A 116,115-nucleotide genomic window follows, 5' to 3' on the forward strand; every position below is an offset into this window, starting at 1 on the left:
AAGGCAAACAGAGCAAACTGAGTGAATCACGAGAGGATTATCCATATCTATCTTTGCAGTGTTAGTATTTCTGGGATCTTATATTTAGCATGGTCCAGTATTCATCCTTTTACAACTCTGGAGTCCCCAGCCCCTTCCTCTGATGGCTCAGAGTACTTCAGTGTTTGAATGAGCCCTCCAGCAGGCACAGCCTTAGTTTAATATTTAATGACCAAGACAACCACATTTGGAAATTCCAGTCCCTAAGCTCTTAAGATGCAGAGCTCGCTCTTAGCTGAAAATCTGGATTTCAAAATTAGAAGTACCCCTCCTGGGCTTTGAATATTTACCCCAAATTCAGAACACCCAAAAAACATCCAGAGGGGTGTCCAGCCTGCCCAGTGTGGTGTGCCCACAGCTTGTGCTCCAAACCCAGCAAGAGAGTAAAAACAAAGACCACAGAAACACTCAAGGGAAAAGCAAGAGCAGAATCACAAAGTCAGGTTACAGAATGCGAATAAAAACCAGCTGCCAGCACTGTATGAACCAGCAAACAATGTGATCCTTTTCCTACTGCCACCCAGCACATGCTGAAGCTCACCACGCACTGCCTTCAGAAAGCCCTGACTCCACCCGCCCTCCCTGCACGAAGAGGCAGAACAACAAATCCACCTATGAAGACTTGAGCAAGGACAAGTGAGCAAGAGAAAAAAAAATGACAACAGTGAGCAGCAGTTGTACCAAGGCCATATGCCCATTGGCTTGTTTCTGCCCCGGCAGTTGCTTACTTGCTAGTACTGCTGCGTTGTGCTGCTGACAGTCTCTTTGCGTGCTCATTAGCATTTGGCAATTTGAGCATTGCTTTACCTTCGATTGAGCAAAGGGATGAGCTGCTTTTCAAAATGGCTTAAGTTCTCTGCTGCACTATGGGTGTTCCTCGCAACGCACAACCACACCTCACGTGTTGGAGAATCCTTCCAGCCTGGTGGCATTCCCAACCTTCCAGAAAGTACAAAAGCATGAGAAGGACCTCGCCATGCAAATCTCAGCAGCCCTTTACACTCTTAGCAGCCTTGGAGGATACTGTCAGTCAGGGAGATTAGCGCAGGGAGCACAAAGGTAATGCGAGAGTATCCCTTGTGTGATTTCCTCAACCGCAGATGAGGCTTCAGGCAGGTGACTGTTTGCATCCTCCCACTGCACTCCTCACCACATAATGCTTAAAAATGAGTATGTGACAGTGTCTGAATTTCCTACATCATCTCTCTGTTATGGATCTACCCAATTCCCTTAAGAAATCTACCCATTGGTCTCACCCTAAAAGAAATCTTATTTCTCTGTATGGATCCCTCACATTTTAGCTGGCAAGCTATCACAAAACCCTCCATGCCAGGAGCTGCACAGAGCAGCTGCTCCGTGCACTTTTGCCCTCATTAAGTATCACCCTTCTGATGCTTCAGGGCAGCAGTAAACACTATTACCGAGCAGCATTGTGTAGGACTGGCTTCATCGCTGAAGGTTGGGTTACTTTTATACTTTTGTCACCGAACTACTGGAGTGAAGATTAATCAATGGAGTAATTGCAGAACTCTGAAATCTGTCTGGCTAACCTCTCTTGTGGGCTTCACAGTCACGCAGCAAATCCAGCAGACTCCCACAGCCAGACGCTACCAACACAATGTCACAAAGGAAAAGCCATTAGTGAGCAATTACATTTCAGCAGGATTTCCCCTCTCCCCACGGCCTAATGAGGATAACCAATTCAAGAGGAACTGCTGCAAGGATGAATGAATAACGAGAGAGAAAGAGGATGGGAGTTCCTGTAATCCAGACAGAATAAGAAACAACTCTGTGAAGGAAAAAAACCCCACATATGTTGGAGCTCTGCTCCAAGCAACAGACAGATGTGGACGTTTGCTCACAGTTACAGGAGGCACCAACTGGTCTCAAAAGCATCACAGAGGCCCAGGGCCAAGACAACAGTCGCTACAGACAGTGTACATGCACACAATCCCTTCACTCCAGAAGTTAATTCAATTTTTGGGAAAGAATTCTGACTATTGACAACAGGTCACTGCAACAAAACACCTTACTTACAAAAGGGTTAGTACCTCTGTATCACCCACTACTTCCTGGTATACTGTGTGCCATTAAAAAAAAAAGTTCCTTATAATAAGAACTTCCTAGAAATCAACTTTACCTGAGCAGCTTATTTTTTGTTTAACCTTGGAGCTCAACTAAAATTAGATACATTTTCTTTACAGTAATAAAAATGCAAGTGGAAAAAATCTATGTAAATGCTACCTTCTATTTAATGGGAGAGTGCAACTCTACAGATTCTGCCATTTGAAGAAATACTTGCCACTATGGCCCTCCTCTGACCGCGGTGCTGGCAACAGAGAGCTCCGGTACAGGAGTTAGTTGTTACAGCACAACCTGTTCCCCCTCCTATAGGGCACCATGGCAAGATAACGCAACTCAGTGCAAGGCATTTCTTCCCTAAATGGTGAAATGCCCAATTACACTTACCTGCAATGGACAGACTTGTCTGAAACTGTTAGTATTGCAGTAAAAACCAGACAAAGGAAAGATCAGCAGGCAGCGCACAGGTATTCAAGGGCCCAGCGCTTTTTCTGTTTCAGCTGCTTGGTGCCTTGCTGCTGCTGTGATGGCACAGACCTCGCAGTGAGATTCACTCACAGTGAGATTTGCTCTTCCCAGCAGAGCTGGGGGAGCCCTGAGCTTGCCCAGCCCTCACCAACTGCAAGGGAATCGCCTCTGCAAGGGGCAGCAACCTCTTCCCATGACATCCACCTTCCTCCTTTAACTGGGACTTAGCGTGTCTCAGTTGCAGCCGTGGAACAGAGCCACCACGGCTTCTTTGTATCTGTCTCTACAATGTACACAGAATCTTTTCTTGCTAATTATACAAGGAAAAGTTTTTTTCCTATTGCTTGTGGGAAGCATCCGGTTGGTTGAGCATGACTTGGTACCTTTTAGCCACTGTGGTGAAAGGTAAGGTTGGATAGAGACTTGCCCAGGTGATAGACTTCCAGCAGTGGACCAGTAACCTCAATTTAATCATTTGTTTAATTCAGAAAAAAAAAGTTAACATAAATCAAAGGCTTTTGGGTCAAGGACTGATAAAACAAGGAAGTTATGACATCAAAATATTATTCAACATTATTTCCCTTTAAAAGAGCACTGAAAAAAATCAAGGCTTTATTTGAATAAATGTTACACAACATTCTTTATCATTTACTTCTCAGCAAACCTTAAAGGGTGAATCATATTTTCCTCATTCAAGTCTACAAAATGAAAGAGGCATAGTGACCATTCAATATACAGACAAGAAGGTAGCACGGAGCAAAGCTTAAATATTAAGCAACTAAAGCAAAAAAGTGAAAAGCAATACATTACTGTAATTCTCTATCATTAGAATATCCCTGACAATTTCATTTCAAAATGAAAATCTGGTTTCAAACAAAATGGCTGCAATACTGTCTGTGAAAACAAACGCAAATACAGTTAGCTACCTTGTCTATTTTTATGCTATTTGCTTATATACCCATATTCTCCAATGCAGAGACCTGCATCTCTCTTAATTGTATTTTTTATATTTCAGCTGCTGTGCACAAGTGCTCACAAAGGTGAGGAAATAAGAGCACTGGTTAAGAGTCAGATGTCACACAGGCAGGCACTACTGGCTTCTACTTACAACATCAATCAGTTTTCAATCCAATGTGCAATAACCCTGCTATTACAGTCCTGGGCCTTTTTCCTGAGCAGAAACTGTTTTGTGCCATGTTGTTTGGTGGCTTCTTTTTTGTGTGTGTGGATAAAAATGTAATTTATTAGGCCAAGACCCTCATTCGTTGTCAATACAATCGGGGTTTGGTCTGCGGAGGTGAAAGGCTAGCACATACACGACATCAAATCGCTTCCCCTTTCCTCAAATCAGATGTCTTAATTTTTCTAATTTGTAGTCAAATCTCAGGCCATGAACAGGATCAGACTGCTGATCCTCTTCAACTGGTGAAAAGGAAAAGCACTGTAGAAGAAACATTAATCTCAAAGTAAAAAAAATATTTGTAGTTTATTATGCAAAATGGTACAATTTGAACCTACTGTACAGCATTATACAGCTATTTTTTTAAGAAGTAGGCAGTAAGTATTCAATTTCTGGCTTTATACTCAGAATTTACCTCTGAAAAATAGAAACTGAACCAACACGAAGCATGAACTGCCTCAGCATGTGTGTATCGCTGATACACCTATCCTGGATTTGGATGCCTGTCTCAGCCTCTCACTTCCCCCCTTCTCCGCTTGTTTAACAAGTATAAACCTGGTGCCAATATCAAAGCCAAACAATAGAGTTGTCCTAACTTCAAATTCTATGTGATTAATTCAGGCTCCATACACGAAGGCTGTGAAGCTGCCTTTGTGCTGATACAGATGCCTCTCAAAGGTATCTCTTTATTTAAATGATCTAGACAAAGACACTCTATTTTCTCCAATCGAATCAGGATATTAGTAAGGAGGAAAAGAGTTTACTATAAGTCTTTTCACTTCTATAGAAACAAAAATTTGTCTTTTAGTAGATTATGTGCACATTTTCATTTCTTCAAAACAAATAATTATTTTCCCAGGTTATATAATAAATCCCCTGCTAAGAACTTTGTCAGAAATTATATTGCTGAGAAAGTGTGCACACAATGTCAAATAATTAGTGACAAATAAATTAATATTTAATAACTCAATATTTCAGCAGCGTGTCCAGCATTCACAAGCTCCACTGAAATAAGTCTTACCAAACACCTTTGGGGGAGGGGAATAAAATGGATAAAACCCACTGGGTTTCTTTTTTTGATTTACAACTATTCAAAGTCGGCAATGCAACTCAGATCAACAACCATCAGAAACACTAATAAAACCTTTGCTCTACTAGTTACCTATCTGAAAGATATTTATGTCAAAAGGAAAAATTAACCCATGATTTGAAATAGAAATGCCATTCCATTTAATCACTCTCCATTCATGATTCCCATCTCATTATAGTATTATAAGCAAAACACTGTTCTCTGCGTTGTAGCCCTTCTTAATGTCATTCCACAATCCTCAATTCCCTAAGTGTTACAATAGCATAAATAAAATGCAACCATATTCACACAGAAGGAGCTTTCCCATAATACAGAGATACATGGAGTTTGTGGTCACTGTCCTTTTCCATCACCTCTATGGGAAATATTGGTCTCATATAGCAGGACTGTTCATATTTTACAATACAATTGGTTTTGGACATGCTTTTGATCACAGATCACAGCTCTGCTAACACCTGCACTAAATACTAACTAAGCCTCATAGAATGGAAAATTGCAATGCTAAAGTTAAGAATTAAAATAAAAGTTCAAAAGTTACAGTCAACTTCCCAGGCAATTGGCTCCATCACTGGCACCTATCAAAACATACAAACGTGACTGTCACATTACAAAAAAACCCAGTTATTTGCAGTGATTCTTCATACTAATAATTCAAGTGGTTCATTGCATGTAAGTGTCATATAGTCTTTAATAATTTCATGCGTCATTTATTGCAAAAAAGTTTTATAAAATATTTCCTAACATCTTTTTAAATTTTAAAGAAAATGTACATTAGGTACAGATGCCCTAACAGGGTGCAAGGGGGAGCTTTAACATATTTACCCCCTTTCCCCTTCAAAAAATGTTTACTACTTGGTGAAGATATCAGAGGAAAAATAGGACAATTCAGTCTCAGATTTCTTTCAGTCCTGATGAGCTGGTGCTCTTCGTGGCAGTGTAGTGAGGTTCCATAAAAACAGCAGTTGACTAGTGTCTCTGAGCTGAAAAGGGGAGAGAAAGGGAAAATGGTTAAAAGTCTTCCAGTATACATTGCAAAAGTAGGTAAGCAAAATCTCAGGTGGCCAGAAAAGTTACCAGTTCACCTGCTTTGTGCATCGTGTGCAGAAGGCAAAAAAAATATATATTTACATTATCACAAGACATACACAAGTGAACAAAGTCCTCAGTTGACTGGAGTTTTAAGAGAAGCTACCGTACCAATCTGTGTTATATCTCACCCCGTTTCAGCATCCAGAGAGAATTTCAATTTTTAAAGATGTTTAAAGATAGACAACAAAGGAGGGAGATTAATCTACAAAGTCTATACGATGATTTGTAGTTCACAATACAAAGCTAAATCTGACACTATAATGCCATTCCAAATGCAAGACCTAAGTGTGCACGGGAGCACTGAAGTATAAAGCTGCTAATCATGTTTCTTTTCCGTTACTGCTTATGTTTTCCCATTTGCTCCATAGAACTAGAAAAAAATGATGATAAAGCAGATAGAAGCAGTCCAAGTAATATCTACTGCATAAGACCACTACCAGTCAGTAACCATTTAAGGTAGTGCAGAACCTGTGCAGTCTGCACTGACCTGCCTCTTGCATAGTGTGGAGAAAACATTGCTCTAGAATAAGCCCAGTTGGAGGAGACCTCTGGAGATCATCTGCTCCAACCCCTTTGCTCAAAAAACACACAGGAGAACAAAAAAAGTTTCCAGCAGGACCAGGACAGTCTTGTTGATTCCTTTTACCATTCTGTTGAGCTTTTGACTGCTAGGATTATTTGAGAGGTACATACACATTTTACAGTACTGACAACAGCATTGTGAATAACACAACTGAATTTTAAAAAAGAGACTCATAGCATGGGCAGGAAAATCCTAAAGTTCTTTCTAAACAGACAACTCTTCTGAATAGTATCCAGAAGAAATATTAAAAAAAAGAGAAGTAGGAGAGAGGAATTTGTGAAAACAGTCCTACCACAAGAGGAGGCATGGAAGACAAAGGGAATAACTATGGAGTTTCTCAATTGCTCAGTTGCTCACTGTGCCACAAAAGGACAACATAAACCACAAAAAAATAATTCATTTTATATCCTATACAATGCAGTAGAATTAAAATAGGAATGAAATTTTGGGAAAGTTTAAATGGAAGCAGTGAGGACTAATTATGAAATTTAACAGATCCAGGCAAAGATGCACTGAACTGCTATATGCTGACAGTAGACTAGCAGGCATTCATTCCAATACCCAATAGGTCCTCATTTGGGTATGATACTCAGAATTGATACATAATGAAACCTATTTTTGCTATGGTCCACTCCAAGATGCATGAGATAAACCTGCAGAGCCTCTGCAAAGAGAAGGTGCGAGACAAAGTTCCACTGTATTCAATAGTACTTACTGTTGGTGCAGGTAACTAAACACCACAGTATTCCAGGCTGCAAAACAACCAATACTGGGTATTAAAGCATACAACCAATCAGAAATTATCCAAAATAAGATTAATATTAAATTAGCATTATGTATCCATGAAGTCTTGCAAAGAGAAGCTTTTATAGTATGTCAGAGAACCAGACTCTACTCAGAAATATCAAAAAGCCCATAAAAAGTTGGATGACAGTTCAGCCAGTATGTCCCAACACCCGCACTTCCATATTCAAGCCTCAGTGACACTGTTACTAGCCAGCAAACTTCTGTGATCTACAAAGGAATAAACAAGACAAGAATTTGGTTCAGTTATATGAGCATGTATACAACTACTACTAGGTCTAAGGAAACAACCAGTTCACTTTAACACGGGTGTTCCCTCATTCTGATGGCAGGCAGTTTTACTTTTCACATCCCATCTACCAACTTAGCAATCCATGCAGTTGCAGTGATTTTCAGAATCAATACTTGGCAAAGTCCGTTCGTTACAAACCTGGCACTCGTGCTCCTGTGCAAGTCAGTTCCTACAGCTCTCTTTTACTCTTCGATTCTTACCGTTGAGAGATTCCAGAATGCCCTTAGCGAGCACCAGGAGCTTTGCTTCTCCCACTGATGTTTACACACCATCCCTAGTGACTCCAGAAACATTACTAGTCTTATCCTCTATTATAGTCCAGTCTTCTGTTTTGCCAGCAGCAAATCTCAGTTTATAAAAACTGAAACCAATGCATATTGAATATCTAATCCCAGACCTAATGCAACAATATAGTACTGGATCAAACTTTTTAATGTTAATAAAGTAAGAATCATGACTTCTTCATGTAAATCAAGCTCCCTTTACAGCAACTGTATGTTCTCCTCACTGCTCTATTTCTTTTCCATGTCAAAAAAAGATACAAGAGACATGCATACATCCATGACAGATCTAAGCAGTAAATACATATTCAGGCTAGAATTCCCAATAATGTTCAGTATCTGCTTGGCTTTAAACATGTGCTTTAAATTTCCTTACGGACTTAGGCACACACTGGAAGTTAAGGAAGCTTGTTAAGTGTTACTCCCTCAGATCAGGGCTTTGGGGGAAAACAAACAAACAAACAAACAAAAAAACAAACAACAAAAAAAACCCCAAAGAAAACAAACTTAATTTCCTAGAAGAGTGGCTCCCTAACTCTGGTCCATATGTCATCTGTGAGTTTCTCACAGATTTTCCTGCTCATGTTTTCCATTCTTTTCCTTGTTTTAGGTGCTGAACTTCTTTAAAAAGACTAAAATGTTACAAAATTCTTTCCTGATTTTACTTTTACACATCAGCAAAGGCAGGAAGCCATGTCTACAATCACAAGAAACAGATGAACTGCCCACAAGGTAGATCCTACTAAGATGTGATCCACATAGTAAAAGTATTTGAGGATTGCTGGTTTAGGAGACAAACACTTTTATTTTTTTTTATTACCTGTAGATTATACCTGTCAAGTTATTTAATCTGATCATGTAACAGAAACTTCAAGAAGCAAGCCTAAAGAGAAACTTAGCATAGATCTTTCCAATAAAATATGTATCAATCCTGACATCAGGTTAGCTCAGGGCGAACAGCTGTATCTGAAGTGTTCAAATAGAAGAGGGAAATAAAATAATAGGTAGCTCATTACCTCTGTCCTAACCTGCTTTGCATATGATTAGTTGATAACATAGTACACCCTTCACTTAAGGCAGGGCTTAAACCAGACAGACCTGCCAATTTCACTGATAACTTCAGTGTCCCCAGTCTGAATCCACAGTGGTCTGTCAGACACTGTAAGGGAGCAGCAGGACTTGTCAGTCTGATGTAAAATGCTGACATTTGTTGAGACCTATGGTAGAAAAAATCCAGTTAACAGGAATAAAGAACTGACTATGGTTTAGAAAACAATTAACCTCCTTGCCTGCCTGAATTCTTACTGGGTGTACTACTTCTGCTTTCCAGACAACAGCATACCATGAAAAGATGTTAAAAACTCACGGAAAACTCAGATACCAACTTTTTTTGAGCTTAAACTGGACTTTACCAGGAGAGTTAAAGGGAAATTACACATCATTTAGCAAAAAAACTAGCAGACAGCAAAGGCAGGAGTATATGAGATTAGGCTCTTCAGATACAGTGACTGAAAAATAAAGCCACACACGTGCAGTCACATATCTTATTCTCCTTGTACTGTGGAGGACCATTTCTTACCCTGCGGATTTCCCTGGTGTGAACCACGCGGAGCAGGGACTGGCGACCCAGAGAACAAAAGGTACAAAGAGCGGGGCTGCCGCAAAGGATGAAGTGTCCCTGGGTCCTCACAGACAGTGACACTTGCAAGCCACCTGCATCGGCTCAATATCCGTGTCATTAAATTCTCCAACCCTCATTAATGGAGCAAGTTGTCTGTTTTATCAGTCATTCAGTGAGTTCATTCACTTCATCGTGTAATCCACAATTTGTAGGTCAGTGATAGCAAAGCCTAATCCTGAGGGTACGGCTCTCCAGTGATGTACAGGATGCTCACAGCAGTCTGGACTCTGTTTTGAAGCAGTTTCATTCAACTGCTGGAGACTATGGAGTCGTAAAAATTACCACCAGTAATAAATATAAGCATATGTGTTAGGACAAGCACTGATGGGGCTTATGGCCTTCCACCACTGATGTCGTGAACGTCTGCCCCACTCAACTGCATTTTACACAGCCGCTCTCCCGGGAGTCATCACTATACTGTGGATTCTGATTTTTTTTTTGCTGTGAAAATTTTCACAATCCTGTGTATTCACTAACGTCCAAAGAGAAGCAGTGCCTTTGAAAGTATTTGCTTTTCTCTACAAAGGAAAAGCAGAAAGACAACAGGCAGCCATCAAGAGGAAGAAAAGGCAGCCTAGAAGGATAAGGAAAGTAAAAATAGCAGTATCTCCCATCACACACTGTGAAGGAGAAGATACATAGCTCTTAAAGTAGAGAGCCCAAATTTAAAATTACAGTAACATATATGCCACTTCTTTAGGGGACTAATACTTTGTTTATATGCAAAACTATGTAACAGAAGAGAGTACATGTTATTTTACTGCTACAGATTCAAATTGTAACTAGTTAGGAAGAGTTAAAATAGGGTTCTCTTCCAGATAATGAATTACTAAAAAGCAAGCAGAACTGTTGCATTCCTCTACAGCTCAAGACAATCTTCAAAAACAGGGCCTCAACTACAAGGAAAACCAAGAGCAGTAACACATTTTTCAGTTTACATGCCTAATTCCCTGAAATATATAACACAGTATCAAGAATTTCTAAAACCCAGCCAAAACCAGCTTTTTCATATAAATGTATCAGAAAATATTAGGTCTCTAAATTCCTCAACACTTGAAAAATCTCAAGGAAAGATTTCCACCACCCCACCCCCCCAAAAATAATAAAATATTGCTAATGTGATATTCCAACCAAAAAATATTCAATGCTCAAAACCCTCAGCTATGATTTTTAACAGCAACTTGTGGAGAGAAAAAAATCTGGGTTTGTTTTTTTTGTTGTTGTTTGGTAGGTTTGGTTTGTTATCTTCCCTTGCAAAAATACAGGAAAACAGGTTTGCTTTTTTCCTTTTTTTTGGGAGCAAAGGTAGAGGGGGACCTATTTTTAGTACTAAGCCTTCTCTCTCATTTTTCTTGAAGGACTCAGGAATCAGGAGTGATTTGGGAACTTTCACAAACACACTCCCAATGTCTTTCATGACATCCAAGTTAAATGAGCATCACGAAACCAGTAAAAGTAACCTGATGTTAGTTTCCTTCTCCTATTGCTCAGACTTCAGCCACTTGTTATTATAACACCTAGCAAACACATTTCTTGGTATCTTTACCAAAACAAAAGAAGTTTGTGTCAGACTCAAAATCTCTGCCTACTAAATAAAGACTACAGATGGCCAAAAGAACACAACTTTGTCGTCAGTCACCTTCCAATTGAGGTTCCACACACGTCACCAACAGGAGAGTAAAAATAACTTGACCATTCCTAGTACTAGCAAACGTAAGGACATGTTCCTTACCACATTCATCTGCATTCCTGTACGAAGTACTAACTGATTTTAGGGCTGATTTTAGTGGTGACATCTTAGAAAAGCTGACACAATATGCCCCTTACTAAAATCAGTATCAAGATGACTTAAGATCCAAACCACATGAAACAGTCCACAATTATTTATGAAATGCCATTCATACAGATACCTATGTGTCAACTGAAACATTTAATAGAGTCATACAGAGCAGCTTGAGGTTCTAACCCTAACTAAACTTCTCTGAAAAATCCAGTTTTTATGGATTTAGTTCCTTTTCACCAGAGCTACTAATTACCAAAACTAGCACCACATGCTTTAAAATTCTGAACCACTGCAGAAGTACAATTGAACATGAGCATTTCCTAAAGCCAAACAAAAATCCTAAATGTTGCTAAATAAAAAATGATGCAAAATTACCATTTAAGTAAATATTTGCTTGGAATTGTATCTGCTTACTTTACTGACAAAGCAAGTACCCTCTTCCCCTTTATGCACCTGTTAAAAACAGGCAAGGACAATTCTGTCACCAGAATTATGCTGAGTTTCTGTTACAGCATCTTTTAGTGATGGTAACAAGCTAGTGAGAACACAGCTTGCCTTCCAAATTACAGATTCATAGCACATGGCTGGCACGTATAAGAATATTTCTTATTCATATTGCATATTTTACATCAAAACCATTAGTAAGCAAGCATGAAAACTGACCTAGATCTATTAAAAAAAACAAAACAAAACCAAAACCAAACACCCTAATTTAGAGTTGACAAATGATGTCATCCAAACATGATTTTGCATAGAAGAGGCTCCTGGCAGGAGATGCAGTGCAGTTTTACTACACGTGGAAGCTAAGACTCTGTTGTTAGAAGGGCATACTTCCGTTATACCAAGCGTGATTCCTGCATGACTGTGAACAGGACACATGAGGCAGAATCCTTCATTATATGCATATTTCTACAAAGATTCTGTTTTTCCAAAATCAGAATTGTTAATAACAAAATTACAGAAAACAGAGCCATGACAGGGTCAGGATAGATCATCTATTCTATCCCATACCCAAATGCAGGATGAATTTAACACACTCCTGACAGAGGTTAGCCTAATCTATTGTTTTTACAAACCTGTAATTATGAAAAATATGCAACTCTCCAAACACCACCCAGGGTTTCACTATAACAACTGGAGTAGGTATTGTAGTGCCTAATCTTAACTCCCTGTCTTATTATTTTAAATATTATTTCTTGTCCTAGTTGCAGCTAAACAGAAGCGTGTTTCCACTTTGCCTCTGCACCTATCCTGCAGGTATTTGCAGACCTCGAATATCCTCAGTTCCAACAGTCCTTTCTTTCTTCTCTGGACTGAGGAATAAAATCATTGGCATAGAAACTGCATTACAGTTGCTCAAAATATGCATGGTCCTGATTTTGAAAATAACTGCTCAAACACGTAGCTCAAATAAATCCCACAGATCCATTTGTCTTCACATACTGAATGAGCAAATCCCGAATTTAAACTCACAACAGGGGATCCTGATTTGTTCCCTGTGCCAACTTATACCTGCAGCATGTGTTGTTAACATTATCCCCTCGGACCATGGGTAGGTAGGTAGAGAAGATCAAAGACTATACATCTCCATCGGCACAAGCACAGGAAATCACAGGTTTCAGCCCTGCGTGTACAGAAACTATCTAGGAAGGTTATGCAGGCACGCAAAACCATCCCTTATTCCCATTTGTGTCCCTATTGGATGTGCAAGGTGGCTCAGGTTTTCCAAGGTATAAAAGCCCTGGTCTTATCAATGACATTCATTTTCCATGCTGCTGCTTATCCTACTTCACGTCAAGAACATTGATTGCTTTTTCTTAGGGGAAAAAAAAAATGGAGCCATGGATCTGAGTTCCCTCCAACAATCGGTACCTGGCACTAAGCTTGCCAGTGCTGCCCCAGGGAGAGTTATCCCCAACTGCCGAATCTGGTAGCAACAACAAAACGGTGCAGGGAAAAAGCATGATGGCAAGCCAGTCACCAAATCACTGTCTCCACAGCCATGCCTGGGGAACACTATTTTGCCTTGTGTTCACAGAAGGGCAGTTGTGTCACAGTTTAATTTAAGAAAAAATTCCATAAATTAATCTAAATCACAGTCTGGATTGGTATATACATCCCAGGGATTACAGAAGAAAGACTGAAATGTATGAGTGAATCATAGGAAACTATAAGCTGCAATTAGGGTCTAACAATTAAAAAACCAATAATCAGAGATATTTCTGACTTAGGGAAGAATCACTGCCGTTCGAGATGAGTTTTGTAAAACCCCATCTAAATTACCATGAACAGTTCTTACCACCGATGTCAGAGAAAGGTGAGTTCAAACTAGAACAGGTGCATAGAAATGCCAGTAAGATGAGGAGGGAATAGAAAAGCCATCTTACAAGGGGATCTTATTCTATCTAGTTAAACGGCCACACTCTATAAATACACTAACAGGATGACACCATAGGAGGGAACTATTTAAACTAAAATATGAAGTTGTCACAAAGAACAGTAGTTGAGGTATTTTAAATGTTGAATAGGAACTTGCCATCATAATTGTTAAGGACATGTATGAAAACAGAGGTTCTTCCCATTACAGATTAAGAATAATTTGAAGCTGAATACTTACCTCCAAATCTCACAAACTTGGGTCTAATGGATCTTTAGATAGCTTGACAGCTACTACAAAAGTTTTCAATGCTACAGGCCCCTACCTGTCCTGGTGTTAAACGTGGATGATCTCTGATCACTGCAGTCATGTCAGAAGATGCTTTAAGGAAGTTAGTTATGCAAAACCTCTGTTGTTATTGATACTTTATTTTATTTATAGGGATAACTTTACTATATTATTGCAAGTATAGCATGTCTATATCCCCAAAAGGTATGCTACTATATCTTATCCTAAAAAAAGACACACACAACTTAATGTAAGCACAGCTTAAACCAACAAAATCCTGTAGCAAGTCATTCCATTTCCACAAGTGTGAAGTAGATCCTAGATGAAGTTCAAACAGTTGACTGTGGGACAATGCCATATGTTTCACCAAAATTCTCCTACAAGCTCTCTAAAATAGGAGCGCACTACTCCCTTCTGCTGAACTTGCAGAGCAACATATTATTCTCCAACAGCCAACTCATAGTTCTCCTTCCAGTATCACATCTAGCTCAACACACCAAGTTCCTCTCTTTTCCTTCAGGTTGGTTCCCTATGCCCTTTCTATTTATACCCTTAAAAAGTAAACTGAAAATAAGAATGGAAAGCACCTCAGCCTTTAACCACTATAAACTCTGTACTGTAAGATCACTTTCAAGTTTGTTTTTAAACAGTATACCTATACTTTCACCAAATGACTTATGACACAAAATACTGCCATCTTACTGCCCTTTTAATCATAAGATCACTCTACTTAACTTCCAGTTCACAGTCTTTACCTACAAGTTAGTGTAGTGATCCCACTGCATTGACTGAATTTGCTTATTCCTGTAGGCATTTACTAGAAAACAATTACAAAGAAAGAGGAGATGAACTGAAATAGCCTTTCACTGATTGTCAGCCTCCTCCTTTCCAGAATTCTTCAGCCAAAAAGGCAGCTCTATTTTTTCACTGTACTTCACAGAACTTGCATAAGGACAGATGATAATGCTATGGAGGGCTAGCTCCTAAGATTTACTTTCCAAAATTCATGTTCCTATTCTACTCTGACAACTTTAGCAAGAGCTTATAGAAGACATGAATGGAAACCAGTTTCAGGACTTAAGGGAGTTAACTAGAAGCAAACTTAAGGCTAGCAATGCAAAAAGCAACTCTTACCCCTTCCTCACTTCCACTGATGTGCTATTTCTTAAACCTAATCACATTTAGAAACTACTTTAAAAAAAAAGTATTTTACAACATGCTGAAAAAAATAACTCTTCTCAGCCTTGCACAGTTGACCTAAATTACCCCCACTAAACACACCCGTCCTGGTGAGGTAGCTGTTAGTTATGTAGGTACCAAACTAAAGATAGCACTGTCTAAAAGAAAATACCATATAATCAGAGATGATTATCTCATTTAAGTGTTGACATCAAATTACAACTCTGATTAGAAAAATAACAAATATTTGTTCAATTTCCTGTAGAACGCTTCAGAGACATACAAGCATTTCACATTTGCTTCTAGCTTCACTCACAAACACAAACTGTGTTTGATCACACCTTCAAACACTCTTGTTAAAGGAAATCTTTAAAAGTTTTGGAATAACTACTCTCTCCCAAAACATTTTAACTGAAGCTGAAGATCTTCAAGGGAAAAGTAGGCTTGTACTAGAAACTCATCACCACCTGTCACATTTTTGCCCCTAAATTGAAAGACCATGCATACTCAAACAACTACACTGAGGAATTTTATTAATTAAAAAAGACATAATTTGCAATTTATTATACTAAGCTGATAGAAAACTAACAGTCACTCTTTCTACTGATGTTTGTCTTCTCAAAACACAGGCTGCTTGCAACAGTTGCACAGCTTAATTACACTGATGCACTATCCTGGCACTCTACAGGCATGCTCCTGTCATGAGTTATTTGGTAAGTCATTTAAACTGTCAAGCTAACTCAGAGATGGTACATGTGTACCCATGTGCAAGAACAGTAGTCCACACTCAAAGCGTAGGCATTGCTGGGAGCAGACAGGCACATAGAAGTGTGGGGTTTTTTGCAGTTTGTAGCTAAAACTGCACTAAACTTTGCCTAAATCTTCAAAGCTAATCTACATGCAGCATCCATACTGCCATAGCCAAGGTTACTTACTGTAACCAGACTTTACATTAAGCCCAACATTTTCTCCACTGTAGACTCTGTTATATCTAGAGTGTTAGCTACTTCAGAGTGAAAGGAAAATCATGGACAGGTATGAACACGATATTTTCAACCTAATGTAACATGATGTTGTAAAAAAAAAAGTCTATTTGTTTTGAGACCTGTTAAGTCTGAAGTGATAAAGCAGATTCACTATAAAGCTTAAGAAAGACTTCTTAAAAGACTGATCAACTACAAATCAAAACTAAGACTCTTTAAATGCCTTTCATAAACAGTTCTTTTGAACATAAAACAATCTAAAGAAACCCCTCTCATACCTGTTGCTCTCCCATCTTACCAGTGAACACCTGCGCAAACTTTGACTATGTATGCTTTAGTGCTATTCTAACTTTATATAAATTAAGAGATAAGAGTACAAAGCTTCCAGGTCTTTCAAAGAAAAATTAACAATGTAAATATTGATTTCACCACTACTTGGCTCAGAACAACTAACTTACAACCAGTTCACTCGAGCTTCTAAACCTCAAGGAACTAGCGTAGACATCTAAACCACGTTGTATGGGTTCTTGACTTCAAAAAGCAGTCTGCTTTAATAACAAAGTATGGCTTATTTACCTAAATAGAGTAACTGTTTCTGTTTGCAGGAAAGAATACATAGACATGAAACAGGATTTTTTTTCCCCCAATTTTTTTCCACATTATGAAATTTATTGTGTGTTTATCACATTCAAAAAGCATTGACCAGTGGGGTTTTTTGGTAACTGTTGGAATGCCAAGGTAAAGCTGGTATATTTGGAAGCTTAATTAGAGATGACCATAAACTTGAGGAAAATTTGAACGGCCATGTATTTGACACTTTAGACTTCCAATAGTTCTGTGGGCACAAAAGAATTAATTTTAAAAGGTAAAAAGAAAATGAATGCTTTGAAATGACCAGACAGTATCATGAACATATACAATGTAATCTTAAGTTAAAAGATTTTAAGGGTTTGATGATTAAGTCCTTACCCCCATTTTCATGTCTGTTTAAAAATCTAATTTCAGTCTAAGCTTAATTTTTTACATGCCCATGGAGGCAATCATGACAGTTACGGAAAAAACAGGATGAAAACTGCTTTGGATTGAACACTGAGAGATTCTTCACAAGGCATTGCAAGGCTGAAACAGGAGTTGGTTGGAGAAGAGACAGTAATTCACATGGTCAGGTAAGGACCAAAACTAGAAGAAAAAAAAAAATGTAAAGTCAGTTGCATGAAAATGCCCCAACATTGAGCAAAAGACATGCAAGAAAAGCTGAAGTAGCAGTGGAGAGTGGATCTGATTAGGTTTTGATAGATGGAGAAAACTGAAAACATTTCCCCACTGTATAAGTGACATTATCCACAGTCTTTATTCAAACATATGGAACAAAATCTATTTAAGGGAGAAATTTGATCACCTTTACAGGAAGCCCTCTACAGAGCTAGTTTCGAAACAAAAGGGACAGATAATTGCTTAATCTCAAAATTAAGACTGAAGTATACCATTAGTAGTTTACATCAAGCAGTTATCTTTAAGAATGCGTGAAAAAGGACAATTTACTTTTTAAAAGGGTGTCCTCTAAATACGGCATACATATAAAGTACTCTAACATCCTGGATTTTTTTTTCAAAGCTTTTTGAGAAACACACACAAATAATTCAGATTTAGTCAATTTTATTTACAGTTTGTTTTTTTACATTTCAGAGCATTACACAGTTACATATTCTCATTTTCTGACCTGCAAACAGATACCTTAAACGGAAATATTAAAAAAATGAAGTTAGATACATCCAAAATGCAACAATTACACATCTGACAATTCACAAAGTGTAATTTACTAGGACGTATCCTAAGAATTTAGGAACAACCAGTCAGGAGAAAATCTGACCAATTTCAGCAATCAATTATTTACACATTCAAAAACAAAGCCTCTCTTAATCTAAACCTCCAGGCAAATGGCCTGAAAGATTTCTTCAGGAAGAAAGACCAGAAGTTATGATTCACACCTATGCAGCATTAACAGCCCTTGATCCCAAATACTGAGCGACTTCTCAGCTTTGTCTTAGAGCTACAGGCATCCCTCTCGGCTTCTCAGACCCTGAAGTGTTTTATTTGTACCCCATGTGCATAGAAAGGCTGAGTGTTTAAGTGGTCACTACGATAAAACCCCATTTAATCTGGTCTTTAAGTTACATGAATTCTTCTTCCTCAAAAATTTCAGCAAGTCTTCTAATGCCATTTAAACTGGCCTATGTGGATTGGGGCATGCCTCCTGAAGATGTTCAAGCATGCTTTGAACCAATTTGCACTGGCCAGACTAAATACATTAGAGACTATTTAAAATAATCTTTAAAGACCATTTAGACAAGGCTTAAATTTCTACACTTCCCTGATGGGCCACCTAATAAAAAAAAAAGTCACAGCTACTACTTTCATCCCTTGTGTTAACCCTTTGCCACACAGCAACTAGTTATATACTGGGTAGAAACTACTAAAAAATTCCCTGCAAATAAGCTGCCTTTCAGCTGAGGCTATGGCTCCTATGCATTGGGTGTTTGAGGAGTTTTTTTTCTTTAAAAAAAATTCTTACTTGAAAAATACTGAAGTTCTCACTTTAGGCTAATTTTGATTGCATGTTCAATTTCTTTAACTGTCAAGAAACTGCTACAAATGAACAACTTTAGTATAAAAAGAGCAGTCAACCGAGTGCAACTTCTGACTTGGCAAGTCCTTCATGGTAGTTCTCTAACTAGGCTATGAATTTTGTGGAGCCTCCAGATTTCTTGCCTACCTTACTTTCCATGTTCACGTTTCAAACTGTGTCAGCAGGGCCCGAACTTCGGGAGTCAGCTGCTTAGCAGCCTTAGCTGCCTCTGTGACGGCCTTGCGGTAAAGACCCTTTCTCTTCTTATTAAAGCGCAACTGGAAGCTTTCTAAAAAGGGGGATAGTTGTGCAAGAGCAAGAAAAGATGTTGTTGTTGAGCCAAACCACGAGATACGAGCCTCCTGTCGAACTAAAAGGCCATTATCTTTCCGGCTCACAGTTATGGTAAGAATACGGGCTGGCCACCAAGGGAAGCCATAAATCTTGGCCCAAACAATGTCCCCTACACATACGGTCCTGCCATCTGGTGTGACACATTTAGAGACGTTTTTGGAAAAGACTTCCGTTTTCAAGGAATTACTGAGCTTTTTCTCTTCCTTTGAAGAGGAGGAGGAGGAGGAGGAAGGTGCATGCATGCTGCCTGGAGGAAAATCAAAGCTTTCAGTAGAGCTACACTCAGAGTTGGTAGATTTCAAATCATCTGTGCTATCACTACTACAAACTGATGCACTGGAAGAGTCAGATTTCTTTTGATTAAGGGTCATGTAAACCGTTATATTGCTTTTGCTGCCTCTCTTGCCCAATGTCTGGTGTTCATCCTGATCAACAGTTACATGCACTTCACTTGTGTCCTGAACCTCACTGCTGGCCTCTTCAGGGCCTTCTGAGGGGCTCTGATTTTCTGAAGGGGCCTCACCTGCTGAGCGGGTGGAGGAGCAGCGAGACTGGGGCTTAGTTGCCATCTTGCCACTCCGTATTTTCTCAAGTCCTGTCTTGAGAGAAGAGTCATTTTCTTCATTCCGATACCTTTGTGGCTTTAAACGCAATCGGGGTGGGAGGGAACCTGAGCTGGTGTTCTGAAGACGCCGTGTGAAGTGGACCTTTGAATGTGCATTTTTGGAAGAGGAGGTTGCACTCTGCTTCTTTTGTGCCTTTTCTTTGGCCATTTTCAAGACTTCCCGAGCTTTTGCATGATCCATGTTTTTGCTCTGGAGAACTTTTTTTGTATTTAACTGCGCTTTTGAAGTATTTGCTTGTGCGGAAACTTTAACTACTCTGCTTCTGCTATGGGCAATATTTGAAACCTTGACCACAGCATTCCTTTTCTGGCTTTCATTTTGGCTTTTTCCATCCACTTTATGGTCAGTCTTAAGTTTTTTATTCACAGTAGTCACACTCTCATTTCTTCGTTTTTTATTATCCTCATATTTTGAAGAGTCACTTGCATTGCCACCTTTTTTTATTTCTTTTTTTTCTGCAACAACACTGTTTTTGCACTTGTCACATAAGACCTGCCGGGGTCGTAGTTTGATAGCATTCATGATAGAAGTGGGTTCCTCCCTGTACATTTTACGCTTGGGCCGCTTAATTTTCCGGGGTGGAGGCTGAGGTATTGACTGGTTATACGTGTCCCTGATAAACAAAGGAGGAGGATATGGCGCTCCCTCATGAAAGAGAGGAGGTGGTTTAGAAGTCCATAGGCTTTTAGCTATGCTAGGTTCTGATGGCTGCGTGAGAGAAGAGTCATCAGGGACTGCAGCATTAGATTCACACTTCACCTGTGCCTCATCTTGGAATGGTTTACTTTGGAGCTGCATGGCTTCAGGTTTATCCTTGTATTCCCTTTTAGGAAATATGGTCACAGGGATTCCATGGGGTCCAAACCTTAAAGAGAAAAAAAAAATTAAAGGTTTTGAGGGATCTTTTGCTGCATTTATTAAAAAGCATTTGAAAACCTGTCCACATTATGTAGCCGTCATTTGAAAGACACGAATCCCAGGAAAATTAAAGCTTCATATCTAGCCTTATGGTAAGCTTTGAAAAAGCAGGACACCAAAACCAAGTCAGTAGAGAACACAAAATACAGTTTCACTTATTATCAGTTTCTCTTGCATCAACAAGATGACCCAAAAATGTAACAAAAAATATAACCTAGAGACAGCAGTAAAAGAATTAACTTTGTACTTTTAGAAAATGCTTATAAACATGCAAGCTACACACTCATCCCATGAACTCCAAATCTACCCAGGATTTCCATACTAAGTCAACTTATGTGAAGAAGGCATCTTCAGTAACTTTTACAAAATTCTTCCATTTTTAGCATAGCACAAAAGGCCGAGTATGTTTCAGATTTAATCGAGGCAAATATGGACTACATAAATACTTGCATTGAACTTGCAAGTGCCATCATTCTTCACCCACAAAAAGATTAGCACTTGATCATCTGATGCATTACAGCCCAAAACTTGCTAGCCTATTAGTTTGAGTTTCTTCCAGCAAAACTACCTTTATTTCAACACAGTACAAACCATTCCTGCCTGTTTTGCAAGCAAACAATATTTCAAACCTTTGCCTACTTCTCTCCAGACAGCTCTAGATCTCTGCTGCCCCATTTGACATACACAGGGCTTCTCACCACCCTGATCAGCTCTGAGAAGAGAATGGAAAAATCCCAGTATGACTGGGGCATTAGCTCAACTTTCCTATAGTAACAGAAGTAGCATGTTGCCTAACAGGTACGCAATACTTTCTTGCAAAGGGTTGTGCTAAGGGAAACATTTTATCAGTTTGCAATGCCTTACGCTTGCCTTCTCCTGAGAGGAAATCAAATGATAAAAAAATTCATTTTACAACAATGTATCTTTCAATCCCCAGAACAGGGAAGGATTATAAAAGCTTGTTTAACCTTCCTTCTGTTCCACTCCACAATCTACCAGCTGAGGTACCAGCCTTACACAGAGCTGTCACTAGGTTGTTCACTGCTCTTGACCTCTGCCTGATTCCAGCTCCCATACACACACTAGCGTTTGGCTTACATTAGTTGGTATTTTAACAGTTTGACCTTAATGCAGTAACAACATGATAGACAAGGTTGCAATTCAAATGCCAAATCATTCATTTTGAATCACTAAAACACCATTATGTTTATCATACCCCACCTGACAGGAGAATGAAGTAATTACCCAAGATTTGTCCTCAGGTTAACACTAGTTCATGTTGCACTACAGCTGCTCAACTGCAACATCCTCTTAACTGATTGAACTGAAGTTTATTTACAATTTATGGGTGCCTCTCAACTGAAGATAAATACTGAATACCGGTCTATTTTCCATTCACACTCCTGCAAGAAACATGCAGTTCATTCAAGTGCCTACATGCTGGCTCTACTTCTTTGAAACTGGTTTTGAAAAAAAAAAAAGGTCATCATATGCATTAGAAGATTCTTTACACTGTCACCAACAAAAGCCATCACTTGTTTGTCCTTTTGCTTATCTGTTAAGCCTCTTTTCACACTTAAAAAGGTGCAATTGAAGCAAACAACCCATCCAAGATTAAATTATCCATCCAGTTTGCACTTCATTACAAAAGGAGAACAGAAACAGCAGACAACCTAAGCAAGGGGCAACCAAACAATTTTGTCATCATAGAAAAGAAGGGAAGTTGAACACATGACAATTTACAGTTTAGTATCAACATGGGAACTGTTGTTACCCTACACCTAGGTACTGTTACATTCATACCTTTGAACTCTGGGGACATAGGCAGGAGCCCAGGTGAGCAGCTAGAGCAGTTCTGTCCTTATCCACAGGCTGATGAGTGCTCTTTACCACAAAACATCCCACCACCCCACAAAAGTTCATTTCTGAGGTTTGGAGCCACTCCAGTTGAATTCCACATGTCCCTCCAGAAATGAGCAGCATAACTAGATGCAGTCTACTGCACTAGTGAAGGCTACAGTGAATTATAAACATTTGGCAGCTGATACAGGCATTTCTCCAGCCTACAGTCTGGCATTAAACCACAAGGGACTCACTCATAACCAAGTTTTAAGTTCCCTGAAGTCCCAGAAGTCCACCAAGTGTAAAGAAGTTATTTTTCCACAAACACTTTTCCTTCCACTAAGGATTATGAGCAAGTTACTCAATTCCAAGTAGGGCTTTAAAAGAAACTATCAGCTGACAGTAATTAAATTAGCAATATTTTCAGTGTTATTTGCATCAAGAACTTCAGCTTCTTTAAAAGCAGTAAGATCCAGATCCCATCTTTCACCACCTGATAGAGATTACAGGATTTGGGGAAAAGTTAAATTTACTATAAGAGTTAAGAACAAGACAGGGTAAGATCTCTGCTGTGCAAATTTCAGTCCCAGACAAACACCACAAAAGTAGAACTAGACAGGAGTGTGATATCAAATGGGCAAAACCCATGCAGAAGAACATCACTTACAACTCTTTTCACTGTCTCAGGAACTGCATTTCCTAGCCTCTCACAAGACATTTCCATAGTCCAATGCAAAAGGACTATGCATTGAACACAAAAGGACTTTCTTCTAGAAGACATTTATGCTGACTCTGTGTTAGGAAATTAAGCATTATTAGCAGTGACTAGGCAAGAAGTGGATGAAGAGGACTGCAAGGAGGTTCTCCAGAAGGATCCCATTTAATTAATTAATCTCTTTTTTCCTAGATTTTCATTCTACTGCCTCACAAGCAAAGTCAGCACAATTAGCACTCCAAATGCATAAAAAAGCCTAATGGAAAGCTCAGCATATGACTAATACCATGAAGGCATCAAAGATTAAAACTCCACCTTAGACTATACTTTCCTTCAAGCATCTGCATAATACACAGGCCAAACAGCTGGAGAACAGGACAGCCAAAGTGGAATTTTTATTTAAGATGCAAACCTGCTTTAGTAAGACACAAAACCAATCCAGACTGAATCTCTGACGCTGGAGTCTGTCTCACAAAAGGTACTGTTTTAAAAAATGAACTAGAATCTCCAGCCCCGTCTACATAAAAATTACTGAATTGTAGAATTAGAGAACATTCACGGATATTGTCTAGTGACAGTTATGTAAGAGCAAATGAAGACACTATTCCTGCAAATGATGTGTCAATACACAAAGACATGACTAGTCAAGACATAGTCCACCTGAAGTACAAGATAAATTTGGTAAGCCCAGAGACTGAATATTACTTCCAACAGCTGAGTGTATGGTGCCTTCTCTTTGGGCTCATCCAATAGCAGGTTGCATCCACATACTTTCAGTTTTCAGATGATCTTTGTTTCCTCCGTGGTGAATGAAGTTCTCCAGCTGTGCAACTTGGAAGAACGACAGGAAAATCAAGAAGAGAGAACAATGGCAGAAAAACTTAGGAATGAAACAGTAAATGATACAGGACAGAATGAAGACAAAGAACAAGGTAAGAAGAAAGTGAAAGCAAAACAAAGAATGGCCTATTTTTCTTAAGAGAAGCAGCGGAATGAAGATGTGATCTTAATAAACCTATTCAAGACAAGGCATGACACAGCATCTAATTAGTTCAACAGCAAACACAAGTATTTATTGCATATACTAGAATTTCTAGCCCTATTTTCATACATCTAGTTGGTGGACCTTGAAGACAAGTGCTTCTCATACAATCACAATAATTTTTGTTACAACAACTACATGTTTGAAATAGCTAGGAGTGCCACATGTACGTAGGTTAGACATAAAAGTTGCACAAGCTCACATTTGGTTCATCTACTACAGAGATGAAGATGGACTAAAAGGCTACCATATTAAAAAAAGGTTAAAAAATCCAAGCAGCATAACTCAGTTGTATCATGACATTTACTGATCCACACGTCAGTCAATGACTCAGCAGTAGATCACCTCTTAAAAGAAACCATTTCGGTTATGCTACATCAGTGAGACTACCTACATATTTCGTTTGTCACTTGTTGCATGTTTAAGTACTATAAAGAACTGCCTTGTCTTTATTCTAACAAACTACATTTTTTTTAATATATTGATCCCGAGTATCACCTGTCCCTACTACAATACTACTTTCCTCTAGAAAAGGCTATTCTTGGAAAGACATACTCCAATTACTGTTTGCTTAAAAAAAAATCCATTTGTGCATAAGTTCCAGCTGTTCATTGTACAGCTCACTCATGTATAACATAATATAGTTCTACCTCAGACTATGACTTGAAGGAATAGAAGGATTCATTGATGTGGGATCTAAAATTGAAGTGTTACGAAAACCAAAGTAAGAAATAGGTATTTTCTGCTTTCCAGAAAAAGGCAGTTCTGGAAAGCAGTGCACTGCTGTTTCATACCTATTCAAAGTTAGAACCATTTTTCCATGTTGCCAGCTTCCTCTCGTGTAGAGGTGTCCTGGCTCTTTTTTGCTTTGAAAAGGCACCTCTAAAAGAGAAGACGGTTGAGACCCATCATAAGAAACTTATCTCCAGGAAGTTTTACAAGCAACCAGAGCAATCAGTAGATCTAATCATATTTCTGCTATATACATCACTTCAATATACATATGCATTAAAGACATGAATAGCAACAGGAATATTGGGAACTATATTTAAATAAGAGACTAATGGGGTAGATGAGATCAATTCCGGCAGTCCAGTGATCTTTACACTGAGAAGAGCTTTCAATTGACTAGGGTATACAGAAGCAGAAATATGATAAAAACACTGAGGTTTTATTTCCACAGTTTGTCAACTGCAAGTTAATGAACAGGTAGCCATGGCATCTTTTGTAATTATGTAAAAGCTAGTTTGGGTATCAAACATAGAAGCCTGTTACTTAAAGCCATATAGATCTGTATTACAAATATGTAAACTTAAGTACTTCAAGCAAAGTAAAAACACTTGCTCTCATCTTTAGCCTCCAATGTCTAACTTTTACTTCTCTATTTACTTCTCTATTCTCTAAAATGAAAAAGCACGTTGTTCTGCCAAGAAGAGCCAAAGGAGAGAACCCACTGAACCGCTTCAGAAGTATTTCACATTTGTCTGCGAACACACTGAATTAACATCAACAAAGCACAGTAACTTCCAGTGTTGTGATAAGCATTAAAACAAGTCTGTTGTAAATGACTATGATCAAAACTCATCTTCACCACTAAGTCAGACTACAGTAATCTCTGATTACCTTTTTATGCATTGCTCTTGTACTCAATATCATCCTTAGTGTTCTGCAAAAACCAAGACAAGCAACAACTGAAGCAATTTTTATTGCATGGATAAAAGTTCAAAGACTCTGAATGCTGGGAGTATAATAATATGCTGAAATAATGTAGAGCTAAGTATATACATTTCATGCATGTATCTAAACTGAGGGTTTAAATTATAATACTCAATGTACAATACAATTAGATCATAGCTATTTGAACACAAAGTATTTCAGAACTCCTGAAATAACTTGTATTCAAAACACAGATTATGCAATAACCTATTTTTAATATACAATTTACTTTGTGTGGTAAAGCACGATATGGAACACACTGCTTTAAGCAGCAGGCATGTTACTGAAAAAAGCATACACAGAAGCCAAACTATCAACTCAATGGTTTACTCACCTCCTGAGCAATGTAACACTAGGCTAAATAGACTAGAAAATGCATATCTCGCTTAGAGCTCTAAAAACATGACAAGGGACTGGGAATAACACAACATCAAGAATAGATGTTGCCTCACCATCACAAACTCTCAGCACCAAGAAAAATTTGGTTAAAGATATGATAGTTCAAATTAAGTAACATGTGACAATCCACATCTAAGCAAACTAGTAGGAAGCCTACATACTCAAAAACTTTTACTAATCAATGTTAAGCTTAGTGTTTTTCAAGCAGGTACACTTGCCTGAAATCCACGCTCTTGTTTCTGGCACACTTTGAAGGCAGAAGACAAACAAGAGCAGGGTATGTGTAGAATTGAGTTTGAAAGTATCTCTCAAGAAAGCTGGTTAGAAGTATCCAAGGCAGCAGCTGATTTCAATCATTCCTAACCACTGTCACCTGGATCTCCTGCTGCAATCACTACCCAGGTGGAAACCAACTAATGGATACCAAACAATATGCAAATACACCAAAGGTTGTATTAGCTTACAGTACATCTCTCCATTAAGTTAGAAGCCCTTTCAAAGACTTCAACTTCCAGGAAACTGAATCACAGAAGTCCATGTAGTTAGGATGCTGATGCAGACTTTGAAGAATTATCCACTGTAGAGACAGAAGAATCTCAACATTGATAAGCCTGAAGAGTATGCAGGTGGGACCCTATCACACTGCTTTCCCCCCACAGAAGTGGGAAGGTACCCCTCACCTTTTCATTGGAAAGGACTTACAAATAAATTCACAGAATTTCCTTCAGTTTTCTGTAACTTGGAGTTCTATCAAGGATATAAGAGTAAACTTTAAAAGATAGTATGCTTTAAGTTTAGGCTTCCCACTAACTACAATTGGCATGCTTATAAAGCTGAAGGTCTGTTTAAACTGAAATTATGTTTTAATTTTTTACATCTGTTGGCATTATTAGTTTCAAGCATCAGTTGCATTTTAAAGTAGATGCTTTCCTGATATATTTGGAAGTCTTACACGATTGCAAAACTTTATGATTAAGATAAACCTTTAATATACACTTCAAGATCATCCACATACCAGTCAGACCCAAGACACATGGAAGAGAATGATACCATTAATGGATGAACTTTAAGCCAATTCAGTGTCAAGATGGACAAGATTCATCAGTCCCATAACAGTGTAGAGAAAAAAAATATTTAAAGCATACTGAAAATTTCACCTCTACCCAGTCTCTCAACACTTCAAGCCAAGTCAAGTCAAGCTACTCTTGGAAAGCAATGGCAACCCATGCTGTTGGAATACAGAAAAGCATATCATAAGAAGAAAGGACAATTTAACCATCATCTGTTGCATCACAGTCCAACAAAGAAGAGTAGTAGACTACAGCTACTTTAGGAAAGGAAAGTTTGAGGCACAATCCACAGATGCCCCATCTACCAGTAAGATTAGAACTTACTAGTTTGCGAAAGGGAACAGTCATACTCCTTGTACTGGCTCAAAATCAGAAGCAGATTGGCAAGTGTTTTCAGTATAAGCAGCAGCTTTAACATGCTTTATACCTATACTAGCAAAATCCTAAAAGCTAGTCCAGTTTTGTTAGTGATTTTCACTTTCCAAGTGGAAACTTGGAAATGAGTAAGCCTTTCAAAAAGCATTTGATAAGTGACCACAAATAACACTCAATAAAGTTTTGGATGTAGTTAGAGACACAAGAGAAACTATTTTCTCATAGAAGCTGAAACATTATAAAATCATAGAAAAATTTAGGTTGAAAACAGTATCACAAAGTCTTCTGACCCAACCCTGTCCTCTAAGTGAGGCTAAATTTGACACTATACCTTTCAATATAACTTCTGTCAGTCACAAGCAAAGTATATGTAATTTACTCTCTTAACCACACACACACACTCACATCACACCTATGCTTCCAGTGTTCTGGGGATAAAAGCAAATATCAAAGAAGTGTTATGGCTGTTCCTTAAATGCTAGAATTTCACCAAGCTCCTTTACACATCTGAGAAACAACAAAAAATAGGTGATGAATTGTAGGAACACCTTGCAAACTGAGTGTAGTTTAAAAAAACCCAAACAAACAAGAAACCAAAACACAACCCACACACAACCCTGAGTAACAGACATTTTACTGTTGAGAATGTATATCATAGAACATCAGTACTTCTATAGAACTTAAACCTTCCCCAGACAAGGATGACCAAATGTTGTCCCTATTTATTAAATGAACTTATTAGTAAAAGAGAACTTAAGAGAAGGGAGAAACATGCCACATTTTTTCAAGTAAGACTTCTGCTGTTTCCTTCTCACATCAGATCTTGAATTTCTCAACTTGGGAGTACCTTCTATTCCTCTCCCACCTTTCTTGGTATATATGGTTGCAACACACTAGATTCATCCTGCAGAGTTTATACCAACAAAATGTGAGTATACATAGACCACAAGTTTCAAAAAGTGCTAAATGTAAATGATTTAAAAATCTAACAGATGTTCTGCAGATTAAGACAACATGAACTAGGGAATGAATGCAACAGTTCCATTATTTATTTTTATTCTTTTGCAGTAGAAAGGTCAATGAATAAATTGGGAAAAGCATAGGATTCAAGAGTTGCCAAGAAAGAATGATGTGACTGAAAACTGCTACTAGGATTATAAGAATTTGAAGCTGTCTATAAAAGTTTATTTTCATCATATAGTTCATGGATACTGTGCTGCAGGAAGTCTTTCCTTATCTTCCACAACCAAACCCCCATTAAGATATAATTTCAAACACCCGTCTACTAGCAATACACTGGGCATCTTTTGGATATCTAAGGCTTTTAGGTCACAAAACAACTTTTTGCTCTCCCTTTCCCCCTCAAGAACTATTATGATCACACACAAGTCAGAAGGGAAATAGCTTAGAGAAAAAGACAATAGGAAGACACATGTCTATCACATCTGTAGGATTAGAAGGAAAATTTTAGTCAAATGATAAAGCAATAGAAAGCCCAAGTCCTGACTCTCGGCAAACGGAACATAAATTTAATCCCCCTCCTCCCCTTAATCTTTGGGAAGGGAAAAAAAATTGCAGAAATAATTATCCTCTCTCCAGAAGGGCAAACTAAACCCAGGACTTCTTAATCCTACATTTTAAGATTTACAAATGCTACGCTCATCAGGTATTTCCTTACTGTCTACTTCCTCCAGGTGCAGAGCAAGATTTTCACTAATTCTGAGCCAGCAGGTGGCATTAACATCTCATACACCCTAAGCAAACACAGTGTTAGTCAAATGCTGGATACAGGCAAGCTTACAAGCCTTATTTAAGCCCCATACCTAACGAGTAGTTTTCAATGACAATTTGTACAATGGCATGGAAAATTAACTACAGTCGTGCATGAAACATTCCACTATCCACTCTGACAAAATAAGACAGGATTGCCTTCTCCTGCCTGCCTGATGGTTGGCTGCATTTCCTGTCTCTCCCATCAGCACGACTGATGGGAGGTATACACTGAGGAACTTGCATCAGAACCTTATCCTAGCATGCAATAAGGCACTTAAATGGTAATGGCAACAGCAGTAATAAAGTATAACAGTAGGATCACATTTTTAATTTGTGCAATAAGCCTTTAGAGTAACAGAAGTGGGGATATGTCCCTCTTTAAATGATTATTTACTGCCTAAGAAATTGATTTGGGACTCAGTAGATGTAGGTTCCTATTTTCTGCTGATTTTCAAAACTTCCTGTGCAGCTGCTGACAGGTACACGGGACTGCCATTAGTACAGGCAGAGAAAATACTTCCTTACCTCCAATAAATGTAGGAATAAAGTTCAATGAACACTGAGGTGCTTGTGTTCTTGTGTTATAAACTCCTAAAAGGACATCCTATTTACAGGAGGTAGGAGAGGAAGAGGAAATCAGACCTTTAATATAAACACCACTGACTTCATATCAAAGTCCACAAGAATAAAATGCAAAGTGAGTGCATCATTTCAACAATGGAAACAGAATTAAGAAAAAATAAGAAAACCAACCAAAAAAAACTTTAAAACCAGAAACATATGGGGACATTTTTACTTTTCTTTCACCTTGAATTTGAAGTAATTCAGAACATGACTTGAGAAGACTAAGAGTCCAGTGGACAGGTTTTTAACATAGTCATTAAAACTTACTCTTCTTAGTACTGTACGGAAGTAGCACCTTCATTGCCCTGGAGGGGAAAGCAGAAATTAAGATCCAAAAAGGACTAGGAATTATTTTCTTCCAAGTATACTATACAAACAGCATGAGAATGTGCAGCGAACACATCAGCCACTTGTTGAAGCTATTGAATGAGTAAATTCTAATACAAAGTTTCACTTTTATTTAATAAGAACTGGCAGTCCTAACATATTGATCCTCTTTGCATTAGGAAAGTTTGTAAGACTATTCCCATGCACTTGAATGAGCTAGTGGAGACAGCTTTCAGTAACCACCCATCTTCCATACTAGAAATCCCAGCATTTTCATGTAAATGCATGCTGGAATTTAGGTGGTTTTGATTTAACCCTACCCTTCCTTTTTCTTTTTTATTCCTTTTTTTTTTTTGGTCCAGTGGAAAAGCTTATTATAAGAATTCCAGGGCCTGCCACAGATACAGAAGGAAGTTCATGAAAAATGTTAGTGGTGTTCTACAAGTCCACCTGCTGCTACACAAAACAAAAATAAACAGATATAAAGAAAAGCTGATACCTAAACAGTACTATCATTCAGCCACTTATCACCAAAGTCATAAAGTCTAGAATAAAATGTAAACCTTGGGCATTCATGTAACACCTGTTTTCTGATAATGCTTCAGTTTCTTACAGATAGCAAGTTCTTGGACTATTTCTAGAGTTCACTTACCACTGCATTTCCTGCTCTGAGACATTTGAACAGAGACTCCTATTAATCTATAAATATTTACTTGTCACCAGCCAAATATTATAGACCTTATGTCTAGAAACTCAATTCTTTTTGTCCAAGCACTCCGAAGAGCTTGGCTTTTAGAATTTAAATTTCACCTTCTGGATTCCCATATAACAAGTACCTCTGAAAGAAGTCCAAGATCATATGAATGGAGAGAAAGGAATAAGCGGTTCCACTGCATAAGAGAATCTGGGAGTATTGGCACAAGCCTTCATGTATCACTTTTCCACAGTTCTTACTGTGAAGACTTGCCCCAGGGCCTGTGCTTAAAAACAGGGGAAATTGAGATGCATGCTTCCACTGAAGCCACAATGCCAAAGCAGCAGACAGTTTGCCTGCTACAGATGACCTTTACTGCAAAGGGCTGCAGTAGATGTGCTGCATGACAGAAGGATCTTCAGCACACAAGAAAACCTCAGGCAAATGAGGGGATATTTGTGGTCAATGTGTGTTTAGTAAGATATGATCTCTTTCAGGAGTAAGGGAGAAGCTGGTATTTTCCTTCTTCACACACATAGACCCCTAGAAGTACAGAAGCACATGCTTTGTCACCCTGCTAACCAGGGCAACAATATAATTTTGCTGGTATAACTTCAGACCTACAAAAGAATAAATGTTAACTAGCATTACAACTTAAGTTGTAACGCCTTCTGGCCTGTTTTGAGATATCACATATTTCACACTAGAAGTTAGTACAGTTTGCAGATCACATTTTAGTACTTGGCTTCAAAAGGCAAATTGATAACTCAGCATTTCAAACCACAACAACTGACTGTGCTCATTTCAGCTGGGATAGAGTTAATTTTCTTCACAGTAACTAGTATGGGGCTATATTTTGGATTTCTGCTGGAAACAGTGTTGATGATACAGGGATGTTTTTGTTACTGCTGAGCAGTGCTTACATGGAGTCAAGGCCTCTTCTGCTTCAATAGGCTGGGGTGCACAAGAAACTGGGAGAGGACACAGCTGGGACAGCTGACCCCAACTGACCAAAGGGATATCCCATACCGTATGACTTCATGCTCAGTATATAAAGCTGAGGGAAGAAGACGGAAGGGGGGGGACACCTTTGGAATGATGGCGTTTGTCTTCCCAAATAACTGTTACGTGTGATGGAGCCCTGCTTTCCTGGAGATGGCTGAACACCTGCCTGTCCATGGGAAGTAGTGAATTAATTCCTTGTTTTGCTTTACCTATTAAACTGTCTTTATCTCAGCCCACGAGTTTTCTTACTTTTACTCTTCTGATTCTCCCCCGGGCTGGGGTTAAACTACGACACTGACAAATTTAAAACTTACTTCCATGACATTACCCAGAACTTGGGTTTCAGAAAAGGCCTTCTGTTTCAGAAATCAACCAAGAAGCTAGGCCCAGGACAAAAGTGCTGGTCCCTAATACCTTTCCTTTTAGAAGGCATTGACAATATTGATATTACAGGAAGTTATTAAACAGCTACTAGTAATGTAAAAGGGAGTGATAAAAGACATATGACCACACATGCAGCTGAAATTTGGGGGAAAAAAACGCTGCATTTTTTGTATACCAATTATTTTAAATAACCCTGGTCAAATTTCACTTTTCTTTCATGTACTTGCACAGTCTTTGTATGTCTAGAAGACAAACACTAAGACAAAGAGGTATTTTCACCTGTAAATAGCAGTTAAGATTGTTTATAAGCTATACAGTATCACTGATGAATTCTGGCCTCCCAAGAACCCCTTGCTATAGGAAGGCAATGAAAAAAGCAAACCCCAAACCTCACAGTCTGATAAGGCTTTAAGTTATTTTGTGATACATAACAGTTCCCCCCCTCCAAAAAAAGGATATTTAAGAACCATTAAACTTCACCCCATTCATTGTATACAAGGAGCAATCAGTACTAATAACTGTACTTCAGGACTGTAATAGCCTGGCTTGAAAACCACTAGTCTGAAAAACAGTACGTACTGAAAAATAAGGTTACCTAGGCAATGTAAGACACAAGCCAACAGGAAAAACAGACGTCTGGGTCTGTACATTTGCACAAAGACTGGAATAAATGCTAACATCTGTAGCTCAGGTCCTTTTTCCCCGGCAGACAAGGATGCTGGAGGCCCAACGTGAATCCCAACCGAGTCAAAAGGATGTGCCCATGTGCTCGCCCCTCTCCCGGCTCCCCCATTTTCTCATTCCCACTCGGGACTGCTTTTGTTAAGGACAGCACTATAAAACGGGCGGCCGGACAGCCGCCGGCCACCGCTCACACCCCGTGCCCTGGGAAGGGCCCGCTCCCCCGTCCACGCGTTGAGGCCGGGGGCGGGCGAGGAGCGCGGGGCTGGGCCCCGGGCGGGAGGGAGGCCCTGCCTGCCCCGCCGCGCTCCCTCTACCCCCTGCTAGAAGGGTCGAGGAGAAGGATGCCCGTGAGCTGCTGCCTCCGTTCCCCCGGGAGGACGCGGGGGCAGGAGCCCCTTGCCCCCGGGCGGACCCACGGCTCCGGCCTCTCAGCGCGAAGGAGGGGAGGGGAGGCTGCTGCCGTCGCACCCCTCGGCCCCTGCCCAGGCCGCTCCCCGCCGCGGGACGAGCCCACGAGGGCCTCGGCGGGGGGCGGCCCCCCCCCGAGGGCAGCAGAGGCGCAGGGCGGCGCGGGCAGGCAGCTGGGGGCGAGCTCGCTGTCCCCATCGCTGCGTGGGGGCTCTGGACGGCTGCCCCATAAGATCTCACCTTTTAGAGAGGTCCATGAGGACCCCAGAAAAAAGCTTCTCTCCCAGCCGGAACGAGACCACCAGGGCGTCCTCGATGATGTGATCCAGGGTGACCCGCACCTCGGAGCCAGGCAGCAGCGGAGCCTCCGCCTCCCCTCCGGCCGGAGCCACGGGCACCGGGGACTTGGGCTCGACAGCGGCGGCATCAGCAGCATCCGGCTCCTCCTCCTCCGGCCGGGACGGCTCCTCCCCGGGCTCCGGCTCCGCGGAGCCCCCAGTAGCCGGCGGGCAGGGCTGCGGCTCCTCCTCGGGAAGTTCAGGGTGCCCAGCAGGCGGCGGGCAGGGCTGCGGCTCCTCCTCGGACTCCGGGCTAGGCGCTCCTCGGTGCTCGGCCGGGGGCGAGCCCACGTCAGGGGTGGAGGGCGGCAGCTTCTCCGTCCTCTCAGCTTCCGGCTCCCGAGTCCCAGCCGGGCTCCGAGTGAGCTGCACAGGCGGCGGTTCCTCGGCCTCGCCGGGAGCAACCTTCCCCCCGTCGGCCTCCTCCCCATCAGGCACCACCGACTCCACGGCCTCAGTGACGGCAGGGAGAGGGTCCGCGCCGGCCTCGCTGCCCGGGATAGGCTCCATCTCGGGCTCAGCTTCACCAGCCCCCCCATCGCCCGGCACCGCTGCAGTCGCTGCCGCCTCCGCAGCCATGGCCGCCATTTTCTCTGCTGCTTCACCGCCGCCTCCCTCCAGCAGCGGGATCGATAACCACGGCCTTCCCCGCCCGCCTGGGAGGGAGAGCCCGCCCCCTAGGCTCGCATCCGGCAGCCTATTGGTGGGCGCGGTGCAATTTTCTACTTCTACTGGAGGACGGAGGAGTCCGTCAAGCCCAGCGGGAACTTCTCGTTGGTCAGCGGGGACTTCATTCAATGAAGAGTCGGGAAGAGGAAGAAGGGGTGTGGCTTACTGCTTTACAGGCCGTTACAGATTAGAGGGGTTGGCTTTCTAGGGCTGTTCCGCCACCTCATTGGTGAAAGGAGGAGCCGCTCCCGTGGGAGGCTGGTAATTGGTGGCGCCAAGCGTCCGTCAGGGGGGCGCGAGGCAGGAGGCGCGTGGTGGCAGGCATGCGCGCTGCGGGCGGCCAGGAGAGGGTGCGAGGGAAGATGGCGAGGGCAGGAGGGCGGCCCTCGGGGGGGTTAGTTCGCCCTGGAGCGGCACACCCGGGGAGAGAGGCTGTCTCTGCCTCCCAGCTTGTACAGCTCCATACCCGCCGCCGCGCGGGTGCAGGTGGGGGGTGCTACTGGTCTGTGGCGCTTCCTGCCTCCGTTCTGTGGGGGCGAGCGGGGCCCTTACTGGGGAGAGGGGGGGTGAGTGAAAAACAGTGTGGTGAGCGGGCGGGTCGCTGGGGAGAGGGAAATGTGAGGAAGGCAGTGGGCCTGGTGTCTTTTCTGAAGTAAATCAACACTTTAAAATATTAAGTAGCGTGAATTAGGTACATCGGATAAAGATGAAAAGTGCAGCGTTGAAAAGGGGAGAAAAAGAGTTAACGTTTTCCCTTAAGATGTTCTGAATCAGTGGTTTTTCTTCCTGTGGGATCAATAGCTGCTACAGTGTGGGCATTTTTTCCCCCCAGGTAGGAAATCTTGTATTTCCTAAACAAAAATTAATGAAAAAGGAAAGGTTTTAGTCTCTGACATGCATGATTTTACATTTTGGGAAGCCGAGTCCTTTGTAGAAAGGAGGGATTTGTTAGAAGGGAAGGATGGATGAGAAAGAAAAGTAGGAGCAACTGGAGGCAGAAAGACAAAAGTGATCTTAAAGCATGAATGGTTTTATTCTTCTTAGTGCTATTATGAGAGATACATTGTTCAGCAACAAATTTTCTGAAAAGTAACAAGTCAAATCTATAAAATTTTCTTTAAAAATAAAGTATTCCTTTCCTTTCATGTTAGTGACTTTTACTGGCAGACTTCAAAGTTGCTACCAACCATATGCTTACAATAGAAACAGAGCTACACCCTGGGCTGTCAGGTAAAAAACTTATTTATAAGGGGCATGAAGAACTAAAAATTTTTGCAAGAGGTATGAAGAAAAAAATCCTTGATCTCATTTAGGGCCTGGTACTACACTCACCTTTTTTCTGTTCATTGTAGGAAAAGTGAGTTATATGTAGTTAAAGGACTACAGTAACGCAAATAATTTTTTTTAGTAATAATAAATGAGGACATGGAATAAATAGTCTTCTGTAACAGCAAAATAGCTATGTATAACTGTATGCAAGTAAAACATGATCTTGCAAGCTGCTAGCTATAGGATTTTAGTAAGTAACGAAGGCATGATTAACCCACTCTGTTGTCCTGATCATAGTGGTTTGACTTACGTAACAGATATACTCTTCCTTTTATATCTGATTGTGGTTTACTTTGCACGGTGAACATAATGGTTGCATTATTGGTGGTGTAAAGTGTGTAAGGAACATATGGGAACATCAGGAAGAACAGCTAGACACATTTCTGGAGACAAATACATTGGAAATATAGTTAAAAGAATTTGCTAAAGATAAAACTGCTTGCTAAACGTAAAACTGCTTAATAAATTTTTGTATATTTTACCACCATATCTGTTAAATTAGTGGTTTGGTAGTGTGGGTGGGTAGAATTGAATGTGTTTATTGGGGGAAGGAGTAGTAGATACTGAATTACAAATTTATTTTTTTCCAGCCATGCTCCCAGCTTTGTCAGTCTGTATCACAGAGAAACAGCAGATGGATTCAGCGTATGATCTGTGGCTTAAAAGAAATCAGATTTGGTAAGCTTTTCCAAAACTACCTACCATTAATATTACTTCCTAAATCATTTTGAAACAATTTTGTTAGACCATATTTGTAAAAGATCTGTATTCTGTATTCTGTATCCTGAGGCCATAATGCTTTGAAAGATGGCAGCTGTCTAGGTGTCCCTAAGGCTGAATATGTTCTTTGCCAGAATTCTGGAGAATAACGAGATTTGTGTTGCTACTGAGTTACCTTCATTTCAAAGCTATCCCTGTGCAAGGATTTCAGTTTTAATTCAGATCTGAGATTTCAGGTTTTTCTGTATGTTTTGCCAAGGAGAATGCCATAGTGGCTCTGGAAGGTTCTCAGAAGTTGCAAATGATTCGTAAAGAGTTCTCATTTTGAGGAAGCCTGATACAAAAGAAGTGGTTGTAGGAGTGGAAGGAGGACTCTGCTGTTCTTTCCTTTCGTTATTTTTGTTATGTGTAATTATGACAACATATGACATGTAGAAAATGAAGATTTGTTTCCCAGAAACTTTTTACCTTATTCAGATGAGTCCTAGGACAGATTAAAGAAACATATTAGTGAAGATAGCTCACACATAACACCAGAACTGTTTTTACATTGCTCTCCTACGCAAGGAATTTCACTGTGCTTGGAGGTACTCCAGCTGTATTTCAACAGTAGACCAAACCATACTCTGCATGCACAGGACTGTTCTGCACATTAGAGGTATGATCATCTGTTCGAATGCTGTTTTCCTTATTACTGTCTTACACTAGTAGTAATCTATTTGTTCATTCCAAGACTAATATTGTGAGGAAAAGGCATCACATTAGCTAGAAGGGCTGGCAGGGTACAGGGATATATATCGTCATATATTCATATTCCATTTTTTAATTATTATTTTTTATTTTTTACTTGGTAGACATAGTACTGCATTTCAAAAGCTTACAACACTTGCACTCAGATAGAAGTTCGCAAAAGCAAAGTTGCCAGACAGCTTTCACACAGGGGAGGCCAGAACTGTCATGGTCCTTACTATAAAACAGCATGGCTTGTGTAGATACTTTGTACGGTTGGTGATTTTAATTGTGCTAGCCGGTCAGTTCAGTTAGCCACAGTTCATTTCTCTGGTGCTGCTGTGCCATGGCATAGAAGGATGGCAGTAAATTCTGAGCCTACAAGAAATTACCAACTAATACAAAGAGACTACTCAGCCCTGGAGCTGATGGGACATTAAGATCCAATAGCTCAGCCCAGCAGGCTTTTTGTTATGTTAAGTTCAGACTTATGTAGAGGATGGGCGTAAAATGGAAGATTTCCTCTTGTAAAACTTCAGGGAGGTTAATGCTTACTAAATCCACCTTGCTTTTCAGCAGGTGTTGCTTATGGCAGACAGTTACCATTAAAATGCTAACTGTCATCTTTTACATCTACTGGAGTCCCCAGCAATCCTTATGCTAAGCATAGGAAACAAATCTGGGTGTATGGCTTGTTAACACTCTGACTTGTTTCATTGCAATAACAGAGGAGATTATGTGCTTGACCCAAGCAGTTTAAACTACTAGAGGTTCTCAAAATAGATTATAAACAGCTCTTTTGCAGTATCATTTGCATGTTGAAAGATGCCATATGTGCTTTTAGAAAGAGGTAAATAAGGACATTTATGTACCACTCTAATGGCCAACAGAAATAGGATACCATAGGTAACCCTTAAATGAAAGTGTACTAACGGTAGGCATGTGGATGCAGGATGAAACTTGTAAGTTTAACAAAAAAGCACTCACTGTGTAATTTTTTTTCCATCCCAAATTCCTTTGATTACCATTTAATTTCTGTTTATTTTAGATCTAGCCTGTAATCCCTTTAGGATAGGGTTTGTCTTTCTGTGGCTGGTTTGCATGGTGATTGGCATAGTTGGGGCCTTGTTTCTATCCTGGAACCTTTAGAAACTGCCAAAATAAAATGTATGAAGTTAATGAAACAAATTGCACTAACACACTTTCTGTAGATTAAAATGCGTCCCCGTGGGTTCAGCAAGTGGCAGAAAGGACAGAAGTAGGAAGAAGAAACTATGAATTCGAGAGAGGAACTGATACAATTGGAGGGAATAAAATGATGAATTTGAAGGCAGGAAAAATGCAAAGTTCTATGAAGATGTAACAGCATATTGGCAGGCTGGGTAGCTGATGAAGTTGTAGTAAGTTTGGGTTGAGTGAGTGAACGGATGTGATGTGGTTGCATGATGCCTGTAAGAAGTAGATACGATTGTATCTGTATGCATGGGTATACGCGGGTGAAAGAATTGTTTCTGTGTGTGTAAGCTGGGACACGATAAAGATTGCGTCTGGCAGGCTTAACTGTTTAAAGGCCTGTGCTTCTCAGTATTAGTGATGCTGATTTGCTCTGTCATGACCAAAATGTACTATTGCGCTGACCTAACTATGAACAGAAAATCTTGAAGTCTGTGAGTAGTCACAGCATGTATGTGTGTTTCAATTAAGTGCAGTGGGTTAGGGTGTGTATAGTTTAAGATGATGTATAGTGGTAACAACATTCTCTGGGCATCGAGTTCCATAAAAGTGCGCTACCGTGAAAGAGCCAACACACAATGCAAGGTTGTAATGGAACGGTATACATAAATGGAGTATAATCAGGGTTGCAGTGAAGCCAAAGTGTATGATTGCAGCATATCTACAAATACTCAGCTTCCTTGAAGCTAATTTAGCTACCAATAACAGTGAAACTGTGATAGCAGTCTCCAGAATGGGCTGCACCCTGGTAATTGCCTAGTAGCTGCAATTTGTGGTGTTACTGGTATCCAAGCTAGCTGGATATGCGTAAGTTCAGTACGCCTGTTCATGCAGCAACTGATCTGTCTTAGTGTAGGCATATGAAAGCTCTAAACAAGTGTGTGGATTTATAGGGAGTGGTTATAGTGTCTTGGTAGGGTAGTAGACATTTTTGCTAATATCTAGACTGGGCATAAGAATTTTAGATTAGAGGTTTACAATTTGAAGTTCTAACAACCTTGCTGAGACTTTGTGACTCCATACATTAAAGGGATTGTGATTTCTATACAATAGCTCCAGTCTTTGCTGGCTTTTCAGCAACACCGCCAAGAAATAGTGTACTACAGGGAACATCATACTTTTCTCCCTGCGTCAATCTGAATCATAGTGGCAATAGCTTCCTGTGACTGCTGTAGTGACAACAATTTCCTGTGACTCTGAGGGAAGGTCTGAGGATCTCACAAAAACCTCTACAAGTCAGGGTTTAGGGACCACAGTTTTATGCTGTGTTGATAAATCCATTTTAACATTATTCAGTGTTTGCAAGGCATGATCTGCTATTGTCATGAAATTTTCAAGGCTTTCCTGTTTAAAAAGAAAAAGTGTAACCAATGAAAGCCAATGTATGTAAGCAATGCAGAGGAATATAAGCAAACAAACAGAAAGTAAGGATTGGGTCTTGATTGTATGCTGCAGACTTACTGCTTCTGTAACAAGTTAGGAAAGTAATGCTCTTAAAACAATTGTTAGTTACATTTAAGCTGTTTTGAAACTTCATTATTGATTTATTACAGAAAATTGGTATGGGAGGAGAAAATAATCAGTCATTCCTGTAATATTTGGTAACTGATTTTTGTAGCCATATGAATGTAGAGCTCATTTTGTTAGGTTTATGTATGATCATTAAAGGATTTGTAAAATCTCACTGCATGCACGCATGCCCCAGAAGTCTACCCTGCAATTTGAAAAGTTAACTATATGCCACATTTCTTGTGAACAAGAGATGAAGCCAACGACTGGGGCTTTACCTAATGTCCATATGGATAACTGATTTAAATCAATTACCATAGTTGGGGTTGCTTAAAAAAATTGCAACTGTGAGCCTGTGGGGCGAAGCACTGACATTAGCTCACTGCTGACATCTCACGCTTATTTTATAATTTTAAAGAAATGTGAGTCTGAAACTACTTCCTGTCTTTTTATATAATGACTGATTTCTGCTATCTTCTGAAATTTGTGCATCTGTAGGTACTGATGGTATCCACATTGTATCTCCGCGTATTTTTCCATTCAGATAAAATAAAACAACTTTGAAGATGCAAAATTGCTAATACTATTATTGGTTCATATTTTGTCATCTAAAACCTTATCTCTAGTTTTGCATGCATACATTATAACTGTCTTTTAATAAAAGATCTTTCATTATTTTAGTATAAATAAAAAAATAGATTAATCATGTACTAAAAACTAAGTCTATAGTGTCTCTCAAACCGTGATCATTGTTATTAAATGATTAGCTTACTGATTATAACTAATTCTTAGTAGATCAAGTGCCAGTCCTTTTCCCACACATATATGCTAGTCCTCTTCTGCAGTTACTTATTATCAGTATTAAAAGTTGTGAGCGTGGAATGGATTCATTAATTTCTATGGTACAATTTTGTAGTGCTCGGCTAGATCAATGAATTTTATTGAGTCTTGGAGACTCAGTAAATCAAAATTAGTCTAAAATGTCACCAAGACATCAAAGAGCAGAGTTTGCAGGACATCCTTTTAAAAAGTATTGTCAGGACAGTTCAGCCTTCATAGTGCTGTGGGCCAGAGATGTATCAGTGTACCTAGAAGCGGCTGTTGGGCTAGGAAACCCAACTCTGTCAGCACATGAGCTGCCTTGTGTCTGAGTCAGGTATGAAATACTCCAATTCCTTCTTGCTGGAGCTACAAACCTCATGATGGGCTGGCAGCCCATCTGACCACCTCTTCATCAAGCGTGGCAGGGAGGGAAGTACTTCTTCCATTCCCCTGCTCTGATAGACCAGGTAGATTCAGTCTGGGAGATGCTAATTGGTTAACGTGGGCCTAAATGACTAAGAAAGTTCATTTTCAGTAGTGGTTTAGGTATAGTGGAAGGTATTTACATGACCTAAAGTGCCTAGATTAAATGGCCAGTTTAGGAGCTCTGTTAGTAAAGAAAGGAATCACTCTCAGAACAGTGGTTCAGAAAGGGATGCTAAGCTAGCTCTGAAGTGATCTCAGAAAACCATCTGTCCTTTTGGCTATATGGGTACTCTAGTTTCACAGTTTAAACATTGAAATTGTGATGATCACCTGTACTGACACATTCTCAAGAGGTGAGGAAGGTTCTACAAATGTTAACAAGTGTCTGTTTGGGTAGTAAGTGACCAATCTGTTGAGGCATATAGCTTCATTTTGTCTTCATTTTGAGTGCTAAGGCTAAGTATTCTTACAAGCATAAAGGCCTTAGGCTGTCTGAATAATTTTGTAGCTAAAATTTATGTATATTTATGTTTTCAGGGCTTACATGAAACATAATGCCATTTCTGACTATTCAGGAATCAAATTACTTATATACATTCTTTAAACAGAGTTGAGTATTACTTACAGAAGTGTTCTTCCTCAACAATTTTTGATTAATTTTCCTTGATGGTTTTAGGAAAGTTTAATTTTCCTGTTCTAAAATAATGTGTTTTGCAAAGAGTAGAACTGTAGCTAGTGTATTCTCTTTGGATGACTCTGTTAGTGCCAAGAGCAGCACACGTAGGGACTGAGTTACTGAATTTAAGATCTAGGGAAACTAAAAACTAGTTTCATTCAGATATTCATTTTTTTTCTTTCTTTCTGCCTGTTTAAAGATCTCCCTGTCTGATTTGTAGTGATTGTAGTGAACAGAATAGTATATATTATTAGTCAAGTTTTATATTATCTTTTAGCCAGACTCTCACAGTGTTTTAGCATAAATATAAGGTTGTATTAAAAATCTACTGTAAAGGAAACCATTTGCTTCAAGTAGTCTATACAGCATTGTTCTTTCCTGTGGGAATGCAAGTCTTTGTATATTTGGATATGGTCAGTTGTTTCTAATTTTGTGACTTAACTGTAATGTACACATTTTAATTTTTCTGACTTGTCATGAATATTCGTATATGCTCCTTTCTGACATATCTAGGTGCTGCTTTTGCACCTTGATCACAGGTCCATTCACAATTGTGGACTTTTGCAAGTAAAAACTTATATTTCAGTTTCAAGATGATGAATTTATAGGAAAGTCATGTGTGTTCTCAAAGTGTCTAAATATTTCTAATCAAGCTTCCTAGATTTGATAGGGAACGAAAAAGCAACTGAGTCTTGCCAGACATTTAGTTGTGTCTTATGTAGACATTTAGTTGTGAAATTCTGCTGTAGTTCTTCAGATTCCTTTATCTTTAGGTATAACTTAGTGCTCTAAAACACAGTCATGGCTTTCAGAATCCATAGGGTTGCTGAAAGCTTAATTTAGCAGAGAGGTTGTTTAGTTTCATCTCCCATGTTAATTGAAGAATTTACACTGTCAGTCTTTTAAAGATCTCCCCTGTGGTTGTTAGATTCCAGCTCCTTTCCTCCTTAATGATCTGTGATGATACCACCTCCTTTGACATTCTACCAGTAATTAGTTAATAGATACCTGTTCTGTATTCTCTAAATCTTTACCCCTTCAACTGTAGATTGAGAAGAAAACTTTCTGAGTATAAGTTTTTTCATTCCTTATTTATAGGTTTTGCAGTGAGGTTTTACGGCACAGTATGTGTCAGTTACTCATTGAAATATGGTCCTGACATGGCAAAGCAGGACTGGGCTTTACCTGAATTTGAGTAGGAGATCCCTACAGAATACTCAAGTGATTTACTAATTGAATCAGTAACAGTCTTTCCCTGAATCAGTGCTAAATCAGCATCCTACACTGAGTAATGGCTCATGTAGTAGAAGAGTTTGCTCACAGAAACTATTATAGAACAATTCCCTTTATGGATACTCTGTTCTGATTGAATAAGACTTTCCAAAGTGAGGCCTTGCCATGCAACTTGTAATTTTCATAGTGCAGTTTTTACTGTGACTATCCTTCGCAGATACCCTTGCTGCTGTGGCATGATCTCTTCAAGCTGTCCTAGCACCAGTAGAAATGCCCTTGATCCTTATTGGTGCCACAGCCGTCAGTGTGGAGAGCCCTGCAGTTGTGCCTGTTCTAATTGCTAACTGAGTTATTTCTTTTATTTTGCATAGCAGAAGAAACAATTCCAGGATTTGTTGTAATGACCAGTCATTGCTAATACTGGTGTGTTATGTAGCCTTAGCTTGAGGTTTCATTCTTTCAGTGGCTCTCTTTGAACCTGAAGATCTGCTCTAAGACTAAACTCACTTTTGGCTCTCTATATTTTTAAAGTAATTGTCCAAGAAAGAAGAAAATCATTCCTTCAAGGAAGCTGTTCCAGAATAGAGATTGGAGAGTAGCCCTTGGAGTGTTCCTGGAGGTACTGTCTTTGACTTGAAATGTAAAACAAGCCACTGAAGTTCTCCAGGTACTTTTCCGAAGAGTTAGGTTATTAGTCTTGATGACTTGGATATTTTCTTCTCTGTGGTGGTGTGGTGTGGTTTGTGTGTTGGGTCTGGTGTTTTGTGTCGTCCGTCCGTTCTGTCCCCGTCCTGTCTGCCCCCCCCGTTTAAACTGAATGCAGCAGTCTTAGGTATTAAGTTGCGGTTGAAATGTGTTAAGTTCTGCACTGGAACAGGGTTGGGTTTTAGCAACTTTCCCATCTGAGGCAAAGGTTTGGAAGCTTCTTTTTGCCTTTAATTCTCTGCCATCATGTTCTCTTTTATCTTGTGACAGGTACTGCATCAAGCCACGATAATGATGTTTTTTAGAATCACTAGGATACTTCTGAATCACCCAGAGATTCAGTTGTGAAAATGGCAGGTTCTGCAAGATTTGATGTTGTTTTATACCTCAAGCAATATAAACCAGCTTCTTAAGATCTATGTTCTCTTTCCCTAGCCCCTGAGTTCCAGTCAAGAATGTCTAATTTAATGAATTCTGTGTGTTATACGTGGACATTTAGGTATTCTTCAGGATGAAAGGGGCTATTTGCAACTAAGATTGTGTAAGAATTTACATTCTAAGCTCTAGTTCTCTCTCATTGCTTTGAGACACCTATAGGAGAGATTTCTAGATTTCTGTCTGAAAAGTATTAAGGGAATAAGTTGAAATGAAAGAATGGTTAATTTATCAAAAGCCAAACACTCTGTAGCTCTAAGTCTCAATCATTCCACTTGGCAAAATAAAATTGCAGCACAATTAAATGATCACAAATTATACTTCCAGTAATGCAATATATCTTATGAATATTTTGTATGTAAGTGAGTTTCAGAATATCTCCTTGGAAATGGAGAAATTTGTATAGCTAACTGTATGAAACGTGAGTGATATGGTACTGAAAAATACAACCAGGTACTTAAATGCTATCTAAACAAATAGATATTAAGAGACAAAAGATGTGTGTGCGAACTTGCTTTTGGCATTGCCTGACTCTTCTGTTCTTACCCATGCAACTACTGTTTTTTTGTTTTTAAATTAAGGTACAAATACAATTATTTTATCTATGAATATATCATCTTGATCCATTAATTTCTGTTCAATCTCCTTTAATTATTTAAGAATGCTGTTTGTGAGAAACCTCCTTGGAATGTTTGTGGCAAATAAACAAGGCAGTAAGTATTAGTCAAATATGTGGCAGGAATATGTTTAATATGAATTTAAAATGTTAGAACTATGAAAGATGAGTATTTTAAGTCATATGTAAAGAGAACAGCAAGAAACTATAGTATACAAATATTTCCTGGAAATTTCCAAGTAATCAAAATCTTTCTAATTCCTTTTAGCTCATCAATAGTTTTTTAACAATTTGTAGGTTTGGTTGTGTCTATCAGATCACATCCAGCTTGATTTTCTTACAGGATGAGCACAGCAACTGTATTTCTTTGCACCAGAAAATGGGAGCTGGACATATTTGGGCAGCACCCCTGAAAACTATCTTTACTATTTACTGATGGTCACCTGTGTTTTAGGAGAAGAAATTGTATTGAATGTCAGGGTACCTGGAAAAAGCAATAATCAAATAATAGTTGGTATTTGAGTGAAACATTAGCCTTCCAATTACAAGTACTAAATCTTATTATTCAACAGAGGATTCTGCACATTATTATACTACTCTTGTTTTAAAATATCTGACATCGTATCTGTTGTTTAGGATTCTTCACTGAGGATTTTGGTTTAATATCAGTTGTTTGCAGAGTGTTGATTAGATGTTAAATTAGATGCTAAATAGTTCTTTTCATTGTTGCTGAAGAAGTCTATGCTGCTGCAGGGAAAGAAATATCTAGGAGGTTCACTGTCCTTTTGAAATCTGAAATGGAGTACATCTATATTCAAATTTGTGTTTAATGAAATAATAAAGCGGCAAAGATATGGACAAAAAGTGTCCTTTTTGGATAGGGTAGGCAGAACTGTTACAAGTTGGATTCTGTGACAAAATAGGCAATCAGTCAATTACTGTTGCATACATGTCCGAGAGGGAAATTACTCATATAGAAGTGGAAAGAAAATTTTTCAGGACATTAACTGTCACTTTGTTTTTCTTTCTTAGCTGATGTAAGACTGAGTATTGAAGAAGTTTTCTTTTGTCTTATGACTGAACTAAGGTGGGAAAAAAACCACCTCGATAAGCAAGTTGAAAAGAAGATTGAGAGTTTTACTTGCCTGTTTTGATTTCCATTTCTTTCTTTTACTAAGCCCGTATACTACCTAATTCATCTGGGACTTGTAAATTATGTGGGCATATAATTAAGTAACACTGCTTTAACACATTGCCCGGTGTAACCCAAGTTACTGTAGCAGCTTATATGAATCCACTCCAAGGGTGAGGTAGAACACCGTTACTTTAAACATTGTTTCTCTTCTACAAGAGAAAGTTCTTCTACAAGTCCTCACAAGGGGGTGTATTTTATTGTTGTGTAAGCTATTATTATTCATTTTGTGATGGAGAAGGACTGAGATCCAATGTCTCGTGCAGTGGTTCAGCTGACTAGTTGCAATCTGCTATGCTGCTGGAAGTTGTTTGTGTTTGATCATAACCATTTTTTAATGTTTTTGTTTGGAAGGGACCAAATTGCACTAAGTGAAAGTACTGCCAAAAAGTTTCTCAGGATTTTCCATGCCATTCCTAAACCTTTCCCCAAAATTATTTTTGGTGTTGAACACATGCATTGCTATGTATAGTATTATGTAGTTATTGTAAAATATGTGAACATTTACCTTTAAATTATATGCAATGTGCTTGTTTGCCAAGTGAAACAGGATATACCTTCCTTTAAAGATGAGTGTTGGTTTTTTTTGTTATATGAAAAAGCAAATGAATAAATGCTCTAACTATTTCCCCTTCATAAATGTTAGTGCATTGGGTACACAGCAGATAAGAAATATTTTGATGTCCCTCTGTTAAACCACTGACATCGAAATACAAACTATATTCTAAGGTGTGATGGACGAACACCTCTGTCCTTCAGGGTAGGAATTAAAGACAGTCTAGTAAATGGGTTTATAGGCATTTAGGGCCTTTGAAAGCAGACCTTAAATCAGTCAGTGAAAATCCTCAATGTCCAAAGCAAATGGTAATTTTGAAAGTTTTGAACTGTTTTTCCTCCCCTGTCACATGGCAAATCATTGACAGTGGTGTAAACACCACCATGTTCTTGTAACTGCTGGAGGCAGCTGCTCAGCAGGCCTAAGTAAGAGTAGCTCTCTTAAATTGATGACTTCAGTTCATGTCTGCTGAGCATCAAAGACCTGGTTTGTTTCTGACAATTAAATTGAATCCTTTTATTTCTGCAGTTGTACCTCTTCCTCATTAATAGCTCTTATTTCATCTAGGCTTTTGTTCTGTCTTGTTCCTTTTGTCATAAATATTTCTCTTAGCCATCTATGAATAACATACAGGAAAACCATTGAACAAGATAATATTTTTCTAAATGAAAATAATTTGACCAGGGTGTCTCAAGTATTTTTAGTTCTTTTGCTTAATTCTTGAGCTGTTTATTCACACTGTCCCTTTTATATAATACTTTTTAATTTTTAGTGCAATTAGTAATTATATTTCCTCCTTTCAATATTGTGTTGAGCTGGCACTTAAATTGCTTGTTACAATCATTGTCTCAAAGTGCCTTACAGAACACTGACTTACATAATCTACATTCTTTAAAAGAGAGAGAGAGAGAAAGGAGGAGGGAAGGCTAGGATGATTGTCTTAAATTAATACTTGATTCAGTCTGCCACACTGACTTGTCCACTAGCCTTCAGTTAAGAGCTAAGATCAAAGCAAAATGATCAGTGGGTAGCTGCAGTAACATCAATGCAGGAAAACTACATGGGAGTATGTGTCTCATGATGAATCTGGATTCAGCCTAGAACTGTTTATCATATACCAAGGTCATGAACATTGCATGATTACAGAAAGTAAGTTGAAGATCACCATCTATTTTCCTTCAGATAACTGTCTGCATCTGAAAAGATGCCTCTTCTTCAGGTCACAGAGCCAGTCAGTAGCTGACTGTTGACAGAGCATGTCTATATAGACATGCTCAGATGGTATCACAGGAAGCCCAGGAAGCTATGTTAATTAAGGGCCTTGCAGCGGGACAGCTCTTTTCCTGTAAAGGCAGTTGTATATTAACATGTCTAAAGGGTTGTGGGTTAACATTGGTTTATGCCTGACCATTGCCCAGTTCAGGAAAGCAGGACAAACGTGCAGCTACATCCATCTCAACATATGGACAGGCCCACAGATCAATAAATCCTCTCACAGGGATAGAACATACTAGTGCTGTAAAGAAACTTATTTTGTGGATGTACAAATGATTTGCTTTGCAGGACTGTGAAATTAGAATATTTTATCAGATGTTAAATGTACAAAAGAGAAGATTATAGATACATGTGTGCTCTTTAGGATCAGATACCTGTTACTATGAGTTGACTTACCACAGCAATGAATTCAGTATAAACAGATATCCTAGCTTTTGTACTGTAAAGTTGTTCCCAACAGTATGACCCACAAACCCTGTTCTGGAAATTGTTTCTTGCTTGATTCAAGTCAAGGAACCTCCTGGTTACTGCAGCATCTTTATAAGAAATAATTTATGTGTGTAGAGTTTCAAAAGTTGAAAGGACAAAAAAAATGCCTAAGGCAGGACTGGCATTTGAAGTAAAAGTGCATGTTGGGTCTTCTGAGTATTTCCTAGTTTTGTTTGTGTGTTTGTTTTTTCTGACCTGTTCCCTTGTCCCCTTATTTCTAGGAACATGCTAGCTAGTTAATATTACCACTGTTTGAATGAGAAGAAACTTATGCACCAGCCTGTGTTTTACTTGTAAAATTGTTCCTGAGTCTTGTCTTTTCTGCAGTATTTTCTATGTACTTGTGTATGAATTACATGAACTTTATTAGCTCTTGTTTTCTATGGAAGTGCACAACACAAGCAGGCAGCAGCATTGCTTTCTTCCCAGTAATGTATGGCACCTATCCCTTGAGCTCAAGGGCTGCTCCACAAATGCATCTCACTCTGATTTGACACATGCTACCAAACAGGGGCACGGAGGTGGAAATGTTTATTTGGGCAGTATATTGCCCAAGGTGTGTGTTTGTTTTATTTTTTAATTTTCCTTCCGATTAAAGTACTTTCAGAAATGCAGACTGCAAGGTACGTGGAGGTCTCTTTATATGTTTGTATGGAGCACAAAACAATTGGGCCCAACCCTAGTTGTAACCTTTACCTGCCACTGTAATACAAATAACTATGCAGCTTTTCCTGCAGTACCAGAAAGGCTATTTGTATCACATATAAATGTGTTGCATTTTATCCTCCAGCCCCCATTATAAGTGCAGTGTTGTTCCTATCCTAATCCCTGCCTGCCTCCATGCAAAAATACCCATCTCAAATTAATGGCTATATTGTTCAAGAGTTAGTTGGTTTGGCGTAGGTTGTGGGTTGAAATGCATATGCTACTGACATGCCTGTAGTGCATTGGTGACATTATTACTGGAGCTAGGGCAAATTGGGAGGCCTAAACTCAAGTATAGGTAATGGTAATTAATTTAGAATTTCTCATAGAAGTCTTCTGAGCAAATTACAAAAGTCTCTTTTGCCTTAAATAATATGTCAAAGCAACTCTCTTGTTCTCTGGTTGTGGAAACACAGTAGTGTTTCTGAGGTTGTTCTACATCTGTAGACAAGCTCTGGTCACCCCAAGATCAAGAGAACTTGCAGCTCTTGAGGTGTGGCTTTTCTTACCTGTGGTCCCTGGAGATAAATCTCATGTCAAATGGGAATAACAGGAATGGTAAAATACTGTCCTTATTACTTACAGAAGTGGGAATCCTACATAGTCTATTCTCATTTAGGTTTTTGTGCTGACAGAGCATAAGAAGATGGGACAATAGAGGAAATAGAACTGACTAGTAATCGTTTGGAACCATTGTACTTCCTGAGCTGAAGCAAGCCACTGCCAACACATCTCTGACACTGTGTCCTTCTCTTTGTCACTTATTTGTAGCCTCAGCTTTGCCGGCTGTGAAATATAGACAATAACTTTTCATTCACAGAAGTGTAATGTGGCTTAATTATAGTGAATGTTTAAAAACAACTTGAGGATGAAAAGTGCCGTGTAAGTGCTAGATGTTATCCTTGACAAAGACACAGTAACCAGATAATTAGTCTTTCAGATGCATCTAGGTATTCCATAAATTACAAATTAATTTCTCTCCTTAAATTAAGAGTTATTGACACATTCAGCTTTCTTGCTAATTGGTTTACATGACCAATTGGATGTATTTCAGTAAAATGGCTGGTGAAGGCAAATGTATTTTCCAGTTAGATGTTGCCTTATGTGCAACAATTACATATGGATTGGCTACAAATCAGAGCTAAGCACTGCAGTAAGGTCAACAAAATAGAACAAATTTGCATTGGGATTTTCTAGGTAGATTTCAAAAGTGTGCTTATAATTGGCAGTCCCTCTTGAAGTCACCTTGACTTCACCATTTACCTGAATAAGAGTGAGTAACTTTTGTCTCACATCCTTGTCTTACTGTCCACATGCCATTCATAACTGGTATGTTTTGTAATTGGATCTTCCCTTAAGTTTGCTATCTATCCACATGATGTTTTGAAAGTTATAAAATGGAGACACTATGGAGCCTAGGATTCCACACTAACTTGGTTCTTTCTGCCTCTCTTGTGATACAGTTTTGAAACCGTTCAAAGGGGAGGGTGCGGCATAAATGACAATGTATCCAAGTTTTTCAAGCCTTTCCCCCTTGCTTAAAAAGGCCAACCAAAAGTATTGAAAGTTGTAGCTTACTGCTTAGCCATGCCATCCAGTGAAGCTCTCAGTTTAAAAAAGCCAAACCAAAACAAAAAAACTCCACAATGCAAAAAACACCACCAAAAAACCCCAGCTGATACCAACCAAGGTCTGCAGTTCTCATGTGAGGGGAGGAAAAGCCACTCTGAGCTGGAATATTCCCATACCATGTAATCACATCAATATAAAGATATTCGGGGTAATATTCATTTCTGATATAATTCCACTGACTTTTTAATCCGATTACACTGAGGATGAATTTGTCCCTCATGGTGTCTGCAAACACACACACAAAAAAGCAATAACAACAGTTGGAGAGGTCATGGCCCATTTGTATATGCTAATGTCTCTATGCCTGATGTGCGCATTTCATCTCTTTATCAGATGCTCTGTTCCCTGACTAAAATTAGAATAAAAACTTGCAGTTAGCAGTTTTCAATGCCAGACTTTTTTTCCTGGATTATTTTTTTGGTAACATTTTGCTAGAGGATTGGTTCTCATTCCTTCTTTGTCTGTCTGTTTCTCTTTTCTTTTTGTCTGTCTGTTTCTCTTTTCTTTTTGTCTTTCCACAGAGTTCCCTTTTATCCACCCTCTTACTTCCTCAGGCCTCATCTGACGTGCATGGTTTACCAAGTTAAGAAATGCTATCATCACAGACAAGTATTTTCAGCTCTTCTGATCTTGAAGATGTACCTCAGACTCTATGTGTCCCTGTCAACTCTATGTATTTTTGCATTCTTAATAAAAATAATGAACGGTCCCTAGTGTTTAATAAAAATGACAAGTTTATTATTAATTTTAAAATATCACAGGTATTGAGGGGAAGATATAGGGAAATAAGCTACAGAGATTGCTCTCAGTCAGCCTTTTGGGGAGGGGGATGGAAGGGGAGAGTTGTTGTGTCCTTATGTCCTTTCTTTGGAAGAGAGTATAAATTTTTAGCTATTCAAATTAAGGTCCTTCTCCCCCTTTCACCTCCTCCCCCAAAGTGAAGACTAGCTGAGGAAGTTACTGCCATCTTGTCAGTAGCCTGGGGGTATGCATATAGCATTCAGCAGCTGGAGCTGAGTGAGGTCATCCCACCTCATCTTTAACAGTGAAGTTAATCTTGCAAAATCTCTTCATTTCTCTGCCATGTGCTGAACAGCTTTTCATTTGCATCAAGAAATGTGTGGTACTTGGAGTTTCAGGTGGGAAATACCTTCCTTCACCTAATAAAGGATAGCTATGCTATAACATTATGATGTCACATGCCTTAATTCCATCAGCAATTTTGTATTTGTTACATTGTCTAACAAGGCTTGGTTAGCCTAAAGTTGTAGAGACCTTTCTTTGCTAAAACCCTATGAACATTAAGTATGCAAGGGAGAAAATGCTGTACTGCTTTCAGGACACAAACATTCCCCTGCACATTGACAGCAAAATATGCCTGGCATGCAGTGACTTTCAGTGCTCCCTGAAATAAGAGCACTTAAAAGACACAGTCTTTGAGAGTTCAATCATTAACACAGTGAAATGGCAGCATGAACATTAGGTCCTGATGACTAAGATATCCACACTTCTGACCACTCTCATTCTTTCTAGATCTTAAACCATTTTGCTTTTTTCAATATATCACGTGTTCTCTTACAGATCTTTATTCTTGTCAGCATCTTATGTTCTGTTTTCTTGTGGACTTTAAACTGTAGAATCTGTTGTGCTAAGTGTATTTCAAAACAAGGAGAAGTGTATCGCCTGTATTTTATGCATATCTGATATGCATGTTTTCTTACCGTTACTTAATCTAATTCCAGGTAGGATCAATTTATGGAGTATTCAGGCTCAGCCTGTCTTCCTGTCAGAGCTCATCAGCAATACCCAGCATGGTCCTTGGCAATTCACTTCCTTTGATAAAGTCAGGTCACTTTTTAATTCCTCTTAGCAGGTTATCTTGTAACTTCTAACTCTGAGAAAACACTATTTGCAATTGGTTTGCACATCAAGAGAAAGAATCCTTCAAGCTAAGAGCTTGCTCTGTTATCTTTCAAGGGTGTGCTTGATTGCCAATGGTTGGGAAATTGTGTTGCCCTCATTCAGAGACTCTCTTTAACTCAAGGCTTATAGCCATAGAAAAAAAACCATTCCATCATCCCCCAAACAAAATAGGCTGTGGTTCTGATACTGTAATCAATAAACCACTGTGGTTTGTTATGTCAGGGTAAGTGCTTGGCAGCTAGTCTGCAAAACCATGTCAGAGATGATTAACATAAGAGACTTGATTATCCTGTCAATGATAAGGACACACGGTGATCAGTGGAAAAATTTGCAAGACAGTAAATGTTGTTTGTCCAAAAGTTTTGGGAATGTAGATTTGGAGTGACACAGTCAAAATGGAAACTCTAAGAAATCCTTTTCCTTGGTCCTGTCACAGACAAGTCAATACAATTACAAATGCTAAGGTATAATAACATCTCTGTCACTGTGTCATTCAGCCTGTGTTTAGCCATGACTTCTGCATATCTCTCTGTTGGCAACTCTAAAGGCAGAAAATGAATGTAATTAGAACTAATCTTGATAATTTGCAAAACATTGTTTGTTCATTTTAACTGCATTCCATAAGATAAGAGTGGCTGGATCTTGCATTTGAGCTCCTGCGTTTGTTGTTTGTCATGATTATTGTCTGTGTTCTACTTGACAGTTGAAGTCAACAGAAGTTTTGCCAAAGCATAATGTGCAGAACTGGATTCTTGTTTATATTCAGAGTGTTGTTTTGTTAGCAGGAATCTGTGAAGAGTTTTGACAGGCGATTTTGGGACATTGAGCAGGGTTTCAGAGCATGTCAGTGAAATGTGAACTGTTGCATTATAGGGGTGGGCATTATGAGGATCTAAGCAGGAAGGCTGTGTTGTCTCACAGAATGTTTTTACCCACGTCACACAGTTCTCCAGAGCTGTGCGCAGCCCTTGCAGTCTGACAGCAAGGCTGAATTCAGGACTTTGTGAACGTGTCTCTGTCAGAAAGCTGGAATGGAGTTGTTCAGATTTTTGCAATTCTTCCATTGGTCAAGTGACTTCTAAAGCTGCAAAAGCCAAATTTTTATGTTATTGAAGTTATCAGGAACGCTTGCATTTTTATCATGTACCAAAGTCCTGTCTTTTTCTGTCTGGTTAATATCAACTCTTAGTGCGGAATCTACCGAGGCTGTATAGTATTTTCTACAAAGTATCTTGTGGTATGTGTAGGCCGGGGTTTCAATACTGTAATTAAAGCGCATAACATTGTATTTTCTAGGCAAATGCTCAATGTCACCACACTTTTTGTTTGTTTGGTTTTGTTACTGGCTAATTTAAATACTAGGGAATAAGTTCTGAAGTAAAGTAATATGCGTGCCTTAGGGAAGGAAACTTGAATAGTGGTGCTCAGTAGGTACTGCAGATTCTTAAATGGTAGTAGAATGCATGAAAATAGTGCAGAATGTTTAAACACACTGTTATTTCACTGGGGTAATAGCAGTAATGTCTGATCTTGAATTACATATGAAGGATGATGCAGCACTAGTATCTTTTATAACACAAATTCTCTTATTTCTGGAGTTATCCGACTGAAACTCTCCCCACCCCCCAGCAAATAATAAAAAGAAGAACGCAAGCCTTCAACACTATTTCACCATCTTGTGAGGAAATATGTTGGTCTAACTATGCTACATTTCTCTATAGTTGTACTAATCTAATTCCCCATGTGGAGGCTTATCACAGAATAAGGGCCAAGTGTGCAGCACCAAGGATATGCTGATGTAGCTGTATAGCACAGTTTATTTTAACAGATGGAGTTCCTTCCCCACTACAGCTAAACCTACCATGCTGAATAGTACATACTCTACTAGGAAAATATGACTTTGCCAGTCTAAATTTATTTCTATTCACTGGAATGGTTGGTTAGAAGTGTGGTGGTTTTTCTTCATGCTTCTAGTAGGCATAGTTAGGCTGCAAAAGCATTGAGAACTGATTTAAAAATGCATTTTTCCCAGCATAGTTTATACTGGTTTGAAAAATATAGAAATTAAACTGCAATAGAGATACTTCATTCTGAAAAGGAAGGACATATTAATGATCTTTTTTGCAAGATTATAGGATTCCTCTATTTAGGCTCAACCTAACTAATGGAATAAAAAGAGAGGGAAAACTGTTAGAAAAACAAATGAACTGTAGCATGTCATTCTATTTATTATGGGGGAAAGACTGAGAATTATTTAAAATAGCAATGCTGCTTCCAAGCAATCTGCACTTCATACAGGATTCATTCTTTGTGTTTTTGAGTTCTGCAGTCTAGATAATTAATGTTGGAGCACCACTGGCATTTAGTATTACTTTCACCCCCCTGCAATTGATTACTATGTCGATTAGATGTTATGTTTACTGAATGTTCCATCACCAGTTCTTGTACTTCAGTCTAGTATATGTCTGGGGGTGGTCAGTTTGTTCTGCTTTGGCATCCATTCGAATGACAAAAATGTTCTGAAATGCAACTTGAATTTCATTATGTATCCTGTCAAGTGACACATTTCTGTAGTAAATGAGGTATGGTGAATCATGCAATGCAATGCAATGTAAGGATCTGCATCCCAAAAGAATTAACAGAATTAAATCATGCTATCTCTTAATGATAATGGAGAAGTTGCAGTTAGGATTCTGCATAAAAGCTAAAGCAGCCAAATATCTTAGCAGTGCAGGGGAAGGAAAAGAAGAAGGAAGATGAAGAATCAAAGATGTAAAAATCAGTATTGTTTAAAATTCAATAATTGGAATATAATCAATCATCACAAAGCATCCTCCATACTTTTGAGGAAGATGCATGTAGAAGCAACTTCTGATGTGATACATTTTTGTTATAATGTGATTGATGTAGTTATTTAGTTGCCTTGTGCTATCAAATTACTTTCACTGAGGCTCTCTTGAAAAAAGATAGGTAGTTACAGTTTTTTACGTTAGATGTCTAAACTACTGATGGCTCCAGAAGAAAAACTACCTACCTAAACTTTAGGGTTCCTCTAACTTCTTTTTTCCCAAAGGGTTGCCCTCGTGCAAAAGTTAGGAAGTTCTTAAGGTCCTTGAAATGCGTAAAGACAGCAATCATTTGACATTGACACCCTTAGCTGATGAGGTGCTGCAATCAAATTGTAGAGAGGTCAAATTCTGCTCCTTTAGGATTTGCATACTAAGCTTTTCCAAACCTAAATCCAATCCATTACTTCTTTTTCAATAGAAATTTTGTTTTGATTTTTTAATAAAGAAACATTGATAGCTCACACACAGTAATAGCATCTTATCAAATGTTGAACAGAATGGAATTAATCAGAAAAAAAAAGAACGCTTATTTTCACAGCCTAGGCTGAGAGATTGCATAAGTCTCACTAACTGCATAATCATAAGTAGTACATTAGACTTTACTATTGTACCATTTTTTGTATTTTTAATAATCCAACTTTTTTGTAATATATTTTTTGTTTGTTTGCTTGGTTTTTAGTATGACATTCCTTGTTCTCTGCTCAGGCAAAATTCCCATTGATTTCAACAGGAGTTTGCCCAGCAAAGAACTGAACAAGTACGCAGTAAAGCCCTTGGAATTTTGCCCAATGTTTTTCACCTGGCAGTGTCCCTTTATGCATATTTCATAACGTGGCCTATCCTGCACTTGCAGGCATAGAACAGACTTTGCAACTGTCTCATATATTAAAGTTTTAAATGCTTGTGTAAGCCACTCCACTAAAACAAAGTACTATTTTATAGTTCAGAACACCGACGTCTATTTTAATACAATGTAATTGGGTAAATTTGATACTCTTTCTCTGGTTTTTCATCATGGGCTCGCATATATGTAAGAATGGGTTTCTTAAATTTTTATCTCTGTGGTACAGTGAAATTTTTGTAGTTGTAAGGGTTTTTTCCTCTGCGGCATAAATTTAATATAAAAAGGATTCATGATACTCATCATGTTTTTCCCTCAGAATAAAATCAAATTGGCTGATTGGTGTAGGCTTGGACCAGTGATAGGCCAGATAAATACTGCTTCTGCATTCAGATTGGAGGCCAGGAATTCTTTGTTGCATCAGTAGAGAGACTGTAGTTAAAATTTGACTATAGTTTTGCTTTTTCGACACCAGTCTCAATTTGATTCTAATTTCTGAAGTCACCCAGGGTGAGTCAGATCTGGTCAAGCCAAAATAAGCTCTTGAATCATTCCCAAATGATGGAAAAAATGAGTCAATGCAGAGAGCAAAGCAAGTAGAGACAGTCATTACAGGCATAAAGCAACCACAGAGCTTTATATGGCTCAATGGGAGAGAAGGTCCACCCAGTGAGTCAAGGTAGAATATAACTGGGTTTCAGGGCTCTTCTGTTAGCAGAGCTGGTGAATGGCCAGAAGAGAGGTACGAGAGCTATGAATGGGGAGGAAAAATGGACCGATACTTACATTATGCGATTGTTTTTGGATTAATGTAAAACAATACACCCGGAAGGGAATAGGTTTGAGCTGTGGCTTGGACTCGAACGTTCTTTTGAGGGGAGACTAGGATAATTAACAACGTGGAAATAGGCAGTGGACTTAAAACTCTGAAGGCAGGTGATGAGGCTGTGACATGTCTTACACAGTGAGAACACAATTCTGTGCATTCATTAGCATTTTTGTTGCCAACTGTATTGGCCTGGGTACACATATTGCAATTAATAACTGTGCTTTCTCAATAGGTCTGGGAAAATCTGTGCTACTGTCATATACCACAGAGAATAGTTACTATTTTGCACAAACTGCCGTTAGCTGTGGGAAAATGTCTTATGCAGAGACCTAGAAAACAGGAGAACTTGATATAGCACAGTAACACATCAAAAGTCATGTTTAAATATGCTTTATTTTTTTATAGTAGTGCTTCCTGGCTGTTCATGATCATAGGCAAAATACAGTGCATGTGCTGAGTCAAGAATCAAGAAGAGTTACTATAATACGGAGTTGGCTCTATGAGTATGGTTACAAAATTTGGTGACAATTCCTTGTATAAAGGCAGGACCTCAATGATAATTTTAATTTACAGTCAGGTATGTACCAAGACAAAATCCTTTTCTTTTAGTTCTTTTCTCCTCATTTGTAGCCTATTGCTGCTACCTCATTACTACACTGTTCTTTGCTAGTGCAGTAAATCTGGAGACCTAATGGTGCACAAGCCCCTTTGAGGACAGCACTGACTTTTAAAATATTCATTTCTATGCGGATCAGGGATATCCCAGTCTGGCTGTAATCAGAGGAAGAAGGAAGGAGACAAATAATCACTGAACATGGCTGTTTAGGGAGCAATTTCTGTCAAAAAAACAATCAGCAGCAAAGGTGGATATGAGCTGGCCTTGCACCCCCAAGCACAAGTAAGAGTGATGTGGGCTTGTTTGATAGCCATAATAGTATAATTGCTTCTTTCTATTCCTTCATCCTCTAGCCAGCTGCTTCTCCTTCACTGTGCTGAAATGCCTGTTGTTTCTCTCTGCTAACTGCTGAGTAATGTAGGGCTAGTGAAAGGTGCCAGACTGACAGCAGTGGGATCTGCACTTTTTTGTTTATACCCAGAGTGCAGGTATATCACGAGCCCTGACAGCACTCCTTGCCATACTGGCGAGATACAGCCCTGACCTGCAGGGACAAATCACAAAGCAGAGGATCCTTCAGAGCAGTTCAGTTCTTGTTTATTTTTCTGTTTGTCAAAATGGTGCCAGCTGTGGTAGTGAATTGCATGTTCTGGAACAGCAGCACAACTCTGCTTCCAGCCAGTGATCCAGACATCAGTTTATAGCCTGAGTTATTCCAAATGGAATAGACCTTTGTGCTCTGAAATCAATTTGCAGCAAGTCTCCAGCCGCTGGGAGTTGAACTGACTAGCAAATTTTATCTCACCCAGGCTTAATGAACAGTCATCAGGTAGTAATGATCCTACCAATCTTGATTTAAATGTAAGTTATAGCAGGGGTTGGATTCCATATCACTAGAGTAATTTCTTGTGCCATCCAAACCTCATCAAAGCATCTTGGTGAAAATTATTTAAGCTAACATGTTGTACTGCACGTTGGCAAGCAGCTAAGGGAACCCTTGTATCGGTTACTGTGGCTCAGTGGTAATGTGTTAACTCACAGTAACTTAATTGTGTGCCTCAGTCCTGTGTTTTACTCAGACAGACGTAACTCTAGGCTTTTTTTTGGCGTTGTTTTGTTTTAATATCAGGATAACAACACTAGCAAGGGTGTGTCCATCAATGCCACCTTCAATGGGTAAACTCTAGATTTTTTTTTTTGAGAGAGATATTTAAACATTCATTGGGATAATGAAGAAAACAAACAAACAAAAATTATATAAACTCATATCTGAACCTGTGTGAAAAAATAATACAGAGGCCACAGTAACTCCAGAGCTGGCTCAGCCAAGCAATGTCACTTTCTCTTTCACAGCTCTCTTTCTCTTTAATTTTTTATTTGGATCATGTCTGTATGTAGGTCACAATGACTTAAAAGAGAAGGCACTGACCGGGCAAAAACAAACCTTTCAAAAAAATACCATTGTTGTAGGAGGATTCCTTCTCAAACAGAAGACTGAAAATTAGTACTGAAAGGATTTTACTGTTCACTGCTATTTCAGTTAGTTGTGATTCCGGTTACCAGCAACTGAGCAGAGGGGGACCTGCAGTGGTTGTTCTCAGCTTGCCTGTCTCCTACTTGTAAGCTTATCCAGTGCACAGCAGCAAGATGCTATGAGGCTGGTTCAAGCCATTTCTCTTCCTGACTTTGTGTGCTGTGATGAGCCCATATAAATAAATTCTACCTTGATCATCCTTCCTCAGGAATAAAGAAGAGACGTGAGACCTCTCACTGTGGCTTCCCACACGAGTCTACATTTCTGCTTTCCTTCAGTCCCTAAATACAGGGTCTGGACAAAAACCTCTCCTGCTGCTTCCGCCCTTGTGAACATCACTCAGTGACCAATAGCCACCCTAGTGATTCTGTACTTCTCTGCAGGAATTACTCCTTTATGCAGGACCTACATAGTCCGTACATCTTTTCTGAGCAAACTACTTTTCAGCTTTGAGGAAGCCTGAAGAGGTGAGGGAAAGCAGATTTTCTATATAGCCCTCTGGTCAGCCTTTGTGCAAGCACAGGAATAGCAGCATGTAACAATAATCTAATAAGCATTTCTTCTAGGAGAGGAAGCTGGAGGCAGTGATGCAGCTGTGAAGAGTTAGGGCACAGAAGGTCTAAATGCCTCTGGCCAAAGAGCTCTTAGTGACACGTAGGTAACAAATAGTAATGCTATGTGCCAACAGTGCAGATAAAAAAACCCCACAAAACCAAGGTGTAAACTGGGCCTAAGAGTACAAATCGCTTGTAGAAAAGCAGTATAGAAATGCAGATTGATGTTTTTGAAGTCAACAGTGGAAACCAATAGATTGCCCTTGGCTTTAAAATCCATATTATGCACCCAGATTTTGCATCACAGTCCAGGCATGTGCGATTAGCAAAACTTAATTTTTTTCTCTATGCCAGTCCCTGGAGATAGCAATAACTTTAAGGCATTGTGCAGTAGTGGAGGTCTATTTTTATAGTGAATCATCTTTTCACAAAGATTAGGACTTTTGAGACGTATGCTCTCAGAGGATGATGTTCCTCTGCAGAAAAACATTTTTTTATTTTGAATTAGTATGGTCTTTTTGATATTTTCTTAACATTTCCAATATTTTTTTTAGTTTCCTGCAATATTTTCAAAAGATTGTGTTGCTTTTATCATCTTACCAAATTACTGTTACAAAGCGTTTATTTAATTACTACATTTTCTAGTAAGCTAAGAGTTTTGGTAAACTAACTTTGTCAAAGTTCATTTGCATAGTAGCAAACAAAAAAAATCAAGGTGATTGACACTATTTTGAATCCTTGATAAAGGAATTAACTTTCTAAGTGGTTTAAAACATTTGAAAATTATTTGCCAGGTTTGTGCCAAGTGTAACTTTTGAGAGAGATGCGCCAAAGAAGCAGAATCTGTTTCATGCTTGTATTTTCCTACTATGTTGTGAGTTTCATTTGTGGCCAAAGGACATTTTTCATTTGGCTTAGCAGCCAAGGTAGAAATGGTTGATTGTATTGTCATAGACTCGTAATTTAGGTTGGAAGGGACCTCCAGAGGTCATCTAGTCCGACCCCCCACTCAAAACATGTCTAGTTAAAGGCATGGTACCTTAAAGTTTAGATGGTCAGGGCCATCTCTACTTGAGTCTTGACCCAGTACTAAGGATGGAGATTCCACAACCTCCCTGGGCTACCTCTTCTAATATTTCACCAGCCTCATGGTTTAAAAAAAAAAAAAAATCATAATAGGTAATAGAATTTCTCATATTCCCAGTTGTGTTGGTTCTTCCTCCTCTTATCACGGTGCCTCTGAGAAGTGTCTGACTCCATCTTCTCTCTTTCCTCCAGTGAGGTAGTTGTAGAATGCAATAAGGTTTCCCCTTTGTCTTCGTTTCTCCAAGCTGAAGAGACCCAGTTCTTTCATCCTCTCCTCATACATGGTAACCTTAAGTATTAGCATTTCCACAGGTGGCAAGAGGAAAGCTAAGCATAAAAATGTAGGCAAACCAGAGATTTAATCCTCTAAGTATAGCTTCAGTCACTGTTAATTATGAAGTGTTTTATTGCTGATTCCAGTATCACTCAGTGGGAGACCTGCGCCCGTTTTGTATTAGCTCTATTTTTTCCATATGTTAGCCTTCTTTCACATCTTCTTTTCTCTCTTTCAGCATTTTTTTCTCCCCTATCCCGTCTATCAAAATGAAAGTAATGAAATAGTTAATATTGGTATGTAAAGCATCACAGACTTGCATGAGCCTAACATTCAAAGGAGGTGAATAGAGCAGGATAAATGATATTTATTTCTCTTCAAACAGTTGTCTCAGCCTGCCTGTTTTACAGGCTCCAGAATACAGCAGGATGGTGGTTTATATCCAGCATACTCTTGAGAACTATCCCGTAATCACAACAGATCACAATAGAAACTCAACTATCATAAGAGAAGGTGAGAGCTAATTTTCAGGTGTGCTAAGCAGTAGTGGACCCACAGACATCACTCTCTGACCTTGAGAAAAGTACTAGCTCAATTCCTCTGGCCTTTGCCAACATATTATTTGTAAAGGATATTGACAGCTTCAAGAGAAAAGTGTACTAGAACTGTAAAGAATTAGTAATTAATAATCACAAAGGGCTGAAGAAATTTGTATTTCAGTCCTTGGAGACAGACCTTGCAGTTCAAATCAATATCAGAATGTCCTCATCACACTTCTCTCTGCATTAGCAAGTTGAGAGGGATTTTTATGATAAAGCCTGATCTTGCCGTCATCCTGTCTTTGCATGCAGGAATCATTATCATGGCTTATTCTGCATGAAGAATTTTGCATTCTACCAAGAAGTAAAATGAAAAAAACAAGCACAATGAAAGCAAAAGGCAGCCCACCTTGAACCAAGGCAATATTGTGTTGCAAGGTAGTCCTTGGCAACCTGAAACCAAACAGAGCCCCTTTGTGTTAGCAGAGAGTAAACTCAAGCAAAGATGATAGTGGCTTGTTTACAGAATCTCATCAGGTGCTTCTAGCAAAAAGAGAGCTTTGAAGGTGGGTGTAAGACTTGCTGTTAAACAAGCACAGTGTAGCATTTTCAATCAATATATTTAATAATCTGCCTATATCTCGAATTTTGTAAATACGACGAAAATTCCAGTATCATGCAGGAAGACCTTAAGTATTTTGGTTTCTTTAAACCTCCTGTCTTTTGGGACACAAGCTGCAACTGGCCTTATAAGCCACAGATTTTGGCACAGAAGTCCATCTGTGGCATACTTGAACGTTTGTTCAGCTAAGAAGCAGAATTAAAGCTTTATCACTAGATGGCAGTATAGGTTATGACACAGATGTGTCTACCTCATTTTCAGAGTCTGTTATGAAAGGCCATGCCTACTCTTGTAGAAACATTCACAGAAATTCAGACTGGTTTTAGAACCACCTCAGCATGCTCACCAGGGGAGTCACGAGGATAATCCTGAGCACTAGAATCCTGCATTAATGGTGGATGCAACTGGTTTTTAATCTTTGTGCAACTTTTGTCAAAGCATTTTCTGTCTGAGGAGCCAGAATATTGGGAAGTTGGCACCCTATCCAGTCACTGAACTAAACAGTGACTAAACATCCAAATTTTTAGTATCCTGATAATGGTAAGTGAGCTGTATGTGTTACCAAACTGAGCCATTCAAAAATGCAAGTTTAGGTAAAAATGAACTTTAAAACAAATGAACAATTATCATTGTTTAGGTTTTTGTTCCCTGCTGCTTTCTTATCATTTAGGAGGGAAAGAGCTGTTGTTTGGTACTATGAAGTAAAGAAACTTCCAAGTGGAAGTTCAGATTTTGAAGTGTTTTCCAGATTTTCCTTCTGATTCCGGAAGGAAGCTGTAAGAGAAATATGGCTTATTCCAGGGTTAAAGATAAAATCATGGCTGTTAACTACATAGTCTCATTTTCCCAGTTTTATGTCAGTGTTGTTCGATTAATAACAGCAAATTTATTGTTGACCAACTCAAGAATAAATAAAACCATTGAAGAGGGACACTACAGGCTAGATGTAATAAAAACAGTTAATAGAACAAGCAGATGCAAAGATCTGTTTGTTTTGGAGATGGTGAAGAAATGGTATGTGAGATGTATGTATTTTCTCGCTACAGAAGTATATTTATTTATCCTGTTAAAGGTATCTAAGGAAATATAAACAATTTCAGATTGTAAAATACACAGTGAGATGTTACTGTGAATCATACACATCAAAGCATAGCTGAAGCCCAAAAAAAAGAAAACTGGCCTTTCTCATATTTCAAGGAAAGAAATGCATCCTTCTCTGCATCGCATATTTTCAAACTCTTCCTCTTCTTGCACAATTAACCTGCATCAGTATTTTCAGTGTGGCACATTATAAACTCTGCACTAGCGTAAGAAAAATTTACTCAAATACTGGTTTCTCATGTCTGCCTTTGAAATTCTTTAAGACAAAATCCTTGTTTGCTTGGCTTACTGGGGTAACAAATAGCTTATCACCATCACCAGATAGCTGTCTGTTCCATCTTCTCTTCAGGTAAGCTACAGGAGAATAGAATAGAGGAAAAGCTTGAGAGAGTGAAGGAGATTGGAGGGAACTAGCAAACATGATTTTAAAATATAAAAAAAAGTCAACTGCAAAACAGATGTGCCTTCAAAAAAAAATAGTAGTATCTAAATTTAATGTTCCCTTTTACAGAGATTCAGGAACTGCAGCTGAAGGAATCCCTTGGAACAGCAGAATTTAATTGTGCATGGGGTTTATGTGCACAAATAAAGCACCAGGCTTTACAAGTGCAATAGATGGAGGTTAATACACTTCAGGAAAATCGGTGGAGATACAGGGCAAAGTGCTGGAGAAACCATTATATCTGAAAGATGGAGGGGTGTCTATTGTTTTAACAGACAGTAGTGAATCAGGATTTCTGGCTACTAATCCCATCTCATATGACCTGGGGCAAACTACATAATCTGTATTTAAAATACAGTACTATTGCTTTAATGATGGAGGGCAAGGGAGCAGCAGTCTAGAAAGCAGGATGCATAATAAAGTATTCTGTGTTTATTCCATGCATACTGAACTCTGAGTAACCCTTGCAGTAGAAGGAGTTCCCCTGGCAGGCCAAGTGGGGAATTTGGCCTTTCTTTAGCTCTGCCGCTTTGTGTATTTGCTTCAGTAACCATTGATGATCCAGATACAGAGATGTTGACATTATAGAAGTAAAGATGCATGAAAATAAGGAAGTTGTGAAATCGCTGTATCTTAAGAAAAAAAATTTTTTTTTTAATGTCTTCCATGTTGGAAATAAGAAAACATTGTGTTGGCGTTTTCAGTAGAAACAGTCTGTTTCAAAATCAAAAGATGTATTTCAATTTATTGGAATGACCTAGAAAGTTTTCTTTTGAGACATACGAAACACTTATCTGTATTTCTAAATGGGGAATGTCTTATTGAAGCTGAAAGTTAACCCATTCCTCAGCACCCATTGCTAGCCTGCATTTTTCATCATACGTATCATGGAGTAAACTCTGCAATAGACTAAAGAAAATGCTCTGAGTATCCCAAACTAGAGGGAAAACGTGAAGGGAATTGAACTGCTATCAAGGTACAGTTATTAAAAGGCACTTGTATATAATGCATTAATGGATTTGAAAACAAACATTTCAGATATTTTTAAAATGTGTTTGTTTTAAAGCAAAGAAAAAAAATTGTGTTTTTCCAGTACTAACTGTGATTAAAAAAATCCGGAAGCAGCATGGTATGTAAAAATATTATTCCAACAAAAAATATAGACTTTTTTTATAAGTAAGTTCTGTATAAGCTTGCACATTGAACAGAGATAATGTAATTCAGCATCTACACTGCAAGTTAGAAATATTTTCTAAGGAGGCAGCTTTAGCTGTACATTCAATAAAACTAGGTTGGCCATGGATATGGGAGCAATTTGGACTAGACATAGCGCTGGGGTTATGCGAGACCCTTACAGGTCTCTCTGGACTGCTGTCACTCTCTTTCAGCACATTGATTCCTTAAAATAAAGGTAAAACAAGGAAAAGACAGAAGCTCTTACTGTCTTTGTTCTTCCTTGAAACAGTACTTAAAACTAATGAGTATTTCTTTAAACAGTATAAGGCAGAAACAGAGACAAGTGGAAAAATCATCTGTCCCTGTGCTTCAAAATGTGGTCATTTTTTTTAAATGACTCCTTACCAACATGAAGAAATCTTTTGTGTTAAATAAATATGGTGCAAAGTTCTGCAAAATCCTGAACAACTCCAATTCCTGTTAGATTCTCAATTAATACAACAAAATACATTGTCTTGTAAGACTGAATAGTAGTCTTTTATTAAGTAGATAATGTTTGTTGTTGAAAGTCCATAATTTCCTTCCTTATTATCCATAGGCTACACACAGTATCACAATAATGTGATTAAAATTGAGAAAGGCAAATAATTTGTGTGTAATTTCCTTTTTTTAAAGAACTTTCCATTTGCAGTGTTCCTTATATTATATCTCTATAGATTTTGAAAAGCTCTCTCTTCTGTATAGCAGATAGCACTTAAAAACTGAGTTATTGTTTTATAACATGATTTGTTTGGGAGGAAACAGAGCAGCTCTTAGCAGAATTCCTACAGAAAGAACAAGTTAAAACATGGTGTTATGTATTGTTCTTTATTGACTTCAGAAGACTTAGTTAAAGGCAAGCTCTGTGCAGCATTTCTCCAAGAAAGCTTAAACCAACATCATGTACACTAAACCATTAGTTGCTTAGTTTCTTAGGTGGAGCAAAGCATTCTGTGATTATTACAGTGGAGTGAATGCTGCCTGCTAGAATGCAATCAAAGGGCGCTGCAGAAGACGTATGTCAGAAGTAGGAATAACTGTAAAATATGCAAGTCAGTTCAGTGCATATGAAAATGCAAGCTCTAGGACTGGTTTCAGCAAGTTGTCCACCTATTGTGAGAGACCTGCTGCCACCAGAGTCCATGCAGAACTCCAGTTTATGCTGTAGAAGCAGGCTAAGTTCCTGAAACACTGAGTCCTGGCTTCATCCCATGTTCATCCTGCTGCCTTCGAAGCCTAATTTGAACAAATTACCATACAAATTTTGTAGGTAACTGTAGCTGTAGAAAGGGGGCTTCCAGAGCATGATACCTTCCAAATACATTGAGGCTAAGGAAGAACTGGATTTTTTTTTCTTGGTGGTGGTGCTGGTGTGTGGTGGTGACAGCCTATTGCATTCAGTTACCCTCCCTGCTATCAGTTCCCACTAATTTTAAATGCAGGTACAGTGCACATTCATTTTATATTGGTATGTAGCTTTTTTCCCCCCTTTTGGTGGTGACTGAGGATTGCTTAGAAGACCACTGCCATGTGATGGAAGTCTCCAAATTAGACTAGATTACCTTGAAGATAAACTCCCATTTGGAGCTATGTTGTCCTGATGTGTCAGCAAGTACAACCATATAGATACTATCAAGTAATAAAATCTTTACAACACATCACATTAACTGTGTAGATAAAGGGGAGATTACTATTGGGTTTTGGTCAGAAAGGTCCGAAAGAGTAGTTGTAATGATTCCTATCTTTAGGGATGTCAGTTACTAACTTTATTAGAACTATAGTTACTTTCTGTTAGGGACTTCTAGTATAAATACATGGAACAAAGAAATATATAGAGGTAGTATCTTTAACTCAGTTTGCTTTTACCAGAAGACTCTGCAGATAGGGTTTAATTATATCTTTCATTTTAGCAACTTTTTAAAAATTGTCTGTATTAGACTAAAACCATTGAGGTTCAAAATGTTCCATAGTGTCTCTTAATCCGAAGATGGTATTTAAAAGAAATCTTAACAGTTTTGTGTGAGCCAAATTGATAGTAGCCAAAGTTAGTTTTACTGTGCATTTTCCGATTACATGAGTCAAAAGTGGCGTAACAAAAATCTTCAAGTTTTCTGTTGTAGTCATTACTAAAACTTAAAAATCAAGATCGCTTCCTATTTCTGGTATCAGTCCCCATTACCGTTGAATTGGATTCAATTGATGACATTAGTATAAGATAACTAATTAAAGGGAAGAATCCTCAAGAAAGAAAAGAACAATTAGATTCACAAGAAGTTGCTGGTATCAATCTTACTGTGAAACCAAAACATTTTAGTATGTCTGTTAATGATCTTAGTTTAAAAGGTGGGGAGTGTACCAATGAAACTTGTTGAGCTGGAAAATATTATAGGTCACAGTCACCTCTGTTCCAAAAAGGTTATCTGAAATTGGAGCAAGTGAAGAGGAATACTTGGATGATAAGAGGAAGTAGTCTGTATTTCAGAATTGTCTACCAGAGTTTGGCATGGCTTAGCCAGTTTATTTACCCTAGCAAAAAAGAGGATGTAGCTGCTCTCTAAAGCACTTTGGGGTAAACTCAAAGAAGTTCTACTTAAGAGAAGGCGCAAAGCTAGCACAAGTTCAAACAGACTTAGAAATACCATGCATTAATTTAAACTAGAAATTAAAAGAAGATTTTTACATACCAGGGAGTGAACTGCCTGCTACAGTAACAAAGACAAGAAATTGTATAGAGTGCTATCAATTCTAGAAGAGACTGAAATGATAACAGAGATTTCCCTCCCAGTTCTTTGTTTTGGTGCTTCTGAGTCCAGGACTGCTGATTTGATTTACTTGGGTGTTGGACTCTGAAGAGACAATAGGAAATAATGAGTTCAGAGAATTTGTACTGAGTCTTCAGCTTGCAGAAAATTTGTTCAGTGAACCTGTTCAGTGAACACATCACTAGCTAAATTAGCATGAGCATAATTCTGCTTTTCCTCTCCAGAACCTTGTTTACGATTATCAGTTTGGATGTCTTTATTCTTTTAATATAGATCATAAAGTATAACTCTGACCATGATTACAGTGAGAGTTTTTCAGTGGCATAGCCACCTTGTGCTGATATTCCACCAGCTGCTTGTTCCCTTCTCCATGCCAATACTTGCCTTATGCCAGTACAACTGTTTGTGTGATCATGTGAAGAACTGGATCAGAGCACTGATCCAGCTGAAAAATACCTTTTCATTTTATCTTTGGTATTTTTAATTCAAATGAGACCCTCGCTCTGGTTGCTACACTGCTGCATAAGTGGTTGTGCCAGCACAAAGCAGGAGGTGGCTCAAGAACAGCTAGGAATAACTTGAGCAATTTAAGCAGCACTGTCATATCCTCAGGCTGTTCTCAGTCGCTGTGTGGTTTGCAGTCACTGCTAGGCCAATGAAAGGGCTATGTGTTGATGATGATGATGGTGCCATTCATCTTCCCCTCCTCTCTCTTGTACCTCCTGTTGTACTGGCAGGGCCTGACCATGCAATTGAGGCAGTTCAGAGAACCAAATCAGCTGAAAACTGAGCACTTCTTTTTTCATATTTTTTCCCTTAGGTTTAGTTTTCTGTCTTTTAATTGCCCAAACCAGACCTCAGCAATCCCACTGAGGTAGCACTCAGAGATCAGGAACACCAGTCAGGGGCAGCAGAACCAAACACTTCCTACAGAAGCTATGCCAGCTTGCACAGCTTGAATGAATCACTTGCTTATCTTGCTCTCTGGAAACTACCTTTCTGGAGATCCAAACAGACTAAAGGTTTCCCTGATAGTGTTTTGGCAGGAAATGATCACATTTGCTTTTAGGGAGTCCCCAAAATACTGGATTTTTGGAAGATCTGTGCCTTTCTCCCCTGCAAATGTTTCTATCTCTGAGTTTCTGGTAGGATCCTTTCTTTCCTGTTTTTTGTTAGGCAGATCCTACCCATCAGAATGTCACATCTGGGGCAAGGACAGAGTCTGTACTGTGTCACCTGTAGAAGTCCTGTAGAGCTGGCTGGTGCATTTCTGTTAAATATTTGGACTCTGTACAAGCATTAGCTTTTCAACAATTCAGCCACATCTTGTTTGTAATTATTTTTCTAGTGCTTATGGGTTTAGAATAGTAATGCCTAGTACTATACTAAATGGATACTTAATAAGGCAACATTATAATAGGACTCCCATGGAATTACACATTACATTAACACCAAATGAGTTCATTCTGAATTCATTATGAATGATTACTCTGAATACCAAAGGAATTAATAATCATTAGCCATTTACTATGGAGGGTTGCTGAATAATTGCCAGATACAGCTATTTTAAGAATTTACAAGCTTTCCTGATCAAGTTTCATTCTGAAAGAATCATTAAGTGTAACTTTCTTTTCACTGGAGAGTTCCTACGTTTATTTTGAATCTGTACTCCTTGTTCAATTGCATTCCAGTTCTAAAAGCACTTCAAAGGTAGTCACTCAGCCTAGTTCATTCACTAATGGAATTACTTTCCTTATCTCCATTTTGTCTTTCAGTGTATCTCAGTTGGCTTTATACAACACATCTGAAAGGTTAATAAACTTTAAAGCATGCTGGGAGACATTCAAGGGCAGGGTGACTCCGACATGACAAAAAGAATGCAAAAGCGTTATATTTATGACTTTGTAGCAAGTAAATTCTAAGATATCTAAAGATATCCAAGGCCTTTCATTTGGTTCCTGAAAGTTCCTTCTGTTCCTACTAGCATTTGAAGACTCAGCTGTTTTGCATATCAGAGGTAGCTGACTTGGGAGACAGAGGGAATTAACTGCTCACTTTAGATGAACTTGTCCTTTGGGTATAAGCTTCCACAAGAGTTTACTTCTTTGACAACTTATTCATGCTAACTATCTACAGCAGCCACACAGTTACAACTCACATCATCCTGATAAATTCAAATACAGTGTTGAGCTTTTCTGTATAACTTCTCGTTGTAACGTATAGTTTGATTTCTGCCCATTGTCCTGACAATACACATTCAAATAGGAGATTTACTATGTTTTGATGTTAGATCAGTGACTCAGGATTCAAAGTTAGGTAAGCACAACTGTGAATGCATATTTTTGGGTTGTTTTGGGTTTTTTTCCCACTCAGTGAGACAAATTCAGTGTAAAAAGCCTGTGCACCCTAGACCTTGCAGAATAAGGTTATGCCATTTCCTTGCATTCTGTCTGCAAACAGTGCTGCTCCATCGAAGTATGTGCACCCTTATTTGTGTTTCTCTGTGGCAGCTGAATCCACTCGGTGGGTTTCAGAAATGCCAGTCTGCCACAAATAGCATTTGCACATAAAGTTAGATTCATTAAATTTTGTTGAAGTGTTAGTTCAACTGCAGATGATTCCCACTGAATTCAGGGGAGCCAGCATTTGGCCTCTGATCTATAATGTTTAATTAAATCTGTATGAAGCAGTCCTGTGTGTTGTTGATTGCCAAGTGAGCAATACAAATGTATTTGTGTTTAAGAACGGCTAATACTGTATGATATTTCATTGCTTAAACCAATGCTTAGGAAATCATCTTCATTTAGAACTATGTCCCAAAATGAAACATATGAAGATAATTGCTTGTATAAATACTGATATATTTTTATGTATTATATAAATGATACATTTAACATTACTTTTATTTTTACAGGAATTTATTTTTTTTACAGTTAGAGAATGAGGGGATTGGCAATTCATCTTGGAGATTCAGCTGTGGCACGGGGCTAGTGGCAAACCCTGGCACGCTCTAACTGAAGTCAGAGGTTTCATGGGTGAGGTGGGGGCTCAGTGTAGGACATGCTATCTGGCATACAGGCCCTGACAGTTGGCCACCAGATGGCAGACACAGTCTCCGATAGAATAATGCTATTTTCTTTGACCTATGTAAAGAACAGCTGCATCTTTCTGCATTGAAAATGATAGATAGTGCCGAGTACACTGAAGATAATGGCCACTTTCTGAAAGCTGTTTTCAGCTTTTTTATACCTGAAGCTTTTTATTCTTTTGCCTTTCTCTGTTACGGTTCTCACCTTGTGCCAGGGAAATATCTCTTATTTTTCCACTGGTCTCAGTTATAGCTGTTAATTCAGTTGGATTTGAACTGAGTTCTGTTACGCAGAAGTATAACATAACCAAGGTTGTTTGCAGCAGTGTGCAGGCTCTACATTGTAGTAGTTGGAACGGATCAAATACACCTAATGTATTTAAAATACATGTATACATAGACATAGATAATTTTGTTTTAATTTATTCTTTTTTTTTTTTAACTGGATAATTCTGGAGTTCTCTGCACCATTTATTTCAATGCCTAGCCCACTAAGGATGAAGCACTGCTGTAGGGGTATGCAAAAGCAACATCACACGCTCACAGCTCTGAAGAGGCAGGAAAATCATGAACATTGTAAAAGCAAAGTGTAAGGTCATTAAGTGGATACTGGTTTTAGCTGAAACTGAAGAGATAGGGACTTGGATGACTCACCTTAGCAATTGTGCAAGTGATCGTAACTTCAGTAAAGTCAGAGGGCCTCAATTCCTTTATTCTTGGAATAAACATTGTCCTGACTCAGTATTTGGGAGACTGCTTAATGAAATTCTTCATTCTCCGATACACTATCGAATTTCATTACATTTTATAAAAAAAAAGGCAGGAATGAAAATAAGGATTTATTTTAGAATAAGTGAGCAGAAACATGGGTGCAAATTCACAATGCACATAAAAACCATGCACAGACAGCTACAGGTGATGGCATGTTTGCTCAAAACTTGTTCTAAGCTCATTCTGATCCTGAGCAACCAGGCTGAGCAAGCACATTTATTAACACTGTGTAGCCTTACCTTTGTTGTTTGGATGGATGTTTGTAACCTGTCCTGGAACTTTCATGTACAGCATAGCGTACAACTCCTTGGAGGTGAATAAACTCATACTTACTGTGTGGCAAGAGTGACCCACCCAGTCAAATAGTTATTCATTGGTAATTTACTGTACTACGCACTGGCTCTATGCCCACCACATTCCCACTGCAGGCAAGCTCTAAGTATTGTATAGTTGTGTAGATGTCAGCAATTTTACATCACATCACAAGAAAGCTATCAATATAATTTGATCTTTAGAGAGACAGAACATGAAAGCTCAAGTACTGTTCATATAATCTGATTATCTTTTTCCTGTTTCACAGAACTGTGGCATTTTTCTTATCCAGTTTGATCTATCTTCCAAGGTCCATGTGGTGTTACTATGCCAGTAGTATTGTCCCCCAATAAGTTTTATGTAAACAGAAGAGTTTATGGCTTGAGTTCATTTACCTTCTTCACAGGGTTGTGCATGTCTCTCTGGAACACCGAGAGCCTAGTGCAAGACAGAGGCCTTCAGTGCTCAGCTAACCTGAGGACAGTCTCACTGGTCACCCACTCTCCAAAAGCACAGTTGGGGCTGGACACTGGTTGTCTTTCAGTATACACAGAGCCACATGGAGACAGCAAGAATCTTAACTAGGGACTTGCTCAGCCAGTTGTGCTAAGCAGCTGTAAAGATTCTCACAGCCCATCAGTGAAGCAAGTGTAAAACTCCCTGGGTGACTGTTTGAAAGTAATTGGTTGCTCAGAGCTCTCGTCGTCGTTCGCTTCTAAGGAAGGGCTTGTTTATTAAAAGAATGTTTAATGTGCCATCCTCTGGACACTGGGTTAATGCCTGGACTTAGGTTTTCTTACTGGCTGTGTCATCGATTCATTATATCATAAGCTCTGATAGGTCACTTTTTCTCAGTGTTTCAGCTTTCCGATGTATGAAATAGGCTTAATGATACTTTCCTCTAAATGGTGTTTTCAAATATGTGTATGACTGAAATTACTAGGATTTTTGCCTCTATTAATGGCATAGAGTTTACACTGTTGTAGCTTAACTGGTATCTGCTTAGCTTTACCATAGCAATAAGAACTGAGGCTTCTACGTATGTGCAAACACTTCATTGTTTTCCATGCTGATGCTGTTTTTCTATATATAGATAGGGACTAAGCATCTGGGTCCAGCTGATAAAGAAAGTTTCCTTTTCAGTTGTCTGCTCCTACACGATTGGTCATTGAGTTCGGCAATCTTGGGATTAAGTTGAAGGAGTTTTAATTAAAAAACTAAGTGTCAAATATGGTTGTGGGACAGTCAGAATAATTTTACAGACACTTTAAAGTCAAAAGTGCAAAGGTAACACTGGCAGCAAAACAAGTTTCTCTGTTCCTTCCCTGAATCTTATGTGTTTTTAATTGGTACAGAAACTCCCAGTTTCATACTTTTCTCCCACACCCCTGTGTTTTGAATGCTAATCACAGGACACGGAGAACGTTCACAGAGGGAAGGTATATGGCTCTCTTCTATTTCATGTACAGAGACATCCTTTTAATTGCATGCAGACAGCAGATGGTATGGCCTTTGTGGCATCATGAACTCCAGCACAATATAGTCAGCCACTGCACAGCACAGTACAATTTAAAGGTGAGTAAATATGGGGAAAGTGAAGGGTTAGGGGTGGGAAGGCAGTAATTCCTAGGACTTTTGTTCCATTTTTATTTTACAGATTGACCATGATTTTGTTATGCTTCACTCTTGTCCACTTTCTGCATCTGTTCTAGAAAACTGCTTTCCTGCCAGGAGCATACACCCAAATAGTTTTAAAAGGGTTGGTGTCAACTTCAAAAATGTCATCTCTATTTCAAAGTTCTATGTTTTCTTTCATAAGAATACGTAAGATTTTGAAGTTACTTTCTCTCAGACTTCAGAAGAGGAACTAGCTAAAAAAAACCCCAGAAATAATATAAATTCCCAACTAATAAACATGAGATAAGGTCTTTTCCAGTCCACAGGTACAATCTGTCACAAAACTGACTCGGAATTTTCTGCAGCTTTTTCTGGTCAGAAAATTTTTTTCCATTAGAAGTCCCCTTCTCTTCTGATTCGGACTTTTTACCCATCAGTCAGTATGTTATTCTGGAATCCCTCTCATTTTTCCCCTGTAAGGAAAAGTTTTGAAACTGCAAAAGCTTTCCTAAGACAGGAAATGTTTTCCTATTCAAACCTCATATTCCCTGCATATTCTGTAATTGGTTTAAAGGCTGTATAACTACAGACAGCAGAGGCTTTGCATAAAAGAAAGCAGCTTAATAAGTAAAATTAAAAATTAATACAAATTAGAGAGAACTGTTTTCATTGAATTGCAACATACCCTGACAAGTAATATGCCATTAAATATATATGTATATATAGCAAATATTTTAAGTTTAATAAAACCTTAATTCCCCCTGACAGATACTAATTTAAGGAGTTATGGTGCACACTGGTATGCTGTGACAAAGCAGGTGGGTACAGGCTGTCTTATTTCTAGCTCCTCTTGAATTTAATGCTGGTATAACAATCTATATCCAGTCCCGAATCTGTGAGGCTACATCGAGACACAGCCAGTATGTGACCATACGAGAGAGGACCTGTAGGAGGCAGGATTCACCAAGAGGCACCATTCTGTCTCAAGTCAGTAGAAAGTTTGCAAACTACACTACTCTCTCCAACATGCAGGATTTAGAGCACAGGCTGAGGGAGTGTACAACTGACTGTGTGAACTCAAAGACAATGTTATTGGTAATAAAACTGTTAGATATAGCAATGCTTCTAATTTGTATAGTTTTATAGTAATGATGTACCATGATTTATGATGTTTAACATTTTACTGAAATTTCATCCCATTGCTGAAGTTTGTCTCGTTCTCTGACAGAGTGGAATATGGGTAAGTCTATTTATTAGAAATATAGAAATGGTTACATAGATACATTAATTTGAAAGTATACCAGGGACAGCAATGGTGAAAAGTTTAGTGGACCTTTGACTTCCATGTTTTTAATCATCCAGCCTATGTGCCTGTTCTTCTTCTGATCAGTTTCTTGACTCTAAATAGACATTTTCTTGCATTAGCATGTGGGATTAAATTAATTGCATTTAAGAAATGGAACCTACTTTGCATACAGCAAAACTTGTTGAACTGTTGTATATTTCTCCAGACTTTTATAAAGCCAGGGAAAAGTAGACTTTCAGTTCCTTCCCAAATTTACTGCTTTAATTAAATAAAATAAAATTCCAGTCTTTGATACCATTTTCACATAAATCCTAGGAATGTTTTTGTTCAGATTAAAAATTGTTGGTCTGTATCCTCAGCCAGTCGAGCTATGCCAATACACGGCAGCTGGGAATTTTCTACCCTGCTATCTGTGTGTGGCAATGGATTAATTAGGCATAGGAAATCTCCTGTATCCATTCTAAATTACCCAGTAGACTCCCTGACTTTTAACATATGGTTATCTTACATAAATCAGAGCTCTGCTTTTCCAAAATAAGTATATTTTTTGTACTTTCTGCAAACATTTGCTAAGCAATACAAAGCTCTATTTGTCTCTTGATATTAAATAAAGTATGGGAACATGGTGCCATGGACTAATCTAATTTGAGATCCAAGTAGTGTAAAATATTTCATAATGCTTTTTTCTGTGTGGAGATAAGGTAAGACGTGTAGGTAGAGTAATTTACCCAGAGTCTTGTCATTGCCCATATCCTACCAGAATTACTTAGGAATCTGTGCAGCTTGTTTCTCATTTTCGTATTTTAACTAATATAGGGTATGCTTCCAAATAGAGCAAGGCTGTGATCTCAGGACACTGCTTTGAAGCTGTTTTCTCCCTGTTTCATTATAACATATTTTACCATTATTCCATCCTGACTGCAAAATCAGTGGAATCTTCAAAGTATAGAATCATAGAATGCTTTGGATTGGGAAGGACCTTTATAGGTCATCTAGTCCAACCCCTCTGCAAGAGCGGGGACATCTTTAACTAGATCAGGTTGCTCAGAGCCCCATCCAACCTGACCTTTAATGTTTCCAGGGATGGGACCTCCACTACCTCTCTGGACAACCTGTTCAGTGCCTCACCACCCTCATGGTAAAAAATTTCTTTCTTAAATCCAGTCTAAATCTGCCCTCCCTTAGTTTAAAACCATTGCTCCTAGTCCTGTCACAACAGGCCTGTCCCCGTCTTTCCTATAGGCCCCCTTTAAGTACTGGAAGGCTGCTATAAGGTCTCCCTGCAGCCTTCTCTTCTCCAGGCTGAACAACCCCAACTCTCTCAGTCTGTCCTTGTAGAACAGGTGCTTCAGCCCTCGGATCATTTTTGTGCCCCTCCTCTGGACCCGCTCCAACAGCTCCATGTCCTTCTTGTGCTGAGGGCTCCAGGGCTGGATGCAGTACTGCAGGTGAGGTCTCACCAGAGTAAAAATATGTAACTTTGTTAAAGTAAAAATATATAACTTTGTTTAAATATGCACTAAAACCAAAATCAAGCTTTTGTCCTTGATTTCTGCTGATCTCCAGATTATTGTCAAGGGTGTATAATTGAATTATAACCTTGATTTTCACACAGGTCAATGGCATCCATGCTAGTGACTCACACAGATCATAAAAGTATATTTCCAAGGGGTGTGGGTATAGGTGGGCTGAACAGCTTGGGCTGGTTTATAAAAACGAGGGCCTCAAGCCATCTGCACTTATCCATTTTTCTTTGTTCCAGCTGCTATTCTGCTTTACCAGCCACATCACCTGGGCAACATGGCATTCGCAGGCAAATACGAATTCGAAGGTGATGAGAACTATGATGACTTTGTGAAGAAGATTGGTAAGTATGTCTTGGGGTGTAAGTCTTAAAGGTTGTAAATTATTTAAAAATACTTTTTTTAAAAAAAGGTTATTTTACTGAAGTGTGCCGAGATCAACAGAGGCTAAGACTGGTAGGAGTGCTCTGCACTTCAGCAAGGAGATTTAGTTTTCATTCTTTTAAGAAGCACTGTCAGCCACAGGAAATAGCCCTGTTCTACAGAAGTAGTATTCCTTTGCAGTGGCAGCAGAATGAACGGCCAAGATGCGTGCAGTATAATGATCATGAAGATCACTTTTCTGTCCTTAGTATTCATCAGTGGGAGTATAAATTTAGTATGAAAATGCTTGTCAAAATCTTACCCAGGAACAGGTTTCTGTGAATGCTTTCAGAAGACTGTGCAAACCTGTTTCAGATTACCCTGTAAAATCTCTTAGGGACACTATGATCTGTGCGCATAAGTTCAGTGCTTGTGTTCATTTATTTAAAAAGCAATGGCAAATAGTAAATAGGTATGCGCAGCTATATAGCAAAGGCACCAAGTTCATACACATTAAATTCCATGCACCTGCATGTGTAGATTAAGTAGAAGGGAATATTTATATATACTTTGTATCTATATATTTATTCTGTGTATCATTTCTCAGGGGAAAGAATGCAAGACCAAAACTTATTATTTTAGAAAACGCGTTGATGTACCTATATATTCCTTTATACCAGTAATTTAAACTCAGAGCTTTGATACTGCTGTAAAAAAAAAAAAACAAATCAGATGCTCATACACTAGTGCCTGAGAACAAACATACCGTTAGCATGCTTCAATTCAAATACAGCTGGTAGGCTATTAGATTTGATAAACTGTATGTTTCTATTTATTAAGGTCTTGCCAGTGACAAGATTGAAATGGGAAGGAATTGCAAAATAGTCACTGAGGTGGTGCAGAATGGAAATGACTTCACCTGGACACAGCATTTTCCAGGAGGCCGCACCACGACCAACACATTCACAATTGGCAAGGAAGCAGACATGGAGACAATGGGTGGTAAAAAGTTCAAGGTAAATTAATTTAGCTCTTAAGTTCTATGCTGTCTCAGTTGTTTTTTAATTTAGGGTGAAAACCAAATCTGTCTCAAAGACATCTTCCTTAAATTGCTTTTTTTATCTGTCATAGCTTAGAAACATATTTTTTTCCCCTGTTTCTTGATGTCCCTAGCAAAATATCTAACTCTGATTTTAAAGAGAGCTAGAGCTTCAGAACTGTACATACTAATAAAGAACGAGGGTAGAGTGTCAAGCATCTACTGGTGTTTCAGTTCAAGCAAACATAATGTTCATTAAAACTCTAAAGAGCTGGTTGGCAGCTGTGTCATTGTCCAGCACCATACAGCAACTGCAGCATACTCTGAGGGGAGTGCTATGGTCCCTAGCTCTGCCCATGCCTGTCAGCACTGCTTACCTTTTGAAGTCACCTGTGCCCAAGCCTTAAACAAAAGACTGTGTAAAGTGATGGGAAAAAAGAAAAAAAAAAACCAACTCTGTATCCTCCTTCTTGTTGGAAGTATAGAGCAACTTGCAACTCAGGCAGCCTCTAGTGCAAAGAAGATTACACAATATTGATCTGCTCCTGTCATGGACAAAATCTTGATACAAAACCTGCTGTAAAATGGTTGCTTTACTTACCTTATTCATTTCTCATCTATTTAAAGAGATAAGACAGTTTGGGACAGCTAAACTCTGCATTTGTGAGGTGTCCAGAACCCTACAATAGATTACTGGCTTTATACATATTGAAGAGACAGGAAAACCACCAGTTGCATCAGGGAGCTCCGACAAACTGAGAATAGCAATAGCATTGCATGATTTCCAGAATCCTTTTTTTAGTCATACCTTTCTGATTATGAGAGGAAAAAAGCCATGTCTTAGGCTTTCAGAAATCTTTGTGAAACCTAACAGATAGAATAAGACACAATTCTATGTGGTCAATTTATTGCAAACTTAACAATTTTGAAATATTACATATTCCATTCTCTTCTTTTTGGCCCTAGGCACTTCAGCAGTCCAAAGCCTATTGAGCAGCCAAAGATGGAGGTAGAGTAAATGACTCTCAGCAGAGAAACCACTGCCTTTTAGTATAGTGTCACTAAACAATACATAAACTAGTAAGAGGGTTTCCTTGTACCTGGTAAAAAATACCACTCATCTCTAAATTTTGCAAATTACTTTTTTCTCCTCTAAATATGACTGGCTCATCTGTCTTTTTATTACTAAAACATAGGCAAGACTGACGAGTTATACAGATAAGGCTGATTTTGTGATGGAACTATGTATTTAGTTTTGGTGGTCAGCTGAGCTGCTGTAGTATTTGTGATCTTCATAGTAGCATCCTGGCATACTTCTTCCATACAGAAGCAGCTCTTACAGCAATTGGCAGATATTATAGTATAAATGACTGTGCAGTCATGTTCACCTATACTTAAACAAGTGAGATGAATTCTAGTGTAGTTAGAGGTATGAAACTCAGGATCTAGAGTAAAGATTCACATCACTTGTCCACAGTGACTTTTGTGCTGCTTGCAGGCAGGTTACTGAGAATGCTACTTCAAAATTAACTCATAAAGTCATGCCTTTTACTTCACTGTCAAAACAAGAGAACCACATGAAACACTGAGGGCTGAATGAGAAGCATAGTCCAATAATTTTTAGAGCTATGAACTAATATCTGATTTATTGTGTAGATATGGAACTTGCATGTATTGTTAGAGGAACATTTTTCTATTTAGGTTGTGAACATTTAAGAGCTAAGCACAAGGATTTTAATCCTGTTCATGAAGCTCCATGTGTAACACACAACTTCTTTTTTAAAAGTAAAAACTTTAAGCATCAGGTGTACAGATGTTTACAGTGTATCTGATAATATAAATGCCAGTAACCCCAGGGAACATTAAACCTTTCTCTATTACTCATTAAACCTTACTCTACTACAGGCAACTGTTAAAATGGAAGATGGGAAAATAGTTGCTGATTTTCCCAACTATCATCATACTGCAGAGATTTGTGGAGGAAAGCTAGTAGAGGTGAGTTCACAAATATCCAGATTAGTTTATTAAAACAAAAAAAACCAAAACCAAAGCTCTAGAGTAGCAGGCTTAAAATTTTGAGTTTAGAAAAAATCTTTATGTAAAGCAAAACTATTAAATAACTTTCTCCTTCACGCTAGATAATCTTCTACAGTTTTGTGCAGGTTTAATCCAAGAATTCAGTGAACAAAGCTTTCATCGTATATTTTAGATAAATTTGAAATGTAGATCTTGCATCTTAGGCACAAAGACACAGTTTTATAGCTGTAAGACTGGAATGTTCAGACTGAAACACTGTATTCACTGTGCCTATGCCTGAAGAATAGAAAATAATCTATATAAAATTTTACCTACTACTTACATGTTTCTATAAAGTTATTAACTTTGTTTCATTCTTAGAAAACTATCTAGCTGCAAGTCATCACAGAATTTCTGTAGAACCCTATTTCCTTACTCTTACCAAAGAAAAAAACAAAACACAAAAGAGGTTGGATTTCAAGTAGTATCCTATTTTATCAACAAAATGGCAACATAGCTTTTGAAGATTACTGAAGTAACAATAATTATAGTAAAACAAATAGGATTGTCAAACACCATGATTTCTGAGTCTCAAAAATTTTCCTGAATTATATCTGTACCAGTTACATATGCCTGAGTGCATCTTCAATAGAGGCTAACCAGAAGTTACTCTGTGAATCAAGAAAGGATACTCACCTTCCCTTAAAGTAATAGTGTCAATCCTTTATTGCTTTTGGAGAACAATTATCTCACTGGTCTAAAACCCTGATAACTTGGAGTTGGTAAAGCCACGTCTAACGCAGGATACATTTAAGTTATCCCTAAACCCCTGTTTAGAAGTTGTGCTTGGTGTGTAAGAATATTTTTGCACTGTGTAGTTCAGAGTTGACAAGACATTCAGCTTATTTTCTAGCTCTGTCTTCTACCAAAGGGTAAATGTTGCTTCAGTAAAGGACAGGTTCTGTGAGCTAGTCAGCAGGTCTCTTCATTCATGACACTGAAGCTCTAATTATACTGTTCAACCAAATTTTTGGTTTGTTCTTTATTCCAGATTTCTGCTGCTTCCGGTGTAGTCTACAAAAGGACCAGCAAAAGGATTGCTTAAGGCAGTAAAGCCAGTCTCTTCCAGTGCACTGAAAAACAACAATACAAATAAACAAAAGAGTGCTGATTATCTTTCCCTCTCTCTTTCTTTGTATTACAAACATGAAGAATTGTTTTTGAGAGTAACGTTATCTTCAACATTAATGCTTATCCCATTCCTAAGTAGCTGACAAATACTCAGCAAATCAGAACATGCAACAAAGCACTTAATAATGCTACTCTAGGATTTCAGTATACTCCAAGTATTTCAGGATATGATACATACTTGGTATATTCAAATGTTGTCTACCACTTACTTAATAGAAGGTCTGTTCAGCCTCTAGAGAAGAGGACAATACTGTGCCCAAAGTGTACATCAAAATGCAAGACCCAAGGAAAGTCTTTTCCCCTATTGCTGTCACTCATGAAGAGATATGCTTTCATACTGCTGTCATGGTTTTCTCATTCATATCTCCTCTTGACCCAAATTCTTAGAGGACATTTAAGGTTTTACAGACTCCTGCTGGAAAACATGGAGTGTCTTATTTTCTCAGTGCAATCCTGTTATTTACATAGAATGCATGTGGAAACTTGTTTTCTTGAACACAGTAGGAATTAAATATATCACAGTTTTTTGATTCACTGTTCCAAATCACTTCTGGCCAATACTTGGTCCGCAAAGCTTTTTCCCTTTTCACATTCCTTTTTTCAGCTGTCTTGCCTTCTGGATCTACCTAGCTGCTTGCCCTCACAGGCTAATCAGTAACTAGCCAGGGCATGTGTCTTGTGTACACAAAAGTTCATTTTCTGATAGGCCTATGTACATGACTGATAATCCCAATCATTTTAGGTATCTTGCATTTAAAAAAGGCTTTTAATTACTTTTTTATATTTTTTCTCAAGAGAGATTACTAAGCTTTCTAGCTGCAACAGGGGTTCATCCAGGCTCCATCAGTTTACCCAAAACAGGCTGCACATGTCTTATGGCCAGGTGTTGCTCAATATATTTACTTACTCTGTTTCCAAGGCAAAGCATAATGCTGAACTCTAATTAGAAAAACACTGAAACATCTGAAACCTGTTCAATCTTGAGACATTTGTTTGGTACTTGCAACAAACAGATCTACCACTTTAACAGAATTTTGTTGAAATTCAACCTCTTCAGTTATATGAGGTCATATTGAGAAGTAATAAGGGATCTCCTCAGGCTTACTCCTCATTTCAGTTCAAGTCAGCTAGTACATTCTTCTGCAAATAATAATGTGCCACCTTAGAACATTTGCATTTAGAATGTGCCCATCATATTCAATGTTTAACCAGCTACACAGAATGACCTGTAGAGTTAGGCACAAGTAAACATTGGGCAGGTGTTATATGAAACTAAAGCTCATACTAGAACTAGGGGATGGTAGTGTTTTGTCCGAGCCATTCACACCCACAAGAAACTGCTCTGAAGATTATGCTGATACCTGGTGATTCTCTGCTTTGAAAACAAAATGGAACCAGCCACCACTAATTCCAGTTCTAGAAGTAACTACATTTAGTGTTGTGCAACTGGCACATTTTGTTTTCACATTCTGCATGTGATCAAGTAACTCCCCGTGATACAGAAAACAATGCTTTAAAAGGAAGGGTGGGATTTTTATCTAGGCTCGCTATAAAGCATGTAAGGGGTACTTTCACATAGAAATAAAGCATTGTTGCCTTTTCAACTGGAGGACATTCTTTAGGCTTGTCTTGAAATGGCAGTACAAAGAGCAAAATAAACACCCCTTAAAAAAAGAAAAGAAACTTGTGCAAAATTATCACTAATAATCTATCAGTGTTTTTGGCCCACATTTGCTATTATATAGTCTTCCCAATAAAAAAATAACACTAAGGTGAATTTTATTAAGCAACATCTGTACACTTTACTGATGAGTTGATTATACTGAGCAAAGAGCATTAAATTGTTTGCTACAGTGTGTAAAACTTGCTTAAACAAAAGGATCAAGCAGGATACTTCAAAGAGGATCAAAGGATCAAAGAGGGTACTTCAGCTGTGTGCTTGTTTATTGGAAACTTTCATCGGGAACTTAGCAAGTATTTTCACAATTAAGCACAATGGCGGTCCAAAGTATCATACCGCACAACGCAAATAAGGGTGATAAAAAAACCAAAGAAAAACTACACAACAGTACTGCCACATATATATTGTTCTTTACATCTGTCAAATGACAAAAAATACACTAAAGTATTCTGAAAATAAAGTTTAACATAAATACAAAGCTAACAGAATAAAAGATTAACTAAGTTCTCTAAAATTCTAGACTAATTCCTGAAGAGTACTGCCTCTTCATTTACAGTTTGCATTTAAAAAAAAAAAAACAACAAACCAAACAAACAAAAAAACAACAAACCACCCCACAAAACCCAAGAAGATTCCTCTAGCCTGCTGAATGGAAGAAATTATTAACTTGATACCAAGAGTTGCATTCTCAGAAGACAGTTACATAAACACACATTAGCATGCAGGCTAATTTTTCCCCTCCACCCTAAACACCCTTAAAAACAATTCTCTAAAAATATAATTTAAAACAGCACTGTGACACATGACTTGAAAAAATTGCCCCAAGTCAGTAAAAGCATATTGCACATTACTTGTATTGCTGTCCTGAGAACCTTCAGAGAAAAGACAAACCAAGGGTACTGCCTTCAAAGACATTTACAATAGTCGTTGCATATATCAAAACTAAAGTTTCACATTTGCAGACATCCATTTCTTGTAAATATCTACATTAACATTAAAAAAGCCTATACGGTTTTTTGAACCATCATCTCTGGTTTCAGTTGAAAAAGAAACCTTTGAATATGTGGCAGTAGCTGTATGTCTCATTGCAAAGCAGCAACAGGATCTTCAGTCTCCTAGCTACATTTTCCAAGAGAATGCCAAGATGGTATTTAAAAAACGAAGTCAGCATTGTCTAGCACTGCAATCAAACTCTAATTTCACAGTAAAGTTAACCAGTTCCCTATCTTTGCCCCCATTAACAACAGTTCCTCTGTCCTGAGCCTGAACTACTGCCACAAGTCATTGAGCCCAAAAGATGAAATAACTGAAGGCAGTGAACCTTTCAAGAGTTTTTCCAAGAGGATTTTTTCAAGTAACATTAAATCCCTGATAAAGCTCATGAACAATTTTACTAACAATAATCTCCAGTCTCAAAAGCAGCAGCATGTTAAAGATCTAAGAGATGATTTAAGGGTTTGTTTCTAAAATACTTGAAGGCAGAGCGATGCTCCTTTCAGCAGCACCACATTTAGATTCCAAGAGAATTTTAAGTCAAAAATGATTTGACAGTCTTCTGGCCCATTTTTCTTTTCTTCCTTTTATTCTCAAGTCTTACTCCTGAACTATCACTCCCGCTCACAGAAAATGGAAAGTGTTCTACACATAGATTTGTGCATAAATGAAGTTCACATTTAACTGATACCAGTTTCAGTATATTTTAGTAGAAGCTTCCAGTAGTATAAGCTGCCACTGTTCAAGCAACACATCACTGGAGGAGGAGGAGAGCACTCCATGTTTTCCAACAACATCCTCTAGGTACATTGCTACTTGGCCAGAAATTCAACAAACACTCCAGCCTGAAATAACTCTTCAACACAAGCTTTCATCCAACTCTGACGAGTCACTAACTGAAGAATAGAAGAAAGTAATCTCCACAGGGTTTCTATGCAGATGCCTCTCAAAGTGAGACTGAGTGAAGTATATTAATGCATTTCTATTTCTCTCTCTCATTAAGAGCCAAAGGTACAACCCTTGGCAGAAAGGCACCCAGGTTCCAATGATCAGTGGATCCAGATCAACGTCCTCTGAACAAGTGAGTCATAAGGATTCTGTGTGTCTGAATGAAAACCATGAAGGAACATCTTGTATCACACACAGGGTCTCTTCTTCAGCTTCTATTCATATCACCTTTTTCTCCCATCAATTTATCCGTCAAAACACCCATCTGCATACGAGTGATGACCACTGAAGTAACTGCTGCCATAAGCCATGGAAATGCAGTGTCTGGGCTCGGTTCCTAAGGCCACCTGCACAGCAATGGGTGTTTGGATGGGCAGAGGCTGGGCAGATGGCCGGAGGCTGGCCTGAAGAGCTGCGTAGGAGTGCAGCGAACTGTCAGCACTCCCAGCAAGCAGACTACGGGGCCTGTGAGCCTGTAAGGAGTCACGATAAGCAGAGCACAAATCTTGCACTGGCGACTGGAACTGGGAAAGCGTAGCTGAATACTGGGCTAAAGGGTGATAACTAGATTGCTGGAACAGAACTTGCGTAGTGGCTTGATGGCTCAGATTTCCCACTGCTTCCTGTTCTTGATGTTGAATTGTTACTTGCTTTTTTATGTTACTGGCTTCTTTGATGTCATTCTCATAATATCTGAAACAAATTATAAGTAAGATTTATCAAAGAGAGAAGTTCTCAGAGCTTGCATATGTCCCAAAGTTTTCACCAGTCAGGCTATGTCATCAGCTTTTTGTATACAGCTAGCTGTATATGGTAACCCTCAGTTGCTTTCACAATTAATTTCTAATTATCCTGCTGCAATCTTCACACACTAACAACAGGTTTACGGATCATTTTGCATCACAAGTGTGTTTTTACTGATGGACGGGTTATCTTGGAACCTGAAGTCCACAACACAAAGACATTTTAAAATCGTCTGTGTAAGTATTTGCGGAGTATCAAAGTGCATAGCTATAAGGGAACGAGGGAAATTCCTTAGATATTAGGAAGAAACATTTTCACGCTTTTGATTATGATGAGAACATTGAAGCACTGGAACAGGTTGCCCAGAGAGGTTTGGAAGTCTTATTCTTGGAGACAGTCAAAACTTGACCAGACAACACCCTAAAGCAGTCTGATTTAACTTCAGTTGTCCCTGCTTTAAGTAGGGATTCAGAAGTTACCCCCAAGGTCCACCATCACTCCCAACCTAAATCATTCTATTAAAACTTTTTTTGTTTTCTGTTAAGACTGTATGTGCTCACATACCAGACTAGCATTGATGCATTGCAGTCATGTCCTTTACTGGCGGGGGGGGGGGCGGGGGGGCAACCAAAGAATAGTTCTGAAATGTCTCCCTACTGTATTCTTGATGTTAGAGGTACACTGGTATCTCTCTGCACCAAGTATATTGCAGGCACAGTGAGAAAACGAAGGGAAAAAAGCTTTCATCAACCATCTGTAAAAGCTTCCATCCAATCACATAGACAACCAGTACAAGAAAACATAATGAACGCTAAATTGTGCGCTCCATTCTACATTACTAAATACTGTATTTTAACAGTAATTGCACAGTGATCTATTTTTTCCCTTTTATTCCTCTCCCCAAACTGAAGATGGAGATCACTGATATAATACTGTACTCTTAATTATAGCTAAACAATTACTTTAAAGAGAAAAAAAATTAACATCTTCCTAAGAGCACAAGCAGGTTACATTCTTTCTGATCTTACATGAGCAGCATTTCAATACATTGGGCAAGATGTTCCCAGGAATAACATGTTAGCAATTCAAGCTGTGTTGTCCAGGCAGGAGAAATATGCATACAGATACGTGAGGCACACACGCAAGCTGCAGCAATCAGAGATGGACGAAAATGGAGGAAAGTGTGATCTACAAAAGAAAAAAAAAAAAAGGCAAGGATTATACTCTTACTAATCCCTGCAGTGACCCTATTATGTGTATGCATGGCAAAACAGGACAAAATTAAATCCTCAGCTTTGTTCCATGCATCTCAGAGTATTAACTCATGACCAGAAAAAGTCTCTCAAAAACTGGATGAAGCTTTCCTGAAGATCTCTGTACTACTTGTTTGTAACTAATATCAGGGCTTCACTATAGTTTCTTTCATTTCAGAAAAAGCCACAAAATAGACTATGCTGAAATTTGTAGACTGGTCTCAACTGAACCAAAGTTAGGTACTGACAATCACACACATATTTTTGTTATTAGTGTTGAAACCGGCTTATGAGGATGCTGCAAGTTCATTGCCTCTCACGTGGGCAGATATCAGAAGCAATGCTGCAAGCCAAATCACTAAAGTCCTGTCATTCTAAATATGTCATGTCTTGCAGCACAGGACCCTCTAAAAAATATAATTTAAAAAGATTCATACATTGAACTGCATAATACCATGTCTGCAGCTGACAGTAGTTCATACTCTGTGGCAGATCAAACATTAGACCCCATTTCTGACAGTCTCTCCAATTAGTGTTCTAAGCTGAAGAAAAAAGTTGATCTCATCTAGAGATCAATTCTGAAAGACAAGAGGCGTATGCGCAAGGAAAGGCTACTGTACCATTTGCCATCTGAAATAACTGCAAAGAGAAACCATACTGCACAGATAGTTTTGTGCAATCCATATTATGACAAGTTTTAAAGCCCTTATCTCTTTCAGATTTTTGCCTTTTGCCAAATGGAAGATCATTCTAGCATAAAACTAAGCCTCTTACCTTGCACTGAGAAATCAAGGAAATAATACGCATAGTTCTCCAGAAAAACTTTGATTTTGGTCAGTGAGGTGATTGGCCAGCCATTGTGAAGGTCATTCTCGCCAATGGATGCACAGAGGTAGTAGTCAATGTAGTGTGCTGGTGTTGGTAGACAGAGGTTCCAGTTGAAGTTTTCCAAAAGCAGCATTTCCATTCTAAGCAAACCTTTCTTGTTCAATACCACATTCACATTGCACATGTGTGCCAGGTTATTTAAGTGCTCCAACTTTGGAACTTTATCTTCTTTTTCTTCAAATTTACCTGCAGAAGAGATGGTTTTCAGATAAGATTTATCGTTATGATTGAGTGTCCAAAAGTCAATAAAGAACACTCCCAAAACCAGAAAGTCTAATGATAAAAGGTGCTTTTTAAAGAAGGATGGGAAAGTACAGTGACACAAATAGGAAAGAAGCCAACAGACAGATCAACATATTCCTATATCCTTTTCATGGTTTTGCTTGTTTGTTTTTAATTGTTTGTATATCAATGCCAAAATCAAGATTATAAACTCATTAGGATTACAGATAGTTTTTCTGACAATAACCAGAAGTGGTTTGCTGAAGAGCATTCAGCAAGTCAAGTGTGAAGAAAGCAAGCAGTATGGGGAAAATACAGCAAAGGAAGATCTAATATTGAGGAAAAAATCTCCTTTGGGTATGGAAGCTAAATGCACATGCTACAAAAATGAAGACATTAAAAACCTTCGGGCACCACCACCTTTGCCCTTGCAGCTTCAGAATTTATCTTTGTTCCTTCCTGTCTTGGAGGGCCTCATTAGCTAAGGTCAATGAAGGGCTAGAAGTACACTGTAACCAAGTGGTTAACATAAATAATTCCTATGGGGTTAGGGGAGAGCATACATTTTCAGAGTCAAGATAGCTGAACAAAGCTGCACCTTTTTCTAAATTGTATTTATCAGCCTACTGAAACAGCAGCAGTCTCTAGAATGACTCCATTTTCACCAGTAGCTACAAAGTGCTGTCATTTTGTACAGAAAAACAGGATCTCACTCTATTCACCCTTCTTTCATAAAAAGCATCCAATATCAATTTGATTCCCAGGATTAGGTCTATCAGCAATAAAGTTAGTGTTACTTTGCTGCAAACTTAAGAACACAATTAGGTTGTCTTAAATTCACACTGTTGGTTTACCAAGCCAGAAGTGACCTACCAGCCACTCCTTGTTCAAGAGCTAGCAACAATCAATCACCAGTAATAAGTTTCCAGTACAGCTTAAAGAACATCCCTGCTGCAAAATCCAAACCCCACAGCTACTTAAAAGTACTCTGTAGTTCTTTTTCCTCTTTGTTCTTGAGGGCATACATGCCACAATTGATTCTTGCTTCAGTGTCCTTCCATTGCCTCTGTAAGAGTCCTCCTTTACCAACACAGACCAATTGACAAGATATTAGCATGTCATATGGCTTCAGAGTATTCTCGTCAAACCTAAAAACAATTAAAACAAGTATTGCACTAGAAAATTTTAAAAGGAAATAAGATCTTGCTATCCATTGAGGATAGCAATTCCAACCGAAGTGTCTCCAGTGTATTAAAACCCTGACAATTTTCTGTGCTATTAGCAGCTTAAGCGTCTTTTTAACACATTTAAAAATGGATTTTCCATCTTTGAGCCTGTTCAGGTATCATGGATATGAAATGCATTAAAAGTGTACTATAGCAGCCACCCCACCATAAAAGAGCATAACAATAACAATGAAAAACAAAATTCATCCATCATATGAAGTAGAACAGGAAAGGATTGTGGGCATGCTGTCAGTGAAAAAGCCCTTAAATTCAGGAGTCTATATACACATTCATGAATCTCCTTGTCACCTGAATTTAGAACTGTTTAAGAAAAATGAAATTTGAGAGAAAAGTTAACCCTTTGTTTTTCCCCTACATGGTGATATCACAGCCCGATACAGAAATTTAAGGAGTATGCTAGCAGAAGTAGGAGATACCACTGCATGCCCAGGAAACTAAGGACGAGATCTGTCATTCTGGCTTGCGTAAATTGTAGTTCCTTCTTTCTTCCCACTCAACCTTGGAAATTTCAGAATGTCAGACTATAGTCTGGAGAGCAGACTATGAGCGCAGTAGCATTGGGAAGGTATTGTACCAGCATGGGGCAAAGCTATTTGACTTAATCAAGGTCATTTTTTCTTTGAAAGTTAAAAATAATTGACAACAGCTAAATTTAGTGATTTAGATTACTAGTCATTTATTATTTCCCCGCTTCTGCTTTTCAACACACTACTTCCTAGCTTTAATGTTAGATAACAGTGGCCACTGCAGCAGATTGGAGACACTGAGTATAAATGTAGCTAGATAAGTTGAAGAAAGGCTCCAAAACTGAGTTAGAAATGGGGGGAGAGAAATAAACTCAGAAGTTTTGCTTCAAATAAACTGTAAGATTTGAATATGAGCTACTTTCCAAAGCAACATACAAGCAACTTGATCACATTTTCTTTCCCAATTCCACCTTGACCTAAACACTTTGCTTCCAAGTTTACTAAGCACTTCCCACCTATTTTTAAATTGAAATCTGCAGAATACAGCAAAAGTTAGTTCATTCCATCAGACCAAAGAGATCAGAGGCAAGCTGGGAAAGAACAAGTTTAAATGTTTTTAAAAAGGAGTGTGTCCATTTCCCTTATTTAAAGATATTGGAATATACTATTCCTATTTTTGTTCCTTCAGTTACACCAGAAACTGAGATTCTATGCACAGCATATTTATGCTGAGAGAACCAGGACCTCCAACACAGTTGCTGCAAGAATATTAAAGTCTCAGACAAGACAGTTGCAAATCTAGTAGCGGCCAAACAAGTAACACTGACTGGTTTAATCAACATCATGCTTTGGGAAGAAAAACAAAGCTGTTTCAGCTATATTACCACCTGGAGTCTGTAGTTTGAAGTTCATAAGGGTTGTGTATGAGTCATTTGCATGCTTTTGAAATGCCACTGTAGACACCTCAAATTAAAAGTTTGCTGTTGTGTTCTGGTTACTGATAAAACCATTTAGTTATCACTATTACCCTCAAAAATAGTTTTGTTTTGAGGTAACAGAATCACAAGCCTTTAAAGGAATGCTTAATTTAAGAAGTATCTGGATGCTGCAAATTTTTTATACAAGGAGGCCTACTGAGGTCAATAGGATGAATAAGATGAACATGTAATGTAGGTTTAAATTTGTGACCAACTTTTTTGTAAAATCTAAATAGATGGGGGCAGCATGGGACATTTTTAAGAGTCTGTAGTATTACTGTAATTAATGATGCAAAGATTTTCCAAGTTACTTTAGATCATGTTCTGTCCCACTCTGAATTCTATAATCAGATTCTCCCCCAGAAAAAAAAGTGAGTGCTTTTTATGTTACACACTCACACTTTTGTTTTGATAAATGAAAGCCAGAGTAAGTCCTGTTGTCAAGGGGAACAGGCTTAAGTTATAAAGAGTACATTTCATTAGTACATTTGTCACATTATCAAAACAGCCTACCGATCCATGCCAGCTTTTCACTAGGAAAAACTGAAGGTCTCAGAGCAGCATCACTGCTATTAAATGTACCCTGAAGAATTGATTCATCCACTGCAGGAGGCAAGAATCACTATGTACACCTAGCTACACAGCATGCAGTTCAGACTGATTACTGGCAGTTGAGTAGATGATCTTTGTGGGGTTTTGCATGGGTAGCAAAACAAACGCAGGACATGCAGGCAATTTGTTTTATTACAGTTTCAGAGTCCTTGAGAAGACCAAGGAACAAAAAGGACTGACATTTTAAAGAGTCATTAAAGCATAAGTACTTTTTGTCCCATAAACAATTAAAATCAATCCAAAAGAAGGATAAACCAGTCAAGCCCATCTAGCCCAGCATAAAGAAAAGACCTACAGCTGCTTACACAGCTGAAGGACTACTTTTCTTTATACCTACGTCGTTCCAGAAAGAGGTACAACAAACTTCTGAAACTGTGTCCTATGCCACCCCAGATACAAACACAGCTTCTAACTTTCCTCTAAGCAAGGCAAGAAAAAGACAGACTATTTTAGAGATAGCCTAATTCCTTTTTCTGCAGTGTCTTGCAAAGTGAGCAGTCAGGGATTTTTCATCTGTCTGTACAATACCTAGCACAAATGCAAACCACTTAGCTCAAGGCAGCTGAGTTTTTAATGCCTTTACTATAGTAAAGTTTAATTACTAAAGAAAATACTCTGTATGTGTTACAGCAACAGGGAAATAAAAAAAAAAATTAACGACTACCGACTAAGTTTTGTACTAATCTGTATCCTGGACTGACACCCACTATTATCTTTTATTGAAAATAGCTGCCTTTGCCAGAACAGTTACCTGCTCGTGAAAGTGAGACAATAAACAGAGAACGGATCACAAAGCACAGTCCAATAGAAAAGCTGCCTGATGTCTGACAACAGCTCCACATAGTCAATGGGGAATTAGGTGATAAAGGATTATCCATGCCCTAAACTCAGCCCATTTAGCACAGACATCTTTTCTTGCTCTAATTTCTTTTATTGTCCTGAGTTAACTCAGCTGCTGAGAATCCACTGGCAGATTAAGGAGCTGGGCAAAATAAAGCCAGGAAGACCACAAGTGCCACCCAAGTACTCTGTGAAGCAATGCAGCACTAGATGTGCTGAACAGTAAGCTAGCTTTGCTTAAAACAATACTCAAATTTAAAAACTGTTATCACATCTCCATAGCAGCATAACCCTCTTGAGGAAGAGGGTCCATAAGAACTAGAATTGCCAGAACGCTCCATGCCACCAAACAGCTGAGAGAGACAGATGTTGCTTTTGCTTTTATCAGGTACTGAAGCACCTGCTACTGAAGAGGGTTAGTCCTTCAAGAAAGAAAGGAGCAGATTTTAAGACCCAGCTAGGGTTTTACAGCAACAAGCAAAAGCTGCACTGCTTTAACTATACTGATACACCATAAGGGTACAGCTCCCATATACCACAGTTACAAAACTCACAGAAGAAACAGTTGCAGCAGGTTAAGACTTGCTGCCCAGGTGCTTGCTCTCTCCCCAGAGTTCACTGCTCCTGTGGCTGGACCATCTGAACGGATTGTGTCAGTGCATCTCATCTGCTTTGGGGCAGCTGGTTTGCACAGCTTTCAGCAGGCAACATGAGTCAAGTAGCACTAAAGCAGATGGGGTATCTTTACATAATCCCTTTTTCTAACAGAGCACTTAGGGCTAGAGCACCTTAAAGTATCACAATCATTTTCTGTAATAAACTGCCCGATTAAGATGCAGTTTAGAACAGTACAACCTGCTGCTGCTCAACAGTGCTCATCTACAAGGGCGTGCCTTCTCAGCTGCCAGATGGGGTGAACTGGAAGTTCCTCAATTCCCTTCAGGCAAAGTGTTAGTTAAACTAGATCAATCCACTTACTGAAACCATCAGCCAGCTGATTTTTGTCTGGAGAAAAATCAGAGCTTACTCAAAGTGCTGGGGTGCTTTGGGGGAAAAGAAAAGTAGTAACATTTTCAGTTGCTTATCTGTTTGCAAAGTAAGCACCCATCCATAGCCTGGTGCAGAGACAGCAATCCTGGCTTCTGTGCAGATGTACTGGTAACTATCCTACTCTAGATCCAGCTGGCTTGCCTGAATACCTCCAGTCCCAGCTGCCCAGCATTACTTCTCACCAAAAGCCAGCATGTCCCTGACCTAACAGCAGTCAACCTGAGCAGTGACTAGTCTGCTTCAAGCAAGGGACAGATGGATTGTCTTGAGCAATTAAAACCACTGGAGTTCACTAATGATCTTACAGCAGCAGGAACCTACAACCTCTTGTATTACACCACAGCTGGACCTCAAAAGGTGGTCTTCTATCTTCTAATCACATAGCTAGCCAAAACATCCACATGGACCAGGTCTTTCTGTATTACAAAAACACATTTAGTTTATGATTCTGATTTAGATCATGAAGTTTCCCTTAATGCAAGTGAAAGAAACAGACTATTCTAAATACATTCCTAGAGTAACTGTGACATCAATTTTTCCAGCACCTTTTCCTTCCCTCCTGCAATAGCTTTCAGTTCACCTCTAGATTACTGGAAACAATTTTTACCATTCTTTTTCAGAATTTATTCAGAGGAAATAACCATTGATGACATTAGTAAACTTCAAAGCTTTTATAGCTGTTCTGAGGAGCTAAACTGTCTGGCAGGAATTTCCAGAGGCCTTCTCCAATTACCAGACCACGCATACCAGACCATTGCAAAAGAAACATACATCTTCTGGCTAGTGAATAACTGGATAATTCGAGGGACACACCCCCACATTCCCCTCAACCGCAGCAAGTCCAGGCTGAACACTGCGTGGCTGCTAGTGCAATTTGTTTGGAACAGTATTATCTTCCCACTCCCTCATCTCTCTCACAATTACCGAAGTGGGAAGAACTATCATCATTCAGTTTCCCTGTCTGGGGAAACTGATGAGCCAGTCAAAATGCATTTCTAGAATACAGCAAGAGAAATTAGCTCCAGCTAATTAAAGGACACTAGCAAAATGCTATGTTCTCCATCATGAGAACACTGCTGTTACAAGCTGTTAAAAATAGGTGATAGCAATGTTTGTAGGTAAAGGAAAAATACACCACAACAACCAAGAGACAAGTCTTGAGATCCTTTAGGCTCGAGATAGAAGCAACAAACTTCAAAGCTAAACACAAGTTTACAACAATTTCTCTGAGCTGAAAAATCATCCTCAGCTTGCATTTAGCTTAGAAGTTTGTTGCTTCCATTTCAAAAAGTTGTGTGTCTAAAAGCTTCTCTATTGTGCCCCTCCTACCCCCAAAAAACCCCACACTTACAGTAATTAGTGGGAATAAGTAATCTTGCCTCTAACCATACCACATCTCGTTTGTGGTGTGCACGCTACCCTTAATCTCTTACTCTTCTCTAAGGAAGCAATCAGGAAGAAAACCCAGAGTTTTTCAAAATGCATTTATAATAATTATTGAAAGACAGTCTGCATTAAACATTCATCTTGACATGATGTAAACACCACAACTATTTTTAAAAAATATATTAGTTTTTTGCTCCCTACAGTGAAGGTATATAATTTTTTTAGAAGTACAAGTGTGTTGCAACACAGCCTGAAGAGGACTTTTGCATCAATCCTCTGCTGAAAAACTACACAACTTCCTACACTAATGCTTTGCGGGCAGTTCCAATTACTGCATTTGCAGTAACAGGCAAGGGACTAGTTTTATTATTCTGTGCTATGATGAGAACTTTCAAGGTGACTTCAGGTTGATACTTCTGACTTACTCGATCTTTTACTACAAAACATTAAAAAAATCATAGTACAAAAGTTTTCTTCCATTTCATATAACTTTGAAAGTAACAAACCAAACACAAGAATTCCCACTTACTGTAGAGTGGCTTTTCCTGACTTGACTTGCATCACTTTGAATCGCACATACCAAAAAAAAATATCCTTATTGCACATTAAGATGGCCTAGACAGTAAACAACAGAGCTTACTATGCTCCCAAAAGTCTCCAAACTGAGCCTTAGCATTTTAACTCTTATCTATACAAGTTAATTAGGCATTAATTTTGTGCACAGCTGCTTTGGTTCAACTTTCAATATTTTGTTTCTACACGTTGGTAGGAAAGCTGCCTTTACAGTAATAGAACTTTTCCCCTTCCTGTAAGGGATTATTTATTCCAGATCAGGATATATACATGCTACTGCATTGCTCTAATCTTAATTTTAGAAAGACTCTCATACTCATTAGCTCACTAGACTTAGGCTTGCTCTTTTAAGCAAATTGCCCCCCCCCTTTTTTTTTAAACAGGCAGAAGTTGCAAAACATTTCCCTCTAGTGTTATCATAGGGCAGTTTGTGAATTTCCTTTTGTTTCACAGTTGCACAGAAGTGGCCTAAAGTTGCATTTTACTTCAGTCATTTACATAAGGAAAATCTTGAAAGCTTTTTTGCTTGCTTTTAAATCCTAGAAGCTACAGAAGTCAGCAGTCCAGCTCTCCCAATCTCATATAGAGAACCTCTGCCCAAGATCTTACCAGTATAACAACTCTGACAATTCCTACAAAGTTTGAGGGTACTGTTTCCATCCTATCCGCATAGCCTGGAAGTGTAAACTATAGCTATAAATTCTTCCTCTAAATCCAAATGAAAAGTGTTAGAAGAACTGTTGAAGCATCAATCTTATGCTGGGAAAAAATAGAGGAGTATACTTGAAAATGTCAGATTTATCTAAAGAAAATCCTATTTTCTTTTCCTGAAGGTAACATTCATCCATGCACTTGGGAAAATTTAAAAAAAACAAACCCACACCACACACACAAAAAAACCCACCCAACAAAACAAAAAAAACCCAAACAAAAACCCTAGCAATGCTGCAAGGCATCTTGTAGTTATGAAGTTACCCCAAAAAAGAAAAAGAGATGGTCTGAAAGCTGAAGGAGTACACCTCTGAGCAGGCATCAGACTCCAGTCTACCTGAACTTGGCATTTCATTCAGTCTGATGTGTTTGAAATTAAGGGTCCAGTTTCATAACAATTTGCAAATCAGCCCTAGCCCCTCTCCCCTCCATTGCACCAGCCTGAAGCTTGTCTGACCCCTCAGGAAAATACCTCTCTGGAAAATAAAGAAAACACTTCCTCAGCTGGGACGGTTTTCTGCCAATCTACTGGTCTGAAGGAGCTCACCAAAGGTTCAGGTTGGCAGAACTGCAACATCCGAGAGTCACTTAGGCTGCTGTGAGACTGCACCTACAGCAACCATTTAAATTCTTCTTTGTTCTGATTTTAATATTGGCCTTTTTTGCAACATGAACCAGTAACTGCTCCACATAATTCACCATCTTATCTGGAGTCAGATAGACAGCAATGCTTAAATACACTAAGTGTATGGGGTTTTTTTTATAATTTTACCATTATCTCTGCAGATTAAGCTCTTTTTACCTTAACCAATATGACTACTTGCACTTTTCAGCCATTAATGCTAGAGTTTGCATAACTTCCGTTGTCCACAATAGTGCATTGCTCTACACGGCTCCCATATGGCAGGGTAATTTCTCTGTAACCTAGAAACAGCGTTCATAAGTCTGCAAGGGTAGACTGCAATTCCCTAAGGCACCAGTCTCACTTTCCTCCACTTGCACAGCCATGGCTGCAGAAAAGACTTCAAGAAAGCACTAATGACAAATGTTCAAGATCATTTGGTAAATGGATACCAACGCTGAAATTCTAGCATTACACAGCAATGCCTAGCTATTTGATAGGAGCCCAGAACAAGCAATATGCATTCCAGCATCATCAACATATCCACTAAATGCCTTGAGAAGCAAATTTTCCTTTGGCCCCTCTATAAGAAACCTCTGATTTGCAAGGAACTGATTATGCCCAGTGCTCACAACAGAGGCACAGATTGTCCAAGGACACATCTCCAGGAAATGCTGCATGTTACACAGATGTCATTTTCTACTACCAACTCTTCCTTGGAACTAACCTCTCCCAGTCTTGCCACTTCTTTCCCACCCCATCACCCCCTGATCTTCATTGTCCCCTTCCACTGACCCAGCTTCAGCTGCCAAAACTTCCTCTGCACATTGACATCAGCATATAAATGTGCAGTGCAAGCTATGCAGCTGAGCAGAGTTTATTAACAGACTGCTTTGTGCCTTGACTTGGACTTCAGTAGGCCTTACCCTAAGTAGGTGGAAGCTGTTAACACAGAGAAAACACCACATGATATATAAGGAAAACAACCATCTGCTCAGAAAAAAAAAAGACTTAATAGACAGCAGCCAACTTACTTGCTAGGAGAAGACAGGCAAATGAAATGATGTGCAGCTGCTTGACAGTGATATCATAGCGATCCATAAAGAGGTCCAATAAATAGATAGCGAGATGCCTGGCCGTAGGGCAGAGATTGAAACGGTTGCCGAGGACAGTCAAGAGATCAATGAAGTATCGGCGCATCCCAATCTGTGGTGAATGAGCCTTATACATAGGCAACTTAAGTTCCTAAGGGGGGGGGGGAAGGGAGGAAAGAGGTACTGAAACAAATACCATTTCAGTGTCCAGAATCCCAAACCAACACCCACCACCTGCTATGGCAAATGCTTAGCAGCTACAGCACTATGATTGCCACAGAAATCAGGGCTGGATTACTGCACATTTTGACAGTCAGTTAACTTCTAGTACTTCGGTCATCCATGCACTTTCCTCACAAGCATTAAACACATGGTCAAACACTGTAAATCACAGTTTAACCCAGGAACAACTTGCTGTTGCTTTCTACAGAACACCAAACTTCTTCACTATGAAAATTGTTCCTGAAGGACTCCTTTTTAATTTTGTTCACCCAAATTGGACTGTTAAGTAAGGTTTTAACATAGTTTCATAGGCAAGAAGGACAAGATACATTTCTCTGATATTGCCCCTTCCTCAGTTGCCCAAGTTACTACATCCTGTCCCAAAAAAACATGTCAGTCTTTAGAATAAAGAACATCTATCTAACATTAAAAAAAATTCACATGGTACATGGCTGCAACAAGAAACAAAAGTAGACATTAAGAAGAAAAACAACATTGGAGAATGATTAAACTTTTCCAATTATAGCAAATTCCAGTATTTTCTGTATTAACCTACTTCAGCATTATAAAAGCTAACTATTGAACTGACAGACTATATTTCACATGTAATATAAAAATTTTCATTTTAAAGGCAGAATTATATAAGTTTTTGGTCTTCCTATGCTGGATCTTCACCTGCAAGGGTTTTACACACAAGTTTGTAGTCACTATGCAAAGAGTAGGTTAAGGGAAGGACTGAAGTTCCTTGGGAATACTCACCATCTAATGCCACTTATAAGTTGACACTTTATCATTTTAAACATGGTCGTATACTAATGCAGTTACCGTGGCCAGACTCAAATCAAAATGGGCTGAATACATTTGATAGGCACGGATTAAAAAAAAAAAACAAAACAACCAAAACCAACCCAAAAAACCCCAAACAAACAAAAAAACCCACAAACATTTCAGCAAGGTGTATCTCCCTGATTCAGATTCTGCTTATACATCATTTTTGTATTACATATATTTGAAAATAAAGTAGGAGTGGTACAGTGCTGCAAGAGAGATGTGTTTTATAGCTGAATACAAAGTGGAACATCGAGCAGTTAATTCTACTAAATAAATCAGGACTTTAAAAAAGCATTCAGAGGAAGTATCTGCACTGGCTACCCCGCTTACAGAAGCAAGAGGCACCACCTTGCACAGCTGGCGCAGTGACTGCCCACGCTCCTTTCATCCCCTGGAAGGAGACATTCCACGAGGAGGTTCCGCTTATCAGGAAAAAATAGCTATACAATCAGGCTCAGAGGGGTGCACGTAAGTGGAAACCAGGGAGGCTCCAGAACGAGAAGCAGCTTACAAAGACAGCAAGCCGAGCGCTGTTACGGATGATTGCTTCCCAGGCCTTTTTAAAGAAAGTCAGTGAAAAAACACATTCCGGACTGAACAGACACACGCTGTGGACAGGCAAACAGCCCTTTGAAAGCTGGGACAGCCTTCACTGGGGGATTATAAAGAAATCGCCCACCACTAACAATTTATAAAGCAGGGAGACAGTGGAACATGTTCCCCCCCCCATTGTTTTATATCCAGAAAACCCCCATAAATTTGATTTTTCGATTGCCTTATGTACAGATATTTCAACCCGTCAGTACAACTCACATACACAGGTTCAGAGCAGGAGTTCCTCATAACATGAATGTTCTGGCAGAAATGGTTTCAAGCTCAGTGCTTACATTAGTTAAAATAACTGCTTTTTTTTTAATATGTCTGTACACAGCCCAAGTTATCATAAGATCAGGTGGTAACTCCACCTCTGAACTATTTTGTTCTTCTAGGTGACTGGTAGGAGCTTCAAGTTTTATTTTTTGAAACGTCCTTCCTGTTTCAACAGCTATGTCCTCCAGCAAAATTATACTCTCTATATACTCTGAGGTTAGCATATATATTTAATGTGAAATTTGCTTTTTAGATCACAACAAATTCAAGGTATAACTGGAGTTATTATTTATGTAGTCAAAAAAAATCTGACATGTCTAAATGTTACAGTTCAGGGGGTGAGCATTAGAGGCTCAGAATGAAAGCAGAGATCCAGAGACTTGCATCTGAACCTCAGGTACTCAGAGGCCAGAACTACCCCTACTCAGCCCACTGCACTAGAAAATTCAAAGACCAGTCAAAGCACTGAATTTAAGACAATAGGATTATTCTGCTACTGGTTTAACACAGACATTTACTCCCTGTAAGACATCTGCTTTTTAAATTTCTTTTTTTATTATTATTTTTTGAAAAACATTTACTAATAAAGGGTATAAGTGAAAGGCATTCTCATTTTGCGCACCAAAACACCCACGTGGGCTTCCGTATAACGAGACTTAACAGCACAGACAAGGCTCAAGTTCAGGACTGATGTTAGGAGGAACGGAGCCACGTGCTGTGGTTTCTTACAAGATCAAGTTCTAGGTATTAACTGATCCAGGGTAATTATCTGTGCATAGGCAAGAGCCTTGCCCTGCACCACATAGCATGAAGCAGCTAGGAAGTAGTTCAGTAAGACTGCTTTTACACTGACAGATCAGTCTTAAGTGATGACATTTTCTTTTAAAGGAAAGCAAGTGGTACCTAGTTTAACAATGCAAGAGCTGAATAGCAGGCTTACAGTTATCAACGCTGTGGGTATGCACCCCTTTCCATCAACCCCCCACAGGTCCTTTAGCATAAGCTCATCAAGAAAAAAAATATATTACTCCTCTGAATTTAAAAAATGCCTTTGCTGCTTTGGGAATACTGATGCAGGATCAGCAAATACAACTCTGTGGAAAAAAATGAACTTTTGGGGACCAAGAATAAAATAAATCGTTTCCATTGCTTAATTTTTTGCTCTGTCTCCAGTAAAGCAACAAAGAAACTGGGAGTCCTGCTGTCTGCTGGAATTGCCCTTTCATATGCTGCTTCTGCTTATCTTTGACCTGTTCATCTGTATCTACTTCAACAACTTTGCTTTGGGCTACCGAGCAATTGCAACATTGAAATGCTAAAAGCGGCAGCACGTAAGAGGCTCACAGGTGTCACGGAAATTACTTAACAAGCTTTGCTCAACCTATTGATCAGTGTCTCTCCACAGAAAGCCAGAGCAAAGCATTTAAAGAGATCACCACTTAATCTCAAAACCTGACAAGTAAGGCTTGGACTGAGAGTCAGTCTTAAGGGCGAAGACAATTTTTAAGCCGCCACCTCCTACCAGCTTCAAGACCTGACCTTCTAAAAGAAGGGAATCAGCGTAAACATTTTTAAGTGGTGTTAACCCGACAAATCTTCCTCAGCAATCGCTTCTGAAAGACAGCCAGGCTCCAGACATTAGCCGTTCATTCACTGCAGACACAGCTCATCACCAGTAACCCCACCACTTCAGCTGGCACCATTCATTACCGGAGCTCAGGAGACAAGATTTCATCTGTGGTTCAGGCGGTTTTGTAACGGGGCTGAGCAAATGCACTTCAGAATCCATCCCTAAAGGGGATGCTAGGCAAACAAGACAAACTAAAGCTTTTGAGAAACCACGTGAAGGTTAGGCTTTCACTGCCCATTTGACCTAAATCAGCCAAAGAGCGATGGAAGTGGAGGGGAAGAAAACTTAACAGGACACTTCCTACAGCTCCCTTGAAGCAGCAACTGGTGCAGGCCAGTCTGCCCAGCATTTATCTTCATCAGAGTACCACATCAGGTGGTTTGGTGTTCAGCACGGCAAGAAATTCCCCACACACATTCCTTCTGTCCAATTTCTTTTCAGTAAAACTGCTCTCCCACTGATATAAAGCCAGTAATGAACTGACAAGCAGTTAGGAGAAAAATGTTAGCAGTAGAAAAGTTAACAAGTGATGTGACATTCTGGTAACGAGTCACACTAATAACGATCAGTTCTCAGAACAAAAGTGGAATTCATCAAGGTATTTCAGAACAACTCACAGGCTTTTTGACAAGGAAAATTAAATGCTGTAGCAAATACGCCTCAGGTTCTGAAATTTAGGAAGGTGTTAACCGAATCTGGTTTTCTACCATGTCAGAGCACTTGGACTTCAGTCGGGATCCGTTCTGTCCCACAGGTCAGACGTGCCACCTCTCCTGACTCCCTGCACGGCTCCTGTCTCTCTTACTGCCCTCCTCCCTCTCTCAGCACCAGCCATCTCAGCTGCAAGATACGCAGTTGCTGCACAGGCGTCTCCAGAGAGCCAGGTAAATTACCTTCTCATTTTTAGAGCAAAAAGAAACACCGAAACCAGAGCTACTCAGTAACAGTAAAGCCCATTCATCTAGAAACAGCTGTTACTTGCCTACACAGACACAGCCTCCATTTACTACTATGAACTTCGTACTTCTCTCATCATTATCCTTCTTTAATCTTATTATCTACTTCTGTTTCTGGATATGTAAACAGAATCCAGTGTACGGCCCCTGCTACCACAGCTCACAGATCTTGACCACTGATCCTAACCCAAAAGCTGAAAAAAGGTTCCAGCTGATGAACAAAATTACCCAGTGAAGGTACTGAAAGACTAAAGTCTCAACAAGAAATCCATGATTCTTCTTAATCCAGTGTTAAAGTATATAAATGCAAGACACCACTTGTGTGATGTCTATATAAAGCATTCAAATTTAAAAGAAAAAAACAAGATAAAAAGAAAAGGAAAAAGGCTACTAAGTATTTAAGTTAGAAAACTAGTGAAAACCATAGTAACTTTGGCAACCATTTAGCTCTCTGTATGTTGCATGTTCTGGAAAAATAGCATGTACACGACCTCCACAAGATTCTTAAGAATTCCTGTTGTAAGAATAACGGATACTGCAAGCTTTTTGCCATTAGAACAGGAAAAAAAAATGACTGTAGATGAAAAATAAAGGGAAAGCCTATCTAGCAGGCTGTTAACAGTTGTTCTTTGAAAGAGACAAACTCCTTCCTGCTTCGTGTTCTAACCAGTCTTCCAGCTGTGGAAGAAAGGTGCCAAATTGATCTCCTAGATATAATTATTGCACCACACATGAAAAACCACTAAAAGCTAACTTCTATTTATGCAGACAAGAAGATGATATACAAAGAAAAATTTAGATTATACTATTTTTTACAGGAGCTTGAAAATTCAGAGCATTCTACATGGTTCTTTGCAGTAGACTAGGTAGCACGCTACCAATTTAATTCTCTACTCATGTCGCACTATTCTCTCTCCCGCACAGAAACAATCCTCCTGCCCCTGCACAGGCTGCTGCACTATGCCTTCCAGTAACAAAGTGACTCATACAAAACTTGCTGGCATTTCTATGCTTAGGCAGCTGGCTGCAGTTTAATTAATAGGTCAGAAAGGTTAAGAGTTAGTGCGTTTGTGAACAGTCTGATAGTAGAGTACAGCGGATGCATTTGGCTTTTACTAATCTTCAAGTTGGCCATGCAAACTCAAAGGAAAGGGCAAAGATATATGACAGGGCAATGCTCTTAGGGTATGGCCAGCACGATGCGTGTCCTCGCAGAGCAGAATTGCATCCTGAAAGTCTCCGAAACACTCACACTCGCTTCATCAGTGCAAGCACAAGCCATGCTGTCTTATAACACAGAGACCAGTGATTATAACTGTTAGAAGATACAGCAATAAGGGACAGTCTAGGATTCACTGCATCATATATTACTCCTCTCTTCAGCCCTGCCATAACCACATCTCCCAGTCCTGATAGTTACAGCATTTCCCATTATTTAAGCAACCTTCAGTTCTTTTAGAGAAGCCTTAATCAGGCCCTAGGAGAAGTGCCAGTCTTGCACAGCATCTGGATTCAGTCTGTGGGAGTAAGAGACAAACCTGATGGAACCACATTTCAAAAAGGATGTCAGACAGTTCCTCTCATTATTTCCAGTGAAAATTTAAGATCCAGATACTGTCTAATAAGGAAGGGTACATGGGCAATATCCTTTATTTTTTGCCCTCATTCAACAGTGATCTATCAGGTGGACAGAGCAACAGCTTAAACACACTCGTTACACTGCCTAAATCAGTGCTGCCAGCAGCTACCCTTACTGATTTATGATACATTCCACAGATGCATGAATGAAACACCATAAATTAAGATTTTCTCCCGTTACCACTGTCCCTGCACACTCAAAAAGAGCAGCGAATTCACATGCATCTCCCACAAAGGACCAGAACTCCGGCCGCATAAAATAGAACCTCAGGTTCCAACCTACTCAATTACTTTGGTTTACACTGGGTTGTTTCACTTACTCTTTTAAAGAGCAGTAGCACCTTCAACAGTTTCCCCCACTTTACCTAGATTAAAGGCCATCTCAGACTACATTCTGTGCTCTTCATGAATTTCCCCTACCACTCACCTCTGTCTTTCAAATTACCTAGATAAGCACAGACTCCATTCCTTGAGATCTGAGCTTAGTTTAAGGTTCAGGTATACTAGTGAGATGTCACAGAAAAAACCTGTGGCAGACCAAGACAGTATTTCAACTGTATGTAAAAGCTTTTTGTGTTTGAATCCACTCTGCCCTTCAGCATCCTCACAACAGTCCCAGGCATTTGAAATTTGCAGGAAAGTTGAACTAGTATTGTGCTTGAAAATCCATTACTTCACACGTTCCACGGTGGTATTTTATCAAGCATTTCATTAAGTCCTTCTTACACACTTCAAAGTATTCAGAAGTTCAGCAGCTAATCTGAGAAGGATCAGAGAAAGGAGTGTGAAAATTGAAATTCCAACTTTAAGGAAAAAAAGGAGATCATGAATAACCATGTACTTTATTAGGACACCTGTTCCTTTCAGCTCCATGCACATGCTGTCATCTATAACATAAGCAAATTACAGCTAGCAACCAGTAATGCTATTGTTGCTGATTTTCAAAAGCTAGAGTTTTTTCTGTGTGTTTTTTTGTTAAGTGAACAGATTATGCTTTTGTTGCTGGGCTTCCAGTCTTGGATTAAAAAACCTGGTATTAATACACCTCAATGCCTGTTACACCTACTTTCTTTTAGAGCCGATTCAAACTGGAAAGGTGCATCAGAATTAAGGGTTAATGTTTTATCCTTCTATTAAATGAAATGGGAAAGAATTCAAAACCTTTTGCATGTCCGCAGGTATCTGAGACTCCTGAAGTTCTCATCTAGATTTTGTTTTAAAAACAAAAACCAAGCACCACCTATGCAAGGCCCTAACACCTTCTCTCTGTTCAGAGTGTGTATAACTGTCTAGTCTGCACCAATCTGAATTTCAGGCTGTGCCAGGCAGATCTGAACATACCAAACATACCATTTAATTAATTAAGCATCGAAGGGATGACCAGCTTTTAAAATAACAAGGACAAGAATGGTCTTACAGGCTAAAAGATAAAACAGTACCTCTTACATCAAGACCTTCATGCTACCAACAAGTCAAGTAAACCAGATGCTTTGGCAGAACCACAGAAAATAAAGTGACATATGCTGGGTGCAGGGAGAAGAGGAAGAAGTTGTGTTTTTACGGAAGTTTTTACTGAACAAAATTAGTTACAGGACCTGCACTACTTCTAACAGGATGATTTAAAACCGCAAGAAACGCATTTATAGTGACAGTACTCAAAGACCAGTGAAGACAAGGGCCCTTCACAACAAACCCTGTATGGATTATGCTCCTGCTTCAGAGACTGTGGCCCAAGCTGACACCATGGATGGAGCTGAGGGAAATGCTGCATGTCAAAGTAGAATGAAACACATCATGGTGGTAAACAGCATTTCCTCATTAAGATCTTTAAACCAAGAGGAGGTGGGAGACAGGTGTGGAGGAGCTTTAACTTAGAGGAAACCACTCAGACATTTTTATCACTTTAACAGCAAAGGACTGTTTGCCTTCCGCAGAAAGAGGATCAGTTCTCCTCACCTGGCTGAAAGTAACTCCAGACAGTAATTTGGACTGCCTTTAAAAAGATCAAGTTACAATTATTAACCTTTTAAATTCAAAAACAACAAGTCCTGTAAAATTTGACCCTGCTCTGAGAAGCTATGCAAGAGATAAATAAAGAGGGAAATACAGGCAGATCTAGTAATTCTCATTAATTGCAGGAAATTAACATATCCTGGAAGGAAACAGCCCAACATAAGCACAAAAATGGGGGAGGAATAGCAGACATCACTTATTTCTGGGACACTCAGACTGCCTTCTAAAGCAAAGTATTTCCTCAACTTTAAAAAACAAACCAACAAACCCCAACACTGACTTGTTCCTCAGCTTTCCACACTTGTGGAGTATTCAGGGCTACTGAAGCAGAGAGAGCAAGTTCTGTGCATGTTGCAGTAGTTCCACTTCCATTGAGAGGGGTCTCTGGTTTTTGACATGAAAGTCAGCTGCCTGGCACAACCAGTACCTTTCCATTATCAATAACATAGGGTCATTGTAGAAGTAGTTGAAGCACCAGAAAATATCAGCACATACATGCAGCACCCTTCTCGGCTTGGTGCGTGTTACACTCTCATAGTACAAACACACACAGTATGCTCCAATTTTTATTTTCCTTCTTGGCTCAGTCTTGCAAGAGGTTAATGTTCTGGCCTAATCCAGGGGAATACTTTAACTTCTCATTTAAAATCTAAGTATGTGTGTAACACTTTTGGAATTCAGGCGTTTTGCTCCACTAGGTCAGCACGCTCAATAACACAATACAGTCCCGCTAAGCTGAACACTACATCCCAATAATCACAGCACAAATACTTTACTAGTCAGACAATTCAGGGGCTATTAATTTCCTCCACATTGAGCTAGAGCCTTTGGGAAGTCACAAAGCCTCACAGCATCTTTCAGCCCTCTCTGAATTAGAAGCCAGGTATACCACACGCATTCAGTATCTGCTCTCATGCAGAACATATCCATCAGATACAGTGCATGACATCTGTCACAAAGGACATCAACTTCCAATGACTTAAGAAGAACTCCCAAATCCAACTGGGGGGATGGGAGGGATGGCATAACTTTTTTTCCAGCTGTTAACATAAAATCTGGGTTGTTTCATAGTAGGCATACATCCCCTATATTTGTGTGTCTAAATTTATTGGGGGGGGGGGGAAGTGTTTCTAATGATCCTTCAGTTGTTTTAGGAAACAAGTTATGTTATTTAAAAGGGACATTTTATTCCTCACCTGAAACCCAGACTTTAAGTGTGTTGTTCAAAAAAAAGTGGGATAGCCTGCAACATGCATTTCAACCTCTTTGACAGACATCTGTAAGTAACTGTCCTGTCAGATTCACATGCTAAAACTAAGACCTGTTTATTCTCACCCAAGACCAGAGACACACACTGTTCCAGACTAGGACTCCTCAGCAAGTATCTTAAACCAGAGGGGTCATTTAGGCTTGAGGGTACCATTGCCTGAATTTTCTGTATTCCAGTATTAACATGCTAATACACTAATAATGCACTAACACACTAATACTCTAGCAGGGCTGCCACTATTGAAGCTTCTTTTCTTCTATGCGATGGCTAAAGGCATCCCTAAAACTGGTCCATGCTCACAAAACTGACTTCAATACCTCAAAACTACTTATCTTCCCAAACCTTGCTGAAGGATCCTATTGAAGAGTTCCACGACATTCTACAGTAAATTCTGACACTTTACACATCAAAAAAAGCAAACCTTGGCAATATACTTGAGTTAGTTCTGCAGAATATTACTTAAAAAACCAACCAAACAAAAACAAATCACAAAGTGAACCAAAGAAGTTTTAGGGGCTATGATTATTTTTGCTTTATGTACTTGCACTCTGGATTCTCATGTAGTACCTCCTTCAGAAAGAAAAGTCATCCTTACAAGGTGGGCAGAATTAGGATTAAAATTGTCCAAGCATAAAGCATTGTAGACCTTCCTCAGAGCAGAAAAAGTAGAGCAACCCAGAGACCCTTCTTCCTATTTGCAGGTTCTTTGAATTCAAACAATTCTTGTCATTTCAGCTGGCCTAGGTTAGTATTCATACACAAAGAAGTAGTTTTAGCAATCTAGAGTCATCAGATGCATCCAGAAAGCAGGCTGAAGAGTGAAAGAGTTGATTAAAAGGTAGTGGATACACAAAAAAATAAAAAATAAAAATCCAAGCTTCCCCCCACCTTTTAACACCCTGTCAACTGGATTCTCTCAGGTATTCCTCCCGCACTGCGGGGCCAGGAAGACCTGCCTCAGCTGGGGGACATGAGACCAAACCAGCCCCCTCGCAGAGACCTGATAACAATTAACTCACCTGACATAATTTATTGCTAAATGCCTGTAAAGAAAACAAAGGGAACAGAACACCCAAAGCATTAACTTGCTAGCCATAACTTTAGTAACTTAAAAGCTGTGTTAAGCGCAGGGAGTCAGTTTTGCTGAGGGCTCTCGTGTTACCCAACTAACGGCATTTAGAGCTTCTCCAAAGTTGGGGGTCTACCTAAGGAAATGTGAAAAGTAAACGAACAGCCTTAGTTCTACCTGCTCTCCGTAGAAGTACGCCGGTTCATCGAACAGCGACCAGACTATTTCGCTTATTGCAGGACATTTTACCGGTTTTCTAATCCATGTGTAAATGATACACTAACTTCTAGAAGAGCCATTACAAGGCAGGTCTGTACATCTTTCAGCTCCTCTACAGTCTGCCAGGGAACAGGATCCTACCTTTTACTCGAACTTTAGCATTTATCTGCTGGAAAAGAAGCAATGCTATTTCTCCAGATCCTACAATACGCTGATTCTTTGTGAGTCAACATCAGCATCCTCTTAGCATTTAATCCCATGAGTCGTCAACACCCGAGCTAAGTTAAAGCTACTGAAAAGTGGCAGGCAGATATTTTTAGGTAGCAGCTTTCACAGGTTTGGTTTTGAACAAGTCTCGATCAAACAGCAGAGTACAGAGAGGAGCTCTGTGCAAACCTGCTCCTTTGAGACCTGCCGAAGGCGAGTTCTCCAGCGCCAAGCCTCAGCCCGGGCAGTTTATCAGCCTTTCTCCGCGGGCCGCTGCCCGGCCGTTTCTGCAGGGGAGGAAAGCGCGCAGGGGAGAGCGAGAAGGAGGAGGGAAAGAACAAAGTGGGACCCAACCTTCGTCCTCAAGGTCTGGTGGATGTCTGCTGCCAGCTCCCCTTTCCACCACTGCTCCTCCATCCTTTTTCTTCCCATCCAAAGGTCTGGCAGAGAGACGGGGCCGCTCTGCGGGGAGGGAGAACGAACCGGACAAGTCGCCCGAAGCCCCGCGGCTGTTTCCGCCGGCCCTCCCCGCGGCACCGGCGGCCGCCCCAGCCCCCGCCCGGCTCCCGCGCCCCTCTCTTACCGCTAATCATCATCTCACGTATTGATCTATTCCCTACCTTTAAGGCGCCGCCAAACCCCCGCCCCGCGGGCTTGCGGGCCGGCCGCAGCCCCTCAGCGGGCGCCCGCCGCCTACTTGGGGCCGGGGGCGGGCGCCGGAGCCATCGCTGGGCGCTTTGTGCCGGCGGAAGCGCTGCCCGCGGCGCGCAGACCTCCGCGGGCGGCCCGGGCCGAGCCCCGCAGCCGGCGGGGGGACGGGTGCTGCCGCCCCTCCGCCGCTGCGGCTCCGAGGTTAATTGGCGCTAATGAACAGCTGGTTGCCCCCGGCAGGGCCGGTTCCTCCCCCTCCGTGCCCCTGCGCTCCCCGCGGGCCATCGGCTGTAGCACCTGTGCGCGCCCCCTGCAGCCCCCAGCCCCGCGGGATGGGATGGGATGGGGCGCGGTGGGGGAGCCCCCTCCCAGCAGCTGCCGGACAGGGGAGAGTTAGGGCTAAACAGCAACACCCGGACGCGGCTGACTTGGGTCTGCTGCGTTTAGTTATCTTCCTAGTTGGGCTGGAAAGGGTAGTGCAAGCAAAAATGCCAGAGAAAATGAAATATAAAGCTTCTCCCAGTAACGAAGGCTCTAAATACTCAATAAATATCCTCAGTATTAACAGAAGAGATTGACTTTTTCCATGTTTTATGATTGCCAATACAAGATGCCTTATCTTAAGCTGCCAGAAACCTGTAGATACAAGTGCTTGCTTATGTCTGACCGTGAGGTTTGGCAGGAGCACAGCTCCCTTTTGGGCCACATGTCAAGGTTTCCCTCTCACAGTGCCAGAAAGTAACTCTGGCCTGTGCAAACAGTGAGCTGGGACTTACCAGAGGATGCACTTCTCCCGATTCTCTGTACTTCAGGCATAACCTACATCTTGTGTCTTTGGGACAGGTCCCATCCTTGTTAGGCAGCAGTGCACAACACCAGCTATAGCAGGACCCTGATGTGCTGCCACAGAACTTGGAGATTCACGGCATGCCGTCAGAGCTCAGCCTGGCTATTTATTGAACATATATAAAATTATACATGTTCCTTTTCTGGGTTAAGTAGAGGTGGCCCATCCACCTAAGTAAAGATCAGTAATTAATGTTTTTTGGCAGGATAGATGACGCGTCATGATTCCAAGCCCATAACATCTCTACATACTATCAATACCCTAACACAAGCTTTTGTCACCCTCGGCAGCTTTTGTCGCCATTGGCACTCCTGGGGTCTCCAGCTCCTGCCTTAGATTCAAATTTAATTCCTCTTCCACCAGTTTTTCATGGTCTTTGATGTTTTTAGTGACCACTTTATCTCGTAAGTCCATAGGACATGCTTGTGTGGCCACCCATACGAATGTAACCCGCATTGGCCAGCCCATTTTGCCAGATCTGGCATGAGGGTGAGCTAAAGCCAGACAGCACCACCCTCCAAAGCTGTCAGACTGGGCCCAACTAATACCCGTGGGCACAGGTTTTGAGCAACAATACGGACTCGATGCCAGAAATTTGTTTCACCCTGAATACTATCAAGTGATCGGTGAAGCCAATCGATCGGGAGGAAGGAGCTGTAACTCCCTCACACTGGGGCAGAGGTCATCTCAGTTACCCCGAAGGGTACCCAGCGGGACCATGAGGAGGTGTGACCCCCACAGCTACGCCCGGTTAGTAACTATGATCCTGTCCTAAGAGAGTCATAGTAGCTTCAAGACTGGGTGTCAGTCGCTGCTTTGCCCTGGGAGCCCCAGGACCCTCATCTTTTCCAAGTTTTATACCCAAAGAGCCCAAGAAACTGTCAGGCACCACATAACTTTATTCCCATGCCTCTGAGGGCCATGTTTATAGCCCAGTGGATATTTCAGCAGATTGAACTGAAATCTTTCAACAAGTCTTTCTTAGCACTCCGCTTCAGCAATTCCAGAAGCCAAAAAATCACCACACAACTCGTTTTATACCCAAATCTCACTGTTGATCCTTTAAGGATGAAGAATTTTCATAAGAAAGTTTACCTGGCCTAGCAACGGCTTTCCCATTTAAAGAACTAAATTTCATTTTTAGAAGTAGGTGTTTTTTTTAAAAAAATAATTGCCAGTCATTCTGCACTCAAATTTGCAAAAGAACCTCACAAAACGTTTGTTCCTCAGTTGGTTTCCTAAAGGAAAGGAACAACAACAATCTGCCTGCTCAGTCAAAATAAATATTCGTGTTGATTTTAGTGTTCCTGGGAAAATATTTTTGTCATCAAAGAAAGTTGTTGACCAAATCTTCTGGGGAAAACATACCCCAGTTGTTTATAGTCTCTGTTTGCTGGCTTGTCCCCTGCTATCGAAGGGAAGCAGTGAAGTTAAGTGGCAACAGCTATTAAGCCTACAGATAAAAGCTGCCACCAAGTGTCCATCAGAAATAATTTTCCCCTATTTTCTTTTAAGTACATTCCAGTATCCCTTAAATAAAGTACTTAGGAGCCTTAAATTAAGGCAAAGAAAAACCTATCTTGTCTTTTTGCTTAAAACTGAGCACATGCTTAACTGTTTTGTTGAATAACAGCCAGAGCATTTCTTTACAAGTAGTCTGTTTATGGTTCATACAATAATATATTAATTTTCTATAACAGTTATCAATTAATCATCAATATAATTCTCAATTTTTTTACAGTGTAAACCAAACCAAGAGTATTATTTGAAAGCAAGAGTACCAGTTCTTTGAAATAAAGTTTCAATAATATGAACATGGTATGACCTTTCAGAAACTCATGTCTATATCATCTATTTATTTAACTCTTATATTTTTTAAATCTGAGTTATTTTAAAAGATCTTGAGATTCCATGTGAAATAGAAAAGTGTTCCATATAATGTTGGTTTTAATTTTCCAGCCAGAAGATTTTATTTTTCTGGAATACGGTCCATGTGTTTCACTTGTTCCATTTGAAAATAAATTAAGTATGATGTATCAAAAGTTTCCTTCAGTAACTGCATTGATATTAAAAATGGAAACAAACAATGAATAAGGTTCTCCTTTCTGAAGCATGGCTGTTAGCAGGGCACAAATAGACTGCCCTGTTGATTAAAAAAACCCCAGCCAACAGTGTCTTTGATATCATAAAATATTCACAAGAGAGAGCAGTAATTCTGGACTTGATAAGAGCTCAGACACAGCCTTGCACCTTGGAATTGCTTTGTTTTGAAAGAGGGAGTGCCCGCAAGGCCACATACATAAACCAGCGAACCCAGTACTGTTCCATCTGATAGTCAAATGAACAACACACAGATATTATCATTAACTTGTTGATATTGTAAAAATTGACTGCAGCTACAGTATATCTTTTTTCACCCAAATGGGATCATTCAAATCATCATCAGGTTCTGATATAATGGGTAAAGTTTGGGTTAAAAGATAGGCTTTAGCCACAACAGAACTGTGTTGATTTCATTTTCAAGTGTTTTAAGAAACAGACCGAGAGAGATAAAAGTAAAATCCCATGGAGGTTCACAAAGTAGGTTTGCATAGAGTTTATATTAACTTTGAGAAGTTTTATGTTACTCTTTCATCGTTAGGAAATCATAGTTGGTAAAGCACAGGTGCAGAGTCCATAAAAATTCACTGATGCAAGTTGAGTTTGTAAGTCAATGAAATTGTTAATGTTGAGGGGTTTTTCCCTTAAAAATCAGTTTCACTAAGCACGTTAACGTCTTTACCACTAGTGCTACTATCCTGAGTGCTGGGGCAATAAAATTGCTTTTAGGTGACAAAGCTATCTGAAGATAACTGAGGACACCAACTGCAAAGCGACCAAAAAATGGCTCAGGCAATCTGTATCTTACCTGCCAGCACCAAGGGCTCAGAAGAGGCAGGGGCTCAGCTGGGGAAGCAATGCAGTGGAAATACTGCGGTAAAGAGACAGCACCAAGTGCAGAAAGAGGCTGTGCCTGTGTCAGCAAGGAGCTGGGCAGCTCTTGGTTGAGCCTGGGTAGAAAAAATGGGCTTTTTAGTCAAGTGTCAGGTATAACACAGGCAGCATCAGCATCTGCTCATGCCTGTGCTCCTGACAGGGAGACTGGGTGTCAGGAAGACATCGAGAAGCCATGTGTTCACCTCTCAACCTCACCTGCTACTGGAGGTGGAGAGAGCTTCCCTTGTCCCCAGCAAGGAGGCCAGTGCAAACAGGGACCACCTCGTACCTGCACAGGGCCCATCACCCCTCAGGGCTCCTTCTTCTCCAGGTGAGTAGCCCAGCTTCTTACTACCCAGGTGCCTCCCATTTCACCAGGATCCCAAAGTTAGATTGGCTCAGCAACAGCTTGAGCACTAATTTAAGCCAATTTGAGTGCTTTTACACAGTGTAATGGTTTCTTGCTGGTAAGGAGGAAGAGCTTTATCAACTCTGGTTATCCAGATCCATCTATACCTTCCACTGCCCTGCCTGTGTTGTTCCTCTGTCACTCCTCATGTGTTTTTGTTATCTGATCTACCTTACTGAACCTAGTTTTTCTACTGGGTTAGTTTTCTGCAATTTTAGACAGTGAGATTGGTTCAGAGAGGGATCTGAAGCCACCACAAAGCAAGCAGAAAGGAGGCACAGCCCCAAGCAGCAAGAGGTAAACAGGGCTTCTTCTTTCAGCAGTGTTAAACTGGGATGATGAGATCTGTGGAGTTGTGCCCAAATCTGGCTTGTCCTGCTCCCTCCAAGAGCCAGCATTGGTGGGCTGGATCAGTGAGGGCTTGATCCAGAAAAAAATGCCCAGGGGAAGATCCTGTAAGCTGTGTGGAGCTGTGCCCTCACTTTACTGACTTAGCTGGATCAGGTTTAACACAGAAGCATTAGCAAGCTGATCAGAGGCACGCGAGCTCTGTGTCTTCCTTGCAGATGGCAGAGACGAGGGCAGGGTGAGAGCAGAGCTGCCCCTTTCCATGTGGGGTTCACGGGTTTGGAGAGTTGCAACCTGCTTTCCTCAGCTGTTGGTAGAAGCAAGATATGAATGATTTTTTTTTTTTTTTAAAGGCAATGTTCTAGGATTAGGACTGTCCTTAGGAGCTGTAATTATTAAGCCTGGCTGGCTCATATGAAGGGCTTTAACCCCAGTGAGCTGCTGTTAGGACTGTATCCATGCCAGACTAAACCTGTGACAGGGCAAGGAAAGAACAATATTTCAGATAGTATTCTAGGGTTTACAGAAAATACTGCTGCACTTCTATGTAGCTTGAAGAGCCTGTTTTATTCAAAGGCTTTTCAATGGTTGCAGTTCCTAGCTTTCTGCTGATGCTGTGTGGGTTGAGTCAGGATGCTTGTGCCTTGCCTTGGGGCACTGAGAGCCCCCAGGGCAGGCTCGTGGGCCTGTTGCTGCCCAGCAGCCTGAAATATCTGAGCTTTGTGCCTAAGAACTGGCACGCTGCATAAGCCAGCCCCCCCTGAATTTCCTCTTCAAGGATGCCATCCCCTCATCCCTGCTCCTTCCTGGTCTGAGCATTTGTTTCCTTGTTCCTCCTCTCAGCCAGTGGTTTATGTGGAAATAAGAAACTCTGTGAACATACCCTTCCTTGTAGAGGTCTTTCACTTCTTGACCTGCCTGTCAAGCACCCAGGGGACATGGCCTCTCCTGCACAGAGTCACTGAAAAATGCAGGGAGGAATGACAGGGCCATTACAGGGGTTACAGCAGTGCTGGAGTGGGGCACGAGGAGCTGTGGGTCATGGGCTTGTGCTGTCCTGATGTAACTCTGCATTGGAGTGCTGACTGAGTGCTTTTTTTTTAGTAGTGGTGTGCTGACTGTTGAGTGTTAACTGGTGTAACTAAGGGTGGGCTCACCTGGGGAGCAGGGCAAACCAGGGTGACTGGTAGATGCACCTGGATTCTCCTTAGTTCCCCAGAAGGAAGATGTAATCAAGACTTGAAGGCATGGGTCTGCTTGGGTGAGTGCTGAAGCTCAGCAGCGCTGGGCGCTCAGGGCAGCACGTCGGGCACGTGGCCAGGGCTACAAAGGGGAGGTGGCACCTTGCTCTGGTGCCTTCCCTCCATTTCCAGCTGTGACATCACATCGTTACTTTCCAGACACTCAATGTACAGTGAGTCCATGGTTAATGTTAATTTTTCACAATGAAAATCTTTTTTTATGTTTATCTTTCATTGTTAGGATTGAAATGTATGGTTTAAAAAAAATTACAAAAATAAACCTCAAGGTCCTTCTGTGTAGACCAGCCCTGAAGGGGGGGAAAGGGCTTTGGGAGGCTGAGTTAAGGGCTCAGAACCTGCACCAGGCAGGAGGAGTGGTCCTGGGACTTGGGCTCATCCAGTGCCGAGTGCTTCCCACTCGGATATTTGTGCAGAGTGCTCAGACCATGTGAAATCGTAGCTTTGCCTGAGCTGGAAGTGGACTGCTGCATGGCATGGGGGATGGACATGGGAGAGACAGCAGAGATGAGCTCCTGTGGCAGAGAAACCCTCCTCTGCCTTGGAGGGGACCTGGGCAGGCACATGTGTTCACAGCCAGGTCTGTGCTGGTCTCTAATGAACGACAAACTGGACCAGCTGAGCCTTTTCTCTGAAGGTGGGTGCTCCTGCCTTTCCTTGCCTCCCTGCCCTGGCATGCTGGATGTGCTGGAGGGACTTGCTTGTGCCAAAACATGGTGCAAAGGGCAGCTCTGACACTTGCGGTGAAGGAGGCTGCTGCAGCATAACAGGTCTTGCGCAAGGGTGGCAGATGTGGATGGCATCCTGTTCAGCCAGGACATTCCTCCTTCCTTCCTGATGGCATCTGCCCATGTGCTCACCCAGCCACCACCATTCCCAGCTATTCTCCCACAGCACCAGAGGTGCAGG

At 39.6% G+C, this 116,115-nt stretch overlaps 3 protein-coding genes across 33 annotated transcripts; 1 reads left to right on the forward strand and 2 right to left on the reverse strand.

Moving 5' to 3' along the window:
* Window positions 1-3,057: 3,057 nt before the first annotated feature.
* Window positions 3,058-34,707, reverse strand: PWWP2A (PWWP domain containing 2A). 5 transcript variants are annotated; one of them, XM_072871966.1, is made up of 5 exons: window positions 34,022-34,707; window positions 19,703-20,670; window positions 17,928-17,933; window positions 10,207-10,231; window positions 8,816-9,095 (listed from the first exon to the last, which is right to left on the reverse strand). In XM_072871966.1, exons 1-5 carry the CDS (start codon window positions 34,705-34,707, stop codon window positions 8,921-8,923), a joined length of 1,860 nt encoding a protein of 619 aa, XP_072728067.1. In that variant the 3' UTR covers window positions 8,816-8,920. The 5 variants fall into 5 exon arrangements, with proteins under 5 accessions (XP_072728064.1, XP_072728066.1, XP_072728067.1 ...); XM_072871963.1 differs by lacking the exons at window positions 8,816-9,095; window positions 10,207-10,231; window positions 17,928-17,933 and adding an exon at window positions 3,058-5,839 and having other exon boundaries at window positions 18,973-20,670; XM_072871965.1 differs by lacking the exons at window positions 8,816-9,095; window positions 10,207-10,231; window positions 17,928-17,933 and adding an exon at window positions 3,060-5,839.
* A 65-nt stretch (window positions 34,708-34,772) lies between these two features.
* Window positions 34,773-81,468, forward strand: FABP6 (fatty acid binding protein 6). Of its 27 annotated transcripts, none has more exons than XM_072871980.1 (12): window positions 34,773-35,274; window positions 35,940-36,018; window positions 36,708-36,795; window positions 73,841-74,003; window positions 74,141-74,187; window positions 74,814-74,863; window positions 76,433-76,489; window positions 76,677-76,799; window positions 77,114-77,218; window positions 78,078-78,253; window positions 80,182-80,271; window positions 81,344-81,468. In XM_072871980.1, exons 7-12 carry the CDS (start codon window positions 76,435-76,437, stop codon window positions 81,395-81,397), a joined length of 603 nt encoding a protein of 200 aa, XP_072728081.1. In that variant the 5' UTR covers window positions 34,773-35,274; window positions 35,940-36,018; window positions 36,708-36,795; window positions 73,841-74,003; window positions 74,141-74,187; window positions 74,814-74,863; window positions 76,433-76,434; the 3' UTR covers window positions 81,398-81,468. The 27 variants fall into 27 exon arrangements, 25 of the variants coding, with proteins under 25 accessions (XP_072728081.1, XP_072728070.1, XP_072728071.1 ...); XM_072871969.1 differs by having other exon boundaries at window positions 73,898-74,003; window positions 74,086-74,187; XM_072871970.1 differs by having other exon boundaries at window positions 73,898-74,003.
* Window positions 81,469-84,538: 3,070 nt separating this feature from the next.
* Window positions 84,539-110,682, reverse strand: CCNJL (cyclin J like). Its single transcript, XM_072873060.1, has 5 exons — window positions 110,496-110,682; window positions 109,071-109,301; window positions 87,877-88,176; window positions 86,878-87,037; window positions 84,539-85,798 (listed from the first exon to the last, which is right to left on the reverse strand). The coding sequence occupies exons 1-5, from the start codon at window positions 110,680-110,682 to the stop codon at window positions 85,351-85,353; spliced, it is 1,326 nt and encodes a 441-aa protein (XP_072729161.1). The 3' UTR covers window positions 84,539-85,350.
* Between the last annotated feature and the right edge of the window lie 5,433 nt (window positions 110,683-116,115).

Source organism: Ciconia boyciana, chromosome 9 (genome assembly GCF_034638445.1).
Source record: "Ciconia boyciana chromosome 9, ASM3463844v1, whole genome shotgun sequence".
Lineage (NCBI taxonomy): Eukaryota > Metazoa > Chordata > Aves > Ciconiiformes > Ciconiidae > Ciconia > Ciconia boyciana.

What these genes read in the sequence shown, in the direction of transcription:
- PWWP2A (XM_072871963.1), bottom strand. Translation starts at nt 34,707, where the DNA reads ATGGCGGCCATGGCTGCGGAGGCGGCAGCGACTGCAGCGGTGCCGGGC. An exon ending in CTCATGGACCTCTCTAAAAG is followed by an intron (nt 20,671 to 34,021) that starts GTGAGATCTTAT and finishes TTTCTCTTTAAG; the next exon opens with GTTTGGACCCCATGGAATCC.
- FABP6 (XM_072871967.1), top strand. Translation starts at nt 76,423, where the DNA reads ATGTTTCCAGGGATGGGACCTCCACTACCTCTCTGGACAACCTGTTCA. An exon ending in AGTGCCTCACCACCCTCATG is followed by an intron (nt 76,490 to 76,676) that starts GTAAAAAATTTC and finishes CAACTCTCTCAG; the next exon opens with TCTGTCCTTGTAGAACAGGT. An exon ending in GTGGAGGAAAGCTAGTAGAG is followed by an intron (nt 80,272 to 81,343) that starts GTGAGTTCACAA and finishes TCTTTATTCCAG; the next exon opens with ATTTCTGCTGCTTCCGGTGT.
- CCNJL (XM_072873060.1), bottom strand. Translation starts at nt 110,682, where the DNA reads ATGGGCTGGCCAATGCGGGTTACATTCGTATGGGTGGCCACACAAGCA. An exon ending in GGCGACAAAAGCTGCCGAGG is followed by an intron (nt 109,302 to 110,495) that starts GTGACAAAAGCT and finishes GATGATGATTAG; the next exon opens with CGGTAAGAGAGGGGCGCGGG. An exon ending in TGTATTGAAATGCTGCTCAT is followed by an intron (nt 85,799 to 86,877) that starts GTAAGATCAGAA and finishes AATTTGTTTCAG; the next exon opens with ATATTATGAGAATGACATCA.